The sequence below is a fragment of the Pyrus communis genome, chromosome 1 (genome assembly GCF_041283825.1).
Source record: "Pyrus communis isolate YQ-2024b chromosome 1, ASM4128382v1, whole genome shotgun sequence".
Lineage (NCBI taxonomy): Eukaryota > Viridiplantae > Streptophyta > Magnoliopsida > Rosales > Rosaceae > Pyrus > Pyrus communis.
The window spans coordinates 346959-480421 of record NC_142565.1 but is presented as its reverse complement, the minus strand read 5'-3'; the positions used below and the strand labels follow the sequence as shown (position 1 = coordinate 480421).

Here is a 133463-nt window from a genome sequence, read left to right as displayed (position 1 = left end):
GCAACAATAGAAGGCGGATCTAGTATTTGTTTAAAGAAAATAGATAATATGCTTGGATTATCCACTTTTGTAGGTGAACCCTTTGAAAAGTCAAGTCCACTTGAGAAATTGGGTCGCATTTTAAACAGGAAAAAAAGGGGCACGAAGTGAATTTCAACCGCAATTTACCCGAAATTTCACTCGTATTTCATTTGGGAATTTGGCGCTTTATCAGTTTGGGTTGGTTGGGTTGGAGTTTTTGGATTTTTGTCCTCTCCTCTCTCTCTACAGTAACTACAACGTCAACTACTCCACCCCACTCTCTCTCTCTCTCTCTCTCTCTCCCTCCCCTCTCCCTTTCTCTCTCTACTTTTTCTATAAATACCAACCCCCGCACACGCGATTTCTTTGTTAGCTTGCTAGGCATTTTGGATAACGAGAGAGAAAGTCCGAGTCTTTGAGAGAGAGAGAGAGAGAGAGAGAGAGAGAGAGGTGAGGAGTAGGAGGTGGTGCTGCTGGGTTGCTGGGTTAGCGTTGAAGAACAGCGCAAGTGAGTCATTTTCTTCTTTGTTTTCTATTTTTTCTGGAATTTATTAGTTTTGTTTGAGATAATTGCTTGTGTATAATTATGTTTTATGATTGATTAATCGGGTAAAGCAAAAAGTAAATACATTTTTCTGTAAATTTTAGGGGCAGTAAATTAAATTGTTTAACTTTATATCCCACATTGATACATGCATCAGATCTGATGAAGAAAGTGAATTGTTGGCTTCATATGGAACATGATTAGTGTTTCTGTCATCTTGTACATAATACCATGTTTTTTTTTTCCTTAATTAACATAGTACCATGTTTTTTTCCTTAATTAAAACAAATGTTTTGAGTAGCTTGATTCTTAAACATTAAGAAATGCAAACAAGGTTTACGTGGGACCATGTTTGCTGTTGGAATCTGTTGAATTGACGTTCCGAAACTCATCAATTCGCAGTTGCAATGGAGGTGGATGGCAATTCTGTGGTGGCAGGACCAACGAATGTTGTTTATCTGTCGACAATTTTGGGCCGTGATGGGTCAAATCCTGTGCACAAATGTGACTGGAAATGTCAGAACGAGCACGTCTGCGCGAATATGTACCTCTGCAAGCTAACTGGAGCCACTCACATCTGTGACAAAAACTGTGATCAGAGGATTGTGTATGATAACCATAGCTCCCTTTGCCGGGCAAGCCGAAAGATTTTCCCCCTTACACAAGTAGAGGAACAGGCTGTGAGAGGGGTCCGGAGGAAGCTTGAGTCGGAGAACTCTTCTGCAGACAGTTGCTCTTCTAAGCGCAGACGGGATGCCCAGCTCCATCCTTCTCCCTTCGAGCGATCCTTCACTACTGCCAGTCTGATCTGCAGCAAAGTTGGAGATGGCATGGATATGAGCTAGACTTATAAGATAAATGAAAGACCCTTATTGCTTATCTTAATCTTGTTCCTTTTAAACTTTTCCCTATATTCATTTCGTGGAACGGATATGGACGATGAACTTGATGAGTACTTTAAGTGGCGGACCTAATGTGTCCTACCCGTCTGTAGGGACAATCTATATTTGTAGTCCTGTTTACTGCAATTTAACTCCTCCATAAGCTCTTGACTTTAAAAGAATGTTATTTAGGGGTGATCAGGGTATGTTTAACTGCTTAAGAATCTTGGATTCAATTCTTATTCTTGTTAGCCTTACTGGTCAGGAACTTTGGCTCTATTTGCCGCAGGGTGCTTTCAGGTCGTTTGTACGATTTTTGTCATGATTTAGCTTTGACTTCTTTTATCTTACTCCAATTAACCTTATCGCCAATTTCTTATTTGTTGTCATTTATGATGTTTATGTCGTCAAAAGGCAATTATTTGTATTAATTTGGATCTGTAATATTGTTGGTTCTTGTTCGCTACGATTGCAGGCAGTATGGATTGTTGTTGGGTTACTTTTCCCTAGTTTAGTACAGGTTATGAAGGAATAATCCGGATTTCACTTGTTTTATATGTTTGCATCATCTACATTGTTTTTTGCTCTGGGTATTTGATCGAATGTATCTGAAATTGGCCAATTTTGCAGGATTTGAAGCGTCTGCTATCGAGGAGATATTAGATATACTTGTTAATAATGAATAATGTTGTTTTTATTTAGAAATTTTCTGATATGGCTTCTTATGAATTTTGTTTTGTTTTCTCTGTAGGTAATTGTATAATTTCTTGGAGGACAAAGCTACACCTGGTGATGCTGGAGAGTTGACCTGGCCGTTCTAAATGCTTGTCTTTGGAATGACGTTGTAACTTACACGGGCAAAGCTACTTCGTGCAGAAATATGATAAAACTTCCAGAATATGGTAGTTTATCAATCCCTTTGATTTGCCTTACTGGCGAAGTACTACACAGCACTGTCCACTCAGCCATCAAAGCACCTGGTAGCCACATTCAACTACTTTTGAGTCACATTACATCCATCTTATCTTGTGCTGGTGGTTCTACATAAATTGTGTTAGAGTTGTCCGGTCCATGCCCATTTGGGTCGTCAATGTTTCCATGTAAGGCAAATCCCTCTGCACCAGCATGTCTGAAAGTTACTGTGCTAATAAGGTAGAAAGTGTATTGAAAGTTGTAACTAGGGAGAACTGTTGCCTCCAGCCTTTTGTTAGCCTTTCGCTGAACCATTTCTAGGCTACTTGTTATCTTTTAGGTTACTGTTAACTTCGAAGTCCTTTTATTCTAGACAAACAGAGGAAAGTCCTCTCGATGCTTGTAAATTTTCTAGTGATGTCAAGATGTTTTTATTAATTTGGCATCGTCAGTTTGTAAAACCATTGCGAGCTTGTAATCGACACAATTTATGAGCAAGGAATTACATGTTCATGTTCATTTTCATGGTCAGTGTTTCCGGCTTCTTGTTCTTTACTTTGGCTCGAGCTTATAGATCAGACACTGCCTGTGTACATGTAGAGAGATCGAATTCAATCCAAGTGTTGAAACAGATGTTGCTTGTTCTCGAAGACACCTTTGAAAGAATATCGTTTATTTTCCTCGGATGAAGATTATATGATTAGGAGTTTGATTAATCCAAGTTTCTTTTTGGTAGAAAGAAAAGGAATCGCTTCTTGAAGAGGCCATCCAAGATAAAAGAAATCCTAAACCCGAAAAGGTCATCTTGCGTCTGAGATTGCACGTCTCCTTCCCTCACAGATTCTTCCAATACTTCCATAAATCCCGTTCCACCGGAAAAGCCAAACACTAGACCAAAACCTATAAGCCTAGACAATGCCATTTACAGCGAGACCTCAAACTTTTCTTCGCTTCTTTTACATCCTCGTTCCTTTTTTCATCTCTTTATCGTACTCTACCACATTCACTATAACAAACAACTGCCCGGAAACCATCTGGCCCGGTACATTAGCGGCTTCTGGCACCCCTCAGCTCCCAACAACGGGGTTTCGGTTGGACCCCGGCCAGAGTGTGAAACTTCCTTCTACTCCAGGATGGTCAGGGCGTATATGGGCTAGGACAGGTTGCACATTCGATGAGCTGGGAGCTGGCACGTGTCAAACCGGCGACTGCGGAGGCAGGCTGGAATGTGGTGGCAGTGGTGCCACTCCACCAGCCTCGCTATTTGAGATAACTCTTGGCAACGGAAATGGTTTAGATTTCTACGATGTCAGCATTGTAGACGGCTACAATCTGCCCCTCATTGCCGCCCCACGCGGCATGTTTGGTGCATGTAATGCCACCGGCTGCGTTTCAGATATCAACGCAGGTAAATTAAGGTCTTGATCAAGTTTTAGTTTCATAGTTTTTTGGGCACCAAATGGTTAAAATTTTTAAGGCGGAAATGTAACATGCATGCAGGTTGCCCGAAAGAGCTTCAGGTGGTGGGAGGAGGAAGCGAAGGGAGCGTGATTGGATGCAAGAGCGCCTGCGAGGCATTTGGTTTGGACCAGTACTGCTGCAGCGGACAGTTTGCTAACCCGACGACATGCCAGCCTTCCAATTATTCCACCATTTTCAAAAGAGCTTGTCCAAGAGCTTACAGTTATGCTTTTGATGATGGCACAAGCACTTTTACATGCAAGGCTTTTGATTACGCCATTTTCTTCTGCCCCAACGGCGGGTACATTTTTTCTCCCCATCATCATCTTTCGCTTAAATTCAACAACTGCTTATTTTCTTTTCAGCTCTCGGCTTTCACACGAAAAAAACATCCGTGATGCAGGACTAGAAATTCAGATGATGCGTTAGCTCCTCCAAGATATGAAGTGCTTGGAAGTAGGAAGGTTGTGCAGATGGTTTATTCTTCTTCGAACAGGCTCTTACCAGTTCCGCTGCTAATCCTTCTTCTCATTGTCTACATATTATCTTGATCGTTTGAAAGCAACTGTGGAGCCGGGAGTGTTGAAGTAACATTGTAGACGAGAACCTCCCTTGTCTATGATCGAGTACATGGGATCGGTGGGCTTCAACAAACAGAGACTTTGACAACTTACTTTGAGCGTATTAGATCATTCATTCAGGAACACCAAATTGCATTGAAATGTAGTATATCAGTCGTTGCAATACAATATTTGTATCTAATAATGAACAATGGATCCTACATGTAAAAATTTCAAAGGAATATAGGCCACCAATCGGCCTTGTTATACAGCAATGGTCACTAAATACTCCATGAACCAACTTAAAACAATGACAGTAATACGATACATTGGCGTATTATCAATCCCTTCGAAATGGCATATCATCGGCCTAAATCAGACACAGTGGGCCGCCACTTCATAAAACTCAAACCTCGTTATTCTTGTGACTACGTCTGTTGAGCTGCTACATAATCTGATCCGCTAGGTATTCTACATCACCAATCCACTCCTGTCAACTATGAGAACTAATATTCCGATTTTGCGGCAGAATAAATGATAAACAAAATTGTGTCCCTCATTTCTTGCCCTTGGCCTTCTTGGAAACTTGAGGTTTCTTTCTTGGTTTCTTTGCTGGTTGTGGCTTCCCTCCGGCAGGTTTAGCTCTCTTCCTTACTACAGTCTGTCGACAGAAAACTTCATATCATCAAAAAATTCACTGCATTTACCCAAACGAATTAGAAAAATTATGGTTCTTAAACATACCGATGCTTTCTTAGCCTTCGCCATGGTTGCCCCCTTAGTTTGTTCTTCAGCATCCTCGTTTTGATCAGCTTGTTGAGGAGTGGCTTTAGGAAGTTTGTCACCCTCATCTTCTGAATCAAACGAGAATCCATCTAGGGTTCCTACTCATTCAAAATAATGAGATGTTGAGGAAATTACTGTTTCAGAACTTTCAAAGAGAAAATGGAAATAAAGAAACAGCCACCACAACGAAAACCAACCTTCAACCATTGTTTCAGCTTCATCAACATTTGATTGTGGTTTCAGCTGAATGAAGTCATTCATGATAGCTTCAATCTGCTCAAGGAATATACAATTCAGAGTTAAACGATTCCTTTTTCATTGAGTTATCCAGTTTATGCTAACCTAACTAAACGGTTAACTAACCTTTGCCTCCGACTGACCAAAGCTAACCTGAACAAAAAAAAAAAAAAATGTGTCATATCACATCACTGTTATAGTGCATCTGATTTCGTTAATCGGAAAGATAATTGATTTCTGCAAGGGACTACGTAGAGACAATAACTTACAACACAAAATGTCCTGGAAGGAACTATTGTTGTTTTGTATATGGTTCCTGTAACGTTAAACCGTTAAACCAAAGATAAACTAATCAGATGTGGGCAGCTAATGAAGAAACATGCGGGCACAATAAGTAACACTGACAAGACTGAACAACCACCAATTTGTTTATCTATATAAACAAGACACACCTTTCAAATCAAGGTACATTTCAGGATCTGCAGATTTGGAATCTGAAATAATTACCCGTCCTACAGCACCCATATCACCACTCAAATCTATGGATTCTCCTTCACACTCAACAAGTGCCTACAAAAAAAAAAAAAAAAAAGAAAAAAAAAGCATTTCTTTTACAAGGGAAAGTAATTGGGGAGGTAAAACACCAAGCTATAGAACAATATCTCGTCAACATTAGTTTCTACTTTCAATAAGAGCGCTATCTTGCTGACTATAGGTACAACCTATAACCAAGTGAGAAGAACAATGTCCTAATGTACCTTTGAGCGTTGGACTTTTTCAGAGAGCACCAAGGGCAACCTTGAGGTGGAGACCTGCAAATTACATATAACCGAAGCAACTCACTGGCTATAAAAAGATTCTATAGGAAATCATTGTTGCCTATATACTCTTACATGAGGCTCAATGTGCTTGCCAGATGCGTCTTCCTCTGCAACTTCTGCATCTGCAACTTCCACATCATCACTGTTTCCTGAACCAAAATTTCCCTCTTAAAAGTCTATAAACCTCATGATCAGGGCGCTAAAACTTTCAACCAAACCCTCCGCATTACCTTCTCTTTCCTTGGATATCTCAAGTTTCTTCTTTTTCAGGGGTTTCTGATCTTCTACTTTTTTCCTTTGTTTTGGAGAGTTTCGTTTTAACTTCTTATCGGATGGAGACTCTGCAGCACTTTCCCCAAGAACTTTACCCGAATTCTCATCTTCATCAGAAAGTTTAGAAGATTTGTGTGGAGACAATTCTGCGGAATCAGTTTTATCCTCCCCCGAAGGAACGCCATTCAGTGCAGCCTCGGAATCTGAGGATAATTCCACCGATGAAAGAGTTTCCGGTACCTGAAAACAAAGAAACCTTGCACTTAACACCCCAAAAAATAAAAATAAAAAAAAATAAAAAAAAAAAAATTACGAAAAATACAGAAGTAGAGAGAGATAAAAATCCAATCAAATCCCTAATCCGGTAAATCTGCTAAGCAACTTTAACCAGTAACATGAACAAGATCTACCCATCAGGGCATGAAAGCTTCAACTTTTAACCCTAAAGAGGATGAATGAAAATGAGTCTTCACCTGGAAAGACCGCAGCCAATCTGGCGACTCCTCCCTCGACGTGCTCATTCCGGCTCCTCGAAAGCACTAAACTTTGATTCCTCCTCCTCCTCCTCCTCCTCCTCCTCCTCTTCCTCCTTTCCACCTTCTTGCATGAAATTTGTTAAAGCATTTCATCAAACGATTACCATACAGGAAAAAAGACAATGTAATACAAAATTAACATATAAGATGAGCTGATTCGGTAGATATTGCAGGGAGAGAATCCGTATGCATAAATGTGAAGCTAAAGAATCAGCAGCAGCCATGCTCACAAGGTGTTTGTGAAAATGCCAACACCACAAACCAGAAACTGGGCATAAAACTGATATCGAACTACATTTGTGGAGCAAATAATACAAGTATCTGGAAGTGAAAGAAAGAAGGTACCACGATGAGACGCCGGCGGCGCAAGAGTGGATCAGACGGCTGCTGCCACCGGAGCGTGATTCGATTTGCGCCAAAAGTATGTAATTCAACCACCGCCGCCCCGCGAAAGAGAGGGTGAAAAAAAAAAACGCGGGACTTGCAAAAGTAAATCAATGTTGGTCGTTGCGTTGAAATTGGGCTGTACGTTATAAGGCCTAGGTTTAATTTTGTGTGTTTTTGGGCCTTGAGCCTTTTTTTTTTTCCTTTCAGATATGCCTCTTCTGACCTTCAAATTTGCTTTTGTTAATTTTCATCACGTATAATGCATATTATTATTACCTTTCGAGGATCCAACTGACTTATTTAGAATCTTTTCATCTGAAATTGGATATAATTTTCATTGAGGTCATCGATAGTCGCTTTAAAAGAAAAATGCACATTATCAAATTGGGATGTGTAATCCACACACTCCATTTTAATTGTCACACATCATTTGATAATTTCTGTCCGTTGATCTTCTTCAATTCATCCGATCTGACAACTGAAAATTAAAAAGATGTGTGAGAAGTAAAATATGATGTGTGGATATCATATCCCTATATAATATCGTCGTCTCAGTGAGACAACATCACATAAGCCTTCTCCGAATGTAAAGAACCATCAGATGCAAAATTGAAAGATGGATGGCAAAGCTTATGTGTGGGTGTATAGATACATAAGCTCTGAAAGCATATTCAAAACAGAAGCAACTTCTTCATTAGTTCTATATTTACAGTTCTATATGTGTGGGTGTATTGCTATATGTTATATATACTTTGTGATAATGGTAGTGATATATTAAATTTGATCGGCCTTGTCCAAGGGCAAGAAACAACCATAAACAGAAGAAACAATATAAACAAAAACCTGAAGCCTAAGAATAAAACCCCATCACAAGAAAATTATGGACTAGAACTATGCTGTAGATTTGACATATAAGATATAAAATCCGACTAACATTATGATAACAAACACTACAGATGCCGCCGCACGCGTAGTATTCCAGCAACTCTCGTAACTAGCTTCAGCCGCGAGGAGTAGAGCCTTTAAGTTTCTGTAAGTAATGGGCTTGTGGCGAGACTGAGCAGAACGGATCACTGCATTCTTATAGTGACTGCCGACATTTTCCATGATCACATGAACGATTTCGGTCTCAGGAACAGGAGAACCAGCTAACGCTAGTTCGTGGGCAATGGCATTCACGCGAGAAAGAAATTCAGCAATCGACCCGTCCACATTAGTAGTACGATGAAGATCTCTGCGGAGCTGCGATACATGTGTCTGACTGGCCGAGGCAAACCGTTCTTCCAAAATTAGCCAAGTTTTGCGAGCTGTACGGTCCTGCTGAGCGATGCAGCCAAGCACATAAGCGCTTAAGGAGCTATCGATCAAGGAAAGAGCAAGCTGGTCCTTTTGGACCCAATCTTCAAAACCGGGGTTGACAGTGTCGTCGGTTTTGATTCTATCATCGTCGTCGGAGAGAAACTGAGGTGGACATGGAGAAGAACCATCGACAAAAGACATGAGTTTGTGACTCTTAAGCACGGGAACAATTTGGGCCAGCCAAACAGGGTAATTGTTGCAGTCGAGTTTAACGTTGATAACGTGAGAGACGTTCGGAAGATCACAAACAGTGGTAGAAGAGGAGATAACCATTGGAAAATTAAGTACAAAACAGAAGAGCAAAGTTTGAATATCAGCTGAATGAAACTTGTACAAATATAAGTCCTTGTATTAATGTTTAGAAAATATTGCAATATATAGGGTTATACTAATCCCTATTTAGGTCGGAATCTTAAACTAATTATTAAAAATTACATTCCTATATTACATGCTAGATTTAGATATGAAGAAGATTCTGAATTAATTAAGGAAAGTCTAATAGGGAGTCGTGTATCTCGTATAAATACTGCTAATGTGTTTTGGAGAGGAACAAATTCTCTGACGACAAATTTGTTAAAACGGAAAGAATTCATTCATACTAGCATTTGCCTATACACTTTGTGTGTATGAACACATTTTTTTTAGAAAAATGAGAAGGAGAGAGGGAGAGAGAACGTGGGGAGGGAGTAGATTTTTGTTTTTTGGTTTTTTAAATTTTAAATATTGAAGATATTTTAACATCACCTATATGTAAAATTTCAATAAAAAAAAAAAAATTTGAACCCGTGAAATTACATTGTAAAAAACCAAAATAAATGTAAAATTTGAAGTAATTTTTATTTTAACAAATAATATTGAGTTAATTACAAAAAACTACCTCAAGTATGGGTCAAATGACATTTTCATACCTCATCTTTTAAAATTGACAATGTCATACCTCATCTTACGAATTTGTGTCAATGTTATACCTTCCGTTAACTTAACCGTTTATTTCTCAGTTAAATGCTGACGTGGCTTGATCCGGGACCCATTTTTATTAAAAAATTAATAAAAAAAATTAATAAAAACAAAAAAAATCATTTAATATTATTTAAATATTAAAATAATAAAAACCCTTTTTTTTTTTTCTTCTCTCTTCTTCCCTCTTCTTCTTCTTCCCTCTTCTTCCCTCTTCTTCTTCTTCTTCTGCAGGGGGACGAACTGGGTTGTTTTTTTTTTTTTTTTTTTTTTTTTTTTTTTTTTCTCTCTTCTTCTTCTTCCCTCTTCTTCCCTCTTGCTCTTCTTCTTCTTCTTCTTCTCCTGCAGGGGACGAACTGGGTGGTTTTTTTTTTTTTTTTTTTTTCTTCTCTCTTCTTCTTCTTCCCTCTTCTTCCCTCTTCTTCTTCTTCTTCTTCTTCTTCTTCTGCAGGGGGACGAACTGGGTTGTTTGTTTGTTTTTTTTTTTTTTTTTTTTTTCTCTCTCTTCTTCTTCTTCCCTCTTCTTCTTCTGCAGAGGGACGAACTGGGTGGTTTTTTTTTTTTTTTTTTTTTTTTTTTTTTCTTTTCCTTCCCTCTTCTTCTTCTTCCTTCTTCTTCCCTCTTCTTCTTCTTCTTCTTCTTCTTCTTCTTCTGCAGGGGGACGAACTGGGTTGTTTGTTTGTTTTTTTTTTTTTTTTTTTTTTCTTCTTCTCTCTTCTTCTTCTTCCCTCTTCTTCCCTCTTCTTCTTCTTCTTCTTCTGCAAGGGACGAACTGGGTTTCCCATTGCTTTTTTTTTTTTTTTTTTTTTTTGTGTTGCCTTCTTCTTCCTCCTCCTTTCGTTGCAGGGGGTTGAGTTTGTGGTGGGGAGAGGGGGGATGAACTGGGTTTGGTTTGGTTTGGGTTTTTTTTTTTTTTTTTTTTTTTTCTCTTCTTCTTCTTTCTCCTTCTTCTTTTATGGGTTGCTGGGTTGCAGGAAGATGATGGGGAAGAGAGAGGGGGGAGATGCACGAAAGGAGAGGGAAGATGATGGATAATTTTTTTTATTTTTTTATTATTATTTTAATATTTAAATAATATTAAATGATTTTTTTTTGTTTTTAATAATTTTTTAATAAAAATGGATCCGGATCAAGCCACGTCAGCATTTAACTGAGAAATAAACGGCCAAACTAACGGAAGGTATAACATTGACACAAATTCGTAAGATGAGGTATGACATTGTCAATTTTAAAAGATGAGGTATGAAAGTGTCATTTGACCCATACTTGAGGTAGTTTTTTGTAATTAACCCAATAATATTATCCAAAAATCTAATAACCTACCGCAACTAAGGAGAGTTTACACAGGTGTTTTGAGCGGTGGAAGTTATCAATTGGGGGGTTTACTTTGGCCAGGTCTGTAAGCCACAGCGCTTAGGGCAGGGTTTTAGGGAAAGATAAAAGAGTGAGCAAAACAAAGAAACCTCGTTATCCATCCATAGAGAGAGAGTGTATGCTCCAATACCATTTACAGAACCAGAACAAGAAGAAAAAGCAGAAATCGATTGTGGGGAGTCAAATCTTGCATGGAACAAGGTAAACAGGGAGTTATGGTAGCGAAAATGGTGCCTCCTCAGAACCCAATAGAGCAATTGCAGGCTCGCTTCAAGGAGCTGGAGGCTGGCTTCAGGGGCTGGCTGGCCAAGCAGTCTCTGCCCGTCGAGGCCGCCGTCGTCACCCTCACCAGCGGCGCTCAGGGCGCCGCCATCGGTGCCTTCATGGGTACTCTCACCAACGACGTGTCTTCCTCTCTTCCCACTCCTCCTCCTCAGGCCGGCCTCAACCCCCAAGCCATGGCCTCTTTCAAGCAAGCTCAGGTCTCTCTCTCTCTCTCTCTAATTTCACTCTATTTTCGCTTAAACTACGAATTGCTCTTTGTTTGGATTGGATTTCTATTGGGAACTGCGCGGAGAATTTGGAGAAAGATTGAAACTTTTGCGCACCCCGTTTGGCATTTTGATTTGATGATTAATCCCAATATTTTGTTTCTTGTTTGTAGTAATTTTCAGTAATTAGACACAGAGAAAGTTAATTTCTTGGGGAAAAGTTATTGCTTTGTTCTGTGAGTTTGCTTACTGTGATTGCTGTCGGTGCCGGAAAATTCTATATCTTTTTCTTCCTTTCGGATACTACCTATCTAAAATTTGATTCATTTCACTTTAATTGCGTTAGTACTTTAATTATTCGGCTTTTCACATATAACCCTTTAAAATATTACACTTCAAACCCAACCTTGCTTACGTTGCAGTGGGAGAACACCGAAGGAGTTTCACAACTAAGAATTAACTGAAGTATTTGTTCTATGAAACTTATAGTTGTCAGGGTGTTTTTCTAATTTACTGTTAATTGGTAGTTCTGTTAAACATTTGTAGACGTTGAAACTTGTTCTTGTAGGCGTGTATGTTAGTATGAACTCCAAACATTCTTCAAGGTTCTCGATGATAACAGATAAATTTTGAAACATGGCTACTGTTTGAATTAGTTTGAACATTCGCTCTTACTTGGTGGAGCAGTTCCGCTGATATACACAAATTGTTTGCTTTGATTATAGGCCCTTGCTGGTGGTCCGTTGGTCCAAGCTCGCAACTTTGCTGTTATGACTGGTGTCAATGCCGGCATATCCTGTGTCATGAAAAGAGTGAGAGGCAAGGAGGATGTCCAGTCTAGGTAAGCGTATTCATTTGTCCACACTGTTTGGTGTTTATAAATTTGCAGTCACACTCAATTGAGATTATGATTGCTTTAATGAAGAATTATAGGCAGTGGTTAACAACATTGAAGTCGTTGTGGATACCTGGTCTCATATGGCCATATTTATTCTGTTTTGTGACTTAGCCAAAATTATATGAATTGTGAAATAATATTAGGGTAACCTTTCTTTTAAAATTTATCTTAATTCCTGTCTACGTGGATGCTGCCCTGCTGTTTTTTAGGCTCTATTTAGGTCATGTGGAGTAAGGAACAGACTTTAATGGATTGGTTCCTTTGGTTCATTTGGTAAAATTGAAACTTACTGTGAGGGTGAGATGCGAATTCTGGGTTCTTTGCCCCTGTATAAGCCAAGGGTGTGCCACCACTGCCTAGATTTTCAGCAAGTCCCAAGGAGATCTCCTGTCGATTTATTTCTTCCACCCCACCACTCCTTTTTCTTATGAAAAAGTGTTTCTTTATCTAGAAATAGATCATCTATCAAATTGTTCTTCATTTATATAACTACTTCAATGTGCCACTATTATAGATTTCATGTATTTCTGATCCAAGTGGCTTTCGTTTCTTTGTTTTGTGAAAACCGTATTTTTGTTTCTATGTACTGCAGCATGGTGGCTGCTTTTGGTTCAGGAGCCCTGTTTTCACTTGTGAGCGGCATGGCTGGCCCCAATCAAGCAGCAAATGCAGTTACTTCTGGACTGTTCTTTGCACTTGTTCAAGGTGGACTTTTCAAGGTGAGACTCCCACAAGATATGATTTATCAGTTTGGTAATAGCTGGAAAGTGAAGTGTTTTCATTTTCTAGTCCTTAGCTACGTGATTGCATTGCGGTTTTGGGAGACATTAGTAAAACAAACATGTCATTTGAAACGCAATGAAGCAGCTGAAAATCTGGAACTCACTTTTTTTTTTAATTTTTCGAAAATACCAAATATAAATGAAGGTCTATGCGGTTGCATGCTATTCCAATTTCATAGTTCTAATACTCTGCGACCTGTACGAGTTAGTACTGCTTGCATGCATGTTTGTTTGTATCGGGGTCTCGTTCTTATATGCACTGAACACACTTTTCACATGGTTATGCAGTTGGGGCAAAAATTTTCTCAACCACCAACTGAAGATATCTACTACGCTAAAACAAGAAGCATGTTGAACAACCTTGGCCTCCAGAGTTACGAGAAGAATTTCAAGAAAGGCCTATTATCCGACAACACTTTGCCTCTGCTCAACGATAGGCAAGTAGCAGGACCTTCAAATTCTTTATCATTCCTTACTATCATAAAAGTTACTTTGTATGTCCGTATTTATAAACCACTTCAATGTCCGTATTTATAAACCACTTCAATTAACGCCGTTTCGTTTGTCCTGCCATTTCATTTCAGTGCTCTTAGAGACGTGAAAATCCCTCCCGGACCCAGGCTTCTCATTCTTGATCACATTCAGAGGTACGATTCATGCTCCGTAAATACTTATATCGCACCCGCAAACTTGTGATTTGGTTTGGATTATGACTAAATTTTTTGTTTCAGGGACCCGGAGATAAAAGAGAGGCGAGGATAGAGTAGTTGAAGTGCGTATTTGTCGATTTAGTCTGCATCGCCATCCTAAAGGAGAGCCCTTCTATCTCCAGATCTAAACCTTGGACTGAGAAGTGAGATATGTTTTGAGTTGAGATAATGTGATTTTGTTGTCGACTGTCCTTAAATATTCAACTGCTACAATTTGCTTAGATTAAATTAAATGATTGCATAATTTTTCTATTTACAGACCATATACAAACACCAAGATATAATGGTTAAAACATCGAGAGTATTCGAGAGTATCCCATACTCCGGCGTATCTTAAAAAATCCCGAGTTCCAAAAGGCAAGTTGATCAATCCAAAATTTTACAATGCGTCTTCCACCGGTTTAGTGGATGATTGGATTTGCGTATTTTGAATTAAACATTTCAATGGAGTCGTTCATAAAATTGTACTCTTTGATCTCGTTGGATGCATGAAGTGAGCGTATCTTATTGGTTACAGGAACATGTGTAGTAAAGTACAACATTACACATGGGCGCTGGAGATGACAGATGTGGTTTCACATGGACACCATTGTCTTCCTTGTGATCTTTTCTTGCGGGGGTAATTGATTGCACTGTACGTGTAGATTCGCATTGCCGCTGTCCCGTCCTTTTCTGAATCGGATAGAGGTGGAAACTGAACGCACATGAAGTAAGAAGCGGAATGCGGAGAAATGCGTAGCAATTATGTTACACAAACACGTATGACTTATGAACAGAGTCTGAATTGCAAGATGTCATACGATCACGTATGACAGACGAACATAGTGTTCATGTATTGTATCAAAACGTTATTCGTCCAACGGTTCATATGACATGAGAGAAACTTACTTGCAATCGGAACGTTATTGTCATTGTAATGGTATTTTAACCCAACCATTGTTTGCTATAACCGTATTCTATTCCAATAGAGTATTGTTTTATATTGTACTTATTTCATATGACAATATTTAATTAAATTGAGATATCGTTACAATAACGTCTCAATTACATAAAAATTGAAATATGAAGAGTAATTTATATGAAACAGGTTCACCGCTACATAACTTCTCGATTCAATAATACATGTCATGTGAAGAAAAATTTGCACGTAACAATATATTATTGAACCGTAACATTATTTGATGGTGAATCTATCTTATGCAAGTAAATAAGAAAAAGAGAGGATTAGGCAAGAGCACGTAAATTGGAATGGTGTGTGGACCCATATGGTATCATCGATGGCTTTCCTCCAGCTTCGTTTCCACCGTTCAGTTTTAGCACTTTCGGTCATGGTGGACCCTTTTCACTTACCATTTTGCTCTCCTTTGCTCTAATTAATTCAATTACTGATCATAATCAGTTAATTACCCTACAAAAGTAATTATTCTCTTCTGTTTACAATCTTCAAAGTGACATATTCTTTTAATGTGTTCCAAAAACAGACTGGTATGTCATATTATTATTAAAGTGGAGGAAACGTTTTTTTTTATTTCCTTAAAATTCCATCTACTTGTATAATAATGTATGATGTATGTACCCATATTTTGAACACACTGAAAAATCTCAGCCACAAACTATGATGGCCTCCTCAGTGAAAAATTCACTAAATTCAGTGTAAGTTAATGAAGATATCTAAGATATCCCATTTCAGCTTAAACAAAATAGACATCAATTTTTCATTCAACATGCATTAAACCTGACGAGTTATCCAATCCAATATGATATAATCGACACCAAATGAGCATTTTAAGACTATCAACCGGACGGAGAAATTGCTAACACCAAGAACAAGAATTGCAAAACAATATTGATCTCTTCTTCCCTATATATTTGTTTTCCTTGAAGGGGAAGAAAATGAATCAAATGAATCAAATCGTCAAACAACGTAATAATACACAACACGTACACGCCCAAATTACAACGAAAAACTCATCTATTTTTTCATGATAAGACTTAGCTACAGGAGTACATTATTGGTTTGAGATATTAACACCTCGACGGGTTAGATTTCTTTATACTACTCTAATTACAGAAAATGATCATCTCCAGATCTCTTCCTCCTAATTTACCAAATTCGAAAATTTAAATAATTGAAATTTGATCCAACAACTACAAATAGAGCCTCCTTTAAAAGTTATAATAACTTTATAATAACTTTAGCCGTTGATCAAATTTCAACGGCCGGATACCCAAACATGGTGGTTGAGGAAAGGATCCGCCTCTAATTACAACCAACAACACGACCAAGAACAGTTACAGAAGAGGAAGCGGTTAGTAACTCAAGTTTTAACCAGGCTGTCAGTGGAAGCGAGTCCCGGTGGCAGGGCAACGGCAGAGGCCTGGAGGAGGCGCTGGGCCTGCGAGAGCTTGTCCACGAGGGCCAGAATCCGGGCATGATCCATACGCGCCTGATCGACTGCCTCGGCTTCGAGCTCACCAAGCTGCGAGCAGAGGCGCTCCTCCGCCTCCTCGGCGACTCGGAGCCTTTCGCGGGCCCTCTGGAGCTCCGCCTTCATCCGCTCCTCCCTCTCCTGGCTCTTCCTCAACTCCCTCTCCAATTCCTCGTTCCTCTGCCTCAGCAGCTTCTCTTGTTCCGCCGCCGGCAGTTGCTTCGTTACCGCCATTTTTGTTAGACTAGAAGAAGCTCACAGCTCTCAGATAACGGAAAATACAAAGTGTTTTGTGAGTTGCGGTGCGCAGAGTACGTTTATATAGGCCAACAAAAGGTGTCCAGGTTCAATGTAAATGCTTTGGTTTCGAATTTGTGACTCTGCTTACGCATTTGCATCTGTCATCCTAACTCTTTGTAGTGTCAAAATTCTATTTTATTTGAGGAACGTTCGTTTGCCATTACTAACTTTTATTAGATCGAACTGGACTTAAAAGTTAGTGTAATTCCATGTCTATTACGTGCATGGACAAACTTTAATGGAATGATACTTGGAGGGACCCACTTGGACTAAAGACGTCGTTAAACGGTAATCTGACGGCAGTATAACGTTAACTAGCTGTTATTAGTTGTCGTCATGCTAACACCTAGTAGCCGTTAGCATTCAAATGGGCCGAGCTGGAAGGTTGGCAAAATGTCAAGCTTGACATTTTGACGCTGGGGGGGCGGGGGTGCTAGAGGGTTGGCTGGCTTGCTAGAAATGGCTAGCTTGCTGGCCTGATTTGAGGGTTTGGGCCTGGTGGGGTCCACAAGCCCTTTGGCCTAGTCCTCTGTTAGAGATGGTTTTCGTGTCCTTCTTAACTACTTTTAACGTTATAGCCCTTTGACTGTGTAGGTTGGAGATGACCTTAGAGGTGAGTCGTCGAGCACGTTCAAGTCTTGGCCCAAAAATCGATGACCACCATATGAACTCATAATGTATTTTAATGTTTTTAACTGTCAAATCTTGATTATTAATTTTTACTTAAAATTTTTATGATTAAAAACTTTGAATTATAAGATACCCGAAGCACAATATAATTCGTATGTGGTTATCTCCGATTAACTAATGATCTCCTCACTTAGATATTTAGTAACGTTTTTTGTTACCAAATTATATGTAAATACAAACAAATAACGAAGAAGATTGATTTGGTTAACGTCAATATAGCTGACCAAATTTTTCATTGTTATCTCACATTATTAATATTGACGTTTGTAAGTGTTTTTAAAATAATTGGAAATGTTTTAGATGAGAGTGTTATTGGAACAAATTTTTAATAAAAATGCAAGTAAATCATTAAAAAACACTTTTAGAACACAAAAACATTTTCATTAAAAACGCTTTCAATTATTTTAATAACACTTTTAAATAAATAGTATTAGTTTTATCCCTCTATGTGAAAAATGGATTTTAATTTTTTTTAAAGGAGCACCGTGCCTTTTCGTGGTCGCATAAAACACTTGATTGCCAAACTATTGGGCGGGCCGTCCTTATCTTCATAAAGTTGGGTTACGTAATGAGCATGCGGTGACACGATGAAAATTCCGAGTGAATGAATAAATGTTAATAATTTTTCTATAAATACTAGATATGTAGTGTTTCAATTTTTTGTGTAAAGAAATAGAGTTATTTAATTTGTTCTATCTATTTGTCGAGTATTGTTGATCTAACTTATCGAGTATTGTCAAACATTTTTTTTTTTTTTTTTTTTTTGAAGGAAATGATATCAGTTGTATTTCAATAATAAAGCATTACAATGAATCAAAGGAAAATTAGGGAAAGGAACAATCCTCAACCAGTATCCACGATAATACTAGGAGGAGATCCTAACCACTCACGAAATTGATCCACAGATAAACCAATACGAGCTAGCCTATGAGCAACCCCCTTAGCTTGCCGCCATTGCCGGCGAGTGTGGGTAAAAGAAACTTCAATGACTATAGAAACAATGGCCTTGATGTCATCTATCACTTGTCCGATGGAAGACAAATTGACAAAAGAATCACATACAACCTCCACAATTTAAAACGAGTCACTCTCACATAATAAGTTTGTAAATCCCCTTTCAAATGCCCAAATCAAGTCAACCTGGACCGCCACAACCTCCGCTTGGAGGGGTGAGAAAATATCAGAAAACTTCCCACATTTAGCAGCCAAAAAACCTCCTGATTCATTACGAACAATCAAACATTTAGTAGGCATGAAATGACATGTACCAAAGATACAGGTGGTCGTAGGATCACTTGGTTCCAATGTCCATTTGCCCTTATAAGCATTGTGCTTCATGAGTTTATTAAGTTGAATAAAGGTATATGCCATCTTCTGTCCATAATTTAGACAAAAAAGAAAGTTTCAGATCAAATTACTTTGAAAATGTGAAAAAATGTAATCTAAAACATTAGATGTCCAATATTTACCGACGATTTATTCCATGTTTACTTTTATTTATGTGGATGTAATATGAATATAAATGGTAAACAAATGAGTGCGTCTTTCTAAATGCTGATTATTTTTCGTTATATTATCTTAACGGATAGTGCTATTTACAGTATCACACGCTTATTTTTACCTCTTTGTACTGTTGTTAATTTTTTTATTGATATTGTTCAATTCATTTGATATAATGATAAAAAAAATTCAGAATTGTGTGTGAGAAATAAAAAAAGTTGTGTGAATAGTACTATTCCATCTCAACTCGGGTCCGTGGAAGGTTTGTGGCCATTCCTACCATTGTTGTCCTTTTAATTGTGACATAAGTGCTATTTCGAATTGGACCAACATCCAGTGCCAACTTTTGCTTGTCAAATCATTTTTTAAATTAATTACTTTAAAAATTACGAAAATAACATTGACCTCGAGTGCTTAGTTGCTAAGTATATTATTTTGGCCAACCCATCTAATCACACTAGCGGCTTAAAGAAAGACCAAATTTATGAGCAATTAAACTAGAACCACACTCATAGAGCTAACATAAAATTGGTGAGCATGCGTGACTGAGAGATTATTATAAGACCCACTTTATTAAAGAAAATTTTCAATATCACAGAAACACAGTCAGTTTTCAAGACATAAAATTTTATAATAAAAGTGGTTGGATACTTAAAAAAAAAACAAATTTAATCACTTGTATTATGACATTTTGTGTATTAAACTGTATTTCTAACCGTTAGTAGAATTAGTTGGTGTCAGTGAAAGATAAAATTAAAGTGAATATTTGTCACCCTGACGATTAATCATTCTAATTTTCCCTTTTCTATGTATGATTTTATGGATTATGACATGCCCTCCACCCAACAAACACAACTTGCCGTCATGTGTTATTGTCAACTCTTGCTTTTTAAAGCTCGATGGCACCCGTGTAATAATTAAAACTAGAAGCTCGTTTGAAAGTGCTTGTAAAATGATTGAAAGTGTTTTTAGTGAAAATATTTTTGGAACTAATTCTTAATAAAAATGTAAGTAAATCTTAAAAAAACACTTAAAATGCTTTTTGAAAGAAGCACACTAATGTTTCTTACAGAAAGCACTTCAAGTATTTTTGGAACCTCAAAATATTTTCTCTAAATTCAATTTCAGTTATTTCAAAAGCACTTCTAGACGAGTCTTAAAACTAAAAGACCACAAATTATTTTAAGTTGTTCAAAGCATTTTCCTTTTCATATATTTCAAATACAAAGAGTAAATATAAAATAATTATCGCTCTAAAAATGTTAATTTTAAAATGGTTAATGGACGTTGGGCCGAAAAGACGATACGAGATTAGACTCCCGTGCAGTTTATGAATTTGATGGATTGGGCTTACGAGTTACGACTCTCCAAAGGCCCAATATGGTCAATATTGCCCACTACTTGTCCATTGGCATCTTCGACGGGGTGCCATGAATTATATGATTTTTTTGTCCTCATCTTGAGCGTAAGAATTAAAGGCTTTTTACCTCAATGATCATTAACATTAACATAATTCTTAACTTTGATTCTTGAGATTTGAAGTCGATAAACGTATTTTTTGAGTTTGTTCATCGTCAATTATTTTTGTTTTTTTAATGAAAAGTCTTTGTTAAATAAGAATAAAATGAAAAAAATACCCTCAATTTTTGTCAAATCATTTTGGTTAATTGGTTAATAAATTGAGAATATTTTTATCATTTAATCCTGATTTAACAGAGATTTTTCATGAATGATTGACGATGGATAAACTCAGGTACCATTTTTATCGATTTTAAATTTTAAAAATCAAAGTAAGAGATTATACTAATTTCAATGACCATTTTAACTTAAAAAAAATCTTAATTTTAATGTAATAAATCGACCATCATCTTTCAAGTTAGATTTGGATCCTCTCCTGAGTTAATATAGAAGATCCTTCTGACCAATCATCGTGTACCGTTGGATTTTTATCCAACAGCTACAATCATTATAACTTTAAAGAAACCCCTATTTGTAACCGTTGGATAAAAATTCAACGGTCCACGATGATTGATCCGAGGGTCCTCTCCAGCTCCTTCCAAGTTTATCCCCCACCCCACCTTGTCCCCCGCCGCCTCCAGTAGCCAGACCACTTGCAATGACATAACCCAAAGCAAATGATTGAGCCATTTTTTTATTCATCAAAATTTGAAATGTTCACTTAAAATTCAAAACAATCAATCAAATTGAGCAACAAGAAGAAGAAGAAGGGGAATACGTGGGCTCTCTCTCTCTCTCTCTCTCTCTCTTGCATTGCAGAAGAAAACTCCAAATTTACCGTCGCTCTTCCCTTTCAGTAAGTTTCCTGTTTCCGCATCATTTATTTTTCTGATTTCGTTTTCAATATCATCTGGGAAGATTAGATCTCCCGTTTTTAACGTAATCTGATTATTTATAGTTTGATTAAGAGTGTTAATTTATTACGAATTTCGTGATCTTCTTGTTGAATCATCCGAGGACCCATTTACCCGATATGCTTGATCCGTTACTTTCAGATGCTTAATGGGTCATTGAATGCTTTGCATATTGAATTTTGGATGTGGGTTTTATATGGGTCATCTGATTTTTCTCCATTTTTGTTTCTTGCATTATCATCTTGGTCAATTGTTGATTTAATTTTGTTCTGGCACTTCTGAAGTACTAACCTTTGGTTGAAAAAGGTTTTTTGAAGTGGGTGTTTAATTTTCACTGCTTTCGTCTGTTCGTTTAATCCGATAATTGCATTGGTGCACATCAAATAGTTCTATAGTTTAATGCAGGATCGAGACTTTATCCGAATTCATGTTGTTGTTTTTGAGTGATTTGGGCAAGGAGTGGTTTTTGTGGGTACCGGTTGCTTCTGAGTGAAATGCTGTATAAGAGGGAGTGGGGCTCTGGTTAAAGATTTAATTTTGAGGAATTATGGACTTTCAGAATTATTCTCAGCTAGAATCAGGGAAAATGGAACAGATAGTTTCCCAATTTCTGTTGAAGAGCTTGCATATTGTTTTGGACTCTAGGATTCCTTCTCTTCACCCGCATGATCGCAGCGGTGACCTGTCATCTGCTACTCGAGTGAGAAAGAGTGACAAGTGGTTTAACTTAATACTAGGGGACCGCCCTGCAGCTCTTGAGAATTTGAATTTTTGGCACAGAAGTGTAATGGATCCGATGATAATTGACATAATACTTGTTCATGGAGGACCTAGTTCTTCTTCTATTGACAATCTGTATGTGAATTCTGTGGAGGGCACATCTGTTGAGACGATCATAGAGAGGTGGGTTGTCCAGTACGAAACTCCACGGGTTGTGGCTCCTCAAACTGGTGACACTTCGGCCTCTTACAAGAAAACATACAAAAAGTCCATCATACTTTTACGTACCCTTTATTCGTATATGAGGCTACTTCCAGCTTATAGGATCTTTAGACAGCTAAGTACATCTAGTCAGACTTACAATTTTGATATCATCTACAAGGTGTCTTCACTTAGAGATCCATTCTCAAGGGCGGAGGAGGAACTAATGGAGGAGCACAGTTTTGCTCCCGTAGAGGCTCATCCTGGCCGCCTTTCTTTATCTGTGACTTACCGTTCAACACTAGCTGATTTCAATCTCGAGCCTTCAGTACCAATGCCACCAAAGATAATTACTGATTATGTTGGTAGTCCTGCCACTGACCCCCTGAGGTCTTTCCCCTCATCAGAGAAGGGTTTTAGTGCAACTTCCTTTACGTTGGGAGGAGCACGACCGCCATCTGGTGCGCCACACCAACACCCACACAGCTGGACAAGTGGCTTCCACAGGTCACCTTCCTCTGTGCACAATAAACCCTTAGTTGGATCTCCACCAGCATATCGTGCATCTCCTATGTCATATGATGTTGGATCTCCTCCTATTGATACATTTGCTAACAGAGGTCAAAACTTTAGACATCTAAGTCATCGAAGAAATATGAGTTCTGATGAGTATCAGCTTTCACCTCCATTTTCAGCATCCCCATCGCCATCTCCCCCAACATACTTGTCCAGTGGTCATTTCAGTCCTATGCAAACTCGAATTCGTTCAGGGAGTGCCCCTGTAAGCATCCCCCTTCCAGTGGGGGGCAGAAGCCCTAGATGCTTATCCCCCAATTTTTCTGATCCAAGTAGAAATTCTCTTCCTCCTTTATCATCCAGAAGCACAAGAAATGATCATTCCTGTCAAGAGTCTCCATCAGGAATCAGGGCAATCAGAAAATTGGAGGTTTCAAGGGCCGGAGAGACTCACCCTGGAAATTTGAATCATTACATTGGTCAGAAGGTAGTCCCTGTTTCCCGATTAAGCAACCTCTGGTCTTGAAGTTAATTGTTTCTCATGGTTTCTAGTAACACCAGTTTTTGTTTGTTTCATAGGTGACGAAAGACAGCAAAGATGATTCAGGGCGTTTCTCAGGATTGTTGTCGTCTAGTGGCTCACCACGTGTTGGATTTTCTAGAAGCTCTAGCAGATTGTCTTTCCAGGACGATTTGGATGATTTTGATATCTCATGTCCTTTCGACGTGGATGATGTTGATACATCAGATTCTCAAACCAGGTACTTAATAATTTTTACGGTGTATACGTTTTTATTCTGGTCGAATCTTTATGCCATATCTATATATGTGGTCGTGGCCCTTTTTTGATCGAATCTTCCAGCAATTGTATTATATTAATTCCACCACCATTGTTGTGACTACTTTACTACATGCATTTTTTATGCTTCTCACCTTAATGTTTATTTGCTTTCGGCTTCTTAAATTGCTGGGTTTTATGATGGATAAAAGAAACATAAAAAAGAACATAGTTTGGTCTATTTCTACCTGGATCCCTGTGATTAAGTTAAAACTAGTGTGTTTGTGTACACGATCATCTATCATTTGCCTGGTTCAGCTCTTGTAACGGAATTCACTTTGTCTGCAAGCACTGCACCACTGCACCCAAAATCTGATATATTCGGTTCTATTTCTTTCAGCTCCATTAGAGATTGTAACTGTAGTTTCCTTAACTGGAATTTTTTATGGTAATGTGCTATGGTATGTTGAAAAACGTAAGAAATGGAAACATACGATTACTATAGTTGACGGGTTAATTACTTTGAATGACTTGAATTGACGTGTCTTTTCTAGCCTTATCGTATACACTTGATCTGAATGTACATTTGGGATATTGCTTGCTGCAAAGATGCATAGCTTGCCCCGTATCATCTTGTATTTCTCTTTTCATATTTTGGGTGAACAGTGACAGCAAAGGGCCTTCAGAGTTCATATCTCAGTCACTGCCAATGGGTAGAAAATCACAAGATGCTGCTGTCGGCGTTCTGGTTCAGATGCTGAAGACGGCTCCGCCTCTGCGCCAAGATTCAAGTTGTTACTCATCCCAGTCCGGGAAGAATGAGCATGAGGGAGGAGTTGCTACGGCTTCTGGTTTCCTTATGCCTCGGAAGACATCTGATGCACTGGAGGAGCTCAGAAGTTACCGAGAAATGAAAGACCTTCTTCTCTCTAAAAGCGGTGCTTGCCAAAGATGAATCATAAAGAGTCTATTGCCCGAGTTGAGCGCCATTGCCGCGCTATGGTTTCAACGTCTTAAAAGAAAAAAACATACATTTTCGTGTGAATAGAATGAATGGAGGACTAACAGCCTGTATATATCATGACCCAAAACTTAATTACTTTCGTTAAATCTGTTTACTGGGATTTTAATGGCCGTTAATGTTTAGAGGGTGTTTATACCTTACATTGATCTCTCTCTCTCTCTCTGTCTCTCTCTCACACACACAGAGAGCATCCGAGCAAAAACTTAGAATTTGACACATTTGGATAATCTGTTTTTTTTTTTTTTTTTTGGAAGAACTGGATACCATAGAACCAGGGCCGAAGCCAAGCGAACAAAGAAGCCCACAGAAGGCAAGCTACAAAGAAAACAAGAAGCAGCAAGCAGAGGAGGGTACAAAAGCAAACGACGCTACACCAAGTGCAAGGGATAATCTTCTTGACGATGGAAAAAAATAACAGAATCAAAATTAGAATCAATAACATATTAGATATTGAAAAAGAAAATAACCGAATTAGGCCTGACAATTTTATGTACGATTTGTTAACTTGACACGAAAATAACAGATTTCAGATCTACCTGATAACGAGTCGGGTCAGCATAGGATCATCCGTTAAGAAACAAATAAGATATCGTTTGTAAGATCTAGACATTAAGATGACAATTTCTTGCATTACTTAGTAACTCGACACAAAACGACACAATTAGTTAATGAATTGGATCGTTATCGGGTTACCTGTTAAAATAAATAATTTGACATGATACGATCCTTTAAGATAATGAATATAACACAAAAACAATACGAACACGATAAGCACAACATGTTTGCTAGGTCTAAATTGAACTCTAATTTGCTGAGCTATTTAAATTGACAAGAATACGACAAATGACCCTGAGGTCAGTACGAGAATAAGGTAAAATAAGTACAAAATAGTAAGGGCATAATTGACTCTTTCGGCTGCGACATCTTGCGCCGCCGAATGTTCACTCTCACGTGAGGTGTGCAAACACACGTGCGTGGTTGAAAAAGAAAGAGTAACCGCGCTGTTCGAGCAAGAGCAAAACAAAGCGCGCGCACCGGCGGAGGCCCTCGGCGTTCTTCAGCAGCTACGCCGCCGTGAAAATAGTGTATCGGGTTGATAATGTCGTATCGGAGCCATGGATATTCGTGTTGCCCGTTCTGTGATTTGACAGTTCCGTCCTCAGCACTTGAAAGGTACTACAATATGCTGCAAATAAATAAATCCCTTTTTTTTGGTGGATTTTTGATGTGTTTGATATTGTGATTGTATGAATTCAAATTGCAGGCATGCCAACGGTCACTTCGAGGAGGTTGAGGATGATGAGGTCGACAAGCAACTGGCGAGGGATTTGGAATTTGCCCAACAGCTTGCTCTTGCTCCTTCTTCACCTCCATCAGCCCTGGTAGTTACTCTTTTACTTTCTCCCCGTTACTCTTTTCGGAATTGCTTTCGAATCGCTGAAAGTGTTTTCTGGCCATCAAAAGCGCTTATGATGTAAAAGAAAAACCATAGACTCATAGAAGCACTTATAGCAGAAACACTTTTGAGCACAAGTGATTCCTACAGAAGCAGTCCCAAACAAGCCCTTATTCCTTGCTCCTTGAAAGCATACAGGATAGAAGAACAGATTTTTATTCGTTTTGCTTAGAAAAGATAATACTTTTTTTGTTTGTGCTATTCTTGTTAGTCTTCGTTCAAGCTGTAATCCGAAGTCAGTCTGCCAACTTGTTAGTTTCGTATTGATATGCGTTGCAGAAAGATCAAGCAATCGGTGAATTGCCATTTTGGAGAAAGTTTCTTGCTTGATTGCTTTACAGACTGGGACTACTTTCCACAAGATTGAAGGTGGCTTAATGGCATTGCTTAGAGGCTGTTTGGAGTTAGAACATGGAAATGCAACCACCATTGTGTCCGGTTATATTGATCATTTTCAGAGCATTCAATCCGAGGACAAGGGGTGGGGTTGCGGGTGGCATAACATCCAAATGCTTAGCTCCCACTTGCTTGTGCAAAGGCAAGAAGCTCGGGAGGTTTTGTTTCGTGGTTCAGGTTTTGTTCCTGATATCCCATCACTTCAAAGGTGGCTTGAGATTGCTTGGGGAAAGGGTTTTGACACACTTGATTCTGATCATTTTGCTGAGAACGTTTATGGCTCGAGAAAATGGATTGGTGCTACTGAATGTGCTGCCCTTTTCCGTTCTTTTGGACTTTGAGCAAGGGTGATGGATTTTGGTCCCAAGGAACTTGAATCATTTTATCCTTCTCTTCCTGGTTCAAGTCTTGGGAAACAGGTAAAGAGAATACATAATGGCGGAAAGAGGAAAGCAATCCAGGTTCGTGGCCTGACGGATAGGTATTTGTTGGTATTTAATCATGATACTACTCAAGCAAGTTCCAGTGGACTTGAAAAGTCGGGATGTTCTAGTATCCAACTTGGTGACTCTATGGGTAAAACTAGTGATGAGAATTCAGGAAATAAGTTTACAAGGAAAAGCAAGGGTCATCAGGTTCTCATTGATTGGATTTGGAACTACTTTTCTGATAATAATTCTACCAAATCTGGCAATCATCAGGTCATTGTCAGTGACAAAACGTAAGTTTCTGTTTTGATGAGTAGCTATAGTACCAAGAGTGCAATATGCATAAAACCACTACGTTTTATAATTTGGTCTAATTTGTAGAGAGGTTTTTTGAGCAGACCCTTGTACTTCCAACACGATGGACATTCGAGAATGATTGTTGGGATTCCAGTCAAGGGTCAATGTAATGGCGTGCAGCAACACAATCTCTTAATATTAGAGCCTGGCCATGTAAGTTGCCGCTTGTTTTTAGGATTCCGTGGTGTATCTTATGCTTTATAAAATCATCCTTTATTTTGCAGTTCATTATCGAATACATTTGGATTTTCACTCTTGTGAGTTGTGACACATAATTGCAGAGAATGGCAGATCTGGAAAGATTACTAAGAGAAAAGGTAGGATGGCAGAAGTTTGTAAAACGAGGGGTTCAGACACTGAAAAAGCCACAATACCAGGTAATGACTATTTAAATCTTACATTTGCCTTTGGTTTTGATTACTCTGTAGGACTGGATCTGATGTAACGGTTTTGTTTCAGTTGTGCTATATCGATCCTGGAATTGCAAGCGGGGAGGAAAAGGGGTTGCTTAAGACAATGGAAAGCGTCTTTCTTGAATTCTAGAAGAACCTTTTGTACATTTGAGACCTGGGCAGAAGCTTTTCAAGTTGTTTTTGGCTAGAGGAACAAATAGTTCGCGTGTATACAATGAGACAGGAAAGGGACAGATGAGATACATTGGGTTTCAATGCACCCTGAAAGAGAAAATTGAAGGTTTACCCCCACCATTCAGAAGAAAATTTTGATTTCTGAAGATATTGCGGTTGCAGTTTTTTTGTTGACCTCTGCTGTGCAAGTGAAACATACCTTTGAGGGTGAGGAATAAAGCTTAATGGAGCTCAAGAGCAGAGACTTATACTCTTTGTTAATGTTTTCAGATGGAAGGACTACCTGTGCCCTCCACTTGGTTTGCAAGTGTATTCTCTTGTATACATACATTGTACCCCTTGAGAACAAATTTACTCATTTATCAATATATATGATGTACTGCTACATTTGTGCTTCTCTATTCAACATTTATTGTCATAAAAAAAAGCTTATACTTGAAGCTCCTTCAGATATATATTAGCCCTAAATATTTCCTAAGAACCCTCGATGTATGTATGTGTTACTCTTCTCCCAAGTTCTGCAGCTGATATAATCTTGAGTAAACTCCTTCTGATGCTGTTATCAGGGCTGAGTGCGAACCTGTCTCCACAATCTTGCCTTTATCCATGACGACAATGGTATCGGAGTGTATTATTGTGGAAAGCCTATGTGCAATTGTAATTTGTGTGGTTTTTGACAGACTTCTCAAGTTTATTGCTTCCAATGCGCTCACCACGGACTGCTCAGATTCAGCATCAAGGGCACTGGTTGCTTCATCGAGGAGCAGAATTGCAGGCCTCTTTAGCAGTGTTCTAGCTATGGCTATTCTTTGCTTTTGTCCTCCTGAAAGTTGGCAGCCCTTCTCCCCAACAACAGTTTCACATCCGTCAGGCAAGTTACATATAAATTCATCTATGTTTGCTTCCCTAGATACCTCCACAATTTCAGCTTCAGAAGCCTCCTCGGTCCCATAGCAGATATTGGCTTTAATTGAGGAGCTAAAAAGAAGAGGCTCTTGTTGCACTAGTCCTATTTGTCTCCTCAGCCACCTCAAATTGTATTCCCTTATCTCCTTTCCGTCGATGAGTATTCTTCCTTCCATTGGATCATAAAATCGTAGCAGGAGGGCCAATACGGAAGATTTTCCAGCTCCACTTGGGCCAACGAAAGCAACCTTTCTTCCAGCTTCAATTTGTAAACTGAAATCGTTCAGGACAGTTACTTCCGGTCTTAAAGGGTAATTGAACTTGACATTCTGAAATTCGATATCCCCTTTAATTCTGTCAGGATTTGAACTTTCTGGTGTATCTGGTTCGATTTCAGTTTTGCGGTCAAGGGTTTGGAATGCAGGGGTTAGCACACCGATGGCAGAGATGACAGTGGGAATCAATGTCCATAACTCTGTAATTGAAGGTACTGTGAGAGAGAAAATCTGGTACGCTCTTATGCCATTCTCAAAGCTTGCTTGATTTTTACCAACCAAAACTGTCGTATACCACAACGCAACAGCATGTGCAATGTTCCATAAGCAAAGGGAAATACCCTGAATTATGCCGTACTTGATACTTTCTCTCCTGCACCTCTTCTTGGGGTTTTCTAGAGATATTCTGGCTTTTCTGAGTATATGATCTTCGTGACAGAAGGATGCCACAGTTCTTATGTTGGTTGCAGACTCAGAAGCAAGAGTAACAAGTTCAGCATGTGTAGCAGCTGCATCACCCGAAAACCCTTTGGCAGACTTGGCTTGAACCAAACCACCAATGAAGTGGCATGGCATCACAGCCCAAGCTACCAATCCCATTCTCCAGTTAACAAACATGCTGACAACTGTTGCAATCAGTATGGAGGAGATGCACTGAACGATAACAGACATACGATCAGCAATTATGGTCTTCACCATCGAGGTGTCATTGATGATCCGTGAAGTAAGCAAACCAATGCCATTCTCAGGTTTCTCATACCATCCGATTTCATTGCGTAGTACACCTGCATGATTTCAAAGGAGCGGGTTAAATGTTTCAGTTTTCTGATACATAATTAAAGCAGAAAGATTCCACTTACTGATACTGAAAACATGAGGTGATTGTGTTGGTAGTGTATTATACCTGAATAGAGAGCGAGTCTTAGGTTTGTCATGGCCTTCTCTCCAATTATTCCAAACAAGTAATGTTGCACGGTGTGAGAGAACAACGAAAGAAATCCTATTAGAGAGAAGGCGATTGAATATTTTTCAACATGCCTCTTAGCGTCTGGCTGAACGTATCTCACTCCAATACTTATAATGCAATACCCAAAGACAGGCTTTGATATGCCTGAGAGGTCTGCTGCGAAGGAACCGAGAGCAATCCTTCCGAGGTCTCCCTTTTGCAAGCCATACCAGATCCTGAAGAATATAGCTCTTTTGCATTTTTCCTGTTCTTCATGCTTGGGAGACTCCTTAAGATTGCTGTCAGGCTCCCTAGGTTCCTTGTCTTGTTCCATTTCTTCAAGTGAAATCTGTTGTTGCGTGTTTGTAGGTTCTTTGGAGGTACTAGTTTCTCTGTTATTCAGTTAACGTTGTAGTATGGTTAGATATGTCTTTTTTTGTCTTATGCAGATTACATGAGTAACAATTAATCAAGGGGGATTTTAAGGTGTGAATTAATAACCTCGAGTCGCGAACTGGGTTGATGTTCTGCATAGAAAACAAGTTATTGTAGAATTTGCTGCTGTCAAGCAAGCTGTGGTGCGTCCCTGTTTCTGAAACTCGTCCATTTTCTACCACAGCAATCATATCTGCATTGATAATAGTTGAGAGCCTGTGTGCGATCAAGATGACTGTCCTTCCCTGCATAGCCTTGTCAAGGGCATCTTGAACCACCTTTTCTGACTCCGAATCAAGAGCACTCGTGGCCTCGTCAAGCAGAAGAATTGGAGGATTTTTTAGAATTGCTCTTGCTATGGCGATTCTCTGTTTTTGCCCTCCTGATAACTGGACTCCCCTTTGTCCCACCTGTACCCCATTTCAGTCAAAATGTACGAGTTACCTTAACATCGTCCATAATCCAAATTTTCAGTTAATTCGGATATATGGTTAGAGTAGCTAACCTCTGTTGAGTATTGGTCTGGAAGTTGGGATATGAAAGTATGTGCATTAGCCATGACTGCTGCTTTCTGGATCTCTTCATCTTCTGCATCCATCTTACCAACTTTCATGTTGTCACTGATGGATCCTCCAAACAGTGCCGGTTCTTGAGAAACTGCTCCTACGTTTTTCCTCAGGAACTTCAAGTCAAGATCCTTGATGTTATGGTTGTCGATCAGAATCTCCCCTGAGGGTTGCACTCGGCGATCAGTAATTCACTGTTAGTAAATCAAGCAACCATTTTCAAACATTTAATTTGAGGAGAGGTAACAGACCTTTTAAGGGATCATAGAATCTTGCAACTAGGGAGATGATAGTACTCTTTCCACACCCACTGCTGCCAACAAAGGCTACTGTCTTTCCTGCTGGAATTGACAATGAAAACCCTTGAAGGATGGCTCTGTCCGGCCTGGACGGGTAGGAAAAGTGCACTTCATGGATGTCAATATTGCCATGAATCTCCTCAAGTATCTTCCCTTCTGAATTGTAGCTTATAACCGGCTTTCTATTGATCACTTGGAAAACTGCAGTTCCTGCAGCTGTTGCCTGATTGAAGATTTGCATGTCCGGTGCAGCATAAGTCAGTGATCTGAAATTCAAACCAAGTTGGGTTAGTTCTTTCAAAGAACTTTCCGCCAGTCATGGATTTTTTTTTTACTCTGCTTACTTACATAGCTCCAAATAGAATGCTCATCACAGCTGCTAGAATGTCTCCCCCGCTTGCTCTCTTGGCTGTGACTACAACAGCACCAACCCAAACGATGAGAGCCCAAGAACCGAAAGACACAGATTGAAGCATTCCTGTTCCAACTCCCTTTATCAGAGCCTCTCCTTTGCTTAGGAAATACTGTTTTGCCATGCAATCCGAAAAAGACTTGATCGCAGAACATTCTCCAACAAATGCATATACGGTTTTGATTTGAGATATTGTCTGTGATGCAGGAATATGATCAGTAACTTAGTTCATTTGGATCGTTTTTTTCCTTGAATTAGATTTGTTCTTTGGCTCGAGTTACCTGTTCTACCATAGACGTAGCTTCTGACTGGTAAAGCATTCTAGTGGCGGAGATGGAGTTCATTTTCTTTGTGTAAGTGCCTCCGATTACAAGAATCAAAGGAACAACCACCAAGGTCAGCAGTGCTACTTCCCAACAGCATATGGCAGCAATCAAAATTCCAGAAAAGAAAGTTGCAAAGCATGACAGAAAATGCCCCATCTGTGAGTGACCCGAAATTCATAGTTAACTAATTACCATATATTTTGTCATGAATTTAATTTGTCTAACACGCGCGCTCACGTACACACACACACACATTTATGAGCAAGGGTAGTGGCATTTTTGTATACCTTCTCTCCAATTGCATCTTGTATGATACTCATGTGGTTACTGATCCCGCTGATGATTTTTCCACTGGTTAAATCTGTATCAAAAGCCCCAATCTCCTGGCTAAGGACTGCTCGTAGATAGGCCAGTCTTAACCGCGCCACTTGCCTTTCACTCGAGTACATCCAGCACCCGATTTCTGCAAACTCCAAGCAGCAGGTAAAGTAACTAATTAAACAGATTATCGGCTTTTATTATGTTTCTGCTACGTAGATCATCATGGTAAACTCTAGGAAAGTGATCCCGATCAAACCATTTTGTTATATATGGTTTCATCGCCCCGATCTCCCTTAGAGTAGTCACCCATATATGCATGGAATATAAATTGCAGATAAAGAATACGAAGTTTACCAACTATTCCAGCTGGAAATGTGGCGAAGGCCATGTACCACACGTACGGAATAACCTGAAGAACAAACAACGTGAACAAACTCATGAGAAGCATGGTTTTTCTACTTTTCTGCGTTCGAAAATTTGCTGTTTTAGCATGGAAGCTGTTTCAAGCACATGATGAATGAATTGATTAGTTTTTAATTACATGTTTATACCTTCTTCAGGGCTTTAACCGTGCCTTCAGTGTCGTTGATATTGCTTCCAAACGCATTGAGAGCTTTTCCGAGCAAAAGATATCCAACTGGAAAAGCCATACCATGGACAACAGAACCCAACGTCCCCAATACCATCATAGTCCAATCCAACGCGTCCGCATAGCTCAGCAGCTTACTGAATCCCAGAGTCTCGGCTATGACAAGCTCCGCCTTCTCGTCCTCCACGGTTGCTCCTTTCTGTTTCCCCATCTGCATCAGCTTTTCACGTTTTCGGGCACTTAGTTAAATTTTCACCATTTGCATGCATGCGTGTTTCATTATATATGTTGACAGTCGTTGCGATAAAATTGAAAGGGTCTGTTTCAGCTTGGCTGCATCCCGATGACTAGCTTAAATTATACAAAATTTATGAAAACAATACGTGTATACAGATGCTCAGCAGGTATATCTCGGAATATTCCACGTCGAAAACCAAGAAAGAAAACGTCCTGGTTTCTCTTCTTCTTGGCTGCATCTTATAGTATTCGATTCCTATGACGTGCATAAAAAATGCAGAGGGAAACAAAGATGCTTGCATGGCAAGAAGTTAATGATTTGTATATAAGTTAAACCCTGCTAACTCCTGAATCATTATTTAACGATTTTCGAACGTTCATCTGAAAACGAAATTGTTATCAATGAATTAACAGTTACGAATATTCTTAATCAGAGGCATCGAAAACAACCGGAACCGGAGGCTGACGATCGAACGGATCAAAGTCGGATTTGTTTAATTTGCTTGCCTTGTATCAGCTAGAATCTGGATAAGTAGGTTAAGTTAAGATGGTGACATTGTTTAATATTCATATGTATTTGATTGAGAATTAACTAGTAATTAAGTTAATCCGAAAGCATATCCAACGGATATTTGTATTTGTCCGGCAAAGTTTGTTTTTGCAAGATTTTACTGTACTAGGTTTGGTGTTATAGACGTTTCCGAATTATATGGCAGACGAGAATAACCAGTTCCTGGTTCTCAACGTCGATTTTTTAAAACATGTAGGTTGTAGCATGATATTTGTGTCTGATGCAGTTAGGTTAAATGCTATATTTTATTTTTGTCCGGAAAGTGATTTTCGCACTTCTTTTTTCTTCTACAATTCATCATCTCGTCCTAGTACCAATATTCTATAACTGAAACCTTGTTGGTTTTCAATTTTTTATATAAGTTCCCAAACTTTGTACACATCACTATTTCACTATTAATGTATTTCCACGTCAGCTGTTTTATATTTTTTTCAAATTCAAATAAATAATTTGTATTTTGCGCTCCCCCCTCCCTCTCAATGTTCTTCATGTACTATGTAATGAATACAATATTTATTTTTTTACTTGTAGCTTATGTACCCATAAGTCGTCGATCATTCAGAATCTACCCGTATTATTACACATATTAATATGGGTACATTAATTGATTATATGTACCCATATTATATATGTACGGAATCTATAGATATACATTCTTTTGAAATGCAACTATACACTGTTTCTAACGTTTTTGTCTCTTGGGAGGCTTTTACATGCCACAAAATGTGGGACTTCAAATCCCCTTAAATTGTGGAATTAATTTTAAGTTTCATAATATGTTAGATTTTTCAAAACAATTTTTGCTAGATTTAATTGCTTAAATGATATAAAAAACAATTCTGAAATAAATAAATAAAAGAACACGTGGCATGGAGAGTTGAGGACGAGAATAAAAAAAATTAGAAATGATAAATAAATTGATGAGTATTCATTTCTCGTGTGCGAGTAAACAAGGAATTTCTCAGAAATTAGAATGATTGACGATAGGGTTTTTTTTTCTTTTTTTCTTTTTTTCTTTTTTTTCCCTCAATTAACAAAACAAAAATCAAAATCATGGAACAATCAAAGTTTTTTGTACCTCGTATTAAATATAAGATTGTGCTATCCAGACACCAATTTTTAATTCTCACATCCTCTCAATTTTCAACCATCAGATCAAATGAATTAAAGATCAATGGACAAAATTTAATAAGAGTGAGAAGTAAAAAGAAGTGTGAATAATACTATCCTATATAAAAAGAAATGTGGCATAACTGTCAAGGACTAACTCAATGCTTCTGAAACAATAATATACAACGCCAAATCCGGTAAGAAGATAAAATCTCAAATCACCAATTCGTCTGAAATTTTTGTTATTTTTTCTTTTTTATTCAGTCGCTACAAGATCAACAATTCCATGAGCTTGGGCTTCTGTTGCTGACATAAAAACATCTCTTTCCATATCTTCGGATACAACCCATAAGGGTTTGCCTGTCCTTTGTACATAAACCCTTGTGACGGTTTCGCGCAGCTTCAAAAGTTCTTCCGCTTCCAAGATAAATTCTCCCGTCTGTGCCTCTAGCGGTTCCTTCTGATCCTAGAAAACGTCCGAATGCATTTTCTATAAAAACACCATTGAATGATCAAACAATTTTTCTTTTAATACTCAAGGGGATTTGGAGGACCAGCGAGGCGATCGCAAATCTCACAAATTAATTAAAGAGTAAACGTATGCGGTGGCTCCTAAACTAGCAGTGAAAAAAATAAGCCAAAAGCAAAGACAGTGCTACATCCCATGAAAAAAACCTCGGCCAAAAATTTCAGGATCTAGGAATTGGTCTGTACTGAACTGGTACTAAATTAAATCGTCGACGACGACGACGCAGCAGCCTATTTCCCCGATTAAAAGCTTGTTCTACAATATACAAATGCCAAATTGCTAGAACACATGCTCCCCCAAAACTCTGCCACAACATCGAAGGTTGCAATGAGACGCCAGTACTGAAGCTGCAACTGAACTTGCACATCACCACCTCCCAGCCATTTACAAGAACAGAGGCGTGACAAGAAATCCGCTTCCTATTCGCATTAACTCTTCCTTTTAAAGGGGTTCGATTGTCCCACTTTTAAGTCTCTCCATCCGAGCCTGAAGCCCGGATAATGCCCTCTCATCCATAGGGAGAACCCCACCCTGGAGGGGATTCTCTGATGCACGAGGAATCTGACCAGAGAGGCTCTGGTGTACGTTGTCATTCACATACATTAATGGCCTAGTTTCTTGATCCGTGTTCCCAGCAGCCGCTGCCGATTGCATGCTCTTCATCCTCTCTCTAATTGCATCTAAGGTTCCGTTGGTCACTGCATTTTCCAAGACGAGTTCTAGCGTAAGGTCATTAAGGTCAACAAAAAAACAATAATTGACAATGCAGAAGGAAACAACGTAAAAAACAAAATACAATTACCTCCACCAATATATCTCTCATTCCTTTGGTCTACCAATGAGTTTTCGGTGAGACCTCTAGAAGTAATGGCATTATTAAGCCTGTTTTCTTCATCATATGATGGAGGTAGATTAAAGCTAGTTGGTTCGGATTTCACATTTAATGATTTTGAATCAACCAAAGAGTTTGTGTGAACAGGGGACAGGGGTGCAAATTCAGGAGAAGAAGCATTTAGAGTAGCAGGGGGAGGAGTCGGCATTGGCAAACTTGAAGGCGTCCTTCCAGCTGCGGCATTCTTTTCCATCTGTGACAAAGAAAATGATAATTTATTTCTATGGCAAGGAAACCTAATTTACTTTTTTCAGGAATCATGGAGTGTGTGCCAGAGGGAACATTTTGCCGGTGATAACGATGATACTGACCTGCGCCAAACCATCTCTAATATATGTCCGAAAAGCCTCACTAGCATTTTGGAGTTGAGAGAATATATCAACCTGAAATAAGTAATACAAACTTAAGAAACAGAAGATTCATGCACAGAAATCAATTGCATGCCATGCAGAGGGCAAAAACCTAAATCACGTCAATAACTCCTAAAGACTATTGACACACATTACTTACTCTTGGGTACAGTTGGGTTATGCGGTATAGTTCATACAGACCAATGGTGCAGGTTTGCTTGTCGCCAATCTTCTTGAATATGGCAGCAAGTTCTTGCTGAAAGTGAAACAGAATCAAAGAATGAGCATAAAAAAAATTTAACCATCTTAGAGAGACTCGTAAACAGAGACTGAAATTGTCAGGAACCACAAAAGAATTTACCGTTAGGTTTGATAAAGATAAGCTAGGTTACAATATTACCTTTAACTGTGCATCAGCAGAATGCGTGGCAGATGAAGGATTGTTGGCTGCTGAATCACCCCAGTGAGTTTGGCCCCCAGACCCAGTTGATGTCAGCATCCTTGCCGCAGCTAAAGTCTGCCAGGTTGTACCAAAATAAAAGGAAATTAAGGATAAATTGATGTCCCTGTATAATTAGAAATAGGACTGCAGAATTCAGTTATTACCTCAAGATTAAGATCAATGTAGGCAAGAATGATTGGCTGCGGTTTTACGTCTATAGGAACCATGGAAAGGTGACCTTTAATTGCAGCTCCACGAAGCTTCACAAGCTCATGTAGAACAGTCTTCACCATACGCAATGGTTTGTCATCAGCACCAGCTCTGTAATGAATTTATTTTTCACGAGTCAGGAGAGAAAATAACATTGCATGAAAATGACCAGGACAGGATGGGGTTTTGGGGGGTGGATATCAGGATCTCTTTAAAGAATACCTTCTCCTAATCTCTTCCATTCCTAAGTCTTGTAGGTATAAATGGATGCTTTGAAGGATACGGTCCAGATCGACATCATATATTGTGCTTTGAAGAACCTGCGGCAGAGAAATGATGATTTAAGAGAAACCTAAAGATTATCGAACACAAAGAAAGACTCGATGTATGCATGTGGGACATATTTTTCACAGACACCGCAGCTCATGAAAAAAGAAGCTGAATAGAAGGTCACAAATTTGGCAATACCTTTGTAAGTTTTATTAAACATTTGACAACCAAATCAGAGAACTTCTGGTTTCTGGAAGCAAATGATTCATTGGAAGCAGGTGATGGCCATCTTGAGGGATCTAAAGGGCGTAAGAGGTTGATGAGAACAACAAAGGACGAAGTCCGATCTGCATTATCCTGCAAGAATACAAATGACAGTTATAACTGATGTAATACCAATTAACATGGGGAAACCAATGGAAAAACAGGTAGATATTAACCAGAATCTTTAGCATCAAAACATTCAAGGCTTTCAGGAGTTGGCTGCCATCATCCATATGGGGAACCCTTTCATCCAAAAGCCACAGTAGGAGCTCAGTGATTAGACTGTCAAGAGTACTTTCCTTGACAGCATAAGCAAGTCTTTTATTTTGAAATGTCTGCAAAGAAGTCCAAAAAATCAGAATGTTAGGAAAGAAGTTCGTAAAAGGTAATAATCTTTTACATAGTACATTTGGATCACATGAGCATGAATGAAAGCTAAGGCAAGAATTTGATGGTATGTTTACCTGCATAAGAGTGTTCAGGACATATTTACATGACCTAGATGAAGCTCCTGTCAAACTGAAGTCAAAAGTCTTTGCTACCTATTTGAAGAATAAAAGGACGGAGAAACTTCAATAAACACCAGAGTTCGACAAGTCCAAATGGAGAAGCATCTAAAATGAACTGTTACTGTACTTGCCTTATTTGCCAAGCAAGAAACAAGTCTATCTGCATCCCGCACTAGTTCATCCATAGCACTGCCTTCTGGATCATTAGTCGCCTGTGCCAACTCATGACACACGACTTTCATTCCTTCAACTGACTGCAGTACCAGAAAACAGAAACAAAAGGAAAAAGTGAAAGGTGGTAACAAGGAAATATGCACAAGAAAGGAACAACTAAATTAAGATATGACAACCTTGACCACAGTCTACGTCCCTTTGATTATAAGTAATAGATTGTTACCACATCCAAACTAAATGAGATAAGTTGCATACCTGCTCAGGAGAACCAAAAGAAATGATATCCAAAGCTTCATTCCAGTCTGTGGGGCCATTGGCACTAGTGAGTACATTGGGTGGCACCAGCTGCCTCTCCATGTGAGGCTCAGGATGGCCATAGTTTCTCCTAGAAGAAAAATATCAACATATCCCACAAAAATTAGAGAAGTAATTACACTGGAAAACTACATGTACTTGTACGAGATATAATACATAAAAAACTGAAAATTTTGGGTATACCTAGAAAGTGTTGGACTGGAAACAGATCGTGCAACCTCCCCGCTTTGCTCTGCTACATCCGGCCTAATGACAAATATAGAAAGATCTAAGTTTAAATAACGTTTATCAAGCAATAGACTGGGGTCAGGTCACGGGACAAATTTTTTCACAATTGAAGGAAGAAATTTTCTGATTCTCAACCTGAAATTTTCTTTTGACTGAGATCTTTTGGTACCTAAAGTTTATTTGGGTACGATTTCAGAGAATACAAGCAGCCATTAATGCTTCAGGAAAGTTGGAAAACATTATTTATAGTGATTTTTCATTAAAACAATATGATATCCAAAATCAGCTTCAGACCTGAGATCTTTAGAAAAGCTGATATGAATACTGATTTGTCGTACAAAGAAGCTTTAGGTTCTTTATTTGGGTACTTTACCAAAAATTACAATGCTTTTTTGCTTTTTTGCTTTTCGGTAATCTTTGCCATCGGATTTGAAAGAGCAAACAGAAAATTTAGAACATATGACATTAACCATCAGGTTGAGGTTCTCATCTCACTCTGCCAATCTTCGTTTCCTTTGGATTTTGGATGTGTGAGAGAGAGAGAGAGAGAGAGAGAGAGAGAGGAGGTGCTTAAAATTCCAAGAGACATTAAACTTTCTTGAAACAATAAAATAGATGCACAGTTAAGATGATGCAATCTCAACCATCCAAAGTCTTCAAGTCCATTGATATAAAAAGTGAGCAAAAATGTGTACCTTGGACCAGACCCTGAACTAGTCAAAGTTTCCTATTCAAAATGAAGGATTCCTAGTCTGCTGTGTTCCATATTTCTAACTGAACAGATTAAGTGATTTATACGTTCTCTTAAAGGAACTATGTAACTTCTCTATCTTCTATTGATGTGCAAAAGTCAAAGCAAAAGCATATACCCAATTTCCCTGACAGAACGCCTCAGAGAAGCCCTAGCTTCGCCTGGCTTTCCTTCCTTCCTTTTCTCCATTTCTCGAACCTATAAAAAATTTCTAATTAAAGGAAGAAGAAATAAATCACAGTACCTAGACTTAATTGAGAACATAAAGTTCGGCAAAAAAAAAATTGAGAGTATAAAAATATACTGACCTTCCACTTAAATCGATCATCTAGCATGCTTTTCTGAGCATCTGTTAACTTTCCAACATATCTCCATATGTCCTCACCTAAGGAAAGGATTAAAAAATTGCTTGATGAGAGAACATATCACGTCAGGAAAAACCTTGGGCACATATTACCCATTAGTTTAGAATTACGACCGACAGCTTTAGCTCATTATGTGGCATCATGACATACCAAGAATCTTATAACCAGTAGCTAGAGTATTTAAAGCAGCTTTTCTAATTTCACCATCTCTTTCTGCTGTCAAGCTCGCAACAATTTGCAAGGACTTTAGTTGTCCACTAATCTGTCAGAAAGATGTGAATGTAAGTATCCTCTTAACACAATTAAGAAAAATGTAGTGTATACATGATTGGATATAAAACAGACAAGTATGCAAAGGCTTACCTCAGCTACATGGTGATCAATCAAATATCCAACAAGATCAGCACACTCAATTCGAGTACGGTTGTTCTTAGAACGCAATCCCTCCAAAATATAAGGGAAACTTTTTGCAGCGGTATATGCCTGCACAATTTGTTTGGTCAACTCCCGCATTTTTTCTCGCACTTTCTCAATGTTATGCCCGAGCTGCAGCACAAGATTCAGCATTTCCGTCAGTGAAATTCCATTCAAGCCTTCTATTAAATACAAAAATATTCAAATCTTCCAAAGTCTGGTAATTAAAATAGAAACCTTCTCTATCAAGCATGGAAAAAATATGGCTGCTTCTGATTCAGTCAACATGTATGCCTCATCCCTAAATGTATCAAAAAGTTCTGGAAGAAATTCCAACACCTGTAAATCAGAACATATGTGGTTAGGATAACACACCTAGAAAACCATAGCACTTAAAAAGCAAGGAAAGAAGACTGAAGGAAAATAAATAGACCATACCTTTAACAGGCATGTTGTGTTCGATTTACAAAATTGTAAAACAAACCACCTCAGCAGTATATCCAATACTTCAATAATTTCCTTTTTAATGGTTGGAAGTGCCTGGAATGCATACATAGAACATTGGTCAAACTAAGCAGGCGTATTCGATACCAATTGGGATATTAGGAATAGCAGACAAATACCTTCTGTAGTATCTCAAGGCCATCAACTTGCTTCTTAAAATCAGTAGAAAGAAGCCGCCTATGCACATCCTCTCTAAAGTACTTCGTCATATCATTCTGCAGAAAATGCACGAGTAAAATTCTTTCATAAATGCAATGACAATGGAAAACACAAGAAGTTCAGTGAAATCTGCACAAGTACAAACCTCAAGATCTTGAATCTGTTCTATCCGTGGCTCTTCAAACTTAAACTTCTTAGCTACCAATCGCTCTCTATCCTCCTGCAGTTCAAATACCCATTCATCAGTAGACTCAAGATTAGTATACAAGTTCAAATTCCATGCTATCGCCATATGTACCTTAATTGAATCTTTAACATTTATCAAGGCCTGTGACTGCACAGCTATATCTTGGACGGACATCATTGAATTTAATCCCTTTGTGGGAATGGTCCTCTTTGCAATTCAAAGGACAATCAATTAATATGATCATAAGAATAATAAGAAATAAAAGAATAAATGCTATAAATTTCATCAGAGGGACGTACTGAAGTAGCTTTGGCTCCATGCTTCAAAACTCCATTGGAAGCAGGCTTTCCAGCCTTTGAAATGCTTTTGGAAGTTGGGGCCATCGATATTGCTTTGCCCGACTCAAAAGATTCTAAGAGGAAACCATTCAAATTAGTTCAATGCATTACAAGCAAAAACACCAGAGCCAAGAATTTGACAAGCACACCTTGAAAAGATACATGAGGCCTCAATCGTTCAACAAGAGCTAAAGTTGGCCCATGAATATCTCTCAAAATCTTCTCAACCTAAACAGTAATATAAACAAATAAATGAGAAGATATCAATCAATTGAAATGTGAAAAGGAAAAAAACATTAACCATAGTTGTCCAGCACGCTTACTGTTTCATGCCCACTAACTCTCAAAATTTCAGAAACACATGTCTCTGATGCTTTACGAACATCTGAGGATTTATCCTATAAAAGATTCCAGACATTCAAGTGATTTCAGCAGCGAGTAATATGTGAAAGCACTTAAGCTTATATAAATGTATTATCATATGTACATGTATGTATATGTATATCTACACATTTGTGTGTCCGTGTCACAGAGAGTGTCTGTTTAACTTAAATTTTTTACATCATTGTAAGATGTTTTCAATGTGTGCTTTGATGGATGGACAGGGTTAAAATAAATAAGACAAGAATTTCTTATAATAAATAACTCATTCTCAATTACAATTTACCGTCAAAGCAGAGGAAGCTGGTTTCAAAAGATGAGCAGCATCAGAGAATTCACTTAACCCAGAAAGCTGTCTTGTCAACCACTCGAAAAGATCTTTCCGCCCTTCTGCACCAAGTTTGGCGTCTGATATAGCAGCTGTAATATAAGGAACCTACAACAACATACTGTTACACTACCTGACATGAGACTCAAATTTCAAAACACAAATAGTGATAAAAGAGTCACCATTTTATCAAGATGAACAGCAGAGAGCCATGAGTCTAAAGCAGTTAAAGTGCATTCTCTCATATGCTTCTTATTGTCTCCTAGACATTTCAAAACATCCAACAGAATGCCCTGCAAGTAACCAATTAACGCAAAAGGTCAACTGTATTAAAAACAACAAAATAGATGTGTCATGGAAGTAGTTGTCAATTTGGATATAAACAAACCTTGCTGAACTTTTCAACTGGTGCGCCCATTGCAGAAGCAACATGACCAACAACCGTTAAGGTTGCAGCGACCAAGTTCTTATTGCTATCATATAAGCGCCCCCTTAAGGCACCAAACAACTCCGCTGGCAGTCAAACAATAAACAAGTTCTCAAGAAACTGAATGGCAGCTATTCTGTACGTAACAATACATAAAATATATATATGGTTTGTACCAGTTCCAGTTGGCTGGATGCGCTTATTAGCCTCTTCTAAAATCTTATCGACGGCTTCTATTGACTCCAAGCGAACCTGGAAGATGGAAAGAAAAAAAAAAAAAAACACACTCAATATAGCTTCTAACAAATGACAACTTTCTTAAAACAACCATTACACACAGCATAAAGAAATAACATAATTCAAAAACAAGACCTTCCAATCAGGACTCTCCAAGCTCTTCAGCAGAGTGGGTGTGACCTTTCCGCTAATATCTTCACGTGGAAGGCCATCTAACCCGCCAACAGAGACAGATGAAGTAGATTCCGTTGCCCTAACACTTCTCTTCAGAACCACAGAAGCACCCTGGAAAATAATACGGGACATGAGTTGCCAATAAACAAGAAAGACTGATGTATGCAACTTTGGCTATCATAAGAAATACCTCAAATGGATTCTTTTCATACTCCGCATCCAGTGCACTGAGTAGTGCAGGTTTAACATCAGTAAGAAACCCTTTAATATCTGAAACATAGAGATAATCTTAGAAGTGCCGAAATGAAGATGAGGTAGATGGAGAATTCGAACTAAAAAGAAAAGTCACCTGGACCAACAAATTTATGTATAGCACCCAAAAGCTTAATAGTAGAGTTCCTAGTGGCAGCAACACTGGACTGAAGTCCAGTTTCTTTACAAAAATCAATCAAATCCTGTATAACATAATATTCCCTTTATGTAAATAAATTACCATTGATGACTGGAACTGATGGAAGAAAACAAAATCGGCTAAATCGGAACGGAATCTAAAAACCTTAAGTTTCACATGTGAGACACCAAAGTCTTCAACTACCGAAACCATCCACAGTACTCCCTCGCTGAGAACCTTAGGGTTCTTGTGCTCTTTCATAATTTTATAAAGCTACAATAAGCAGAAATACCAATCAATCATTGGAGAACAAGCAAAATATAGTGCATGCTCATGGGTATATGATTAAGCATCCTTGCTTCAGGAAAAACAGAAGGCATCCAGAAAAATGATGGCTATTAGAAGAATCAAATCCGAGCTTACTCTTTCGAAAACTAATCCTGGACCTATGGCTTCAGAAAAAGTAGTGAGGCACTTCATGGCATGAGTCCGAGTCTTGATATCTGCAACCCGTTCACTAATACCTGTTAAAGTGCACAACACCATTAGAACGTAGATTTGACAACCGTATTGCTCATCCACAAAACAACCAAGGAGACACAGAAAGCAAACAAGCGCCAATCCTGATGTCTAATCTAAGTTAAAGAAAACTCACCCAGAAGACAAAGTACTACACATTTCTTAGGAAGCTTCTTTGCAGTGGACGCCATATAGGTAATAACTTCAATAACCTGTTGCTGAACCTGCATTACTCAAAATACGTGTCTTAATAAATTTTACACCGAAACACTAATAAAAAATAAAAGCAAGCAAGAGACTATTAAATTTGCCTAACAAAATGTTCAACCATAAACTACCTGAACATTTTTTTCACTCCAACCAGGGACAGCACAAAGTAAACGAACTAACATCTCAATTGACAGGTCAATGTCCTGTAAACCTTCGACTTGCTGTCTAAATGAGGATATGGCTGCAACAAAATCAAATCATGATTATAATAAATTCAACCCGAAAATTGCATGGAAAACATGGGAACATCAACCGTGTCAATTGACCACCAAAGACAAAAGGCAAACACATTAATCAACAACAGGACATTATCAAAAGTATTTTACCATTGAAGAAAATACTAAATATACACACAATACAATGAAAAAAAGTTCATAGAATTTCTGAATTTAAAGTATCATATCAATTTATGCTACTCAATAAGAAATGTGTCCTAGCATCAATGAAGAAAAATCTAAACAAAAAATAATTGAGCCATTGGTACCGGTCATGGTAGCTTTCCTACTAGCAATATAACTCATCAGCATAAAATAACTTCAAAAGGCTAAAAAGGGAAAAACGCGTAGCTTTGGTACCTAGATCATGATGTCAATTCCTACCACCAGAAGAAAATGCAAGGTCAAAAAATTACTTAATCTAATTCAAGGAATACATACTATACATTTTGACATGCATGTATCCAGAATGCATTCATGAGCAGATCTTAAAAATCAATGCTGGTTTAAAATAAATATTTTAGTGTAAATATAACCATATCTACACATGAATTTTTTTAGAAACAAGAGGCATAAGCTTTTAATGTCATAATCAATAACATTAATGAATAAGCTCATCACCAACCTTCAAGCCGCTCTTTCCATGCACTACTTTTTAATTGAGAGACAGTTTCTTCTTGTATAAGAGAGCCTAATCTGCTTTCAATCTCTTCAAGACTCATTTCTCCTGGCTGTAACATTTCACAGACCAAAGGTGCAGTAAAGAAAACATCTTTATTAATGTTCTAGGAAAAGAATCAAAGAGCATGTTAGTCAAAAGTAAGTACCTCAACATCTTCAGGGGTTTCAACTAACTTAGAAGCTTTTGGCTGCACAGTTGCATCTCCTTTCTTGCTGCCACCCGATTTAACAGATCCCCCTTTTTGTTTTGCAGGCTAATGAAAATATCAATGTGTCAACCATGAAACATAATGATGATAATTTATCCCACATAATTTCAAAAAGGTGAACACAGATTAACAAGTTAGAGTGAAAATGAACTCACAGCTGCCTGAACAGGCCTCCTCCCACTAAGCATGCTTGCAGCTGACCTTCGAACAAATGAACTGTCCGTAGTCTGCATACAGTTTAGTCAACATAAAAACCTTCAGGATCAAAGTTACTCTGGTATCCAGAATGGTAATGGTAATCTAACAATGCAAAAGATGTAACAGGATATATTTATTTAAATAAGAGCAAAAAGACAATAGACAATAGAAGGCATTCTAACAACCAAACTGTAGTGTGTAATGTGAACCCTAAATTGACAGACTAGAAACCTACCTCCAAAGAGGGTGCAGTCACACCAGAGCTTTGGGCTGTAGTTGGCATATCATGAGGTGTAGAGCAGAGTGAGAAATTGGAAATTTAAAGAGAAGTAGTCATTAGAATTGCCAAAAAGGAAAACGAACCTGAGCTTGCAGTAGTGGATGCACCACCTTCAGAACCCATAATCATTTCAGAGAGCTTCTTTCTTCTGACATCATCAAGTTTCTCAAGTGACCTTTCCAAGGGCCTCATACCAACCATCTAAAGAAAATGGACATGGGAGATATGAAATTATTGTCAATATTTGCTATTCAAACATAAAACACAAAACATAAACCGGTTTAATGCATTGAGCAAACTACCTTAGCTATTGCTGTCAAAGCTGAAAAGGATGCATCCCTCACTTCTGGGGTTCCATCGTTGAGGGACTACAAGGTCCAGATTGTTTTGTTTCAGCCATTGTATACAATTACAAAATTGAAAGGAAAAAAAATAGCAACGAATAGTTTAAACCCTGCTAAATGAAATTGTTCTAAAAGGTTTGCACCTGTACTCATTTTTATATTTAGTAATGTATCCCAGAGGATTGGTTTTGTGGACTGTTCTGGATTGGCTATTAAAACTGACCAAACAAATCATAAGACATGAAATTTCAACCTCCATGCAATAAATATAGAGTTTTTTCTTACTTTTTTTTTTTTTTTTTTTTTTTTGCACATATATGGAAGCATTGAGCACATAATATTCATATTTCAAAACATTACGAAAATGTTTAAACAAAAAAAAAAGAAAAAAAACACCAGCAGACAACAAAGGCAAGTTCACACTGACCTCCATAAATATAGGAACGTAGTCCTTGTGTAACTTTAAAACAACAGCCTTGTTGCTTGTTTCAATACAAAATGTCACCCAGTTCAAAGTCAATGAACGCACAAGGGGTACTTTATTTTTTACTGCTGTCTTAATATCTGCAATGAAAAGCATTCATCTAATATTAGCCTCAAAAACTGCCTAACGAGAGAATAACATCTTGCCCTCACATAAACAATAAATTAAGACAACAATCAATACCAAGAAGTGATAGATGACATCAGTGCATACAAATAAAATACACAAAGTGAAAATGATGCATAAATTACAGACTAAAACATAAAACCCGCCTTCAGCTATGTCAATGAGATTTAAGCAGCCAGCAGTATGCATTGCTTGAAGAGTTTGAGAGAGTGCCTCGGTCATAGTTGGCTTTTTTTCTTTCAATTTTTCCTATACCAAACAAAAAAGAAAGGTAAGTATTGAATCATAAATATCTTCTAATCATCACAGATGATGTAGTATAAAATAAACTTCATAAGCTAAATCCTCAGGCTGTGTTTGGAGGAGAGATTTGCAAGTAGCAAGGGATTTGCAGTGCTTGTAGATATAATGCTAGGGATTTGCAAAGGACTACTTGAAAGAAGTCATTTATAAATCCGTTGTTTAAGTCTTTGTAATGTGTTTATCCAAAACCCCTTGGTACTTCTGAATCTTCATCCAAACATAGCTAAACCCTCATGCAGTGCAGTTTAAATCCCTCTATCTAATGTTTAGTAGTTCATCTCAGACAAATTTATCCAAAACCCCTTCATACTTGTAAATCATTTGTCCAAACATAGCCTCAGTGAAATAAATTAATCAAGATGAAATATTGTTTGCCCAAAACCATCATAATACATGACCATGAGAAGTAAAGGGAAAAGGTTAAAAAGCATGCCAACAAGCAGAATAAAAGCTTTCCACTTCGAAACATCAAAGCAGGCATGGCAATATCAAGAGTGCAAAATATAAAAAAAACCACTTGAAATATAAAGCTTAAACTTAAAAACTGAAAAATAATCAAATAAAACAAATATAAACAATAGGCATGGCAGTAGAAGTAACTGAGCTCTGAGATACCTCATAAGAGACATAGTCAGATTTTCTTTAAACACATTTCAACATTAAACTAACAATGAACCTTCAAGACGGTATAGGAATAAACTTACAAGTAAACCTGGCAACAGAAATCGTGAACTTCCAGAAAAATGAGTCCTTAAACCCTTAGCAAGATTACCAATAGCTTGAATAGCTTCAACTGCAACAGCTATGTTCACATCTGTTACAAGCTGCAAGAGAAATATAGTTCATTGAGAGAAATGAATTGGGCAGAGATATATCACTTATGTACTAAATCATCTGTACTGTTCTTGTAAAAATAAAACATCCGTACCCATAGGCAATATAAAATACACAAAAATACCTTCTTTAATGTCCGACAGATTTCTGTAAAATCGCCGGGGGCAATTCTTTTAGTTGAAGCAAGCTTGGTTAGCTCTGCAACAGCCTCCTTTCGCTCTGACCACTTTGTAGCTTTCTAGAACACAGTGACAATATTGACAGCAATAAGCAGCTAGAAGAAAGCATGCATAACTATGCAAACAAATAATTCACATTCCTTATGAAGAAAAAATAAAAAATAAATAAAAAGCTGCATTTTAAAATAGAGAGATAAAACTGACCACTCCGTCCCAAAATCCTGACTTCTCCAGAGGAGTCAATATATCAACCGGATCAACAAGCTCATATTCATCTATTTCCTGAGGAGCTGACAATAAAGATACACTAGATAAGATTGATAAAATATATAAGCACAACAGATAAAATAGTGGCACTGGAATGTCTAAAGCCTAACATATCTCACTGCAAAAAGATCTACATAATCTACCAAAATATCATTTGCGAAATGGTAAAGCATCTAGAAGTCACAAGAGTCAATCACATACCATCTGCTGCAGATTCCTCCAAAGGACCAGGACCAACTACTTCAGAAACAGCTTCCTTTTCTGGCTCCTTGTCTTGCTCCGATCTAATAAATAGAATTAAGACAATCATAAGTTATAGCTACATAGATGTGTCCTGCCTACAGTTAAAAACACATTTAACAGCAGACTTTTCACCTGATTTTGCGAGATGGCCTGGCTGTCCCTGTAACATTTACAAGCTCAGCCTCCAACTCTTTTTTCTTCAAGGAAGAAGGGGGCAATAGAGTTATTCGTTTTGCCAAGAAAAAAATTAACAAAAAGGTACACGCAACATACAAAAATTTATCATACCATTGTATCCCTCATCTTCTCAAACAATATTGATTTAACAGGGTCCTTTCCTATCCAACGGCAAAGCTCAAGAGTAAGCCCTTTGGAACATGCACGAACATTCTGATCTTGATGGTCAAATAGTTCAGGAAGCATCTTCAAAATCCTTTTTGGAGGAACAACTTTTGCGCCAAATTCACTATTACAGCGAGTAATAATATACACCAGTTAGAAGAACACGTAAAAGACTAGACAAATAGTCTTCAGAAAAGAAATCTTGTGAAAAAAAACCTTAAGGCCTGAAACATGACATCAATTGCAGGCACAACAGCTTTGGAAACTTTGTTTTTTATTGCCTTCTCCATAGCATCCTACAATAAACCACAACCATTGTAAAGGTCCAAAAACTTTCTTCCTCAACCACAGCAAAGAAAAATATGATTAATCTAAGATTTCACTATCATGCCAAACGCAGTACACAGAAATCAACAAAACAATTATAGCCTACGGCACTAATCCTGACTTTGTTTACTTAGCATGGTTCCAACCCAACAAGACACACTCCCTCTCTCCCTTCATTTCTCTCACCTACAGTCCGTGCATGCCTACATACAGACCAGGAGTAAGCAAAACTTCCAACCACAAAACTGGAATAGCAATGCCTTCATTCTGTTACATGCAGAAAACCCTCTGCTTCTAAATTTTAATAATTCACATTTAGCTCATATGTCTACATTCAACAAGTCCTTCATGCCACGACCAAAACTAAGAAACAGCTAACAGGACTAATCAAATTAACGGAAACAGCCACCAACACTTCACACAACTTACTGCTGCTGCTACTAATACTACATCATATGAGAGTTCAGTTGAAAACTATTGCAACCATAAAAATAAAAAAAACCTCGAGTCCACATTGGAGCGTATTACCATGCAAACAACCAAACCAAAAAGCATAACTTACCAAGAAAGCGTCCACGGCCTCCAATTCAACCCAAAGCATAAATGCAGCTTGAGCCTTTTCCACTGTCTTCGGCCTACCAGTGAGGCATTTCGCCACAATGGCATCACAAACTTCCTTGGCATATCTGCAAGCACGCAAACTTTAAAATTAGCAATTCGAACAAAGACTTCGAACAAAACAAGTTCAAAAAACAATTAAGAAAAAAAATAAACCTTCCAGCATCAGCATCCGCAGCTCGTAAAAATGCAATCAATGCATCGAGGGCCTTCTCTTGCACCGGCGAATTGGAATCCGCCAATGTCTTCCGAAAGAGCGGACCTAACCAAAACAACACCCGCAGAAACAGAATTACAACGACTCCAAAATGCAAATGCAGAGCAAGATTGTTCACAACCAGTAATTAAAACAAAATTAAAAACACACAAAACCCACTACCCCCGAGTGTAATGTCTTACCAAATTCACGGAGGCGAGAGTCTTTGGGATCGGCGACGGAGTCGCAGAGAGCGGCCAAGTCAATGTTGGCCTCGTTCCTCACCTTCCAGTTCTTGTGGAAGAGCCGATCATCCCACGGCAGTTTCTTCGCCTCCTTCAACAACTTCTCCTCCTCCGACATTTCTCAAATCATAAAACCGAAAATTCTCCGTGCCCAAACAATCTGATCCGCCCAAATGCAAATGCAGAGGGCGCAGGGACAGATCGGGATCCAGAATTTTTGAAAAAGCAATTCGAAGAGCAAAACCTAAAAAGCTATTGTAACCATGGAGTGTGTTGGGCAATAGAGAGAAAGAGGGAGCGCCCAATCGAGGAGAGAGAGAAAATGACGCACTGTTGCTGTTTGGCTTTATTTAGACGGAAAGTCCACCAAGTCCACCATCCAAACCGTCGAGAGTCCTTCGTAATCGTTTGATTAAATTTTAACGCTCTAGATAAATAAACTTGCTGAATTTGATGGACCGTTGAGAATCCTTTCCTATTTAGACGGCAGAAGCGTTACGAGGCTGCCGTTCCAATTTTACTCCATTTTTCCTTTTCAAATTTTTTCTCCGTTTTACGATCGATGGCGTTTGGGCCGTCCGATTAAAGTTGCCCGTTGAAGTGTCGCCATTTTGACCTTGTATTTCAAATTAAAGGCCGGCATTGCGGGAGTTTCAGGCTACGTAGTTGTGAGCGCGACGCAGTGGATCGCTGCTGGTTCGGTGTGATGTTGTTTTCGCTTTTTCGAGCCTCTTAACGACACGAGACCGTTCACAAGTCCCCCACATCAAGCAAACAGTGGGGAAATCGAACCCTATCTCTATTTGGGTTGGGCATGTGGTTTTTGGATTTAAGGCCCATTAAGCTTCAACGGGAAAAGGCCCATGGGCCTATGAATAAAATAGACATGGATACTACTCTTTGTTGTGTAGTGGGCTGTAACGTGAGTTTTTAATCCAACGTGTGACATGGATGCATTAATGGCCGACCACACTGGTTTTTGTTAACCTCCCAATTTTTAGCGTTAACATGTATTTTCGAAGCTTGTAATTAGTTAAACCCCATGTCAGTAAGCCAAACGTACTTTTTACTAGTTCACCGAATCACCATAAGTTTACGAAACGAATGTGACATTTTTTCCGTACTAATAGATACGTAGATAACTTGTAAAACGAAAGTCAAAAGTTGAAAACCAATTTATTGATGACCCCTAGTACTGTAGTACATATATCTTTGTACACAAATAATAAATAAATGAATGAACTTATGAAAAATGAGATCAAAAGTCCAAAATAACATTCTTTTGGAAGAAAAACTTACCAGATTTAGAGTGAGTTGAGAAACTAATGATTTTAGAAAAATCATATGAAAAATTGCTTAAAATTTTATTTCATATGACAAATTTAAAAATATGTATAAGTTCATATACATTTCAAAAATTGTCCTTCATAAATACCATATACCAAATTATTCTAAGTGAGAGGATGAAGAAAATTAAAGTTCAACCGTAAAATTATTTAACAATATAAGAAGTACTCAAATTACTTACAAGAACCCTCATTTTTTTTTTTTTATGTATGATTGATAATCTTAACACACTCCTCACTTACTGTAACTTTTCAAGCCTAACATGTATGGTTCAATACTATGAATAAAATTAGAGTTTTCTTATAAGCAGTTGGCTATATGAAAAATATCCCAACTGTTGTAAAATCGACGATGTGTGTACAGTGGAATAAATAAAACAAGACACAAAATTTACGAGGTTCCTCTACAGTCAGTGTGACTGGAGTACGTCCTCGGGCAGCAGTGATGCTTTCATTATAATTTGGAATAATAGGAGTACAAAGATAACTCTATGTATTCTCTCATTTCCTCTTCCTCTCTTTCTCTTCCCTCATCTCTTTTTCTTTGTGCTCTGTCTACATTGATAGTAGTCGGAGTACTCTATTTATAGAGCAACTCAGTATTATTACATTTTGAATAATTACACCACACCTTTGACAAATGATCTCCACATATCAATATTCTGCCAAGGTTTTCAATAATATGGCAATGTTTTCAATGCTATGACAAGGTCTTCAATACTATGGGCATTCATTACCCACTATACTTTTCAACACTCCCCTTTGGATGCCCACATATCAACATGAGTTACCTCGTTAAGATCTTGATTTTTTTTTTTTTTTGGATGCTCCCCCTTGATGCGTATCTCCCCCTGATTTCAAATTATTTAGGCTGATCATTGATCCTGCTGCTTTAGTCTTTTAGCGATGATAGTTGCCGAATGAGGTGTTTTACTTGTTGTTAACTTTCCACAGACTTGTTCTTGAACTGGGTTGGAGGGCCTTCTGCTAGACTTCCTCCAAAGGTCTGAATTTACCTATTTTATCTGGAGCTGAATTTGATTCAAGGGTGATGAACACTTGATCTTGAATCGGACTTGTGATTTCTTCAAAGGCAGTCTAGACTTGATCTTGAATGAAATTGGACAATGAGGATCTTCATGTGACAAGTGATCTTAGGCTTTGTCGGGGATGAACTGACATGTGTTTGTGGTGGTTGTCTCCACATGTTTCAATGTATCATTTTCACTTGCCTTACTTGCTCCTTTTGCAGAAGTGGTATTTTCCTTATGCAGGTTTGACATCTTCTCTTGTAGTATTTGTCATCTGATACAGGAGTGGAATGCAAACTTTGCATTTGAATGGACCATCACTTCTTGGTGGCAGCGAAAGTTTGAGTCGAGGTTCCGACATATTGTTTTCTCTGTCCTTGTCTTGGCAGGTAAGAACAAGGACAAAGGAAATGACAAAGAGATTGCATGATATGAGATACTCTTACTCTCGTCCCTGATGATATGAGATACTCTTACTCTGGTGTGACTTGTTTGTAGAGGTATTCTCAAAGAGGAAGAAAACTGAGTATTTCGAGATACTTTGTGAAAGATGCATTCTCGGAGATAAGGAAGAGTTAGATACTTTTTAGTTCTGCCTTGCCATAGAGGACAGAGGTTGACATATATATGGATTTCCCAATAGCAGGTAGTAGTGCTGTGTCTTTACTTTTGTCAGCAAAACTGTGGTGTAATTAGAACAGTAAGATTCACGCGTTTTCAACTTTATCAGGGATCTTTGACAAAGTTGCACGTGATATCCAAGAGCTGAGATTGTGTCTGAGAAATGTTGACAGACGTCATGCAGGGAAATCCAGCTTTTGAAATTCGAAAATCGGTGTCTCTTCGATTTTTGAATAAGTGATCCTGTTGCCCCTCATTTTATAGAGATATCAATTTTGTTCAGAAACACTCAGAAAATTGTTGCCTGCAGAAATTTCCTTTTCTTGCACTTCTGAGATTTTATTTGACTTCCTTCATCATTTCTGAAAATGGCTTGCGCATCTAACATTTGCTTAGATTTGAGTCTCAAGATTGATACAGACGAGCAGCATCAGGATAACATATGGCACCCGTCCTTCTCATCTTCTAATGGTCCTCTTACGGTTGAGGACTCTGTGATGAAGAATAACATAACCGCTACAGTGGTAGCCAGAAATCTTCTCACTCCAAAGGACAACAAAATCCTTTCAAACCGGTCTGATGAGGCAGCAGTTCAAGACTCATTGGCTCTCAGTGTTCAATGTGCGAGCTCTGTAGCCAATATGGGCTATCGCCTACTTGCTCAAACTCACCAAGTTGAATCATTAATGGCTGAGGTGGCAAGTCTTAAATAAGAGATTAAAGGGTTCAAGCATGAGAATAGAGTGTTACACATGCTTGCAAATAATTACTCTACGAGCATGAAAATAAAGCTCGACCAGCTACTGGAATCCGAAGGTCGGACTCAAAATGACAATCGGAGGTTCGAGTCTTTATTCCAAAGACATCCATTGTCTTAGCTGTCTGGAATTCCGCCAAGTATTGAGACTCCAAATAATCAACTTTTGGTGTCTTCCCCTTCTGGGGTACTTCCGAGTACTGAGGCTTCACATGAGCAACCTTTGTGAAGGTTCCCTCCTATTTGTTTGTTTTAACTCATGTGTATATAATTTCTCAGAGATATTAATATATAAGTTTTATTTCATTCAGTGTATTGTGTTAAATACAATAAAACATATATTTCACTAAGATGTGGTACTTCTGGACCAAATATCAATTTATCTTTACCCTCGCGAAGATAAATGATCATTCTTAGTGTCTAAATCATTTGAGTATTCAACTCATGATCTTCAATCCATATGATTCTTTAATATCATAAACATCATGTATAAGATTCGTGTTGGCATATTGTTTGATTCTGCAGTTCGAGACAATATTTCTCTCAACACTTTATAATCTTTCTTGACTCTTCAGGAGTCCCAATTTAATATCATCAACTCTTGCAAGAGATTTTAGTATGGTGCAACAATACCATAACGAAAATACTCACTAAGGTAATTTATATCATCCATCAGTATTGAGTACATATTTTATGCTTTACCCTTCCGAGGCTTACTTCAAGCAATTTGAATCCTTCAGGGATTCTCTACATTTTATGACACATTTTTCTTTAGAATTTATACAGAGCAATTAGCTTCCATGTATATTTGAGAGATTTACTTATAGAGATATGATGTGGGCGACTCATAACCCTTCGTATATAATTCTCCATTTATACGAACTCGTTTCCAACATTATGTCATATCATGTGAGTGTATTTCACGGTATTACAAATGTCCATATGTAACCTTCTAGGTTCAACATCTTTTGGCTATTTGTATGATATCTAAGTATATAGGTCTATTTTTCCACGTTCTTACAAAATAGTAATGGAATTGCCTTTCTCCATTTTGGCCCATAATTTTGTTGATGGAAAAAGAACGGGACTTAATATCACCACAACTCATTGATAAATTTAGTAGCTACTTGTAAAAACCAAAATTACAATTGGCTATCATCAATCTATGATCCCATATTCTCATGTGCATGCGCATGCATAAAAGCTTTTCATTTCTTTTGGGATATCCATTGCCTCTTCAAGGGCATTACACTATCTCTTCCAGGATAGTCATAATTTAGAGAATGCGGATCATAACCTCCTCTTGAGCGTTATAGAGCTTGAATTTTAATCTCCACTTCCGGGAGTTGAGTCATTGGAACCTATACATCTATTATGCTTCATGCATGAGACATCAATATTCCCATGTTCGCGGATTGACCTTTTCAGGACAAGTATCCTTGCGGCAACTGTCATGTGTCTGGCATGCGACAGTTATGTAATAGTTCAGCAGTGCCATATTCTTCTTCTTTCGAATGACTGAACCTTTTGAGTCTGATGATCTGCTACGCTTTAGGCGTGTAACAGATAAATCATTTGCTGCCATATTATTTTGTCCAACAGGGACATTAATTCTTGTAGGCACATTTGCAGCAAGTATATGTGATTTCATCACTTTCGTTGCATCATTAAATGCATCATTCAATTATTCTCATTTCGTTTGTATATTGATTGCTTCATGAATCAAAATAAGACAAATTCTCTTCGTTCTTCTAGAACGGTTTTTTCTCATCATTCTTCTGGAATGATATTTGTTCATCGTTTTTCTGAAACGAAGTTATTTTCTCCCCTTAACGGCGGGAAAATTGTCTTATCAAAATGACAGTCTGCAAACCACACGGTAAATATATCCTCAATCAAGGGTTTCAAATGTTGAATGATAGATGATGTTCAACATCAATGCCTAATCCACAATGATGCTTCATTTCAGTATGTTGTGGCAGTGCAATAGGCACATAGATAACACAACAAAAAACTCGTAAATGTATAATGTTTGGCTGGTTCCCAAACATGAGTTGTACTGAGAAGTATTGATGGTTGTCAACAGGTCTCAACCAAATCAATAATGTATCATGTAAAATGACATGTCCCATGTAGAAAATTTGGCAATTTCATTTTCATCACTAGAACGCGGGTAATCAATTTCATCCGCTTAATAAATATTTCTGCTAAACCATTTTTTAGTATGGACATAAGGAACTTATGGTCCTTATTTAATAGTCTGTAGACTGAGACTCGTATGATTTTTATTGCAAATAAGTTGAGGCACTGCGGCACTTCAAACTTAAGGTACTTATCAAGGAACTTCATGTCCTGATCTTGAGGATCAAGGGACTTCATGCCCGATCTTTTTGTTTGATGGAACTTCAGGTTCAATCATTTTTATTTGATGAGGATCAAGGAACTACAGGTTTTGATCTGATAAAAGAACTTCGGGTCCAGTATGTACTCATCGTAACAAAAAGAAGTACAATAAATAAATTAAAGCAATAGGCGATAATTTCAGCCATAATGAATAAATTGCATTTAATTAAATAAAGCTTGTGACAAGGGCTTTAATTCAGCACCATTCACATAAATCAAAACTTAAAGCAGTAGGCGGTAAAACCGTCCATGATAAATAAATTGCTTTAAAGTAAATAGAACTTGTGAAAGGATTTTAAACCAATACCAATTCACATAAATAACAAGAAGTATCATACCTCCTTTTATTATTTTTCTTTATTTTTCCAGCACTTATTCAAACCTTATTATTGTTACTTTTCTTATTTCTGCAACATGGTGTCATGCACCAACAGAAACCATTTATATTAAGTTGGCCAAATGGTGTCATGCACCATTCAAATCCTTTTATATATATTTTTCCTTAGGTTGCAGTCAACATCCTTTTTTTTCTCTTCTTCACATGTGCCTTGCCATTCCATCAATCCCCATTTTCTATTATTTTTCTTCCTTCTCTGTCTCTGCCAGTCTCGAAACACAAGACCAGCTGGGTAGTTATGGAGGTTGCCCAAATTCAATTCAATCCAAAAAGGCTACTAGAGACTGGCGTTCTTGCATGACCCAGGGAACATGGCATCGTTAAGCAAGAACCTCCTTACAGAGACATAAATGACAGTGGGGTTGACGAAGGCACAAGAGAGGGAGGCTTGTGTGGATTCATTATTGTCATCACTATCTCAAACAACCAAGTATTCATGGGAGTTCTCAAGATCCGTCGAAAACAACGTGATCTGAGTTTCCAAGTCTGATGAGATTCTTCTGGATCTCTGGAAACCAATTGTCAGGTACAAGTTTTCTCATCTCGTGACGACTTCAGGTCGTAAATTTCAATTCTCATTGGAATTCGGTGGGGCGCTTCTGGCGCAGTGGGAGAGACAAAAAATGGACATACCTTTTAGATGACGGAGGTGAGAGGTGGATAGTGCTTCACCGGATTTATGGCGTTGTTCTTTCCATTGACATGAGAACTTCTCGTGCTGATAACGTGTTGTAAAATCGACGATGTGTGTACAGTGGAATAAATAAAACAAGACACAAAATTTACGAGGTTCCTCTACAGTCAGTGTGACTGGAGTACGTCCTCGGGCAGCAGTGATGCTTTCATTATAATTTGGAATAATAGAAGTACAAAGATAACTCTATGTATTCTCTCATTTCCTCTTCCTCTCTTTCTCTTCCCTCATCTCTTTTTCTTTGTGCTCTGTCTACATTGATAGTAGTCGGAGTGCTCTATTTATAGAGCAACTCAGTATTATTACATTTTGAATAATTACACCACATCTTTGACAAATGATCTCTACATATCAATATTCTGCCAAGATTTTCAATAATGTGACAATGTTTTCAATGCTACGACAAGATCTTCAATACTGTGGGCATTCATTACCCAGTGTACTTTTCAACACCAACTTAATTATAAAGCTCGTACAAAGGTTTTCCCTTTTTATTAATACAGTGAAGAAAGCGGGCACTTGAACTTCACCGCAAGACAACCTACATTGATATTACGAAGAAAGTGGGATGGTGGTCTCTCCTTTACTCAATGCGATTGATACTCTTAACAGAGGGGATTGCGGATCTTGGGATACAAGCCGAGTGCTTTAATTGTCCAAATATATCAGAACCCCTCCCTTTGCTCGCACACTCTCCTCCACCCTGCGCAAAATACCCACCTCCGAACCCACCACACTGATTCACTGAGCTCCGTCGTCTCCGGCCGCCGAAAACCGCCGGTAAGCTTTTCTTTCGTCTTTTGTTTTTCTTCCCATGCGATTCAACTCGTTTCAATTTTCCCGTGTTCATTTTTTTTTCTCGTTTTCATTTTCTTCCTTTATTTGTTTGTGATACAATATTCGAGAAGCGTTTGAGGAACGATATATTATAGATTGTTCATAGTTTTGTTAAGTGATAGCGTTTAGTTTGGCAATGTCGCTAGGGTTAGTGTTTATCATGGATTCAGTTGTTTCTGTTATTGATTACTGATTATGCAGCTAGGGTTTCTTTTCTTTTGGGTTGCACGATGTATTTGTCTAATTTCTTTTGTGTTGTATATAATGTGTACTGGGTTTTGTAATTTTTATTGTATAATCTTTGAAATTTCATTTTGGTTTCTTGTTAGATTTGGATATAAGTAGGCAGTGACACTTTTCGAGTTCGCTGCGGACAGCACCCATTCATATAGCATCGCCAAGATGGCGAACTTAGCAATGACCGGTATACTGGAGAAGGTATGTTACTTTTAAGATTGTGTTTACATGATATGCACTAATTTGTTTGTGGGAGCATGTTTGTTGGTGAAAGGAAGATGAATTCTCACCCGTTATTTCAGCTATGATGTACGTGTTTATATATGTTTTGACTTGTTTGAGTTTGTTTTACAGATGACCGGCAAGGATAAGGATTTCAGATATATGGCTACTTCTGATTTGCTGAACGAATTAAACAAGGATAATTTTAAAGCTGATTCTGATCTTGAGATAAAGTTGACAAGTATTATTATACAACAACTTGATGATGTTGCTGGTGATGTATCAGGATTGGCCGTGAAATGGTATTACCTATTACACAAACAGTTGTTTTTGCTCTTATCTGTTGGTTACACCATGCTTCCTTTAATTCGGTTCACCATTCATTGTTGTCATTGTTGTGCAAGTAATTGTTATATAAATGGTGTTGGTGAATTGTAATAAAGAATCATACAAAATTATAATGCTTTCTTAGTTCTTTGCTAGTAAAGTAACCTTGTTTAAATTTTAGATATATTGGCACAGTTTGTAGGTTGATTAATAGAGTGTTCTGGAAGTCCGAAGAAGCTTCAGGCACGGATGCTTTCAAGTATCATGTCCTCAATTGTCTGACTCACATCTCCAAATTGAAGTGTCCTAGTAATCATAAAAAACTTGTCATGATCTTTCATTGATGTCTTATCTTGTTTTGGTGTATAATGTCTGTATAAGTGGAATATCTGGAATAAAATTTTATGATACGGAAATGCTGCAGTAGAATGTTTATGCAACATTTAATTTGATTCTTTGTTTGTTATTTTTATGTGATGCTGCAGTCTCGTTCCCTTAGTTAAGAAGGTCAGCGAGCCACGAGTTGTGGAGATGACAAATAAGCTTTGTGAGAAATTACTAAAGGACAAGGAGCATCGTGATATTGCAAGCATAGCTTTGAAGACTATTATTGCTGAAATTTCTACTCAGTCTCTTGCGCAGTCTATTATTCTATCTATTTTGCCACAGTTGGTTAAAGGAATTACTGATCCAGTGAGTTAATAGATCTCATACTTTTTACTTTATCGTAGATATTTTTCCCTTTTGGGTACTTACTCTTTCTATTATTTAATAAGTGCTGTACTACTAACTTGGAGATGAATTAACTAACGAGATTGATGATTTGCACATGCATTCTACAAATTCACATCCATGGTGACCTTAGAAAAATTTGAAATTTGTAAGTAGCCACACTTTGGAAAGTGTGAAGGCTGTCTAAACAATGAAACGGTTTTATAACTTTGCAGTTTTACTATCACAAAGAATTGATGTGTGCTTATCTTGGTATTTTATTTTCTTTTTAGCAACTGTGTTAGTAGAAGGTGAATTGGTTCTGCAGGCTATGTCTATGAAGAACTGGAATTACAGAGTGAAAATTGGGGTAATACCTGAAAGGGAAAGGAAATGAGTGATTAATATCCTCTAGTTAATTGATCTGTGATCTCGTTTGAATAAAGGCTCATAAACTAGGGATTAATTCAATAAAAAAGGGATTATTCAGGTTATGCTATCCTTCATTTCATCTGTTGTCATCAGTTTTTCCATTTGGGATGTGCTATCCACACACCCCAAATTACTCCTCACACACCCCTTGTTAATTTATGTCCGTTGATCTTCTTCAATTCATCCGATCCGACGGCCGAAATTAGGAGGGTGTGTGGATATCACACCCCTTTCTATTTTTGCTTTACTATTCCCAGATGCCAAATTTGGTTTTTATTTCTGATTTGTTGTGCTGTAATCCCAGGGAATGAACCATGAGATAAAATGTGAATGTCTTGATAACTTATGTGACGTTCTTCATAAATTTGGCAATTTAATGGCAACCGACCATGAGCTGCTATTAAGTGCCCTCTTGTCTCAGTTGAGCTACAATCAGGCCAGCGTGAGGAAGAAAACTGTGTCATGCATCGGTAAGATTCACTGGTTCTTTTGTACTCCCTTATGCTTATAATACTAGTTCAAGAGGGTCGTTTACTTGATTACATCAACTTTATTTTGCTTTGCCTGAAACAAGTACAAGTTCTTTCGAAGATCTGAAGGCCCTTTGGAAAATCTATTGACTGTTGCGACCAGTCACAACTAGTCTGTTTATACTATTTTGGGGTCTTATTATTTATTTCTGAAATCTAAAAGTTGTCCAAGCTTAACTAATCATCCTTTCCAAGTAAACATGTACAAAATACCATGTATTGAGAAACCTGTTTGATTTGGTGCTACCATGCTACAATAGTTCATTCTTGTGGAAGTTGGTATTAACAAGTTAGATGCGGCTTTGTCTTTTTATGTTCCATAAATAAAATAGTTGATTAAACCGTACAAATTGTTTTGCCTTCAGCATCTCTTGCTTCGAGCTTGTCAGATGATCTGTTAGCAAAGGTAACCGCTGAAGTTGTCCAGAAATTGAGAAATAAGGGCACAAAATCAGAAATGACTCGTACAAATATTCAGATGATTGGTGCTTTAAGGTGAGCTTTGTGGTTTTAATGAAATGCCTTTGGTTCCATTTCCCTGTTTATAGTTGAGGTAATAGAGGCTGATATTATTCACTTTCAAGTGGGGAGCAATGTATGGCCTAAAATTGGGGTACACTACTGTTCCCATGGACATACAAGTATCTGCTTTTAGTCTTAGAGTTAACTTACTTTTGGTAACTAGTTTATATCACTATGTGCAGTCGTGCTGTTGGATATCGTTTTGGACCCCATCTTGCTGACACTGTCCCAGTGTTAATTAATTACTGCACAAGTGCATCAGAGAATGACGAGGAGCTTCGTGAATACAGCTTGCAGGTACTGTATATTGGTTCTTTATTGTTTTGGTTTTTTTCATTTTATTTCCAGGATTATATAAAAGGTGTGTGCATAAGAAACTGATTTTATTTATACTATTTATAAATTTGGTTTATACTCATATATGCTTTTGATTGCAGGCATTGGAGAGTTTTCTGCTTAGGTGCCCCAGGGACATTTGCCCCTATTGTGATGAAATTCTTCATCTTAACTTGGAATATCTAAGTTATGACCCGAACTTCACTGATAACATGGAGGAAGATACTGATGATGAAACTCATGAGGAGGAGGAAGATGAGTACGTGTGTTTGAGGTTATATTTGATTCATAGTCACAGGGCAAGAGCTATACAATAAAATTTCTACTTATTCTGGCTTCTTTATTATGTTGTAGTGGGAGTGCGACAGAATATACAGATGATGAAGATGTCAGCTGGAAAGTTCGAAGAGCTGCAGCTAAATGCTTATCGGCGTTAATTGTATCACGTCCTGAGATGCTTTCAAAGCTGTATGGGGAGGTATCTTTGAAATAGCTCAATTATGTTAATTTTTCTTTCACACAAAAGTAGTTGCTTGCATGATTTTGGTTTTCTCCATGATATTATTAATATGTGGGTTTCTGCTTTTCTGCAGGCTTGTCCAAAATTAATTGACAGATTTAAAGAGAGGGAGGAAAATGTCAAGGTAAGCCAGAATGAACATCTGTTAGTGTTCCCTTGAGATTCATGGGGTTGGTTATCTGATATTATTTCTCTGCAGATGGACGTTTTCAATACATTCATTGAACTGTTGCAGCAAACTGGAAATGTTACTAAAGGACAAAATGATATAAATGAACAGAGGTAACTTAGTTGTATACTTGTGTGTTATCCTATTGTCAAATCACATGCAGTTTGTTTTCATTCTTACCTCTTCTCTACCGTTTTCTTGGACGAATATGGTTTTAGAAATTTTAGTTTCTTGACTGGGGAATTGATTATTAAAAAGGTTGTGCATGGTTATCATCACTGCTTTATTTTACTCTATGATTGCCTTCCACAACTAGGGAGATCTGTCAGCAACACCTTGGGCTCTCTAATTCATTTTTCCCATTGCTTGAGTTGCATGGTTTTTCTGGTTATCAAGAATATATGATGTAATAATGGCTGAATTATGGTCATATTTTGCAGTCCAAGATGGCTACTGAAGCAAGAAGTGCCAAAGATCATCAGATCTATAAATAGGCAGCTACGTGAGAAATCTATCAAGACAAAGGTAGGAATTTCTGATGCCCCTTTCGGATGGGTTCATTATGGGCATATTATGAAGTGAACTATATAACATTTATCTATTTGCAGGTTGGCGCGTTTTCCGTTTTGAAAGAACTTGTGGTGGTCTTGCCAGATTGCCTGGCGGATCACATTGGCTCACTCATTCCTGGAATTGAAAAAGCATTAAATGTAAGTATCATATTCTCTGAAACTGGAAGTTTACTCCCTAATAGTTTAATATAAGTTTCTCTAATGCTGATATTTGTTCTCGTTAATTTTGTTTCTAGGATAAGTCCTCTACCTCCAATTTGAAGATTGAAGCTCTTATATTTACAAGATTGGTGTTGGCGTCACACAATCCTTCTGTTTTCCATCCTTACATCAAGGTAAGTACAGTAATTCTTACATTTATGCTATGCTATGAATATGCTGATATGATACATTACGATAGTGAGAAATAGACCACAAGGTGCACTTTGTGTGGGTATGGTGACAGTATCATTTATAAACTGATATTATTGCAGGCCCTTTCTAGTCCTGTTTTATCTGCTGTGGGGGAGCGTTATTACAAAGTCACAGCTGAGGCATTAAGAGTGTGTGGGGAACTTGTCCGTGTTGTTCGTCCAAATATTGAGGTGAATTAGTTGGCACCCTTAGGAGGCTTGATGCATTGTCAAACCACTCTGCTTATATTATTTGGATTTTTTCATGTAGGGAATTGGTTTTGACTTCAAACCTTATGTTCATCCAATATATAATGCTATAATGTCACGCTTGACAAACCAAGATCAAGATCAAGTCAGTATAATTTCTCTTAGATTGTACTTTACGAATAATTCATCTTAAATGTTTTTGTCTATATTTTTGCTCATGCCTACTCTTCTTCAGGAGGTCAAGGAATGTGCTATATCTTGCATGGGTCTAGTTGTGTCAACATTTGGTGATAACCTTGATGCTGAATTACCTGTATGCCTTCCTGTTCTTGTTGATCGAATGGGAAACGAGATTACTCGACTTACAGCAGTGAAGGTAATTTATTTGCTTTCTTTTGTGATTATGTGCATGTTCATTTTCAGGCTTTCTTCTCTCGAGACATACATACAGGGTACTATATTTCAATGTTTGTGTTTAGTTATTAAGGTCTTGTGCATTTCTTCCAGGCATTTGCTGTCATTGCCGCTTCTCCACTGAAAATAGATCTATCTTGCGTGTTGGAGCAAGTGATTGCAGAGTTGACTGCATTCTTAAGAAAGGTGCGGTAATTTGTTTAATTTGATGTTGAATTGATAATCTTTTTACAAATAATTTTTATGACATTTGCTTTAGAACCCCCCAAAGGTGTATGGAATTTTTTCTAACATTTTGTGCTATTGTGGAAATCAGGCTAATCGGCCTTTAAGACAGGCAACATTAGGGACCTTGAATTCCCTAATTGTTGCTTACGGCGACAAAATTGGTGCAGCAGCTTATGAAGTAATTATTGTAGAACTTGCTACACTAATAAGGTTCTGTTGCTACTTCACCATTTTGTTTCTTTTTGTTCTTTTTATAATATTGTGTGATCATTAGCTGGGTGATTTAGTTTCTGAACCCTAGTTTCGTTACCCCTTTACAGTGATTCGGACTTGCATATGACGGCCCTTGCCCTGGAACTCTGCTGCACCTTGATGGCAGACAGGTCAAGCCCAGTTGTTGGTTTGGCTGTTAGAAGCAAAGTTCTTCCGCAAGCATTAACGTTAATTAGAAGCTCATTGCTGCAGGGGCAAGCCCTTTTGGTAAAAAAATTTCTATCTGGTGTTATGATATGGAAACTTTGCATATGTTTGAAAACATTCTTCATTGAATGATGCAGGCATTGCAAAACTTTTTTGCTTCCTTGGTGCATTCTGCAAATACAAGTTTTGATGCCTTACTAGACTCTCTTCTTTTGAGTGCTAAGCCCTCTCCTCAGTCGGGTGGGGTTGCAAAGCAAGCTTTGTATTCAATAGCTCAATGTGTGGCCGTCCTTTGCCTTGCTGCTGGTGCCCAGCAATGTTCATCTACCGTGAAAATGCTTACTGAAATTCTCAAAAATGACAGCACTACAAATTCAGTAAGTCCTATTCGGGAAAAAAGAGGAAATATATTCAGTTAAGGTTATATTCACAGATGACAGTGATTTGGTGGTTGTAAGCAAAATGTCATTGTAAAGTTGAGGTAAACCAATAGATTTTAGACAATTTAGTAGTATTCGGTCATCAAGATGGCAGTGGTTTGGGGTAGAATGATGGGATTTAGTTGATTTATTATTATTTATTACTATAATTATTTTTGAGCCCAGTATAATTGCTTTCTTTTTCTTATGATATAGGCTAAGCAGCACCTTGCTTTGCTGTGTCTCGGGGAGATTGGGAGGCGGAAAGATCTAGGCTCCCATGACCATATAGAGAATATTGTCATTGAGTCCTTTCAATCTCCTTTCGAAGAGATCAAATCTGCCGCCTCCTATGCTCTTGGCAATATTGCTGTTGGTAACCTACTCAAGTATTTGCCTTTTATTTTGGACCAGATTGACAATCAGCAGAAAAAACAGTATCTCTTGCTTCATTCTCTGAAGGAGGTGCATTCTTCTGAACTTTAAAGCCTGATTTTGTTACCTGTATCGTCTGTTTTGTCGTATTTAAGTTTGTATTCATCCATTTGGCAGGTCATAGTAAGGCAATCTGTAGATAAAGCAGAGTTTCCGGATTCCAGTGTTGAGAAGATACTTAATTTACTTTTTAATCACTGTGAAAGTGAGGAAGAGGGTGTTCGCAACGTAGTAGCTGAGTGTCTCGGTAAAATTGCACTTATCGAACCCGCAAAACTTGTTCCTGCACTTAAGGTATTTTGATCAAATGACCCTTTGCCCTCTGCATAATCTTTATGATTAAAATATTTGATGAGTTGCCGTTTCATATCTATGGTTTCTAATCCTGAGTTTCTATAGGAACGAACATCCAGTCCAGCTGCTTTCACAAGAGCTACTGTTGTCATTGCAGTTAAATATTCGATAGTTGAGAGGCCGGAGAGGATAGATGAGATCTTATACCCTGAAATCTCATCATTCCTGATGCTTATTAAGGATCATGACCGGGTAAGTCTTAGATTTCTGATGCTTGATATGCTAAATAAAGTGCTTGGGTTTTAAACCATCTTTTAGTTTTTTCGTTTCCCTTGATTGTTGCTGTTTTCAGTATTGTGTTAGCTGTTATGTTCTTGGTTGGTTTGGACTTTTAGACTTTTGTGATGACTGATTTGGTATGGCCTAATGCAGCATGTGAGGCGTGCGGCTGTGTTGGTTTTAAGTACATTTGCCCACAATAAGCCAAATCTGATCAAGGGGCTCCTGCCAGAGTTGTTGCCGCTTCTTTATGATCAAACTGTCATCAAGGTTGGTTGAGTGTTCTGAACTTTGTCCCTGTGTTATGTGGTTGATAGACTGGCTTTGCAGAATATAGGACGTCCATGGTATTACTACATTTCTAGCATTATTATCTGTCTTGCGTAGAAGTCCAAGTTCCTTTTCTTCTGCTGTCATTTGGTTTGTATCAGTCGATCTTGGATGCTCCATCTTATATGTAACAGCACCATCTATCATTCATTCATTTGTTTTACCTTGTGTTAGCCATGGGTTGGTCTCTTATTTCGGTTGAAAATCCTGGATGCAGAAAGAGTTGATCAGGACAGTTGATCTCGGCCCTTTTAAGCACATTGTAGATGATGGGCTTGAGTTAAGGAAGGCTGCATTTGAATGCGTGGACACATTGCTGGATAGCTGTCTTGATCAAGTGAACCCTTCGTCTTTTATTGTTCCACATCTTAGATCTGGTCTGGATGGTGAGTTTCGTTTTTGTTCATGCATTTTTAAAGATGGATAGTTAGCATGTGATGCTTATTAAATTTATTACCTTTTAAACTGAATTGGATTTGCTTTTCCAGATCATTATGATGTCAAGATGCCTTGCCATCTTATCCTCTCAAAGCTTGCGGACAAGTGTCCATCCGCCGTACTGGCAGGTGAGTTAATTCACCAATTTTTCTTCCCTGAGATTCAGAAGTTCTGCAGTTTGTTGCAATCTAAATATTTCTATCCTTCAGTGCTGGACTCGTTGGTGGATCCTCTCCAAAAAACTATCAACTTTAAGCCAAAGCAAGATGCTGTCAAGCAAGAAGTAGACCGCAATGAAGACATGATTCGCAGCGCTCTGAGAGCTATTGCGTCCTTGCACCGTATAAGGTTTTGCCCTTGCTTTATATTCTAGTCCATATGTACATTCTGCGCGAAATTCATGTTTGTTCTCCTTTCCTTACTGTTCGCGTATGCGTTCGTTTTGAACTTATGACGTTGAATGAACCTTGTAATGCTTTTGTTATATGTTGTTATCCTGCAGTGGCGGAGATTGCAGCCTTAAATTCAAGAACCTTATGAATGAAATTTTAAAATCTCCAGCGCTCGGTGACAAGTACGTTTCTATCCGAAATGAATGACGTGCCTGTGTTGGTGTTGCCTGCAACGAATAAAAAGAATAGAGATTGAATTGCTATCATATCATTATTGGACATCTGCGGGCTTAAGCTTTTCTGCGGCAGAATACAAGAAATAGAGGGAGGCTGTATGAACATGTTGTCGTATTGTAGGAATACCGGTTATGGTTCTTGTATAGGTTTAGAGCAATTGCGTGGTTTTGGCCTTCTGCAACCGTATTTTTGTAACGCGATATCAGTATCAGTACCATCTTTTTGTATTCCCTTGGTTAGCATCAAGATTGCCGAATTGTCTTTCCAGTAGGAAACAAGTTTACTACAGAAAACACGCGTCTTGGTCGGATTTGCCGAAGAAGCAACAATGGAGATATCAAGCTCTTGTTTAAAGATGAAAACCAAACTTTGGTCTGGACATCAAGCATTTCTAATCTCTTACAGATGCACACTTAATGTTTAGCAAACCTGTAAAAGCTATAGTTTTCTACATATTCGAACTCATCGTGTGATGCCAGCGTGACGCCAGCATTTCTTGCGCTACGTCATTTGCATTGCTCTTAAGATTGATCCATCAAACGAGACATTCTCCACAAAATTCAGATGATACAAGTTAGAGTCTCTGATACAAAGGGAGATTTCTCGTAAAAACGCGACAATTTATCCGTCGTCTAGATTAGAGCTAACAGAAGCACCAAAATAGCTGATCAGTGATCACCAAAACGGCATGATTGCACAATTCTCACAAGAAACATATGCAACTACTGAGAGTACGCAATCTTCCTAGTAGAGAAAAATCCAGGAGGCACAATTTACAGACACGAAAGCAAAGAACAAGACTTTATATCGAAATAAATGGAAGGTGAAAGCTTGTACGCCTTCTCATTACTCTATGTATGTAATCTAAAAGTCTTACCATACATGATCTTCCCCCACATCTTGGGTTTCTCTTCATTTCTCCTCAAATTCAACATCAATAATCTCCGGCTCTGACTTTGACGAAGAAGAAGGGCCTCTTCTACCGTCTCTTGAAAAGAAGTCTGATTTTGGCTGCCACACGGTGTTTCCACAGCTTCCACAGCGGATTACTTGGTTCTTGTAGCCAACAAATTGCCTCTTACAAGCCGGACAAGCGCCCTGTCCAAATTTCGGACAACACACACACTTAGCCATTCGAATAGCCAACCAAATGATTGCGTTACAAAGTTAAAATTTCCATTCGACGCACTCAATTTAGTTGCAGACTAGCAGATCGCTAACATTAACACAAACATATGCAACTAGTAATACCTTAATAACAAGGCTGTTGGCAACTGCTCCGATGAGAAGAGGAGCAGCAAACGGCAGAACCCATGTAGCGAAAATCAATATCCGAAACAGCCATCCGGATAATGCAAACCATAGGAAGAAAATTGTCTTCAAAATCATTCAAAAAAATGAGACAAAACGCGAATTAGTCGAACACGAAATGATTACAAGACAAGACAAAATCTTTGCATAATTTCGGAAAGTGAGTTAATACGCTTACCGCAAAGCTTCTTCCCAATGGGGCCTCCATGAATTCAGAAAGCTGCTTCCTGTACTGCACGGTTGCCAAACACCGAACCAAACCCGAAAATTCAGCAAACATAACAACATGTCGCGTACATGTATACTGAAAGCAAAAGAGTAAGAGCGAGAGAAGAACAAACCCTAGGCCAATTTCTGCTGAAATCCACGCTGAAGGCGCGCCAGCGCGTTCCAATCTCGAGTTCTCTGTCGATTTCTCTGGCGCGATCGACGGCGGAGCGAGCGATTGTGTCAAAGCGGCGGGAGAGGGCGTACTGACGGTCGAGGCGCTCGGCGGTCTTCTTCGCCTCAAAAAGGAACCGCTCGAATCCGTCGTTGGCGCTCCGCCACGCGTCCTTCGCGAAGCTTCCTATGTCGCTGCGCTGGAACGCCTTGATGTTCGGCACCTGGCAGTGGCGGGGGACTCTGCCGCCGTTGGGCCTTCTCCCCCTCCACGGAAGCGGTACCGCTCCTTGCGGGCACCGAAGCGTTGTCGCCATTAAAGATGTGAGAGAGAGAGAGATAGAGAGAGAGAGAGAGAGTTTCAGCTGTACTGATAAGCGGTTTAGCTGAGCGAGCACTTCACCTCCACACATAACGACATGTCGTTTATTTGTAACAAGCTAACAAAACACACGACGTCTCGTTTAGTTTCTAACTACATGTTCCGGCACACTGCTCTTCCCTTGGCGTAGCTAATCGTGAGAGATTGAAACTTTGGCGGGAGATTTTGATCATTTCAGTCAGAAATGTCTACAGCACCTGTTCCATGTTAGTTTTATGAACTTTACGTTCAGGGTTTCTTAAAGCGGATTTGGATCCTCTCCTGAGCTCAGCAGGCTGAGCCTTTTGAGCAAATCACACGGACCGTTGGATTTTGATCCAACGGCTATAAATAGGGATCCTTCTAAAATTATAATAATTGTAGCCGTTTGATCAAAATCCAACCGTCCGTGTGATTTGCTCAGGAGGATCAACAGGTTGAGCTCACGAGAGAATCCAAATCCTCTTAAAGCTAGGTTTCGTAGCTGTGGTTTCGATGCATGCATGTATTTATTCCTTTATATTTCCAGACCCTGAGAAAGCTGTCTCTGCTATCTTTTACAGGTTTACCTGCCAAGTAAGTGCTTATATTGGATGGACTTGGGTGACTTGTACGATTCACTTTCTGGTAAGGGGTTTTCGGCAAGGCAGAAGAGATCGGCGGCGTCAAATAACGTTGATGCGTCGTCCTAATGTCGATATTTTGCACATTTCCACAGAATTCCAGCTCTTGAAAGCGAATCTTCTGATTAGGTTCCATGGTAATCTGAAGAGTGTATCTTTTGATACTATTCTCATAGGATGCCCTTGCTCAATATCTCATGGTACTCTCTCAAGGATTTGTTTCCATATTGCAGATGTTATATTGAGCTTGAGACTTACGAGTGAAGGCAGCAGGTACCAACAGGTTCACAAGTCCGATAAGTTTGCCGCCAACGAGTTCTGGGATTGCTGAGGTGATGACCTGCAAAATGAAGAAAGTAAGTAAGCCAACATAAATTAGAAACCTTGTGCAATATTGCATTTGATCGCTTGGCTTCTTTCCCACCTTTAAGCAGAAGACTGTTCCGACTGTGAATTGCTAACGAAGCTATCTGTTGAATCATTTGGAAGAGATAAGTGTTGGTAAATTGATCGAGAAACTACCATGTGAACGAAATCAAGAAAAAGTCAATAACCAAAACAAGACTCTAAAACTGCAAATTTCGGCATGCTTAGATCAATGCTCAAGGAGTCACGAGTATAAACCGAGTGGATATTTTGTCTTACTGAACAGTAATTGTCCAAATGTATCTTCAACTCGTAAAATGAATTGTCCCGGCAATTGATATTGAAAATTATTTTTTCTAAGACTTAATAGAACGAGTGAGCAGAAAGATGACAAACAGAGTCGAGTTGGTACTGGGAGTCGGGGAGTCCGGGAGAGAGATAAAGCGAGAGGGTATCGGATCTTATGGTTATTGTAGTAGGATTCTTTTAGTAGCTAAGAAATTAGCAAACTAACTTTTACCGAGTTGAAACGAGTTATCGGTAGACCCGCTTCGATCCATTATCTTAATTAGTTAATGTGTCAAATTTAAAACCTACTTAACGAGTGACCCAATTAGATTCAAAACCTGTTATATTTATATCATTTCAAGTCAAGTTAACGATTCATGTAGAAAATTATCAAGTCTAGTTTAAATCATTGAATTACAAATTGAAAATATTCACATATAATTTGGATCAAGTTCAAGTAAGTATAAATTAGATCATTTGTTAGAGTGATTCACCCTTCGAAGCGGGATGAATAGGCTGACAGAGCCCAAACTAATATGCGCCGGCCCACAACTAGACAAAAGAAAATAGAAAAAATAAGTGAGTGTTCAAAATGCTAATGGGTTAATGAATGTCCACAGTGATATTGAAAACTTTGGTAGATTTTTTCAATACTCACACATATTGGATTTGCAACATTGGTAGATGAATAAAAACATTGGCAATGTTGATATGAGGACTTGGAAACGAAAGAGATCATTTTTCAAAAGGTGTGGTGTAAATTTTCAAAATGTAATAATACGGAGTTGTTCTATAAATAAAGCACTCCGACTGCTATCAACAGATATATAAAAGAAAAAGAAAGAAAAGATCAATAACATCATTATTTATTTCTACCTCCTTTATTTATCATCATCTCATACTATAATTACAGTGTAATATTTTACACCTGCTTCACTCGTGCATCTTTCTAACTATTTATAACACTGAAAAATTTAGCGAAAATGGAACACCCTCCAGCGGTGGAAGTAAGGGTATTTTCGTCCAACGAATCCCCGTCTTGGCGCTTCATCAACTTCATCTCCCGCCACAGTGATTGAAGGCTCGAAACCCTCGTGGCAAAAAGCCCTAAAAGCCCTCCAGTAGACAAAGACAGAGAGCTTGACAGGCGACGGCCATGGCGGACGCCCACTTCGAGGTAGGCGACGAGGTGGAGGTCACATCCCCAATCCACAACATGCGCGGCACCACATTCCCGGCGAAAATTGTCGCCAAGTCGAGAACCAAATCGAAATTCAAAGTCGAATACAACAGAGCGAAGGCTCGGATCGATCGCAAGATCGGCGGCGGCCACAAGGGTGGCAATGCAGCCTTGAGGGAAGAGGTCGACGCTGCGCTCCTCCGTCCGTCGCCGCCGCGAGAGAGCGACTACCGGTTCAAATTAGGCGACGTGGTTGACGCCTTCTTTTGCGGCGGGTGGTGGGAGGGCGTCGTAGTCACTGACGTCTTGGTGGACAACACGTTCGGGGTTTACTTCCGGTTCGCCAAGGAGAAGTTTGAGTTCGAGCCGGAGGAACTACGCCTTCACCGGGAGTGGGTCAATGGGTCCTGGATCCCACCTCTTCAACAAGGAGTAAGTAACATTTTCTTGGTGTTTGATTGTTGCCGGTTAGGGTTTTGAGAATCTTTGTTTTTATGTTCTTTTTCCAATGATCTAGGATGATTTTAGTGACATGTTCCTAATCCTAGTACAATTTGTAGTGACATCTTCCTAGTACATACTTTTTCCCAATGTGCTGCAGGATGTCTTAGATGCCGAAGAACCAAAGATTCGGATGAAAGAGGAATTGATCGAAGGAACAGCGGTTGAGGTTTGCACTGACGAAGATGGATTTCAAGGTGCTTGGTTTGCTGCAAATATTGTCGAAGTAATGGAAAAGGACAAGTTTCTCATTCGATATAAGGCAATAAAAACAGATGATAACAGAGAGTTGTTGACGGAAGAGGTCGACGCAATGCACGTAAGGCCTCGTCCTCCAAAAGTTGTTGTGGCTGGAAGTTTCAGTCTGACGGAAGAGGTTGATGCTTTCTATAATGATGGCTGGTGGGAAGGTGTGATACGCAAGGTCCTTCACGGCCGAAGGTACAAAGTTTACTTCAAAGGTACAGACGACGAACTGCTGCTTCAGCACTCTGATTTGAGGCCACGCCAGGATTGGATAGATAGAACATGGGTAATGGCTTCTCAGGTATAACTTCTAATTACTCGCTTTCATTGATGCAATGTTAAAGCATGTTTCTTCGTCTGAAGATCTTCCCTTTAGGACCTTACCATCTGTGATCTTCCCTTTAGGACCTTACCATGTGTTAGTCAAAATATTTAGATTGTTTCGATATGAACTGCAAATTTGTTTACATCTGGACAAGTTTTTGACATGCTTGTAGCCACAGTGCGCAAACACCCACAATCTAGACATGCTGAATATCGATAAATTCTGAGTTGCATTGTTAAACCTATTCCTTGGTTGAAACTAAATCAAAGCTAGATTATTTCATTACAGTTAATCCTGTGACTGCCGGTGTATCAGGAACTAGGGTGTTATGGCAACCTTGAACTAAATCGTGCTATATCTTCTTCCTTTCCACGTTTCACCGAGGTTTTTGGCAGTCGTAACTATTGTAGAAGGGGTGAACTAATTTTACATCATATTTCTATGAATTAGGCTTGCTAACGACGAATTTTTTCAGGCATTGAAGCATTGATCGGTGGTCATCGCCAAAAGCATTACATCAGGAGGTGGTGTACATTTTTGTGAAGTTCTTGGCACGTCTGGTCGTAGACTCCGCAGTCGTTGGACGTGATTTTAATGACATGGTTCCCTCGTGTTGAAAGCTTAAGCCCATGTTAAGAGAGAAGTGGTTAGGAAACGATCCAATCTCAACCTTGGAAACCATTTTTTCTTTTGTACTAGCGTTTTGTTCTTTTACAGTAAATTATCCGAGTCATTTTTCGTTTCTAGTTTGTACAGAATGAGATTGTTGAGTTTTTGCGCGCGGTTTTGCTTGCGCGTTAAGGGAATGTAAACCCTTTGCAAGCGATTCTACCATTTTGTGAGTCCACATCATTCGAAATCAAATGCATCATAAAACACAATATGATGCGGCAAATCACAAAACCCAAAATGATACAAAAATACAGAGCCATGGCAGCATCTCGCTAACTTGGATTAAGCTTACAAACTCTGAAATTGATGTGTTCATGAAACAAGTCCGGCAGTAAACGGATGAAAACCTAAACAAAAATCCTTCCAAAATCGAGCTCTCTACTTCTTCTCTTCCTTCTCGGCCTCTGCTGCCTTCTTGAGCCTGGCACCAACATGGCGTTGGTTCATCCTCTCCACACGTAGTTTGTCATAAGCCTTGAATGATTTCAGCTCATCAGTAATCTTCACAAGCTCAACCGTAGGCTTCTCACGTGCAATTGGAAGGTAGGGAGCTTGGAGCTGGGTGGCGTTGGCAAGCTCCTCTGCAGAAGAATCACCAGCCTGTAGCCGAAAAAAAAAACGTACTTATGCAGATAAGATACCATGCCCACAGAAAATCAAGTTTCTTAAACTACTCTACATCAACCACTTAACATCACCTTGATATGCTTAGCGCGCCTTGGGAAGACCACTAATTTGGCCTTGTATGTCTTCAGACGCTGAACATTAGCTTGAAGACCCTCCAGAGAACGATTCTTCCTACGATGATCAACAGAAATTCCAATGGTAGGTGCAAGTTTCTTTGGAATTCCAGCAGACTGGTAAGCAAACAAGGTAAACAACTTGTTAAAATCATCACATAAAAGCGCATGGGTGGAAGCCAGAAGCAAGATAAAGCTGATCAACAATTCCAAATTTAAGACCATGTTTATATTTTTATGGAATCTGGCGAGCTGCTCAAAACTGAAAAACAATTGTATTTTATTTATCATTATAACGCTTCCTCCGGTAATCAACTTCAATAAACTCATAAAATACAAGCTGGATGAGTTCCAACTCTAATTCCGAAGCAAAAATATAAATGAAGGAAATGAAGCACTATGTCAAAGATTTACGTAGAACACGCATACCATAATCAGAATCTATGAGTAAATAACACTAATTCCAAAAAGTTTAAGCATTGACGAAAAACAACCCAACTTGCCTTCAATTCTTCAAGAGTAAAGCCTCTACCAGCTCTCACTTTCATGTTATACTTCAGAGTCTGTCCGTGTACAATGGGACGGAGGGGACCAGTGGTTGGACGAGGGAAGATTTTCACAGCCTTCTTCTGGCGAGCTGATGATATTTCAAAACAGTCGAGTCAGTCGAACTACAAATTATCGTTTGTGAAATAATAGTGCACGTAAAGCTAAGAAACAAGAAAAGAGGTGATAAAAACGACTACTTTAACTCACCAGTTCTCCTCCGGGTCTTCCTAGCAGGTTGGTTAAACCAGGTCTTGACATAGTTCTGCCAATGCTTCCTGAAGTGAGAGCTCGGGATAACGTTGTTGTGCTTCACCATGGCTTACCTATGAGGTAATCGAATCGCATAATTCAGAATTCCAAATGCACAAATAACACAACAAATACCGAATTCCAAATGCACAAATAACAATCATCTCCCTGGATCAATCCCAAATAATAAAAAACCTCAAAAATAAGAATCATACAGTTCATCTTTCTCAAAAAAAAAAAAAAAAATCATAAAGTTCAGAAAACGCAATACATTGCTAGCAGAAAAAGAATCCAGCACACGATAATTATTCCAATCCGATAAAAAACTCAGCGACCAAAATGATACAAAACCAGATTAAGAAAAATCCACAGCATATCAGAAGCAATAAAACCCTAGAAATCTAAGCATAAGCACATTTAAACGCCTAAATCTTCGGTTTTGGAGACCAAAAAACATGAGACGAAGAAAACAATGAAATGAGAAACATTAATCGAAGATTTCTACAGAAAAACAGAGAGGGAAACCTAAAATCGGAGTTCGCGATGAAATGCTCTCTTACTCCCTCTACCCGCGCGGCCTCAACGACAGGTGCGAGCTAGGGTTTATGATAGATAGCAGAAAACCCGAGTGTGTCTTTCGTATTGGGTCGGAAGTTTTGGGCCTCGTCTTCTCCCACCTTCTGTTTCGTTCTTAGTTCAACCGGGCCCCTGTAGGCCGAGCACATCATACGGCTTGTTCATTCTTGGCTTATTTTTAATTACGCCTCCTAAAATTCTACTTTGATCTCATTTTGTCTCTAGTAACTTAAAAGTCACCATCTTAGTCCTTGAAACTCAAAAAAATTTTCAATTTGATTTGTAGACTCTCTTTTCTTCTTAAAACTTATATGTCGCATCTTGAAACATATGTGAGACCCAATACCCAATAAAACTATACCACATGTGCAACATGATTATAATTTTCCATTATATGTTAACATTCAACAATCAGAAAATCTTAATTTTAAAAGAAGAGAAACATGAAAAAGAAATTGATTAGCCTGGATATTCCAACCAAATGTGTCAATGACTAATATCCGACATGATGCCAAACAACGCGTAGTTGAATATTCCAACGCGTAGTTGAATATTGCAACGCGTAGTTCAATTTAACTGCAGATAATTGGAGTGTTGAATGCTAACCTAGAGAGAGAGAGAGAGAGAGAGAGAGAGAGAGAGAGAGAGATGGGTCTATTGTCAAACAGGATTTCCAGGGAGGAGCTCCAGCCGGGAGATCACATTTATGCTTATAGAAAAGCGCATGCATACTCCCACCACGGTGATTATTTAATTACAAAAAAAATAAAAATTTTGCATTCTTTTTCTCTTTTTACACGCTTTCATTTATTTATGTGCCTTGAATTTGCTTGATTTATTCAATCCAAATAACAAAAATTTATAGATATATGCATAAATCCCACTTTAAGCATATGTGTATATATATTTATGGCATGGTTGCATGCATGCAGGCATATACGTGGGGGAAGGTAGGGTTATTCATTTCGTTAAAACAAAGGGAAAAGGGAAAACAAGTAGTAAGAGAAAGCCTCCATGCAGCGACTGCAAGAACGACCCAAACACGGCACGCGGAGTGCTAAAAACCTGCGTCGATTGCTTCCTGAAAGGTCACGGCCTTTTTCGATTCGAATACAACGTGTCTCACGATCGCTTCAATATCAAAAACAAGGGGACTTGCAGCACTGAGAGTTGTTATCCGGGAGGCGAAACGGTTCGTCGTGCCTCAGAGATTTTCGACAAGGATCCGAATCATGGGACGGGTTTCGGTGAATATGATTTGCTTAAAAACAACTGCGAGGACTTTGCCAGCTATTGCAAAAGAGGCACGAACGTGAGCGAGCAGGTTGTGAGGGTTTCGTCTGTGGGGAATAGTTTTGCAGATTCATCAAATAGTAGTTGTACTAGTAGTGCTGCTTCTCCAACCGGAATTGATGATGCTGCCACTTCCAAGACTGCTTTTCTTATTTCCAAGGCTACTTCTTTCTTTTCTTCTGTGTCTTGATTCTGTTAGACCGTGTCATGTAATTTCCTTTTTAGATATACTCAGTCAACAACTCTTATCCAATAGAAATGACTAGAAATTGAGCCCGCGCGATGCCCCAGGTTTTAAAATTGTGTTAAATGTGTGAAATATATAAAAATATATTCTCATCCATTTCACTATATATTTACATGCTAATGTTCAACAAAGAAAAAAACCAGTCTACAAAACTACGCATAACAGCCTTAGTTGATCTGTCTTTCTAAGATATCAACAACCAATTACGAAATAAAGCATATATCTCGTTATTCAAACAAAACTAAATTATTGGTCATACCCTCACAGCTAGAACCCTAATCTCATAAGTGTGACATATAATGCAGGCAAAGCCCAGCCATGTCCCAGTTCTGAAACTCCTCAATAAAAGCACTGCATGGTTCACCATTGGACATTAGTCAAAAACCAAGGTTAAATCTGGTGCAACAACAAAGATATACAGTAAAATTAACTGGGTTAGTTTGTGGATATGCAACCCGAAATTAACCTAATAAAAATAGCACTTGAATCAAATGCTTAAACAAAAGCAGATGTTAAACATGAGAAAAAAATTACATGGAAAAGAAAACAATGTTAAATATCCTAGGTGCTCCATTTATAATTATTCTCTATTTCTATATATTTAAACTACCAATTATCTACACAAATATTTCATTTCCTTGCAACTACCACAACTATATACAAAACATATTTGATAGAGCACATAGCTTTGACTACATTTTATTGATTAGCCTGGAGCACCCAAACCAAACTCAAATAAGAAATTAACAGGTTTAAGGCAATTTGGAGCGACTTTTGAGTTTTATAAAGACAATTTTTGAGTTTCAAGGGCAAAATGGGATCAAAATCGAGTTTCAGATGGCAAAATGGGACTAAAGTCGAGTTCTAGGAGGCAAAGTGGAGCGAATTTTGAAAGAAGCAAAGTGAAATTACAATAAAGTTCTAGAAGGCGTAACTAAAAATAAGCATTTTTTTTTATTGAAGCATACGGCTAGTTATTTTTTTATAAGCTTCCTTCTAGTTATTGTTGTGTTCATATCGTTTTCATATTATACTCGTTATCTTAATAAGCCATATTGTATTAAATTTGTTACCTTAACTAGTTCTTAATAGGTGACCTGATAACCACCCGATTTGTTAACCATCGTATCCATTTATGTCAGGTTAATGGGTTATGTAAGAAGTTGTCATGCCTAATGTCTAGGTCTGACAAATAACATTTTATTGAGTTCTTAACGGGTGACCCAATCACAACCTGACTCATTAACGAGTTGACTCAAAGTCTGTTATTTTCGTGTTATGCTATGTTGAGTGTTAATGGGTTGTGCAATGTTATGTCGAGTGTTAATGGGTTCTTAATGGGTGACTCAATCACGACCTGACTCGTTAACGGGTTGACTCAAAGTCTGTTATTTTCGTTTTATGATATGTCAAGTGTTAATGGGTCGTGCAATGTTATGTCGAGTGTTAATGGGTTGTGCAAAAAAATTGCCTAGTCTAAAATTTAGGCTTTATAGTTATTGAAGAAAGTTGGGGTTTGAAGTTCCACCATTAAATCAATTGGCAATATGGGAATGAGCTCAACTTACTTATAAACCCCAACAAGGTCTCTCTTCTCATTAACATAAAATTCATTTTTAACAGTTAGGATCAGTTACAGCCCACAAAAGAAAGTAATATGTTGGTCAAAAGTTGATTTTTTTTTTTTTTTTTTTTTTTTGGTCTTGAGTGTATTAAAACTACATAAAAACAGGCAGGTAGTTGAATATTCGACATGATGAAAAACAACGCGTGGTTGAATATTCCAACCAAGTGTGAAAATCTAGAGAAGATCAAGTCGTGGGTGAGCTGCTTGTAACTAGGGCTAAGTCGATGTTGAAGGTGGCAAGCTGTGAGAAACATGAACCATTTCGTTTTCTTCTAAAAAAGTCTTTAGTGGACTGGGGGTGGATACGATGCGCATATATATATGTTAACTTGAGTGAGGGGATCTTCAATTTAACTGCAGATAATTGGAGTGCTGAATGCTAACCTAGAGAGAGAGAGAGAGAGAGAGAGAGAGAGAGAGAGAGAGAGAGAGAGAGAGAGAGAGAGAGAGAGATGAATCTATTGTCAAACAGGATTTCCAGGGAGGTGCTCCAGCCGGGAGATCACATTTATGCTTATAGAAAAGCGCATACATACTCCCACCATGGTGATTATTTAATTACAAAATAAAAATAAAAATTTTGCATTCCTTTTTCTCTTTTTACATGCTCATTTATTTGTGTGCCTTGAATTTGCTTGATTTATTCAATCCAAATAACAAAAATTTACAGATATATGCATAAATCCCACTTTAAGCATATGTGTATATATATATTTATGGCATGGTTGCATGCATGCAGGCATATACGTGGGGGAAGGTAGGGTTATTCATTTTGTTAAAACAAAGGGAAAAGGGAAAACAAGTAGTAAGAGAAAGCCTCCATGCAGCGACTGCAAGAACGACCCAAACACGGCACGCGGAGTGCTAAAAACCTGCGTCGATTGCTTCCTGAAAGGTCACGGCCTTTTTCGATTCGAATACAACGTGTCTCACGATCGCTTCAATATCAAAAACAAGGGGACTTGCAGCACTGAGAGTTGTTATCCGGGAGGCGAAACGGTTCGTCGTGCCTCAGAGATTTTCGACAAGGATCCGACTCATGGGACGGGTTTCGGTGAATATGATTTGCTTAAAAACAACTGCGAGGACTTTGCCAGCTATTGCAAAAGAGGCACGAACGTGAGCGAGCAGGTTGTGAGGGTTTTGTCTGTGGGGAATAGTTTTGCAGATTCATCAAATAGTAGTTGTACTAGTAGTGCTGCTTCTCCAACCGGAATTGATGATGCTGCCACTTCCAAGACTGCTTTTCTTATTTCCAAGGCTACTTCTTTCTTTTCTTCTGTGTCTTGATTCTGTTAGACCGTGTCATGTAATTTCCTCTTTAGATACAAACTCTTCAGTTTGTATACTCAGTCAACAACTCTTATCCAATAGGAATGACTAGAAATTGAGCCCGCAATTGTGTTAAATGTGTGAAATATATAAAAATATATTCTCATCCATATCACTATATATTTACATGCTAATGTTCAATAAAGAAAAAACCAGTCTACAAAACTACGCATAACAGTCTTAGTTGATTTGTCTTCCCAAGATATCAACAACCAATTACGAAATAAAGCATATATCTCATTATTCAAACAAAACTAAATTATTGGTCTTACCCTCACAGCTAGAACCCTAATCTCATAAGTGTGACATATAACGCGGGCCCATGCCATGTCCCAGTTCTGAAACTCCTCAATAAAAGCACCGCATGGTTCACCATTAGACATTAGTCAAAAACCAAGGTTAAATCTGGTGCAACAACAGAGATAAATAGTAAAACGCTTTAACCAATTCATTCAACTGGAAATGGAGAGGGCAAATAGAGCATAAAAATTAACAAGCTAAGCATCTAAGTAGAAGAATGTTTGTTCAAGTTGATGCGATGAGAGTTCTACTTATATATCAGCACTAAGCAAAATTAACTGGGTTAGTTTATGGATATGCAACCCGAAATTAACACTAATAAAAATAGCACTTGAATCAAATGCTTAAACAAAAGCAGATGTTAAACATGAAAAAAAAATTACATGGAAAAGAAAACAATGTTAAATATCCTAGGTGCTTCATTTATAATTATTCTCTATTTCTATATATTTAAACTACCAATTATCTACACAAGTATTTCATTTCCTTGAAACTACCACAACTATATACAAAACATACTTGATAGAGCACTGTTTGGGCCCAAAATAATATTGTTGGGCCGAGTGTAGGTTTGTGCTCGGCCCAAAGCCGTGTCAAAATACTATGGGCTGCTTGATGATTCCGGGCCATTTAGCAGGGATGGTCGAGTCTTATCGCAAGAAGGAATAGTCCAGATAAGCAAAGAGGGTCGAGGAAGTCCTGGTGCAACTAGGATTCTCGACCAACAATGAATAAAGCCCCGAAGGGGGGTGAGTTCAAAGTCCTAATGGGAGTAGGGTTGTTCGAAGCAAAGTTGGAACGGACCAAGGACTCCCAATCCAGATAGGAGTTTAATTCGATCTCAAGGAGTTGGTGCTATAAATACAAGAAATCATGCAACAATTAAGGACCTTCAATTCAACACACAATTGCTCTGCGCAAAACCTCTCAAACAGCTTGAGATTTCTATTTTCTTTTTCTCGCCGACACACCTTCATTTTGGATAAACATCACTGTGGAGGCAACCGGCGAACACCTTCAGTTTAGATAAACAACACTGTTGCCGTAGAATCAGCCGACCGAGGAGCACCTTCAGTTTGGATAAACAGCACTGCGTCGAGGCCGACTGGTTACCTATCCAAGTCTCGGCCGAGAAGGGTTTTCGAATCCTTGTTGGAGGAGGTCATCTTATTAGCCTTTTCGGCGAAGTAAGGTGTTACGAGCTACGACATTCGGCGTACTGGACGCCGAGTGATTTTATGATCGGATACTCACAAGTGAGTTTCAGAGTTCGGCATTCTGACGGCCGAACCACCTTTACCATCAGGACATACATCACCTTTGAATATTTGTGTCCGTATAGTCTGGTGTCAATTCGACATGCTTATACTCTTACGAATATAATCACGATGACCGAATCAGGCACCGACGATTTGTGAACTTCGTAGAACTAGCAGCCTTGTCTTCAGGCTCTAGAACCCGAAGACCGAGAGTGTTCCTTCCTCGGCCGCAATTGCAAGATAAAGAAGTCAGCAACGCGCTCAATGCAACATCAACAAATTTTACTCCTCGGCCGAGCTCGGCCGACGAGTTGGCACGCCCCGCATCAACCGAAGGACGTAGTTAACTCATTAATTACTCGACCTGCGCACCACGTAGATTTTGTAATTTTTAGGATCAACAAGCATATAACTGCTTTGACTACATCATTATTAAAAAAACCATTGGGTGGGACATGCAGAGTGTTGCAATGGAAGCAAGAAGACCGAATATAGGAGTGTGGATTAAGTGTGCCATATGCTATGTCAATATCAACATTTCATTTTTACTTAAAATAGCCCCTAAGATTAAATAATAAATACAGAACTCACCAAACCACTTAGCCCAACAAAAAAATACTGAGAATAAACCTGTGTCAATATGTAGCCAAAGGAGACATAAACTATAAATAAACAATGGCTAAAAACAAAATCTCAGAGACCAAACATGCACGAACATGCAGCAAAAAGAAATGAAACATGTTGGAAATACCGACCTTAAATTGTGATTCTAACGAAAACAGCGGGGTTGATTGAACCTACCGATCATGCGCAACCCTCTCCTAAAACCAAACCAAACGCAAGGTAAGCTAAATAACAAATGACTTCATTCAAAAAATTTACAAAATTACCTCCAAATCACTAAATTAGCAGCCAGAGAACTCACCAGGAAAACCAACCTTTTTTAAGAATATGATTAGCATTCTCACCTGTCATTTCAATGTGAATTTCACACTTGGTTTCGACTCTTGTGTTGTCAACCACTTCTGTTCCAATTCTTGTATTCCAGTAACCTGTCCCAACATCTTGCAATTTAATAAATGAGCATTGTAAGATTATAGAGATGCATAGAACAGATAATGATAATGACATAGAGCTAAGCTACTTCTCCGCTTCCATAAGTCCACGTCTCCACCCAAGCCTAAACATCCCGACATTGCCCCGGTATGTGTGTCGTCCTGACCTGGAAGATTTACACAGGAAGCAGGGAAATTGATGCATAAATTGCAGACAAAATAAAAGGAACAAATTGAAAACACTAAAAGAAACTCTTTCTACATGAACTGCTTATTTGACACACCCCGACCCGGAATGTCCACTTGGACTCCAAATTGAGTTGTGCTGGCCGACACCTGGAGGGTGACGAAACCATAAAGTGTAGTGTAGTGGAAAAAAGGATGTGAATAAATTTAAACCTAAAAGTGCCTAGTCAAAAGAATGTGTGGGAGAGCGGGATTGAACTCATTTCACACTTGATGTTAGAGCATAAGACAATATAGTAAATTTTATGTAAGAATGTTGCATATATTACCCTTGACATAAATAGTCGTTACTTTCAAGTTTTCTCATGAGCGAGAATTTAAAAATAAAAAACAACAACCATGAGTGGCCATCACCACCACCACATGTCATCGCCATACGATTGTCATGCTCGCTGCCGTCTTCTCTGCCACAACATAACATGATCACTGCCACATACCCATGTCGCTACTATCATCATCATTGTCGCTGCCACTACTACTAACACATTTCCTAATTACAATGCCTTATTTATATATTAATGACAATATACACATTATATTTCATATTTAAATTTCATTGTCCTTTTCGTCACAAGAAAATTTACAAATTTTGAAAAAAAATTTGTCATTTCAAATTCTCTAGCAAGCTTAAATTTTCTCATTTAAACGTTAATTTTTTTTTTTTTGAAACCCACATTAAAGGAGTGAGGGAGTTGGGTGTGATGTCCAAAATAAATCTTTTTTTATTCCAAATCACAATAGATGTCTTTTATTTTTGGACAAACAAAATTAGATGTTGTTGGAACATGCCCTTTTGACAAGAGGGTCTCCATTTAAAAAAATAATAATAATAATGACATCTTCTTTATCATTGGATTGGCTTTAATGAAATTGTGTAGTTGAAATTAAATCACATGTCACATAATTTCATTAAAGTCAAATCCAACGATCAAGAAAGTGTCTTTATTTTTTTAGAAAAATAAGGATCCCTCTTGTTAAAGAATTCCGTTGTTGGAATATGTTTAGGACTCGATCCAAGACACCTGGTTGGGTCAGCGTCCTGTCTAACCGGTCCTATAAAAGCAAACAAAAACACTGAAATCTTTGGCGCCAATGAGAGCATGGCGATGCTGGTGCAGTCCATTTGGTGTCGCAACTCACCTTCACTTTCATCCGCAGGCAGCTTCGCAATCACTCCACTCTCTCTCTTCTGTCTGAGATGCCTCAAACACTCCGAGACGTACAATTTCCACGCCTCTTTCACTCACTCGAATCGTACCAAGAACGCGAAAGATTTCAAATTTACAGCACCCAATGACGAAAACACTTAAATTCCGAACTACCTAATTGCTCAAACGACCGGAGAGGAACTTTCCGGCAAATCATACAACAATTTGATAAGTGGGTTCTGCAGAGCGGGGCATATCGACCAGGCAATGACTGTTCTTGCAGAAATGGAAGCTCTCGGCGTCCGACCCAATTCGATGTCTTACGCTCATTTGATTGAGGGCCTCGGGAGCAATGGCAGGACTTTGGAGGCCGATGTGTTGTTTCAGGAGATGATATGTTCTGGGTTGAGGCCAAGAATCAGGGTTTACGATGTTATGCTCAGAGGGTGTTTGAAGAAAGGCCTGTTAGAACTTGCAACTAGAGTTTTGGCAGTAATGGGCGATTTGGTTGCGGAGAAAAATAAAGAGACGTATGAGATTCTTCTTGATTACTATGTCAGTTCCGGGAGGTTGGAAGATACTTGGTCAACGATTAATGAGATGAAGCGCAATCGGTTTCGGTTGAGCTCGTTTGTGTATAGCTAAGTTATTGGACTTTACAGGGACAATGGGATGTGGAAGAAGGCAATGGACATTGTTGGAGAGATAAGGGAGATGGGGATGGCATTGGATAAACAGATTTTCAACAGCATTATTGATACGTTTGGGAAATATGGTGAATTGGACGAAGCTTTGGAAGTATTTGATAAGATGAAACAAGAAGGTGTGAAGCCTGATATAATGACGTTTAATTCATTGATACGGTGGCATTGTAAGGCAGGGAATATAAGCAAGGCACTTGAGTTTTTTACAGAGGCGCAGGAACAGGGGTTGTATCCTGATCCAAAGATCTTTGTCACCGTTATCAGCCAATTGGGGGAGCAGGGGAAGTGGGATGTGATCCAGAAGACTTTTGAGAACATGAAACGCCGAGGGCATAAGAAAAGTGGGATAATTTATGCTGTTTTGGTTGATATTTATGGGCAGTATGGAAAATTTCAGGATGCTGAAGAGTGTATATTTGCCATAAAAGCTGAAGGTCTTATTCCTTCAGCTAGCATGTTTTGTGTCTTAGCAAACGCCTACGCTCAGCAGGTATTCCAATTCTCTTACATTGTTTTCATTGAATTTCATTATATCTCGAAATATATCCATATGTTGTGCAAATTACAATGTCTTTATCCTTTTTAATGCAGGGATTATGTCATCAGACAGTTAAGGTACTCCAGCTTATGGAAGCTGAGGGAATCGAACCAAACGTCATAATGCTGAATGTGCTGATCAATGCATTCGGTGTTGCTGGTAGATATTTAGAGGCGTTATCCATTTATCACCATATAAAAGAAAGTGTAAGTCTTGTTTTTGCCTGAATTTTTTCTAGTTGGGATGTCAAATATCTTGAATTTTTTCAACCAATTCAGTTTTCGTCATACCTTTCAGCTAATTTTCTAATGGTGCTGCTTTTGTTTTCTTTGAAGGGTTTTAGCCCTGTTGTGGTTACTTATACTACACTTATGAAGGCGTTTATTCGGGCAAGGAAGTTTGATAAGGTGCTATATATTCTTCAATAACTTTTAAATTCTCTAGTCTCCACTCCAACTCTCATCTCAAGAGAGAGTAGGAAGCTTGTTTTCTTTTCTGAATCTCTCAAATTGCAAGCGGTTTCTTGATCAGGTCCTGGAGATATACAAGGAAATGGAACGTGCCGGATGCACTCCGGATAGAAAGGCTAGACAGATGTTACAAGTTGCTTTAATGGTCCTTCAACAGAGGTATTGTGAATAATAGTGAATGGATTGGTTTGTGATGCAATGTGCTATGCCAGTATTGTATGGACACGGCCTATGATCCTTTCAGCAGTCCAACTATGGTGAGCCTTTTTATCTTCTCTTTCGTTTCTTTTCTTGTTCACTTTACGTTTCAGACTCCTAGACTCCTACTCGTATGGGTTTATACCAGATTGACCTTGATTTTGGTTTATCAAATACTTCCTCAGGCCTTACGGGATGATGGTAGTGTAAACACTTGAAGCCAGATGGGGTGTTGATTTTTGCCACATTATACTGCACAACTGACAATCGCAACGGGCAATAAGAGCACGTATGTTGTATAGATAATGAAACATGCTTCAGGTTTAGCCGTTGGAATCGTGGACAACACCGGGGATGTGCAACACGAAAGCACTCAGCTTCAGACTTGAGAGGACGAGTCGCTTTCATGAGCTACCAACTTGGTTCCTGTGCAGCATTGGTGTGGAAGAATTGGGCTTTCGAAGTGCTGCAACTCAAACAGTATTCCGTTCCGTACATAGAATGAATTGGAAAAGTTGGCGTTTCAAAGTGCCAGTTTTCAGTCCTCTCGCTATCTCAGTAATGAGATGTATAACTTTGCCGACATTATATTGTCACCCTGAGACTTACAGCTCTTGTAATATAATTTTAATATTTATTATTTGTGAGCAATATGGAAGCTTTGGAGATTGGAGATACATTGAAATGAACATTTTACGTTTCTTCTTACGTGGGTGGCTTTTATTTTATTTTATTTTATTTTTTTGGGGACAAGAATCGATATAGTAGTATTTTATTAATCAATAAAACTAAATACAAAAGAGTTAATTGGGTATATTGCATCAGTGATCAATAATTTGGTCGGGGAGTGAATTTGCACTGATACACAAATTGAGTAAAACCCATTTATGGCAACACAAGTACAACAACCCAATCGGCAAAGTACAAATTCCGTAAAAAACTATAATAGACGCAACAGATCTATACTGGCGTACACATCAGTGTAAATGAGATTGTAAATGTGAAACACTCATCTTGGCCGAAAAGGAAATGAGATTCTAAATTTTTATTTTACGGTTTTGTCCTTAATATTAGATCATTTGTCCTTAATATTAAATGAGATTTATATCATATCACATGGTATGACACAACCGTCACATCGTGGTATGCCAAAAATATCGTTGTTGATCCCAATATGACAATCGTCACGAATTGTCAACAAAATGCATATGATGACACGACATGTATTTTGTCAACAATTCGCGACGCTTATCATGGTGTGCCACGATGCGAGAATTAGTGTGTCAAGATAAGTCATGGCTATGCTAATACTCGCATTGTGGCATGCTGGTGGTGAAGCATGACGTGGATAGGTTACTTCATGTCGTGTTTATTCTATCACCCTAGAAACTCTGCCTACCTTGCCATTCAAGAAATTAAAAAGCTCAACGCGAAAGATGACGGAGATGACGGGGATGTCGATGATGAATCAATTCAACGAGGAGTATCCGAAGACAATGGAGGAGCAGGGGGCTCATTACCGCCCATTAAACTACCTTTGTAACTACCCAATGGAACCTATCACGCGGTTTCTTCAGTACCTTTCCTCTCTCTGCTTTCAGAAAAAAACTAAACCCTCCTAGCCGCCGTTCCTTGCTCTGGTTTGTGATCAGCGGCAACCCGACTCACCTCTTTCTATCCGTTCTTCCTTCTTTCTCTTCCTTCTCCACCCTCTGCTTCTTCCTCTTTCCCCATCTCTCCACCATCCTTCCCACCTTTTTCTAGCCCTCCTTCCCTCTTTCCCATCTATCTTCACTCTTTGCATCTTCCCTTTCCCCTTCTTTCCTTCATCTTTCCCCCATCTTTCCACTCGATTAGATTTTTATTTTCTGAAATTTTTTTCTCTTTTGGTTTTTGTTTGAACTTTGTCTCAATTCCCATGAGTTGGTCTCAGATCTGGACCTTCATGGCCCTCTCCGGCTTTGATGCTACTGTACATCATGCGTCCTTTGCTAGAGTTTGAATAGAAAATGTGGGGTATTGTTGGAAACCTGTGTTACCTGTGTTATGTGGGACTGCCAGTCCCACATTGCCCATACACCATCTACAACAACTCTTTATAAGTGAGTTCACTCACTTATAGTTTGAATTGAATTGGGCCAAAGCCATGGACCTTGGGCCTTAGACTTGGAGAGTTTGGGTGTATATATTAAATGTCAAAGATGGGCCTTGAGCCTTGGGGCTCTTGGGCTCGGATGGACGAAAAACACAAGTTACGTTTTTGATTTTTTGGATTAAGTTTTCCCGAAACAGTTTCATTCAGTTTTTAAATTGAATGAACAGTTGCATTCGGTTTTCTTTTTAACAAAAACTGATAAGCATGAACGGTTGGGGAAGTTTATATGATGCCATTATATATATGGTTTGCATTACAGAAACAGATTTCAATTCACATAACCATTCCTCTATTTTTCCGCTGAGAACAACACAACCAATTCGCCAAGAATCCAAGTTCTAGTGCAAGAACTTGGATTAGATAGTTGTATCCTGCAAGATAGACGTCCAAGGACTGCTGCACTGGTGTAGGGACGAATTTCTGTCTTAGGAGATTGCTTTTGCAAGCCTCTATCTGCAAGAAACAAGTCAGTGATTTGTGTGTTTATATATAATCTCATTAAGTGTTTATGTTCTAATATATTGTGTTTGTAGTTGATCTTTTACATTTGAAATAAAACTGTGCAAATTGTTATATAATATACACTTGACGTTTGATTGGTTCTAACATCCTTTACCATTGGCCTCTGCCACTCGGCCTGGGTGCTTCTCCTTGGGTGTTGGGTGGTTGTTGAAGTACTCTTTGCACTATTTGGTGGAATTATGGTACTCATTATGCGAGTGTCTCACTCACCCACATTTTCCGTTGATCCAGTTGTTCCGTTGGTTCTTTCTCTTGTTCGTGGTGGTGGCCTTGCAATGGAGGCACATCTGGTGGCTGTTGTTGGTTTCCTTTTCAATCTTAGTTATTATCCGGCTGGCCACTTTTAGGCTTATCTACTGTATTTTTTTTTTTTGCAGTTGGGCTTGTATGTAGGTAGAAGACTACCTTTTTCTTGTACTTACCTTTTTTTTAATTAATGGAAGTTTTTTAGTTTGATCCCAAAAAAAAAAAAAAAAAAAAAATTTAACCACCCAATGTGACTATTTTTACTAGTACTTCATTTTTGCCTTGCAAATATCAAGTTATCCAATTCAATTAAGTTATCAAATTCAACTCAATCCTAAGCTAGCGTTCTTGATTTACTGATTTAGTTGTTCACAACTGTTGTCATGTAAAGCAATTTTGTGATGAAGGAAATTGAGTTTTGCCAAATTCCACGTGGCACTAACTGATTGGCATCTTTAACAATTGATTCACAAGGCATATCCCTCTATTCACGGAAAAGATACCGTAGAAAATTAGAAATACACAGCCGTAACCATTAAGTTGCATATAATATCTAACAGAGTCAACTCCAGCTCTGCTACCAACCGGTTTTAGCACACAGAATACTACTACTTTTAGCACTTCAGCACATATATAGGCAGCCTCCGCTGCAGCACGCCTATATATTATTTATCTATAATATATATAATTCATATGTTGCCTCAGAGTTAGGGAAGGTGAGGCTTCTCCAAGTCCTCGATGCTGGTAGGGCGAAACCACGCCTTCTGCTCTAGCACCGAGGATCCCTCCCCACCATCGCCCGGGGAGGAGCCGTCCTCCCTGCCCGCAGAAGATGTGTGTTCAGCTTCAGGCCCGAAAACCCCCGTGTCTGGGTGGGGAGCCCAGTACTTGTCCGGTTGGGGCGGGATCACATCATCTGGAACAAAGCTGGCTTGAGTTTGTTCCTCTGGGTTCTTGTCATAGGTCGAGGTGTGAGCAGCCCTCCTGAATATCAATACATACAAGGGACACGATCAATTATATATACATACAAGAGGGTATTTAAATTTAGTTAGGCCAAACTTAATTGAGATGGTAGATGAGTACGTCTGGATGCTAATATTTCTACGAAAAAAGAAAAGTAAAAGTAAAAGCACTTATTTGTCTTAAGACATTATTTCTTCCCTACCACAAATAGTGCAGCTTAAGCTAGCCATGTTTAAAAGATGGGGACAGACAACACATTCACATCAAGCATGGGAACGAACTTTACCGCCAATGCCCTATCTAGCTAGTTATTTTCAACTTTTGTACTCTTTACCTGGTTTTATCTTAATTAGATTCCCTAATGGCCAAAGCATAAAGGGATTTGTTTAAGGGTAGGTATCGATGCCAACCACGTGACTTTACACCAGATGGTGTCACCCAACATGTTACCTACTAGTAGATAATGACCAGCAACTGACCCAACAATTTTTCTATTCCAAAACTAATACTGTATGGTATGGCATTTCTCACAAAGAACTTCGCCGGCCTATTGTCCTGAAGCAGGCAAGTGTGTCTATGGTCATTCATCCGAATTAAGTAATATGACTAATTATAAACCAAATATCTGACCAAAGAAAATAAAAAATCTTCAGTCAAAGTAAGCGGATTACTAGTATTAATGTTAACAGGCGACAAGTATGGTACCGTGGACGGTGGAGTCTCACGGTTCCGTTATTGTTATACCAAAAACACTCGGTCCAAAACATGTATGTATCTATGAACATGAGTAGAAAACAAAAGATAATCAAACCCAGAAACAAAAACAAAAACAGATTACCGTCATACAATTGGATGCATCTCAAGAACAATGAAATAAAAACGAACTGAAAACCATGCTATTAGACGGACCATTCCAAGATTATAAATCTGAAACTGCAAATGCAAGGCACCTAAAAATTTATCTAGTTCTTATCTGAAGTTGATATTTCACTAAAAGAATCTTGCCACGAAAATGACACTAGATTTTAGGCACATCCACATCCACATCTATCGCTATTGAAAGGTTTACTGCCATATATATGTCTGAAAAAACAAAACCACCCTAAGATATAAATCCGCAAAAGATCTAAGGATTCCGAAATATGATCATCACCATGGTTTACTCCAAAAACAAAACCATAAACGTAATTATGTTGCCTAATTACCAAAAGTAACATCCTTTCTTTCTATTTTTTCTTCCTCAATTCTCTTATTTATTTATTATATCATGATATGGTGGACAATTGTCCAATGAGGATCCTAGTCAGTGGCAGCATGTCCTTATCCGAACCCCGCACCCAGCGAGTACTACGGCTAACAGGCCCTTGGTTGTTGGTACGAAAATGCCCATATTTATTATTTAATTTTGTTTCTAAATTTTATCTTTCCTTCCCTTAAAAAAGATAGTCATAAAAAGTAAAACATCGATTAAAACGAAGCTGACTGAAATGGAGCGAAAATCCTAAGGTGCTCCGGAGTATTCTATTCTTCGGAATTTTTAACAGTTAGATCTTGGTCATTGTATCTTTCACGAATCTAACGGAGTATACTACAAAATCCCGAAATGGAATTACAAAATTTGATAAGCTCTGCATCAAAATGTCAACCATATTATGCATCAGGTGTGGCAGCGAAAAGAAAGCAAAGAATTTAAACAGAGAAAGCGATCCATTCAGAGCAAAAGCTCACACCACGATCACACAAAAGGAAGGACAGATTCCAAAAGTCACTATTATCTAATAATTTATTCCTGTTCAGTAAGTTTCAACTATTTTTTTCCATAAATTAAAGCAAAATTTCCAACCGAGAAACCACCACCGAAGCAACTCAGATGATCAGATCGCAGCTCCTCTAACATGAAATTATTAACTACTTAAATTGATCATCACATAATTAATAGATCAGAAATTAAACGCAAATACACGCGAAAAAGCTCGAATCAAATGCAAAATCGATACCTGAGAGTGAGAGCAGAGAGCTGAGCTGAATCGCGCGCTCGGATCTCGTTGATAAGTCGCTTCCCCAAGCTCGCGATACCTCGACTGCTCGAATTGGCGGCCATACAGTAAAAGACTAGTGTAGAGAGATAGAGAGAGAAGAGAGAAAGAGTGTGTGTGTGTGTGTGGAGAGAGAAAGCTGAGAGAGAGAGAGAGAGAGAGAGCGAACGTGCGATGGTTGGCCTTTTGGTGTAAAATGATTTGGTTGATGAGTCAGTTTTATACAGTGGAAGGTGGTGTCTGATGTTTTACATCCACCTGCCCCAGCTGGCTTTCTTCTTTGCAGTTTGTACCGCCACCTACACGGCCCCGTACTCTTCGCTGGTACCAAGCGACGCCGTTTCTAGTTTTGGGGGTTGGGTTTGTTTTACGCGTCCGTGACACGGACTTCTTGGAATGTTCTCGTTTTAATGCCTTAGCGACATTATTGGCGGCGTTTGTTATGCGGTGGCCTTTGGTGATTAGCTCGTGTTTTGATAAGATATTCTTGAGTTAAACTGTTTAGAAAGGGGTGGGCATCGCCTGGGCTGGGCCCAAAATTTGAGGGATCGGACCGAATTTGTTTGAAAATAAAATGGAGCGGGCCGGGTCGGATCATAGAAAATGAAAATTTAAGAAAATGAAAACTTTGCAGAATTTCAACCACAATTGCATTCACTATTTCGATTTCTTGCATGCATTCATAAATTAAAGCCACAAAAAATGAAGGAATTCCCTATAAGTATATAGAAAAAAAGGGCTAGAGGATTTCAGCTATTCTGGATCGAGGTCTAATGATGATAGTGGCGGTGAACAGGGTTGGGATGGTGGGAGCGAGTTTTGAGGAGAGATCGAGGTCTAAAAATGATTGTGACAAAAAGAGGGAGTCAAGAGGAGAAATGGAGGTTTGATGATTATGGTGGCTGATGGAGCTGGGATGATGGGAGCGAGTCAGGAGGAGAGATCGAGGTCTGAAAAAGAGGAGAGATCAAGGTCTTTGAGAGAGAGGAGAGACCAAGAGAATGAAATTCGAGGGTTGACTGCTCGAGCTCGTGGTCTGATAGATGAGAGAGAGAGAGAGAGAGAGAGAGAGAGAGAGAGAGAGAGAGTGAGAGATATGTGGACCCGCCCCCACCCCTCCATGTTTTTGGATTTATAAACTTTTGATCCAACCCGACCCACGAGTCTTGGTATCATTTGGTCACCTCTAATTTAGACACACAAAACCTGCACTTTTATTAACACATCCTCTTCATGATAAGCTTCATCTCTATTAGATATCAAGGCCGTTTATGCGTCTAAATAATTTTATCAATATTGATTTTGCAAATTTAATAATCACTTATCGTTACCTTGGGCTTTGGAATTGGATGGGCTGAGTACGTGGTAGGCCAGGCTTGGTTAGCATTCAACCCTTATAACGTGGTGCCGGCCCAACTTTAACCCCTTTGTTGGGCCAACCTTGAAGAGTGCTCCTGCTGCTCAAAACTAATGAACTAATAAAAATTAATTCCAGAGAAAATTGGTGCTTGTAATTTGTGGCTGGCCATTGAATCAAATCGTGGCCAATCAAAGTTTATCTGGCACCACAATTCTGTGCACAACAATTTCATCCAGAAAAAAGACAGACCGTAGATTGTGTGCCTGACTCACTCTAGCTTCTTTGTCTAGCCGCACTTTAGTGGTGCCAAATTAAACATGTCACAGGCGGTGCTTGCAGCTGCTTCCTCCTCCTCCTCTTGCTCCGCCGCATTCAAAAGGCACCACTCGACAAGAACTCCACAGCTCACAACTCCAAAGCAATTGGCACCAAATCAGTGCCAGGTAGGTACCTACTCTAATCCAATGGCCAAAGAACAAGAAGAACTTCCCTGCAACGGAGATGCCAACTAATATGAAAACGCATTGCAGTGCGTGTTATAATTTGAGATAGTGTTATAGCGGCATTCCAATTTAAGTAAGTTTCATGAGCTACGCCATTACACAAGCCTTATGATTCTGTATTTTTTCTTGCTATGTCAAGAAAACTAGCTTCCAAGGATTGTCACTCGGAGAAGCGAAAAAGGGATTGTTTGATTCTTTGCTGGTAGCTGCTGAGAATAACAGGAGTGGTTTAGGCAACTACAACGTAGGGAAAGGAAGAGGGCTTAGGGTTACAGCAAGAACTACAGGGGCTTCCAAGTCGATTGAGGCTGAGGTGGACAAGCCATTAGGCCTCACTTTGGGTCAAAAGCCCGGAGTTAACCCCAATATCTTCCATCACAGTGAGTTAACCCCAATATCTTCCATTTTCTAACTTCAAATGCACCATTTAGGACTGGTTGAGATTGCTTTTTGAAAAGCTTGTTATAAGTGTTCTATGACTATCAAAAGTGCTTCCGATTACTTTTGGTATAAAAACTTAAAAGCAATTTTGAGTCATATAAGCACTTTCTAGAGAAACACCTGCTAATGAAAGTGCTTTTGAACATAAGTTCTTCCCATAGAAAAGTCCCAAACGATCCCATGTTATTGTATGAAGTTGGGAGATTAAAATTAGTCACACTCCAAAAGAGTTATTTGCACTTCGCCTTACAGGTAAAAATAAAGAAGGAACGAGTATTTTGGAATGCTAATACCTATTCCTGTACGAATATGATCACTTACAATTGGCAGCTTATATTATATATATGTACCTATTGATACTGTGTTCAGGCTGTGGATGGAGGTGGGAATGCAGCAAGGGCAGGGCTCAAGGCAGGGGACCAAGTCCTCAACACTAGCAGCTTCTTTGGTGATGAATTATGGCCAGCAGATAAACTAGGGTTTACAAAAACTGCCATCAATGCCAAGCCAGACTCGTTGTTAACAGGTTGCTTATCTATTTCTTAATTTCCTCTTAGCAGATAAATTGATTTTGATTTAATTAATAACACTGTTTTAGATTGTAAAAATGAAGTTAGCTGTGATCATTTTTAATGCAGAGGTGGTGCTACTGTAGACGTTAAACGCCTGCCAAAGTGACCGGCTCCACCTCGATTTGGACGGAAACTAACTGAGACTCGAAAGATAAGAATTCCGTATAACTTAAATTCAACTTTGAAGACACCAACTGATGTGACAGTGTTTTATTTGTTCCGTAATTTTTTACTTTCTGCACCCTATAAATAATACTAATTGAATGGTTGGACCATGAACAATTTTCAGGCTAGAGCTACTCACATATACCTTGACTATGGATTCATATGCACGTTACATAAGCCTTTTGATGAACAGGTATTTAATTAGCTTCATTTCCCCCAATTAGGAATTAGGTTAGACAAGCTGTGTGCTACGTGATTTTGACGTGCATGGTAAGCAATGCCTAATACTATTTCATTTGCAGCCGGATGCGTACGCATGCCCTCAATGTCTAGCACCAAAGAAGCGGTTTGCACGATCCGATGTCAACACCGGGAAAGCCATTGGTGGCAGTTTGCCTCCGATTGCCGTTATCATTGGCCTGGTGGCTGGTCTCGCCGGCGTTGGAGCTTTGCTTGTATATGGTCTTCAATGAACACACATTTAAAACAACATGGAGTTTTTGAGATTTAAAAGATCAATTCAAGAAGGGTAGCATTTTTCTTTCTTGGAGAGTAATATTGGTATGTGATTAAATGAAATTGTGGATCTATATGCGATATGATTTTATTTGGAGATTCAATAACAATTTCTTATGAATATAATATATGAAATTAACAGGTCATGAGCAACAAGTAAACCTACGAGTTGGGTAGGTTCCAATTTATACTACTTAATATATCTCAAGAAAAAAATATATATATACTGCTTAATGTTCGGTTTGGCTTGATATTATAAAACTAGCAATTTACAAGAACAATACGTTTTGCCGTTTTGGTTGGGCTGCTTCTTTTTGTTTGGCTTGGAGGAAAGGGTGAAAGAGATGACGAGACAAAAAAAAAAAAAAAACCGTTTGAAAACAAATACAAAATTATATTAGCTACCGGTTCGGTTTTAAGGGGAAAAATCGAAAATTGAAAATCGAACGTGTCATGACTGAAACAATGGTAATGCTATTCACATATTTATTTTTACTTCTCACACACCTTTCTTAATATTCATCCGTGGATCACATGAATTGAAGAAGATTAACGGCAAAAAATTAGCAGGAGTGTGTGAGAGATAAAAATGAATGTGTAAAAAACAATCCTATATTTATTCTCGATCTGGTTTACCAATGTATTTTTTCGCTTTGGGCCTTTTCTTGGGCCGACATTTCACATTGGGCCTCTTTTTCTGTATATAAACGACCTTGTAAATTGCAATAGAGTAAAATTACATTTTTAGCCTTTTGTTTGCCTCTTTTTTGGCGCTTTTTACTTGTCCGGTTCGGTGCTGACCCCCCTGAGCTTCCCTATATAGGACATCATAATTCACGCACCACAAACTTTACGTCCACTCTTCTTCTTAACACTTAAGGCAAGTCACCAAAATATTACGCCCAATAGCCAGAAAAAGAAGAGTGGAAAGCTACTTTTGGCTGAACCCAGAAGCCAGAGATGGAGAGAAAAGTGCTTCTGGTTTGCTGCGCTGTGGGACTCCTGGGGCTGCTATCTGCGGCTACAGGTTTCGGCGCCGAGGGCACGAGAATCAAGGTAAAAGCTAAAAAGCTCATCTGGGTTTTGCTTAGATCTTATTTTCTTCACATGGGCTCGTCTAAATTTGCTTGCTTTCTGCTTAGTTATACTCTGCCCCTCTGTTTGGTTGCTGGGAAAAGTTGGGAAGTTAAGTAAAGTAGGAGAGGGATTTCATATTATTACTAACTATTCTGTTTTGTTCATCCTTGAAGGATGCAAATTCCAAAGCTTGAAGCTTTAATTTCTTATTTGCTTTGACGAAACGGAGTTTTGTTGTTTCCACAGTTCCACTGTGCGTTTTCGAAGTTCCACTCCGAAATCGAGGCACCTTTTATATTGTCATTTGGTACCTCAGACGGGCCAGACCCAGCCCTTCTATTTGGATTAGCTTAATCAATAAAATGGCTTTTAGCTTAGCTGACTTCTACATTTCTCCCTTTCGGGAAGACTTTCGATGTAGCTCAACGTCCAAATTTCAATTCTTTATTTGATTTCAATGCTTTAACTTTCGGGCGTCCAAAATGACCATGCGGAAACTCACTAGTGTAGTTTGTCAATGAAGGTTTGCCGTAAATTAAAACGTGGTTTGGAAGTGTGTTAAATGTTTACCAATGCGGCTAAAAATCTCGAATCTGGACTCGGAACTGTCATTTTTATGTTCTATGCTTTCATTTTTTTGTCTTTTTGTTGCACATAATGATAATAGCTCATTTTGAACTGTAATGTCAAAAGAGAGACTGAAAGATTTACGCCTTCCTATCCATTTGGAAGTTATTGTCGATGGACCTCAATCTGTTTAGAATATGCTCACAAGTCGTCAGCTTTCAGTATGGAGTGATTGTTTAGAATATTTAAGCAAGTGCCTCTTCATGCTAAGTTTTGTTTTTTTGTTTTCATCTCCCGCTTTTTCCAGTTTTGTTGGCATTGTTTATGCTGAATGTTGTGTTACTTTTATTTCTACCCCGCAGGGTTCTCAGGTTCAGTTTGTCTCGAATACTCAATGCGAATACCCTCGGAGTCCGGCTCTTGGACTTGGTGTAACTGCTGCAGTGGCTCTTATGTTAGCTCACATAATTATAAATGTTTCAACCGGGTGCATTTGTTGCAAAAGGAGCCCGCATCCTTCCAACTCTAACTGGACGGTAGCTCTGTTCTGCTTTGTTTTTTCCTGGTAATTCTCAACAACAACTTGTTGTATCATTCACGAGGAAAATGACTAAGGCGGGTAATCCAAAAGCATGATTGGTTTGAACTATTTGGCTCTCTGATAGGCGTAAATGCTAAGCACGATTCGTTATTTCATCGTTTTGTTATCTTGCCGGTTTCTTACCTTTCTTGTTGCTGCTGTTTTCTTTTTTTGGTTTAAAAGCACATGCACATTATTTTTCCCACAAGAAAAAGGAAACATGTCTGTTTGTACGATTTGAGTTGGCTTTAGCAATTTGTCTATCCGTTTCAACTGGATTAACAATGCATGTGTTTTACTCCAATCTCCACACTGGTACAGGTTCACATTTGTTATAGCGTTTCTTCTGCTGCTCACCGGTGCTGCACTCAATGACCGACATGGTGTAGAAAGCATGTACTTTGGCAACTACTACTGTTACGTTGTGAAACCGGGAGTGTTTGCCGGAGGTGCCCTTTTGTCATTTGCATGTGTGGTGCTCGGAATTGTCTACTATGTAATCTTAAATTCAGCAAAGAACGGTGATACATCATGGGGCGGTTCTGCGCCAACTCAAGGGACAATAGCTATGGGGCAACAACTCCAGATCCCACCGCAGAGTACTACGACCCAAGAACCAGTATTTGTCCATGAAGATACGTATATGAGACGGCAATTCACATGATACGGGGGATGCATCACTAGAGTTTATGGGATGAGCCTATGATCAGTCTCTGAAGATGTAATGGTTGGAATTCCAGGAAATCGGTTGTTTTCTGTATAATCCCTGTGTTCGTTTTGTCAGTAGATTTCTTATGGTTGTATTTAATTTTGCGCATACCGTACTGTCCAAGAAACCCAATGCGCATGGATTGAATGCCGATTGACTGCCAGATGGATGGATTATTTAAAATTTACGAATTTTACATGGGCTTTTTATTGGCCGACATTTCACATTGGTCCTCTTTTAACGTATCTAAACAACCTTGTAAATTGTAATCGATGAAAATTATAGTTATAATCTTTTGTTTTCTTCTGTCTTGCCGCCTTTTTACTTGGCCGGTTGACTTGCCGCCTTTTTTCGGCCGACATCATAATTCACGCACAACCTCTCTTCAGGCAAATCACCAAAATCTACGCCCAATAGCCAGAAACAGAAGAGTGACTGGGAAGCTGCTTTTGGCTGAACGCAGAAGCCAGATATGGAGAGAAAAGTGCTTGACAGGCCAGAGATGGAGCGAAAAATGCTTCCGGTTTGCTGGGCTGTGGGACTCCTGGGGATGCTATCTGCAGCTGCAGGTTTCGGCGCCAAGCGCACCAGAATCGTGGTAAAAGCTAACTATTCGGTTTTGTTCATCCTTGAAGGGTACAAATTCCAAAGCTTGAAGCTTTAATATCTTGTTTGATTTCAATGCTTTAACTAGTGTAGTTTGTCAATGAAGATTTGCCTTTTTTTTTTTCTTCAGTAAACTAAAACGCTGTTTGTAAGTGTGTTAAATGTTTATAAATGCGATTAAAATCTCGAATCTGAACTCAGAACGATCATTTTTAGGTTCTATCCTTTCATTTAAGTGTGTTAAATGTTTATAATGATATCAAAAGAGTTGTGTAAGAATCTGCGATGGAGGTTAACGGAGAGACTGAAAGATTTACGCTTTCCTCTCCATTTGAAGGTTACTAGAATATGCTCACAAGTTATTAGCTTTCAGTATGGAGTGATTGTTGAGAACTTTTAAGCAAGTGCCTCTTCATGCTAAGTTTAGTTTATTTTTTCTTCGCCGGATTTTTTCCAGCTTTCTTGGCATTCAGTTTGAATTGTGGAACCGATGCTGAAATGTTCTGTTACTTTTATTTTCTACCCGCAGCGTTCTCAGGTTCATTTTGACTCGACTACTGCAAGTGAATACCCCGACACTCCGGCTTTTGGACTTGGTGTAACTGCTGCAGTGGCTCTTATGTTAGCTCAAATAATTATAAATGTTTCAACCGGGTGCAATTGTTGCCAAAGGAGGCCCCAGCCTTCAAACTCTAACTCGACGGTAGCACAGTTACTCATTGTTTTTTCCTGGTAATTCTCAACGACAACTTGTTGCATCATTCATGAGGAAAATAACTAAGGCAGCTAATCCAAGAGCATGGCTGGCTTAGATGGTTTGGCCATCTGACGGGCGGAAATGTTGAACAAGATTGTTGAGTTCATCGTTTTGTTATCTTGCCAGTTTCTTACTATTCTTGTTGCTGCCGTTGTTTCTCTGGTTAGAACATTGCATATTTTTTATCATTTTGCAAGAAAAAGGAAACTTGTCTGTCTGTACAGTTCGAGCTGGGTTCTGCAACTTGTCTATCTGTTTCAACTGGATTAACAATGCCTGTGTTTTACTCTGATCTCCACTGGGCAGGATCGCATTCGTTATAGCGTTTTTTCTGCTGCTGGCTGGTGCCGCACTCACTCACCGGCATGATGTAGAAATCACATACTCTGGCAGCTACGACTGTTACGTTGTGAAACCCGGAGTGTTTGCTGGAGGTGCCCTTTTGTCATTTGCTAGTGTGGTACTCGGAATTGTCTACTATGTCAACTTAAACTCAGCAAAGAACAGTGATATGTCAGGGGGCGGTTCTATCCCTAATCGAGGGGCAGTAGCTATGGGGCAACCTCGGATCCCGCCAACCCAATGTGGATGAATACTAGCTGGATGGATTATTTAAGATTTTCGAATTTTACATGGATGGACTATGTCTTGATTCATAAGCTCTCATTTTTCCATTGATTTTGGCAGAAATGGAGCAAATGAGATATTTTGATTCATGTACTCTCTTTCTTTACGAAATAATAAATAAACGTCAACAAGAGTTGGTTGAGTTGGTAACAATTGTTCTCTTCGCTAGAACAAGACTTAGGTTCGAGTCTCGCTACCGATAATCCCTAGTGTTGGCCATCTGTAAAAATAAAGAAAAGGGATTTTTCAATGAATGAGACATAATTGAATAATTGTTGATATATATAATAATTGTGATATGGGATTTTTCATTAAAATTAAAATTCAAATTACTAGATTAGGGGTTCCAACTCAAACGGTGTAGTGTATCTGAGCAAACGCAGGGGCATTTCCGTCACACAAGTTTTCAACGGCTCTCTGGGATACATAGCCGTTGCAAGTTTTCCATAGCCCGAGATACTCTTCTGAAAACAGATCCTCATTTTCCTAAACCCTAAAGCCATCCCCTTCATCTCATCGCTATATGAACCCACTGATTCAAACCAGCATCAATCAGTTACTCTCTCTCTCCCTCTCTCTCTCTCTCTCTCTCTCTCTCTCTCTCTCTGAAATTGCAATTCTTTGCAACGCTAAGAGATCAATCACATCACGCGCCGTCCAATTTTTCGATTTGGGATTTATTGAACCTAACCCTTTTTTGCAGGATTGATTTTGCAAACTAACTAATCTTTTTGCAGGATTTTTAAAATTTTCTCTTTCAATTTTTCGCATATATACATATATTTTTTTGTGTGGGTATTTTTACATAATGGATGCAGGATCAATGAGTTCTCCATCTAACTTGAAGTCGCAGTCTAGGTGCCCTCTTCAAGAGCAGTTTCTTCAGAGAAAGAATTCTCGGGAAAATGTGAGTTGTTAATTTTATACCGATAGATCTTTATTAGAGTTTAGTCGATTTGATTTCGGAAATTAGGTTTTGTGTTCTTTATTAGGGTTCAATCAATTTGATTTTGGAAATTAGGGATCTATTGTACTTTGATTTGGATTGTTTTTATTGGTTGGAATTTCATTTCTGAATCTCGTTACCTTATTAATTAGGAAACTTTAACGAAAAGTTTATAATACTGTTCATTTTAACAAAAAAAATCATATTTTTACACTAAAAAGTCAATCTTGGATTCCCGGTAATATTCACTTTACTCTTTATTTTGTCTTTATTGTTAAAACTCAAAATTTTCAAGTATTTTGCATTAGTTTTCCTTATTATGTTATGTTTGTATGTTAGGGGTTTGGGGATTTACCCATTTTTGGGATCTGATGTTAAATTTATTTTGAAATTTGATTAAAAACAAGTTTTATTCTTCGATTGAATTATTCTGGTGTCATCCTTAAAATAAAATTTTTGTTATATGGTTTGGGTTTGGAGTTCATCTAGTTTTGGGATCTGATGTCGAATCGATTTCTGGAATTAGGGGTTCTATAATTGACCGAAGTTCTGATGTGCCTCGTTTGCAATTACCAGTTGGACAGGTTCATACCAAACAGGTCAGCAATGGATTTTGATTTCGCAAACATGATGTTAACTGAAGGTAGGAAAGGTAAGGAAAACCCAGCCGTCTCTTCCCCATCCAGAGAGGCCTATCGGAAGCAGTTGGCAGAGGCAATGAACATGAACCGGAGTCGAATTCTTGCATTCAAGAACAAGCCACCTGCCCCTGTTGAGATGTTCCCACGCGAGTTCTCTTCTCTGCAACAGGATAAACCAGCAAAGGCCCGAAGGCACATTCCTCAAGTGCGTATATTTTTTTTATTCTGATCTCATGAATATATTTGCTTAAACTTGATTGGTTATTCTGAAAAATTGTTGTGGTGTTTAACTGACTACTAATGATTTGATGCAATGTGCAGACTTCAGAGAAGACATTGGATGCTCCAGACCTTGTGGATGATTACTACCTCAATTTGTTGGATTGGGGAAGCTGCAATGTCCTCGCAATAGCTCTTGCAAGCACAGTTTATTTGTGGGATGCTACCAATGGTTCTACTTCGGAACTGGTCACATTTGAGGATGGAGTTGGATTTGTTACCAGCGTCAGTTGGGCTCCTGATGGGCGCCACATTGCCATTGGACTGGACAATTCTGAAGTACAGTTATGGGATTCGGTTGCTAAAAAGCAGGTTGGTTTGTTTGGTTGTCATTTATCCTTGGACCGGTCATCATATTCCTCTTCCAGTTTTATATTACATTGTGGCCAATTTTGCTAACATTTCTTGTTATGTTGTTTCTTTCTGTAGCTGAGAACTTTGAGAGGTTGCCACAGATCACGAGTAGGCTCTTTGGCGTGGAACAACCACATTCTTACAACTGGAGGGATGGACGGTTGCATTGTTAACAATGATGTAAGAATTAGATCACACATTGTTGAGACATACAGAGGACATGAGCAAGAGGTTTGTGGACTGAAGTGGTCAGCCTCAGGCCAGCAATTGGCTAGTGGAGGAAACGACAACCTTCTCCATATATGGGACAGATCGGTGGCATCTTCAAATTCACCAACTCAGTGGCTTCACAGGCTTGAAGATCACACAGCTGCAGTGAAAGCCCTTGCTTGGTGTCCTTTCCAGGGCAATTTATTGGCTTCTGGTGGAGGCGGGGGTGACCGGTGCATAAAGTTTTGGAACACTCACACAGGTGCATGCTTGAACTCAGTCGACACTGGCTCTCAGGTCTGTGCTTTGCTGTGGAACAAGAATGAAAGGGAACTGCTTAGCTCACATGGGTTTACTCAGAATCAGCTCACTCTTTGGAAATACCCTTCGATGGCTAAAATTGCCGAGCTCACAGGCCATACTTCTAGAGTTCTTTATATGGCTCAGGTAATGAATCTGACAACCTTATAATTGAATTGAGTATATATAAGCTTTTTCTTTTTTTTTTTTTTTTTTCTTTTTTTTTTTTGTTTGGACAGAACACTAAATCCTCATCCTTTTATATTGTGAATTAACTGCAGAGCCCCGATGGTTGCACGGTCGCATCAGCAGCTGGTGATGAAACACTCAGATTCTGGAACGTTTTTGGGGTCCCCGAGGTTGCTAAACCAGCTCCCAAAGCTAACCCTGAGCCCTTTGCTCATCTGAACCGTATTCGCTGATCAAGAACGTGATAAGGGGTTTAGAGTTCCGTTCAATCGCCTTTGCACATTTACATCAGATGGAGCTGTAGTTTTCTTTCTCTGAGAAGTATCGCTGATCAAGATTCAAGAACATGAGAAGTTACACCCTTACTTTGGAGCAGCGCAAGTTAAACATGAAAAAGTGCATCAGATTTGCTGTGTTCTAACTTCTCTTCATCAAAAGTTGCAGACTGCATCACAGGGCAATCTCAGTCCACATTCTTTGTACAATACCCCTGTATAAGAAAGGCTGATAGAAAATAGGAAATCCTTGTAATTATTTAGTAATGGATTTTCAGTCTGGCTTCCCGTGGATGTAGGCACATTGCTGAACCACGTAACTTTTGTGTGTTTCTGCTCTCTCTCTCTCTCTCTCTTTACCTTCAAGTTGGATACTTATGCTACATTCCGATGATTAATACAGGTTTTTTTCACAGCACTTCTTCTGTCATTCAAAAGAGGCGGGAATATGAATGCATCTTAATATTGAATGCATCTTAATATCAAACTTGCATAAAAATGGTGGAAAATTACAGTTTCATCTGGTAGAACGTTATGAACCGGAAGAAATCTACAGTTTCGTGCGAGGCCGCTACTGAACAGGCCTAATGATCACAATTCTGAACTCTTAAATCGAAAATCGATCTTTGAATGGTCTTTACAATTTCTTGAGGAGTTAGAGTGGCATCAACTTTAAGTATTCCTTCCGAATCATCAATCTGAAGCAACCCTAACTGAGACTGCAAAAGTGCAGGTGACATGAAATGCTTCCCTTCTGTAATTCGTTTTTCTAATCTAGCAACCAACACCTCTGCCTGAGCATCCAACAAGACGAACTTCACCAAACTGACACAATTTCCCGGTTTATAATTAGGGTCGGCAGATCTTAAAATTTCTCTGAATCGCTTCTGCAGAGCTGAACACCCAAGAATCACAGTTCCTCCACCTAGCAACTTGTCTCTTACACCATTTCAAAGTGTTTCAAGCCAAGGAATCCGGTCTTCTTCAGTGAGAGGGATCCCATTACGCTTCTTTTCTGATTACAAGAAGATAAAAGATTGATTAGAAACTAGAAAACTTGGTAACATCGAAAGTAAACTACACACACACCAGCATCTACCTTTGTTTGATTGAGGGTGGAAATCATCTGCATATATAAAGCTAGAATTTGTCTCTCTCGCCAGCATCTCGCCTATTGTGCTGTTGAACCACATAACGGAATGCATAAGAAGCAGAAACTACAACATTCGAGGATCGAACATAAGAAACTGCAACTTTCTTAAGTGATGCCATTTATATCTAAATCCAATCACACCAAGGTATTTGAGAAAGTCATTGGCATCCAGTGCGGTGGTGCTTCTGAAGATTGTTAGTTTTTTTCCATGTACAAGCAATATTGGGGAGGGAGCGGTAATCGAACTCAGGACCTCGCTCGGGCGCATGTAAATGCTAGTTTGATATGATGAACTCATCAGTGCTACAGTGTTACATATATATTTACAGAGAAATGAAAAATAACAAAAGCTGAGGTCGAAGGCTTACGATTTGCCAGCACCACTGACTACCATGATCACAACAGCCATCCCTGTACAATTCACAACCAATCAATTTCACGAGACGCGTACTGGAAGTAAAATTCAATTTCCAAACAAACCCAGATATGAAATTCTCCCAACTTTTCTTTTAAATTCAGCCAAAAGCAAAGCAATACCTCCGCCGAGAGCTGAAGCCATGTTCGTCACGCTCACCGATCAAATGGATCCGCAAAGAATGCTGCTTTTCTTCTCCCCCCTCTTCAAGCTTCATGAATCATATGCTGGTAAAGGTCGGGTGAATTTACACGTGAAAAATGGTGCTGATGAGATATTTGGAGCGATGATATCATGCCAGCTATGGTAACGAGCATAAAGGTTGACAATTTTGACATCACGAATCATAACCACGCATTTGGTTTTGGTTTGGTTGAATTGGATTTTACACTCGTCCTCTATGGTTTATTTTCACATTTGTCCCTTTTATATTTCTAATTTACGGGAGGTTTTTTTTGCTAAAATAATTTCTGAAATTAACATAACTCGTCACGTAAGTCTTCTAAAACTTAAAATCGATAAAGTAGTCCCTAAATTGTCTACTGTCAACTATTTTGTCAAATCAATCCCTCTACCTAAACCGGTAGTTATTCATTTTAAAAGAATTTTTTTATTTTTTAAAAGAATGACCAAAATGATTGATGATAACAATCTCATGAACCACTTCTATCGATTTTAAATCTCAAGAAACAAAGTGAAGAGTTATAATTATCTCACGAACCATGATTCAAATTAAACTTGTGGTGCAAGGGAGCGGATATACTCCCACTATCATGGTTGCCAGTTGATATTATGCAAATTCCAAATTCCAAACTGAGTTAAACGGGATAATCAAGCCATGTTTGTACAAGTTAAGGATATCATGTCGAAATTTGAAGTTAACAAGAGGTTTCTAATCGAGGATTAGAAGACTGATCCGCCTTCAACACCAAGATATGGCAATTTTACAATTTATCCTGATTCATCATCCAAGATGGGCACTTTACGACTTAAAAGTACAATAATGTATTCACAAATAAACTAGAAAAACAGCGTATCATCCACTAGAATCGCACGTCTAAACGCAGCCGGAAAGGCCTTGTCTTTGAGAGTCATCGCCTATTAAGAACGAACACATTACCATATGGAGTTTTGTTTCTTCAGCATACAGCCAGCCAGGCCTATTCTCCTACTTCATAAAATGGCAATCCCCTGGAACCGAAACAAGAACCACACGCACGCACAACACACATACAAACAAAATTAGCGTGCATTTTCAACTCTTGCTCAATAGGCAACAAGGACAGAGACGGCAATAGTACTGAAACAGTCTAATAAAAGACATACAGGATATAAAGAATAAAAGAGCGTAGATTTCAGGAAGTTTAGAAAATAGTCATAATTTAGGTCCCATATAGAAATTTAGCCAACTCTTTTGACTTGTGATAATCTTAGTCTAAACCCTAGCCTACCACATCTCTCTTCCCCTTTCCTTCTCATCTTCCCAATTCTCATCATCTGAAGTATCTCTTTTCCTTCTCATCTTTATCGATCAATCAATGATCAAATTAGAAATATCTAAAGTTTTATACAAACACTACTGCAAGTTAATTGGGTGTCATACGTTCCCGTTGTTGTAGACTTTTAAGTATCAAAGCTATGCTGATTGTTAATTCGTTTTCTCTTTCAATAAAACCAAAATAAGGATTGGAAGAGTTACAGAGGAGTATGTTGGGAAGTATGGTACCAGTTATGGCGGAGTTTCCATAAGTAGATCAAGAAAATGGAAGTTAATCGGCACTGGGAATTATGAGACAAGTATGCTATGAAAGAGAAGGCTCCGAACCGAATAGAGTATACAGGGGTGGGGAAGGGGAAATGACAGAAAGAAATCAAGTTTCTAATCATTAAGAGTATGTGAGTACTTTCAAGCCAACTTTTGGTTAGAATTATGATAAACTAAAACAGTAGGCTAAAATTATAGACAAAGCCAAATTTTGGCTATTTTTCCAAATTTCCCATGGATTTCTTCAGATGGGACTATGAAAACAATGTGAAGATGACAGAAATTGGATTGCCTGAGTCGATACTCTATAGATCAGAACTTTTTCTAAATTTTTATGGCACACGCCGGTGATTTGTACCCAAGTCAGGATGTATGTATCTACATGCAAACGTGAACATTCTAGCCATGGTGACTTAAGAAAGAGTCATTTGGATTTTGGCTTACCATCTACCGTGTCTTGAGAAATAGTCATTGTCCAACGATATAGCAAGAGCAACAGTTACAGCTCTCTCTAACAGAGTCAGTGGTCGAACGACTTCCAACTCTTCAATTCTAGAAGGACCAGTAATAGAGCTGGGATCAGAACTCCCAAACCGAATCACATATTGCCCCGCATCAGTGAAAATCTGTATGATATGGAAGTTAGTTGGTATATCTACAACATAATCTGCAAACAATGCCACATAAAATCTAATATCTTAACTGAAAAATACAAAAATATATAAGATCTTTGGTAAAAGAATATATAGAGCATTAATCTTTGGTGAATATTGTTGAGTCAGAGAACTATCTCAAACTCAATATGCATTTTTTTCATAGCATGGGGGTATCTGGGTCTTCAATCCAACTAAATAATTCCCAAGGGCATGTGTACACCCTCCAATCTGGATGTCTAGCACAAACAAACGGAGGTGGCCCACAGGAGTGTACATATCCATTCGGGATCAAATATGATACCTTATGTTTAAAGTTTAAGAAACTAACTGAAAAAAAAAAGTGACAAAAAAGTCCAAATACGCGCATAAAGACTGAACTAAAATTAAAAGATTCATGATTTCATAAGATCAAGTTTACCATTAATTGCTAATCACAAGATATCTAGGTCCCTAAATGCATATTCCGAAACATAAAATATTTTCTTCATACAATATTAATGTTGTAGAAGATAAGAAAACAAACCTCAAAGCCAAAACCCCTCCACTCACGATCTATCTCACCCAAAACTCCCCCGTCAATGTCCTTCAAAGTGAAAGTCCAATGCCAGAAGCCAGGATTTTCAACAACTGCAAACTGCTTATCCCTACAACAACCATGTAGCATAAGGCAACAATGTGCAGTATAGGGCACTAACTTTGATTTGATTATATGAGGTAACTCATTCTGAATTCAAATAAACAATAATTAAAATAAAATAGCATTTGGAAATTACCCTAGGTACAAATCATACACCCTCCTCCAAAGATGCCATCGCCTGTGAACCACACCGATTTCCTAGAAATAACAGATAACCAACACCATCAACAATCTGAATGCGAATGTACATTCTCAACAATCTCTATAACAGCTTGGTGACAAACAGATAAATTATGTCAACTTGTCCTACCTTACCGTTGATCTCTACATAAATTGAGCTGGTTATCCACCAAAAAGGCCTGCGAACCTAAATAAGAAAAAAATGAGGGCTCAAACTGAAATGTCAGTATAATTCAGAATGCTTTTTATTTTTCCACAAAAAATAAAAAAATAAATGCTCTATATCCTCACCCTAAAGAGCTCATTACCCATGGCATCAGTTACAAGAGCAACAAAAGGGCGCCTGAGACGAAGCAACTGCAAAATGAAAAGCAAACATCAGCACAGGAAAACCTCCCTAAGATAACATAAAGCACAAGAAGCAATCAGTGGTCAAATGGAGGTAATTTTATATTTGAATCAGCATATCAACTTTAATATTCAAAATGAAGTAACTTAGTAACAATGTCATGCTCAAGCTGCATAACTGTACATGACAGAATATCAGCAAAAATTTAAAGATTGGGTTAGAAAGTACCTGTCTAGCAATAACATGACTCTGCTCACGAATCAAACCAACAGGCTACAAAAAAAACATTGAGTAACAGGATATGGTCCATTAGTTTAAAACATAAACTTCTTGTATGGGAAACGTCAAGAGAGTGACATGAACTAGAATGATTACTCACTGACTCCGGGTAGCACACATCCACTATTCCATACCGATTTTCCTGGAATTATGTCAAATAGAATTAGTAACTAGAGTACCACTAGCAAGAAGACGAACTGAAAGAGATGCCCAATAAATGTCAGATTGCATGAAAATAACGTATTCAAAGAGAGAGAGAGAGAGAGAGAGAGAGAGAGTTACTGGGATGGAGAATTCTACTAACTTTTACACGTGACTTGGTTCTCAAAATATATTTGGAATAGAAACATCAGACCTATTAAATTTATAAAATATTTTTCTGAACATTCAAGGAGAACAATTTGACGGGGAGGGGGACAAACAGAAAGAAAACCAAGGGCTTTTAAAAGAAGTCAAGTTGACAGTTTTAGAACCAGCAAATATGTCAAGCACTGAAGCACATAATCTTATGCTTCCGGCCACGACAAAATGTACATACAAATTAGTGCATGGGAGAACAATATTAGGGTAAAGAATCACCTGCTCAAATCCAAAAGCAAGATTTGCCCACTCTATATCCCTAGTAATCAGCAGATTTGATCTAGCAAGAAGAGGCATCACCTGGGCCTAAAAAGTAAAACGAATGACAAGACATTTTATGTTACTCAAACTAGGCACAACGAGCAATGGCTTGGATACTAGATGCTTGGAAAGATGAGCATAAGTAAATAACTGTGGCAAATAATTATAGCATAGTTATATAAGAGAATGTCTCTATCAGCAGTAAAAATCACATTTGAGTTGCTACTCTTTAAGAGCATACTATAGTTAAGTTTAAACAACGATACTTACTAAACATTACCAGAGGGCATGGCAAATGAGGTGATTGCATCTCTGTGAAAAAGCTTAAAAGCTGTAATTCTAAGGGCAGAAAAGAAAACAGGGAGTAAAAAATTTACCTCTTCTGGAGATTCTGGCTTCAGATATCCTGAGATGGATTGGCTTGGAGGCGGTTGTGTCATATTGCGTTCATCCTTATCATAAGAGACTGCTTGACTGAATGGTGCAATTGGATACCATCCATAGGATGAATAATGGTACGGTGATTTTTTACTATACTTAACAGCTTTCCCTCTTCTCTTTCTTTTAGACTGTTCCATTTTCCTATCTGCAACCCAGAGCTGTACAAGGAAGTCCCTAGTCAAATCGGGATCACCACCACTACCAGCCTTGTGTCCAAACTGACGAGACAAAGATACCGGTCTCTGTTCAGACCACATAGAACTTCCTTTAAACTTCGAAATTACATTTCTTGCTCCAATCAACCGCTGCTCAAAATCTTTAGCCACAGTAGAAACACAGGATCCATCCTGAGGGCATGATGTAGCAGGTAGACTTCCTCTTTGAGACTGAAAACCAAAGTGGACACGAATGCTTTTGGTGTCTTCAGTAGCATTTTGATGGGGTTTTCTAATATGACGGAATGAGGATCCACATTTGGAATCTGCCGCACAAGTTTTGTAAACCTTGGTGGAAAACCTTGTCCAATTCATCTATAATATATTACAATTTCTTGAACTGATCAAACCCGAAAGCATAAATCTGTGTATGCAGATTACAGAATCATAATTATTATAAAAACAAACATAATGAACGGAAACTAAAGAATCTTTCCATGAAATTAAGCCAAAGCAAAGAAACTAAGCTAAAAATACGATGAATTCCAATGCTTCATAATTATAATAAATAAAAAACAAACATAATGAACAGAAATTAAAGAATATTTCCATGAAATTAAGCTAAAAATCACAATTAATTCCAATGCTTAAGTAAGCTTTCTGAAGCTCTAATTTTTATTTTCCATCGATTGTTTTCAATGAAATTACCAAAAGAAAAAAAAAATGAAACTGTTGATCCCCTAGCGTCTTGTGCAAGAAACCAAAATTCAATTTAGAAAAAACCGAATTAATCGAAGAACGCAGGTCACATTTGATCGCAATAGAATTTGATTATCGTCAAAATGTTATCAAGAAACACAAAATTCTTGTTTCTTTACAGTATGGAGGAAGACGAACTCACCAGTGCAGCTTTCGCTCGCTCGCTCGCTCTCTCCGATGAGGTTCCAAAGCTTTCCCCGCTCTCTTTCTCTCTCTCTCTCTCTCTCTCTATCTCTCTCTCTCAATCTCTCTCTACCTGTGAACGAAACGAGACAATGACCCAAAAAGTTTCTCAAAGGGGTTGAATTCACTGTGGTATTGGACCGGGCCATGTCAACTGTCAATTATATACCACAAAAGCTGGGCTGGCCCAGTATGGTAATTTGAGTTCCTAACATCTAAATCAACCCAACTTTAAATGGGTTGGGCTAGTCCCAGCAATGTAGGGCCATGTGAACTTTTTAAGGAGGAAATTGAAAATTGCACTGCATTTTGACACGTGCATAATTAGCACGGGAAATTGTGATTGAACAGAAATAAACTCCTGTGTTAAGTAATAATTGAACTGTTCTGGTGGTTCTCTTTTTTTGGGTTTTTGTTCTGGTGGTTCTCTTTAATTCAATGTATTCTAAGTTTAAATTTTTTTCGTCCCAATAGTGTTAGTTTAGAGTAGGACTTTCGTTGGTATTAAAAAATTTCATCTTTTTAGGTACGTGCACAATTTTTACGAATTTTTTTAGAGAATTGACGTAAACATTTTGTCAATTTTAATAAATTTTTAATTCGATAACTAAAACTACAAATTACTGCAATTTATAATTTAGGTAATTTTCGTAGAGTTGACGTTTATGGACTAACAGACAAGTGGTTCAGTTGAAAAGTGCAGACAATAGCTCTCTAAAAAAAATAACGGAAGGTCCTAGGTTTGATACTTTGTAAGCTGTGAATCTGCTTGATCGTAGCCACGAGTAGGGTGCAATTCCCAACCAGCCTCATCCGATCCCAGAAGTGGTGAAAAACTGTAGTTTGCCACCAGTTGTCCTATTTTTCTAATGCATAGGACTAGTAATCCAATTTACTTGTAAATATATACATGGAAAATCAGAGTACGAAAATAAAAAGAGCGTAGAAGGAATGAAATATCAGCAACTACAAATTCACAGAGCATACTCCCCACCTTTTATAGCTACATGTTACTTAATTAGTTAATGAAAGACGGCCAAGATACAAATTAATAGCCTTGTATGGAATCACATGTACATTTCCCTATGAATTCTATCTATACCTACTTCCTCCCTACATAAACCTAGTTCCTTCAAATCCTCAGAATTCCATATCCAGCAAATATGCAATGCAGTTGACAACCCCTCTGTTTGTTCCATGGCTGCTTCCTCGGGTCGGTAACCCGCTTCATCTGATTATTCCAAAAGACGGCAGAAAAACACGGTCTTCTAGTGTCCTTGTGGGTAGTCTCGTCCAGAAAGGAGAATAGCTGTAAAATATTGTGCTAGCAGTTCGATCTTATTGTACTTATATAACAATGTACAAGTAAATCTATCATGAATTTCTCCCCTTTTCGCTATTCAATAAAACCGTACTAACTGCTTTTGATGGCGGCCTATTGATCTTCTCAAGTAACCTACTGAATACTAATTTCACAGGTATGCAAGCTACAGTCTTAGCAGCACCAGAAGACTCCGGCTTGATCAGCCCATCCCTTTGATAACTACTGCTGTCATGGTGTATAGGCTTGTTACTAAAATTCTGTTCAACGGGTATTGAAGATATAGTCCTCGTTTTCTGGCTTGACGATAGGATCACTTTCTTGGCCGCTTTTTTTGAGAACTTTCTATCAGTGGGAAGCCGAGAGTTGTTAGGAAGACTCCTTTTGCCCTGGCTTGCCTTGTTACTGAAGCTCCCTATATTTAATTTCTTAAATGGTGGTCTGCTTTCTTCATCTGAAAAGCGAAGGTAGTCAGCAGTTTCATCACCATCCAATGCAGATGATAAATGAGGGCGTGGGACTCGAACATTTGCTGTTCTCCTTGCTGTCCTCCATGCATGTGGAAGAGTTACAACCCCATTATTGTCAATTGCTTCACCAAATTCATCAACTGTTGAAAGAAGCGAGTTGGATGACCCATCTTCTAAGGCTTCAATTTGGATTGGGTGCCCTATTATTGCCTTCCCATTTAACTTGCTCATCAGAGAAACAATTGGAACAGGCTCCTTTTGGTAACTTGCCTGGACCTTCAAGTCAACATCTATCAAGTATTTTGGCCTCCTGCGATAACGATGATGGCCATCATATACCGGGTGAAAACGTTCTCTTTTGATGTCCCAGTACTCGTTCCTAGCAGACCTATCCTCCCAGGTCCAGTCCTCCCAATCAATCATATTCTGACCAACACTGTTTCGACTTCTTGCTGCAGCTCTTGATGCCATGGAGTATTCATCTTCCAGTCCAACAAACTCAGTCTGAAAATCATTACTATCGACATTAACTCTATGAGGATAATCACTAAGAGCAATGTATCACAATGTTTTAAAATGCAAAGGCGATGCCAAGGCGTTTCATGGATAGCCCTGGCTAGGGGAAAGCCTTGAGGCGTGAGATGAAAGCCTTGAGGCATGAGGCGATAGTCTCACGGGACCTAAAATTATTCATATATAGTCTAGTCGGAGGGTATGTCATATAGTCTAGTTGAACTTAAAGGGTGTGTCATATAGTCTAGTTGAACTTGAACTTGAACTTGGGCAGTTTCTGAAGAAAAGAAAAAATGCCCAGTTGAATGCCTCAGGCGTGCCTCGACGGCGTCTAGGCAAGTTTAAGCCTATTCCAGCTGGGCAGAGGCGTTTCATCACCGGCCCGCCTCCAAAGCTGCCTAGGCGCACCTCAAGGATCATTTTTTAAAACATTGATGTATCAATGGAAACTTGAGATTGAAGAATAATTTAGGTAAAAGTTCATACCTTTTCTTCAGAATATGGTCCATAATTATAGCCTTTGCCGTAAGTTGCATCCACTGACTTTTTCGTAAGATTGCGGATATTCCTTTTCCCTTTCAACTGCCATTTGGAAACAGCTTCACTAGCAAATAAAGAGTCATGACTATAGAGGTGAGACATATCACCAGAATGCGAGAATTCATCAGGCTCCTCATCAACCATGATTTTGTGTTCTTGTGCTTCATATCTTCCCACTTCTGGTACTATAGATTGATTTACAGACAAAATTTAGAGGGTGTTCACAAAGAAGTGGCGAAGCCATCATGAACAATTGAGGCCAAAGCCAGTGAAACCAACTCAATAGCATAAAGTGCATACTCCACAAGCTATAACAACACATACTTACAAATATAAACAATAAAATAAGGTAGAATTAGGAACGATAGACTTCATTTATGTTAAAAAAATAGACTGTAGTTCGAATGCAAACATTTAAAAGCATAATTGCCAAATCACAATCTGCGCACTAAGATGAGAAACATGCTACAGATCGAATCTTCCATAAAAGATCAAAATATTCATACCAAACGTTACATGCAAAAAGAACTCAAAATATTGCATGTAGCATATGTATTATAAATAAGAATCATAGAGCTGAACTTTCCAACAAATATGAAGAGTGAGGCTATTTTAAATCAGACAATCTAGCAACTCATAAACCATGGAATTTCAAAATATAAAGGTAGTAAAAAGCTGAACCTGAAAGTAAAGGCATGTCTTCATCCATATCTGGTTCGGTCTCAGATGAATCCAACTCAGACTCGGAAGTATCAGTTTCAGAAGAATCAGAGTCATCCTCTGTAAAGCCAGAAGTGTTCTCTGAAATCATGGATTCAGCATGAGGACGAGCACCAACTGGGGAAGCTGAGATCGCTACATGGTTTGAAGGAGACGCTTCATACTCCAAGGATTCACCAGACTCAGCTGGCAAATATACAATTTTACTCCTCTTTGCCTTGCAAATAACTCCAGTCGACTCCACTCCTGAAATAGAAGTAGAAAGAGTAGTACTGTCAGGATGCAAGCACTGTGGGACTGCTAATTTTGCACTATTCTGCAAAACTTGAACAAGAGGACGACGTTTGTCAGGTCTCTTGACCAAAATTTCATCACTCAATCCATCATGTGACCTTCTCCGTTTCTCTAAAGAATGTTTACCATTCACATGACTTGTTCTTCCCATGCTAAGACCACCACGACTAAGAGCTGGATTGGTACCATTAAATGTGGGTTTCCAAGAACCATTTGAAGCAAGAGAAGAAATTTTTCGCTTTGAAGGGGCAATTTTGAGACCAAAGTCTTGCAAGCCTCTCATCCGAGGCATGACTTCAGAATGATCATCATCACCACTTGGTTGAATCCCCTCTTTGACTCTTTCAAAAGGCATAGGACTGCCTATAATGTCGTTTCTATGAGACATATGTGACTTGGAATTTCCAAGTTTTACATTGTCAATTCCCAAACTCTCGGAAGATATAACTAACTCCTTTTTCACAACACCAGATAACTTACTGTTCAAGCGTTCAGAATTTATACCTAACTTTCCTTGTTTCTTCAATAGCTGCTTCTCAAGTTCAAGTGCATGAAGAATAGCATCTTCTCGACGTGCATATTTCTCTCTTTTCTTTATAGGCATACCCTGCGCTGATTCAGCCTTCTCAATACAATCATCAAACTCACCGCATCGAAATGCCTTCACACGCTTCGATTTTTCCAAATTGTACCAGTCACTGAAAAGAAATACCACTGAATATCATTACTATAACAGTAGGTAAAACCATAAAACCAAAGAAGTGAGAGTACAAGAACCAGCAAGTATGAACAGACTCCAGTTTGAATTAGACTATTCTGCGAGAATAACATAGTTAATGAAATCCATCTTAACTAATTTGTAATGAAATTTTCAGCTAGGCGGATAAGGCCAAAAGAATCAGCAGTATGTAATAATTCTCTGGAGGCCAGAACCATTCGAAGGATTCTGCTAAATAGTTCTACATGACAACCAATTGTATGTACATTGAACACAGTTCATTAAATTGGCATGGAAATAATGACAGGGGACTCCATGGTACTAGTACAACGTCTCCGAGAATTCCACTGCTCTCATGATTTTACTGTGCTCCAACCACTCACCAGCTAACAAATAAATCTCAACATAAAAGATATACCTTACAACAACAACATCATGAAAATATGAAAGATACAGAATTTTTGGGGCTTGGTTCTTTATCCTTTGAGAAATAACCAAAGTATTTCATGACAAGGTGTACCTAAAGGTATGCATAGAATAGGGTTTCAGTCCTGGCATTTAACATTGCATTTGATCCCGAAGAGTAGTCTAACAAAATATTTTCCATACATAATCTCATCTTCAGTGTCTTTTAGCCCTAAAAACTTGGTTGGCCACAAAGTTGCAGTATTTCTCTGATATGGGTTTCTACTGCTGCTCCAATATTTGTGATTTGTTCAAGTACAACAGATAAAAGCGCAAGTTTTTCGGCTCATTCAACAATAAAACATGATAATATACTCACTAAACTTTATTATTTTTCTAATTTCTGGATAAACATACCACAACCCAAAGTGCTAAGACTAACAAGTATTTACTGAAAAGGGGAAAAAATGAGAGACATACACACTGGCGTCCTCTCTGCCAAGGAGCTTGACGGGGGTCCCAGAGCGAGGCGACGTGAGATGCGAAGTGGAGAGCTCTTCCGGGCCCACTATCTTCCCCGGCCACCACGACCCGTTCCTCCGCCTCACCCAGACGATCGATCCTACACTGAACTCGCCCGCACCTGAATCCGTACTATCCATAACACACATAAACGCATGCACCACACACCCACCCACACACACTCTCTCTCCTCTCTCTATATTTCTCTCGGTCGGCGAACAATGGAGAAAGTCGGAGCTGAGCTCAGCCTCCAGCAAAGAGCAGTGCGGGAAGGAAGATCCGAAGAATTACGAAAATGGAGGGTCCAATTTGAGGGATTCGGGTTAGGGTTAGGGCTAGGGCTAGGGTTTCCATTCAGAATTGGGGATTTTTCATTTCTGTGCCTTATTTTATTTGTTTTTTCCGGCCTTCTGTTTCTATTCTCTCTGTAAGAAATAAAAAATTAAAAATAAAATAAAATTGGAAAAAATATATATATATATATATATTATAATATTGGATGGTTTGGTTGAAGAAGGTGGGCTGGCTTAAGCAAGCAAACAGTGGGTCTGTGTCGTTGTGGTCTCTGTGTGGGAGGATAAATAATCAGGCGTATTTGTCGGTTTATCTCTTAAATTTGTATATAACTATTAATTTTTTCATTGAATTTTAATTTTAATTAATTACTTCCTAAATTTTTATAATTAGTTAATTTTTTTATGAACTTAACTTTTAGCCGATTACTCTTGTGAACTTTCATACATAACCAATTTTTCCTTATTATATTTTAAAAATTTTCATTCAATTTTTCATCCATTCAATTTTTCATTCTTTTTGCCCTCATACAGTTATCATATGTTGTTCCTGTAATCAAGATAGATAGAAAATTAGATGAAAATTTTAAAATCTAACGGCAAAGGGAGTTGGCTATTTATTAAAGTTCAATGAAATAATTGATTAAAATTAAAATTCAAAAAAAAAATTAACTAATTATAAAGATTTGAGAAGGTAATCAGTTAAAATTAAAATTTCGCAATACCATACCAGTTCAGCGCTTGTCGACAAATATGCCAAATAATTACCACGCGGAAATCGGACGAGTTTTTGTCTCGTGCTGCCAAAGCTATTTTATCTCGAACACGTGGACGGTTAGATGTATGGGCTTCTATTTTTACAACTTCCAAGCCCAAAAACATTCTAGGCCCAACTGACCCAAACAAAAAGTTCTCCTTGATCATGTCACCCAAGGAACCTCATTATTATTCCTCACGGTTATATGTGTTTCTGGATGAGGTGATTTGATTGGATGTCGATGTTTAATAAATAAGGAAAAAATAACGTAGTGAAGATTTTGGAATGGAAAAAAATTTGACCTAGGTCACACCGTTGCACAATGTTATAAGTTTGTGTGTGCATGTGATTCAATATCCTAATAGATAGGATGTTATGTTTTTACTCATACGTCTCAAGTTAGAAACTTCCTCTACTCATTTTCTAAATTATTATAATAATTTCGAACTCTTCATCTTTCCTCCATATTATGAATCGATTATTAATCATAATATGGATTCATATTTAATAAATAACAATGCAATATAACACACGATTCATTTACCGTGTTAATTATTTTTAACATACAACGATATATTTACCAAATACGAATTTGTCATAATTTTTTCAAGGATACGATTCACGCACCTAATAAAAAATATAATAAACAAATTTCAAATTTCAAATCCGCGCTCTAACGGTCACAAATTCTAGGGTTGTCCAAACTTCTCTCTCATTGTATAAATATCCCCAATTGCTCGCTTGTTTTCTCCAACGCTTCTACATCCTTCACTCTCAATCTTATAGCCGTCTCTCTTTCGAAGACCAAAACAACTTGTTTTGATCATCTAGGGTTTCCGTACCGCCATGGATTTCTCCACCCTTTCCAGAAGAGAGCTCCAGACTCTGTGCAAGAGGAACAAACTCCCAGCCAACCTCACCAATGTCGCCATGGCTGATTCTCTCAAGAATCTCGAACTCGTAATGCTCTTAGCCCCCATTTTCTTTTTCCCGATTTGGTGTAAAATATGTTTAAGTTTGTATCCGTTTGGATCCGGAGAAAATTGATAGAAAAGTGAAATCTCTGAGATCGGTACATTTCCAGATTCAAATCTGCTGGAGATTGCTGTTCTATTTAATTTGGATTGTAGATAGCATTTTCCACATTATTTTGTGTTTGGTTGGTGAGAAAAAATGACCGGAAAGGGGAAAGGGGAAATGGGAAGCGACATTGAGTATTTTTTTCTCGTAATCATTTATGTTGAGTTGAGTTCAATCCTCACAGATCGTTCCTAAATCTGATTCAATTCTATATAATCGTCTTGAGCTGAATCGTAATTTTATAAGAAAATTAAATTGGGGAATCAATCTACGAAATCCTGTTCTGTTAGGTAGCTGAGAATCACAGGCTTGTTTATGATGTAAATCAATATACAGCTGATTTGATCCTATTTCCAATCAGAAAACAACATCTAAGTATTTGATTTTATATTCATGTATTTTCTTTGCAGCCAAACAGAATGATTGAAATTATTTCTCTCATTTAATCTGACTGTTTTACTAATTAATATGTCAGGTGGAAGGAATTGAAGACTTGCTGAATCAATCTCCGCAGAAAACAATGAATGGTTCATTAAGTATCCCTCGTACTGCTGGAAGAACCTCTGTTCGAAGAAAGCCAATCATTGAAGAGCCAGAAAGCTCACAGACATTGACCCGCAGTCACCGTGGGACAAGGCGAGCAGTTGCTGAAGAGGTGATGGACCAGGAAAAGACTGAGGTGGTGCCTAGGACTCCTGCTGCACCAAGCACCCGGAGAAGGGCTCCTGCCACTTCAGCTTGCAAGAAGATGGAAACCCAGAAGGAGACAGCTTCGGTGCAGAAGAGCGTGTATAACACTAGGCGATCCGTGAGGCTGCTGGAAAAGACCATGGCTCGCTTGAGCTTGGGGTATGAAAACACTATGCCTCTTAAGATGAATGAACTTTCCACAGAAATGAACAATGATTCCGAGAAGACTGATGATGGCTCAGTTGATGAGGGTAAGTCCATTCCTCATTTGCACGTCAAGTTTTCATTACTTGTAAATTGTCTTTTTTGTCAACTAAATGTATTGTTTCTCAGAAGTATGTTTGGATGTAAAATCATGTTATCTGACATAGTTTGTTGGTATGGAACAGGGTCTAGTATGCAGACAGTATCGGAGACAAGCTCAGAGAGAGTTGATGTTTCTGAAGTTTCACTGGAGAATGAAGGGCAGTTGAAAGGTGATGTGGAGGAAAATAGCAAGGCTGATGTGTTTGAAGTAGATGATATCGAGCAAAAATCCGAACCAGAATCTGAGGTATGTGAATCAAAGTCAGCCTCAGATGACATTGTGGTTTCAGAAGTTATGGATGCAGCAGATGACAAGAGTAAGTTTAATGACATTTTGTTGTGGCCAAGACATTTGTGAATTTGATTTTATGGTTCTCAATTCAAAATTCAGGGTTCCATGTCGTTTTACGTATTTGAATCTGCTTGTGATTGCTGCAGAACCTAATGATGAAGGAACCGAAAACTGTTTGGCCGCTAAAGTTTCTGATGATGTTTCTGCTGTGGACATAGACCATTTTATTGCTGCTGAGAACCCGGAAGATGATATCACTGCGGTGGAGGATCAAAATCTTGAGAATGACGATTCTGACTCGAAATCTGCTGCTGGGGAGACTGAAGAAGTTAAGGATGTGGCTAATGTAGAAGAAGCTGCTAAGCCTAAGGCATTGACTCTGAGCTTGTCCGGTGAACAGCAGCCTATGCTTGGTGGCAAGGAATCAATGTATGAGGTGCCAGAGGCTGATTATAACGAGAAATTCGATTTTGAATCAGACTCTATCAAGGACGGAAGTTCTGGATCAGACTTCACTGAAGGAGAATTTAGTGAAGATGAAGCCACGGATGAAAACTCAGTTGAGTGTGAGGAATTTGAATCTTCGGAAGGAGAAGAATTTGGTGATGAAAGTTTGGTTGATGCTAATAATGTGACTGAAGTAGCAGAAGTTGTCACCAGGGCAAAGATGCAAGAGATCAATAACTCTGAAGTTGATGTTTGTGCAAAAAGCGATCCAGCTTTGGACAAAGCTCCAATATTGGCACCCTTTGAAGCTGAGCAGCTTTCACTTCAGTTTCCCCGTCCAACTTTCTCAAAACCCGGGAAGTCTCCAAGCAAGAAGCGATCGGAAGTCATGAGCTACATCTTTGACGACAATGAGGAGAACATTGATGATGGCACTGACAATGGAGGAGTTGAGATCAAGAGAGACGCGGATGCCACTGACAAGGATAGCGTGGCGAGCGAATTGGAGGCTATGAGTCTAAGGCAGCTAAGGAAAATGCTCAAAAGTCAATTAAATATCAAGACAGAAGATAAGATTAAGCCAAGAACTGCATTGCAGGAAGTACCAGAGAACCAAATGGTAGGCGGTGGGAACTGAAACAGAAATGCAGACTGAGTGAGGCGAGAGAATAGTCATTTTACATGATGATTTTTTTGCGGGGTTTGCTTTAATTGAGATTACTTGTGAGTAATTGTGGGCAATTGTAGCGGGAGATTCTCATATCAAATTGGAATTTTGGAATTTTTCTAGTCGTTCAACCTCCTCTTTTTCCCTTCCAAACTTGCATTGTTACTCGATTCGAACAGTTTATTTTTTTTGTCACATTTTAGCGATCATATGATATTGTTATTTAGTAAATTAATGAACCACATTTTTATTTAAAGATTGAAATTATAACAATGTGAATAAAATACAATTTCAAATAAATGGGTTTCATTATCAAGAAAAGTTTCAAGATAATAAAAAGAAAGAAGAATGTAGAATGAGAAAGTATAATTCAGAATGTGGCCCAACAAAACAAACAATTTTAGGGTAAATCTCTAAGTGGTAAGTAATGCTTTATTTAATGTCATTTCAAGTACAATGTATTAAAGTCAAAGTCAAATTTTCTAATATTTTCATAGGAGTAGAATTCTCTACTCTTCTACCCTTCAAGTTTCTTCTCCTCACCTCCCCTCCTCTCTTTAGTTTATCTCTATAAAAAAGTTTAACACAAGATTTTTGACATAATTTAATTAAGACCGTCCATAAAAAGTCGACTCAAAATGTTATAGAATCTCTCTTTATCAAAAAAATCTGATAGAAGATCGTTGACATAATTTAATCAAGACCGTTCACAATAAATCGACCAAAGATGTTACATAATCCTACTCCATTTTAATAAGGCTCACCCGTCGCTCGCACACTGTCCATTAAAACTTGAAAATGAAAATAGAAGATGAGCGGGAAAAATCCACAAAAACCTGACCTCTCTCTCAGTCCAGTCTATACCAATTTTCAAATCTCTGTTTTTCTCTCTAACTTGAGTCCCAGGTACGCTTTCGATACTGTTTCCAAAAACTATCTGTAATTTCCTTATATAGTCAGACTTCAGATTAAATTTCAGGGTTTTGTATGCATTTGTTCGTCTGTTCATTTTTCCTAATATGCTTACCTTTTTCATTTAGTTGCTCGGTAAATTATTCGACGATTCATTTATTTCACTTCATTTCGCTTTGGTGCCGAACACAATTGTTTCCCTCTTGTTTTTGGGTTGGATTTTAAATGCCGATGGCAGTCCGAGAATCCATTAGGATGATTAGGGTATTTGTTTTATTTTGATTTCAGGATCTACGAGTAGAAGTTATTATTATTTCATTTCAGCTGAAAAAGGGTCCAGTTTAATTGGGTATTATTTGAATTTCAAAACACAATTTGGTTATATTTGTAAATATTTATGTCAATTTAGGTTTGGTTGAGTTTGTATTTGGGAATTGCATCAATTTTTGACTAAACCAGCTCCAAGGGGCCTCCGGAGTTAACTGGTAATCAAACATTAGTTTTCAAATTTTAATCTCATGAATTAGTCTAATGGTAGCCGCACCGGATTGATTTTAGTACTTCTTGCGTATTTGTTTATCTTACAGGACTGAAAGGGCAGAGATATAGAGCAGTGGGTTCAAAAGATGGGTGTCGAGAACTACCACGTGATTGAGCTTGTAGGCGAAGGTTCCTTTGGGAAGGTATACAAGGGAAGGCGAAAGCACACGGGTCAGGTAATTGTTTTCAATCTTTCTTCTTCTTTGTGTTTAATGTTTAATGTTTATGCCAGTGACTTGTTTTTGTCGCTGTTTCAGACTGTTGCGATGAAATTCATTATGAAGCATGGCAAAAGTGACAAAGATATCCACAATTTAAGACAAGAAATTGAGGTATTGGACTCATTTTTTATCTCAAATCAAACGTAGTTTACATTTAAAACTTCCTTGATTTGGTTTAGCATTTATGATTGACATTTTCCTGTTCAGTTTTTAGTTAGTTGATATCCAATGTTCCTAAATGTGCAGATCCTAAGAAAGTTGAAGCACGAAAACATCATTGAAATGCTTGATTCATTTGAAAGCCCACAAGAGTTCTGTGTTGTCACAGAATTTGCACAAGTACTGATCCCTTTCTTCAATAGGACTGCATTAATTTATTTAGACTAGCTTGTTATTTTGGAAACTCTTCCAGATGTACAAGGATATCTAGCTTTTGTGGAATGTGTTCAGACGCATTAACTATCAAGGAATTTCTTGGTATGCAGGGTGAACTATTTGAAATTCTTGAGGATGATAAGTGCCTTCCTGAAGAACAAGTTCAAGCTATTGCAAAGCAGCTGGTACTTTATTTATTACGAATTTTAGGGTCCATCCCAATTATTTATCATATTTGACTGTTTAGTTTTTCCGGTTGTTGTTTATACTTTTTCTTTTATTATCCATAAAATATATTGTTAAATTTCTCCTGTATTGAATTTCACAGGTGAGAGCATTACATTATCTGCATTCCAACCGTATCATCCATCGTGACATGAAACCACAAAACATTCTCATTGGTGCTGGTTCTATTGTTAAGGTTGATTCTCCTGATTACCTCTGTATGTTTAATATAAACATAGGAACAACTGATCAAATTAATTCATATTCTTACTTTTCCCCCTCTTTCTGTTTTATACATCTGGTGTTTCTTATAAGTGTATGTCCAGTGCAGATAACTTTTCTTGTTTGTCACAGCTCTGTGATTTTGGTTTTGCACGTGCAATGTCCACAAACACTGTTGTTTTGCGATCCATTAAAGGTTAGCTTACAATTCTTGATTAACTTATAGGAAACTCCCCAAAGATCCTGAAGAACTATGTTATTGTGTTTGCTTATTCGGTGAAGTTTTCATTAATGTGCCTTAGGTACTCCTCTGTATATGGCGCCTGAACTAGTACGGGAACAACCCTACAACCACACTGCAGATCTGTGGTCTCTAGGAGTAATATTGTACGCTGCATCCCTCTTTTATCTTTCTATCAAGATAATTTCCTTGAGTTTCGATTAAACTGTTCTGCTTCTGATTTGTTAGATTTTGACCCATGCGTTACTTTTACTTCTCTAACTTAGTTCAAGAGTGCTCTAATTTAATATATTCCTTCATGTCAGATGCTTTCTTTCCTTATTTCTGTTTTAGTGTTGCTGTCATGTGACATTTTGTGCAGGTCATAGTATATTCTTTCACTTCTGTAACTCATCCCAGTTTACCATATATCACAATCAAAATAAATATAGTTGGAATAGCAAGTTCCAGTCTGTTTGGGTTGGTCCATTTTTTCTGTCTCATCTTTATTTCTCTTCTTTTTCCATATTTGTTGAAAAATATTATTTTTGTGTACACAACAGATATGAATTATTTGTAGGCCAGCCTCCATTTTATACAAACTCTGTATATGCACTCATCAGGCACATTGTTAAGGTACATGTCAACAAATTTTATGTGAGTTTTGTTAGGTATGTCAATAAAAGGTATGATCTATGCTACATTGAATGTTTCAGGATCCAGTTAAATATCCTGACAACATAAGTCCAAGTTTTAAAAACTTTCTTAAGGGATTGCTTAATAAGGTTTGCTATACAATTTGAACTAATGGCTTTTACAGTTGAATTGTTTCAAAAGTTATTTCTGCTAGCCTCCAGGGTTAACAGGTGTATTATTTTTGGGAAACAGGTGCCTCAAAATCGATTGACTTGGCCAGCTCTTCTGGAACACCCATTTGTCAAAGAGACGCCTCCCGAACTGGAGTCCAGGGTACTGATATCTCATCTTATCTGCATTTTCTATATTTACTTTTGAAAAGTTAGCAGAAGTATAGAACACTTCTGCTAATAAGACCTTTATGTTATTTTACAATGTTTCACTATACATGAGGTCCATACATCTTTGTCCTGTACTTACGGTAACATCTTAAATGTCAATTGTAGAATTACATAACTGTAGCAATTATTATATCTTTCCAGGAAATGCGTTCTGCAACTACTGCAGAAAGGGGATGTGTTGTGGCATGGAGGGGTGAAGAAAACAAAGTTCAAACATCAGATGGTCTGGCTGTTTCATCTCCTGGTAGTTACATTTTGCTTTACTTCAAAGATTCAAATGGTTTTCTTTGAATTGTTATTAAAATACTTCCACTGTCATTGGTAAAGTCCACTCTCCAGCTTCTTCAGAGAACAACAGTGGGATATGTTTTCAGAATGATGCTCAAGCAAATACTCCTGAATCCACAACAGTCAATTCTTCCCCAAATGAGTTCCCAGGATTCACAAATCCTAGTGAAGTCAAACAGTCAGGTATTTAAAGTTCATTTTGAGCAAAAATAGTCTGTCTCTATTTTGTTTAATAAATTAAAATTTAATATATTATGATTGAGGCCCTGGCTTTATGTTTTATAACGGAAGCATAATAATTGCAATTATTACTTCCTAGTAACATTTTGCTTCAGGTTGCCAAATTTTGGACAGATTGGAAAATAACTCTCGTACAGTCAAGGGTGCACAAATAATAAGTCAGGATAATGAAGCATTAGCACATGTTTTGTTACCACTAAAAAGATGCTCCAATGGACCCCCAGATTCTTGCAGGTAAAGCTGAATTGCATTCCTATATTTATTGGACAATGATATATCCAGAACCTACATTTTTTTTTATCTGTAAGAGTTGATTGTTTTAAAATATTTACAGGGATGAAGATATTCTTAATTCAAACCAGTCTTTTAGAATTCTTTCAAACTTAGTTGCAGCTGGTGCCTTCCATTCCAGCGAGCTGCTTGATGAAATAATACATGAACTTCTTGCTTACTCTGCCATCATTGTGAGCATGAAATCTTCTGAAGTAAATGAGTTAAAAGCGAAGGTATAAGTGCATCATTTATAAGTTTCTTACCTCTGATTACTGCATCTTGAATTTTGCCACATCCCCATGGCCTTTGCTTGAATTTGGTTTTCACGTGGAGATGATTGACTGTTAGTAAAATTAATGCGTTGTTTGCTGGTAACTTTTTGAAAAGAAAAAAAAAAAGTTCTAGCATATTATGTTCTCCATCCCCCACCATTTCATCTTACACTTCTGCAATGTGTTTTCTGTCCCTTCTATGTTTTTTAAACTTAGCATCTTAAGAAGTTTTAAGTTGAACAGATCATTAAGTGCGGAGATAGGTCTTTCCCCTTTCTGTTTGATGATCAAGGTGTCTGATAAAAACATTGTTTTTTAACTTTTGCAGAGTTTCTCAATAATTAAAATTTTGGTTGACAATGCTGGAAGCAGCATTGGTGGCTCATATTTCAGGCACTGGGTTGTCTTATCAGATATTTTTTCACAGGTATGATTCTTTTTATGGTGCATATTGCTTTGTTGCTACAATTTAAGTTCCTGCTTCTAGTTCTCAACTTCTGGTCTCGTTGAATGTGTAGGTTGTTGGTTGTAGTGAAGATGCATCTGGAAGAGTTTTGTATGAGTCCATTGCTTGCATTGCTGTCATGCTAAGAAGAGTCACACAGGGCCTTAAAGCTTTTTCCTCAACTTCAGTTCCTGAGGCAGCTTCTGATCCTAATGAAGCACTGAAACAGATTCTGAATCACACTAAAACATCTGGTTTAGTGGACCAACTTTGTCTCTGCTTAGTAACTGCAGGGTCAAGTCTTATTTCAGGCTCTTCAAATATGCTGCGTGTGGCTTGTGAGGCATGTACGGCAATTTGGTTTCTGATAGATGCATCAGAAAATCTTTCTATGAAAAGAAATGCCTATTTATTCCCCCTAAACACTTTGCGCCGGCCTTCACCCCAACTTGACATTAGGGATCAAGATCAAGATTCTTTGATTGGGACAGAAGCAGCAAAACTTGTTGCTGTAATTACGAGAGCATTCCTTAGATCAAAAGCAGTACAAGTTGCTATTCATTATTGCCTTCATCAACGACTTGAAGCTTCGCTATATGCTGGCGTTCAGGTGTTTATCTCATCCTATTTACGTGCACACCAAAAGACAACACCTAAAATTTCTCAAGAAATCCACCTGTAAACAGGGTTTTTGTTTACACCGTAAAGTAGGAAGGAAACTTTCTTGAGAAATTTTGTTTTTAATTACATTTGTGTTTGGATCTAGCTTTCATGATCACAAATTTTTCCATGTTTCAGTTATTGTTGAGGTGCTGCTTGCATAATGGAATTGTTCCGGGTGTTCTCTGTGGCCTGCCTAGTTCCCTACCTGTAACTACGGTTGTTAGTGGTGGAGGTGATGGAACCATTATTTCAGAGATATTCTCTTTGTTGTCTTTGTGCATTTCATCTCAAAATAAAGATCCCCAAGCAATTGAGACAGCCACCTTCAAGAACAAATTAACCAATCCCACTACCTTGGTTCTGCATTCATGCCTCATCCTTGCAACAGTTGCACAATGTTTGAAGGCAACTGGAAGAAATTCTGCACTATTTATGCTAACAACATCTCCAAAGAAGCAGCTTTCTCGACTTTCTGTTCTTGCTCATCATTTTTCTTCTGATGAGAGCAAAAGTGCCTCCATTCAAGCTCATGCTGCATCGGCCATGCTAGCACTGGCTTCCATTTTGTCCCTTGAATCTGGCAGTTCTGTTGAGTCTTCTATCCTCGAGGTAGCAGTGCCTTTGATTCCTAGAAATGCCACACTATGTGAATACCTGAAGCTTTCATCAGGCAATGGAATTGAATTGCATTCGAATGGCCCTAGTGGTACTCTCTCATACTGGCATGGTCTAAGGGATGGATGTGTTGGCTTGCTGGAGTCTAAACTGAGGTGGGGAGGACCCTTAGCTGTTAAACAGCTTTGTGCAAGCAATATCCCTCTGCTTCTAGTGGATTTGTTAGCCAACAACCAACCAGAAGTTGGTAGCACCAATGATCAAGTTGGGCTTACCCCTATAGGAGTCATATGGACAATATCGTCAATATGTCACTGCCTTTCAGGTGGAGCCTTAACTTTTCGTCAGATTCTGCTTAGATGTAATCATATCAAGCTCATCTCTGACTTGATAGCTGATATGCATCTCAAGCTTGTAAAGTCTTGGGTTGGGCCTGGTGGAGGGAAAGATGGTGTAAGAGATATAACAAATGCAGTAATTGATGTCTTGGCATTTCCTTTTGTGGCCGTACAGAATGCTCCAGAATTGCCATCAGCCACTGCTTCAGTTAATAGCGGGGCCCTTCTCAACCTGGGTTCACCAGGGCTGAGAGTTGGCATGGAAGACAAAGACATGGTGAAAGTAATTGAAGAAGACCTTGGGAAGTATATTAAAAACCTTTTTGAGGTTCGATTTTCGTTCCTTTATTTTTCCTCTTTGTGAAGACGGGTGGAGTTTGTTTAGAATCATCTTCCAGGATGGTGTACATTAGATACTTGACATTTTTGTTTGGAGGATACACAGCATATAGATCATTATTATATTAGATAGCGGAATGAATTGATAAGCTGAATCTTGATCTGTGTTTCTAATTCAATTTCTTCTGAAGTTTACAGGTAGGAGTGCCAGGCATCGTTGTTTGGTGTTTAGGACACTTGGATTTAAAGGACATGGGAAGACCGGTGGCCTTTCTTGCAAAAATGGTTGGTTACCAACCATTGGCATTTCAAATTGTGGGTAAAGGCTTGCTGGATCCTAAAAGGATGAGAAGATTGCTGGACCGTTCTAGTCCAAGGGAGGTGATGCTGGATGTTCTGATGATTGTTTCTGATTTGGCTCGCATGGACAAGGTCAGATTTGGTTTTTGATTGGATATAGTTCTTGCTGGATGTAATATTGTGGTTCAGTATATGTTCATCTTTTTAATGTTGGTGTCTGAGCTGTGGAAGGAACATCGTATTGTTTAGGGGAATTGTTGTCATCTAAGTAATAGGAAGGTAAAAAAGAAACATTTTATTTCTGATTTCTTCCTCCTTTTGGTCTTTAGGGATTCTACAAATACATTAATGGAGCATCTGTATTGGAGTTCTTCAAGGAATTTCTCACCCATGAAGATCCTAATGTGCGCTCCAAGGCTTGCAGTGCTCTAGGAAATATGTGCCGGCACAGCTCCTACTTTTATAGTTCCCTGGTAAGTAGTGAAGGATATATTGTTTTAAGGTTTTGCGAATACACTGTCTTGATGATCAAAGCGGTCCTAATTATCATCTTTAAGCATACACATAGACATATGGAGGAGATTGGATTGCTTATTTGTATCTTAAAATGGAATATGATGATCTCAGGCCAGGAATCAAATCATTGATCTCCTTATTGATCGATGTACTGATCCAGATAAACGGACACGAAAATTTGCTTGCTTTGCTGTAAGTTCTCTTCCCGTGAATTAAAACTCTTATGTTACTTTGAGCTGTCTGTTGCAGTAGATCAATTAAGTTTTGTTCTTCACTATCCTATTAAGAATATGTGTCTACCTTAACTGTTGAACTTAATTTCTCTCTGCAGATTGGCAATGCTGCCTACCATGACAAGATGTTATATGAAGAGCTACGAAGATCCATACCCTCTCTTGCGAATTTGTTGGTTTCGTCTGAAGAAGACAAGACTAAAGCAAATGCAGCAGGTGCACTAAGCAATCTTGTCCGCCACTCCGATCAGCTTTGGGAAGACATTGTATCCAAAGGAGCCATGCAGGTTTGCGGTCTTAATTGATGTCTCTGTCTTAGATATTCACACTAACCATGCTTTTCGAAATCAAACCTCTTTTCAAGCTTTGTTTCTATATACATTGCCAGGATAGAATCATGAACTCCCTCACTTTTGTGTTGTAGTCTTTACTGAAGTTGGTGGCTGATTGTTCGGTGGTAGCACTGAACCCGCCGAGTAGAAAAGATTCAGTAAACGAGTCACCTCTTAAAATAGCTCTGATTGCATTGGCAAATATGTGTTCGCATCAGCCTTGCAGACAATTCCTCGGTTCATCACCGTTGTTCACTGTGATCGGACGGCTTCGGCAGTCTCCGGAATCAACAATTGCCAATCATGCCTCCCTGATATTCGCCAAAGTTGCTGATTCCTGATACAAAATGAGGCTCATTACCACTAATCAGCCGTCGCCTTCACCGGAGAATTTCGAAAATGGGGCATGCAAATGCAAGAAGGTTTGCAGATTTTGAGGTAAGATGCTGTAACATTAATCCTTTGTACGTATGTATGCTTGTATATGGATCTTTGTTTAATTCATCAATTAGCAAATTCATTATTCTGTTCTGTGGGAGGGTGTTTCCTAAATTATGTTTCTGGTTAGTTTTTCTTGCACGCCTCATACATGCATTATGTAGTTCTTCCACCAAGATTGAATTCTTAACCGTTAATTAAATTAGTTTAGAATATCGTCAAATTAAAAAAGTATCTCGTATGTCCTTAAGGCTTTGAATTTGTCGAGCATAGTAGCATATATTTTGGGTTTAGGTCCTCACCACGGTTAGGTAGCAACTGATGATTTAATCTTGATAAGGTATTATAATTTGAGTTTATTACAGGGGAAAGGAAGGGTGGTAATTGGGTCAATTAATGAACCAATGGCCACATGTTGGAAATTTCTCCCTGACCTATTTACCCAAAAAAAAAAACAAAAAAAAAAAAAAATCTGACCTTAGTATAATTAAATCTTATTTTAGTATTCATAGAAACGGAATCTAAATATTTGAGAATAAAAACTTACATACTACTGGTTCAGTATTAACGTATTATTCGTTCAATAATGCGTTATGTAGTAATTTTTTCAAATGTAATATTATTTTATCAAATTGATATATGACAGTGAAAAATAATGCGTCTTATATAAGTTACTCAAAATAAGAGCGACTCTTGTGGGTTTCCTTACAGTTAGGCGGTGTGGTTGATAAGATAACGTCTCAAATGTCGCGTCGCGAATTGAGTGGTCGAGAGAGTATCGGTGAAAAGGAGATGGCCATCGTACAACTTTCGAGTTTGCACTCTTTTTCTTCTTTCTTTTTTATTTTGAATACGTTGGACTTCAAATTTGTCGGAAAGTGGGGGCCATGTGTGTAAATGTTGTTGGTGTATTTTTTTAAGAGAAATACTTGGACAAGTCTCTTTGATTTTGATAGTTTTAGGATAGAAGACGATCAATTAAACTAAAATGTAAATAATGTGATTATTTTTAGTATTATGGTTTAATGATATTTTTTTTATTTGTAAATGAGAAATCTTATATTCGATTTTCGCTTAAGGTAAATTTGAACTATGTTATTATTAGCTCATTATGAGGCTTAGACCACTTTTCTCAGTCTACTCTCCTACTCCTTTATAAATAATTTGTTAAAAGAAATACAAGTGACGTGAACACTTGTATTTCAATCTCATTTGTTAGTTATTAAAAATTGATGGTTTTTCATTAAAAAAAAAAGGTGGTCGTTTGCCATTAAATTTGATATATAAAATTACAATTAAACATTAAAAATACATATTTAATAAAGAAATATTTGCTACTTAATATTATGGTTAATGATATTTCTCTTCACTTGTAAGTCTGTCTTAGGTTCAATCATCGCCAAATGTGAATTTGAACTACATTATTGCTAATTATTTGTGAGGCTAAACCAACGCTCTTCTTTTAGATATCGTTAATATCGTTTGTTAATATATATATATATATATATATATATATATATATATATATATATATATTTGATTTCATGTTTAAGGATAATGATTATTTCTTGGTCGCTTGCCCAAGAAAACATTTCAGCTCGTTATAAGCCGCTGAGCAGAATGTCACATTTGAGTCAAATCCACTTCAGTATAAGAGATTTTTCGATGTGCTTGAAATACAGGGTGAAATAATCTATATTAATCGATATTTCACATCATTTAAAAATAACCTCCCTAATTTTACATGAGGAGTTTAAAAATATTAATCGATATTTCACATCATTTACCACTATAGTTCTCATTCAATATTGCAAGACGTTAGGCGCACCAAATTTCTTTGGTTATCAATTTTTTTTTTAACAAAGATAAAATATGAAAAATAATTTTCACATATTTTTTTGTCATTCTATATAGTGTTTGTTAGTTTTCTTTTAATTCATTCAATTCAAATGTTAAAATTAAGAAAGTTTGTGTATGAATGTAAAATGATGCGTTGCCTGAAATCACATCTCTAAACTATCATTGGACGAGCAAAACATATGCTTAGCATAGTTTGATATCTCATGCATACAAAATTATGTTTATATCGAACTTGAGACCTCTCGTAATTAAATAGAGTTTGGAAGTTGCTAGTGTAGCTTGTTTTTTTCTTAAGGGGAATTTTGGGGGTAGGATTCTCTCTTCTTCATATTCTCTTTTTCTCCTCTTCTTTCTCATTTGAAGGTCATGATTAAGTCACGTCAATATTTTGTGCTAACTTCTTTATAGAGATTCTTTATAGAGAGAAAAACCAAGAGGAAAATGAAAGAGGAGAGAAGGACAGTGAGGGAAAAAGATTTGAAGAGGAGACTAGGATTCTTGACGTTTTACATACAACAATCTATGACGTTTTGATCTATAGAAGATACTAGGATTCTCTCCTCTTTTTTTCTTTGAAGTTTTAACGAAAAACACCCGATATTGTTCACTTTAACGAAAAACCACATTTTTACGCTAAAAAATCAAACATGTTACTATTCACTTTACTCTTTATTTTGTCTTTATCGTTAAAACTCAAAATTTTTAAACCTTTTTTTATTAGTTTTCCTTTTTTTTTCTCTTGTTCTCACCCACCCTCTTGATTTCATCTTGTTTTTGCATCCTTGTAGAGAGAAAAAAAGTAAAAAAAAACTGTGAGAGGAGAAGAGAGAGGGAGAGGAAAAAAGGAGTGAGAGTCTCCTCCCTAGGAATGAAGAGATTTTTCAGTGTGACCGGTATACGGGGTGATACATTACGTGTCATTATACAAATAGTAAGATA

The 133463-nt window shown here is 38.3% G+C and overlaps 22 protein-coding genes and 4 pseudogenes across 37 annotated transcripts; 16 read left to right on the top strand and 10 right to left on the bottom strand.

Moving 5' to 3' along the window:
- Positions 1-382: 382 nt before the first annotated feature.
- LOC137720011 (uncharacterized) lies at positions 383-2883 on the top strand. Its single transcript, XM_068459000.2, has 2 exons — positions 383-529; positions 968-2883. Exon 2 carries the CDS (start codon positions 973-975, stop codon positions 1408-1410), a length of 438 nt encoding a protein of 145 aa, XP_068315101.1. The 5' UTR covers positions 383-529; positions 968-972; the 3' UTR covers positions 1411-2883.
- A 244-nt stretch (positions 2884-3127) lies between these two features.
- On the top strand, positions 3128-4519 carry LOC137720010 (pathogenesis-related thaumatin-like protein 3.5). Its single transcript, XM_068458999.2, has 3 exons — positions 3128-3766; positions 3859-4120; positions 4223-4519. The coding sequence occupies exons 1-3, from the start codon at positions 3274-3276 to the stop codon at positions 4368-4370; spliced, it is 903 nt and encodes a 300-aa protein (XP_068315100.2). The 5' UTR covers positions 3128-3273; the 3' UTR covers positions 4371-4519.
- Positions 4516-7551, bottom strand: LOC137720009 (DNA-binding protein BIN4). 2 transcript variants are annotated; one of them, XM_088690427.1, is made up of 11 exons: positions 7378-7551; positions 6970-7076; positions 6454-6736; positions 6296-6372; positions 6161-6214; positions 5855-5972; positions 5672-5718; positions 5529-5555; positions 5363-5438; positions 5124-5263; positions 4516-5040 (listed from the first exon to the last, which is right to left on the bottom strand). In XM_088690427.1, the coding sequence occupies exons 2-11, from the start codon at positions 7015-7017 to the stop codon at positions 4936-4938; spliced, it is 975 nt and encodes a 324-aa protein (XP_088546553.1). In that variant the 5' UTR covers positions 7018-7076; positions 7378-7551; the 3' UTR covers positions 4516-4935. The 2 variants fall into 2 exon arrangements, with proteins under 2 accessions (XP_088546553.1, XP_068315099.2); XM_068458998.2 differs by having other exon boundaries at positions 6970-7093; positions 7378-7518.
- A 3500-nt stretch (positions 7552-11051) lies between these two features.
- LOC137720382 (chloroplastic import inner membrane translocase subunit HP30-2) lies at positions 11052-14242 on the top strand. The gene is made up of 6 exons (XM_068459448.2): positions 11052-11591; positions 12326-12441; positions 13091-13217; positions 13569-13717; positions 13865-13927; positions 14012-14242. The coding sequence occupies exons 1-6, from the start codon at positions 11301-11303 to the stop codon at positions 14040-14042; spliced, it is 777 nt and encodes a 258-aa protein (XP_068315549.2). The 5' UTR covers positions 11052-11300; the 3' UTR covers positions 14043-14242.
- A 1581-nt stretch (positions 14243-15823) lies between these two features.
- On the bottom strand, positions 15824-16723 carry LOC137720908 (protein RESPONSE TO LOW SULFUR 3). The gene has a single exon (XM_068460029.2). It carries the CDS (start codon positions 16651-16653, stop codon positions 16309-16311), a length of 345 nt encoding a protein of 114 aa, XP_068316130.2. The 5' UTR covers positions 16654-16723; the 3' UTR covers positions 15824-16308.
- A 4238-nt stretch (positions 16724-20961) lies between these two features.
- LOC137720264 (autophagy-related protein 13a) lies at positions 20962-24660 on the top strand. 3 transcript variants are annotated; one of them, XM_068459311.2, is made up of 4 exons: positions 20962-21223; positions 21687-23205; positions 23298-23479; positions 24163-24660. In XM_068459311.2, exons 2-4 carry the CDS (start codon positions 21829-21831, stop codon positions 24449-24451), a joined length of 1848 nt encoding a protein of 615 aa, XP_068315412.2. In that variant the 5' UTR covers positions 20962-21223; positions 21687-21828; the 3' UTR covers positions 24452-24660. The 3 variants fall into 3 exon arrangements, with proteins under 3 accessions (XP_068315412.2, XP_068315413.2, XP_088546541.1); XM_068459312.2 differs by having other exon boundaries at positions 21010-21223; positions 21677-23205; XM_088690415.1 differs by lacking the exon at positions 24163-24660 and adding an exon at positions 24051-24084 and having other exon boundaries at positions 21064-21223.
- Positions 24661-25479: 819 nt separating this feature from the next.
- LOC148698915 (uncharacterized) lies at positions 25480-27836 on the top strand (annotated as a pseudogene). Its single transcript, XR_015960401.1, has 6 exons — positions 25480-25693; positions 25785-25965; positions 26291-27093; positions 27199-27310; positions 27439-27534; positions 27617-27836. The product of XR_015960401.1 is annotated as an uncharacterized LOC148698915 (transcript).
- A 268-nt stretch (positions 27837-28104) lies between these two features.
- LOC137721024 (ABC transporter B family member 19-like) lies at positions 28105-33161 on the bottom strand. Its single transcript, XM_088686831.1, has 10 exons — positions 32782-33161; positions 32585-32639; positions 32197-32372; positions 31865-32065; positions 31520-31779; positions 31124-31437; positions 30812-31035; positions 30373-30716; positions 29830-30263; positions 28105-29710 (listed from the first exon to the last, which is right to left on the bottom strand). Exons 1-10 carry the CDS (start codon positions 33034-33036, stop codon positions 28245-28247), a joined length of 3729 nt encoding a protein of 1242 aa, XP_088542957.1. The 5' UTR covers positions 33037-33161; the 3' UTR covers positions 28105-28244.
- A 1520-nt stretch (positions 33162-34681) lies between these two features.
- LOC137720263 (protein MOR1) lies at positions 34682-50908 on the bottom strand. Its single transcript, XM_088690410.1, has 55 exons — positions 50415-50908; positions 50172-50277; positions 49960-50083; positions 49287-49366; positions 49017-49194; positions 48861-48925; positions 48687-48769; positions 48423-48508; positions 48164-48277; positions 47910-48029; positions 47049-47151; positions 46720-46856; positions 46251-46316; positions 46032-46149; positions 45904-45938; positions 45626-45697; positions 45408-45515; positions 45206-45311; positions 44434-44546; positions 44232-44319; positions 44000-44100; positions 43742-43849; positions 43535-43640; positions 43376-43455; positions 43147-43296; positions 42951-43026; positions 42736-42860; positions 42530-42640; positions 42306-42455; positions 41962-42036; positions 41788-41866; positions 41600-41712; positions 41412-41507; positions 41259-41333; positions 41074-41169; positions 40889-40990; positions 40688-40789; positions 40400-40582; positions 40187-40298; positions 39980-40056; positions 39790-39869; positions 38876-38938; positions 38633-38762; positions 38335-38457; positions 38159-38236; positions 37871-38029; positions 37629-37787; positions 37383-37480; positions 37115-37271; positions 36909-37025; positions 36669-36764; positions 36470-36541; positions 36069-36351; positions 35356-35964; positions 34682-34949 (listed from the first exon to the last, which is right to left on the bottom strand). Exons 1-54 carry the CDS (start codon positions 50572-50574, stop codon positions 35708-35710), a joined length of 6051 nt encoding a protein of 2016 aa, XP_088546536.1. The 5' UTR covers positions 50575-50908; the 3' UTR covers positions 34682-34949; positions 35356-35707.
- A 7262-nt stretch (positions 50909-58170) lies between these two features.
- LOC137719676 (cullin-associated NEDD8-dissociated protein 1) lies at positions 58171-67901 on the top strand. The gene is made up of 29 exons (XM_068458718.2): positions 58171-58485; positions 58872-58980; positions 59134-59303; positions 59814-60021; positions 60776-60941; positions 61367-61496; positions 61706-61820; positions 61961-62118; positions 62214-62337; positions 62453-62503; positions 62579-62661; positions 62989-63073; positions 63157-63258; positions 63357-63455; positions 63594-63704; positions 63784-63867; positions 63958-64098; positions 64230-64322; positions 64453-64574; positions 64685-64844; positions 64922-65161; positions 65420-65668; positions 65756-65932; positions 66038-66184; positions 66365-66481; positions 66759-66927; positions 67030-67107; positions 67189-67327; positions 67482-67901. Exons 2-29 carry the CDS (start codon positions 58945-58947, stop codon positions 67576-67578), a joined length of 3651 nt encoding a protein of 1216 aa, XP_068314819.2. The 5' UTR covers positions 58171-58485; positions 58872-58944; the 3' UTR covers positions 67579-67901.
- Positions 67902-68252: 351 nt separating this feature from the next.
- LOC137719677 (uncharacterized) lies at positions 68253-69696 on the bottom strand. The gene is made up of 4 exons (XM_068458719.2): positions 69261-69696; positions 69098-69151; positions 68860-68985; positions 68253-68706 (listed from the first exon to the last, which is right to left on the bottom strand). The coding sequence occupies exons 1-4, from the start codon at positions 69615-69617 to the stop codon at positions 68521-68523; spliced, it is 723 nt and encodes a 240-aa protein (XP_068314820.2). The 5' UTR covers positions 69618-69696; the 3' UTR covers positions 68253-68520.
- A 2232-nt stretch (positions 69697-71928) lies between these two features.
- Positions 71929-73936, top strand: LOC137720353 (protein AGENET DOMAIN (AGD)-CONTAINING P1). The gene is made up of 3 exons (XM_068459413.2): positions 71929-72550; positions 72720-73166; positions 73666-73936. Exons 1-3 carry the CDS (start codon positions 72095-72097, stop codon positions 73678-73680), a joined length of 918 nt encoding a protein of 305 aa, XP_068315514.2. The 5' UTR covers positions 71929-72094; the 3' UTR covers positions 73681-73936.
- Positions 73937-74042: 106 nt separating this feature from the next.
- On the bottom strand, positions 74043-76081 carry LOC137720355 (large ribosomal subunit protein eL13z). Its single transcript, XM_068459415.2, has 5 exons — positions 75926-76081; positions 75359-75474; positions 75106-75239; positions 74561-74719; positions 74043-74462 (listed from the first exon to the last, which is right to left on the bottom strand). Exons 2-5 carry the CDS (start codon positions 75465-75467, stop codon positions 74241-74243), a joined length of 624 nt encoding a protein of 207 aa, XP_068315516.1. The 5' UTR covers positions 75468-75474; positions 75926-76081; the 3' UTR covers positions 74043-74240.
- A 509-nt stretch (positions 76082-76590) lies between these two features.
- On the top strand, positions 76591-77545 carry LOC137721023 (protein LEAD-SENSITIVE 1-like). The gene is made up of 2 exons (XM_088700408.1): positions 76591-76718; positions 76909-77545. Exons 1-2 carry the CDS (start codon positions 76625-76627, stop codon positions 77457-77459), a joined length of 645 nt encoding a protein of 214 aa, XP_088556534.1. The 5' UTR covers positions 76591-76624; the 3' UTR covers positions 77460-77545.
- Positions 77546-79505: 1960 nt separating this feature from the next.
- Positions 79506-80537, top strand: LOC148698914 (protein LEAD-SENSITIVE 1-like). Its single transcript, XM_088690397.1, has 2 exons — positions 79506-79689; positions 79883-80537. Exons 1-2 carry the CDS (start codon positions 79596-79598, stop codon positions 80431-80433), a joined length of 645 nt encoding a protein of 214 aa, XP_088546523.1. The 5' UTR covers positions 79506-79595; the 3' UTR covers positions 80434-80537.
- A 3824-nt stretch (positions 80538-84361) lies between these two features.
- Positions 84362-87101, top strand: LOC137721439 (uncharacterized; annotated as a pseudogene). Its single transcript, XR_015960392.1, has 5 exons — positions 84362-85677; positions 85779-85931; positions 86061-86132; positions 86257-86452; positions 86579-87101. The product of XR_015960392.1 is annotated as an uncharacterized LOC137721439 (transcript).
- A 2681-nt stretch (positions 87102-89782) lies between these two features.
- Positions 89783-92524, bottom strand: LOC137721372 (late embryogenesis abundant protein At5g17165). The gene is made up of 2 exons (XM_068460466.2): positions 92280-92524; positions 89783-90300 (listed from the first exon to the last, which is right to left on the bottom strand). Exons 1-2 carry the CDS (start codon positions 92381-92383, stop codon positions 90024-90026), a joined length of 381 nt encoding a protein of 126 aa, XP_068316567.1. The 5' UTR covers positions 92384-92524; the 3' UTR covers positions 89783-90023.
- A 1309-nt stretch (positions 92525-93833) lies between these two features.
- Positions 93834-96014, top strand: LOC137721571 (uncharacterized; annotated as a pseudogene). Its single transcript, XR_015960390.1, has 6 exons — positions 93834-94121; positions 94321-94536; positions 94992-95137; positions 95240-95356; positions 95489-95552; positions 95662-96014. The product of XR_015960390.1 is annotated as an uncharacterized LOC137721571 (transcript).
- A 707-nt stretch (positions 96015-96721) lies between these two features.
- On the top strand, positions 96722-99034 carry LOC137720968 (protein VASCULATURE COMPLEXITY AND CONNECTIVITY). The gene is made up of 3 exons (XM_068460094.2): positions 96722-96931; positions 97882-98084; positions 98421-99034. The coding sequence occupies exons 1-3, from the start codon at positions 96836-96838 to the stop codon at positions 98761-98763; spliced, it is 642 nt and encodes a 213-aa protein (XP_068316195.1). The 5' UTR covers positions 96722-96835; the 3' UTR covers positions 98764-99034.
- A 135-nt stretch (positions 99035-99169) lies between these two features.
- LOC137719506 (protein DESIGUAL 2-like) lies at positions 99170-100951 on the top strand. Its single transcript, XM_088690385.1, has 3 exons — positions 99170-99406; positions 99944-100146; positions 100478-100951. The coding sequence occupies exons 1-3, from the start codon at positions 99281-99283 to the stop codon at positions 100761-100763; spliced, it is 615 nt and encodes a 204-aa protein (XP_088546511.1). The 5' UTR covers positions 99170-99280; the 3' UTR covers positions 100764-100951.
- A 214-nt stretch (positions 100952-101165) lies between these two features.
- Positions 101166-104410, top strand: LOC137720923 (cell division cycle 20.1, cofactor of APC complex). Its single transcript, XM_068460043.2, has 5 exons — positions 101166-101705; positions 102321-102590; positions 102707-102976; positions 103094-103675; positions 103810-104410. The coding sequence occupies exons 1-5, from the start codon at positions 101607-101609 to the stop codon at positions 103948-103950; spliced, it is 1362 nt and encodes a 453-aa protein (XP_068316144.1). The 5' UTR covers positions 101166-101606; the 3' UTR covers positions 103951-104410.
- Positions 104411-104462: 52 nt separating this feature from the next.
- Positions 104463-105843, bottom strand: LOC137720924 (gluconokinase-like; annotated as a pseudogene). Its single transcript, XR_015960388.1, has 4 exons — positions 105683-105843; positions 105514-105556; positions 105092-105171; positions 104463-105007 (listed from the first exon to the last, which is right to left on the bottom strand). The product of XR_015960388.1 is annotated as a gluconokinase-like (transcript).
- Positions 105844-106359: 516 nt separating this feature from the next.
- On the bottom strand, positions 106360-111721 carry LOC137720324 (altered inheritance rate of mitochondria protein 25). 2 transcript variants are annotated; one of them, XM_088690376.1, is made up of 11 exons: positions 111545-111721; positions 110425-111067; positions 110006-110092; positions 109527-109568; positions 109376-109420; positions 109090-109155; positions 108929-108985; positions 108755-108816; positions 108505-108625; positions 107770-107951; positions 106360-106751 (listed from the first exon to the last, which is right to left on the bottom strand). In XM_088690376.1, the coding sequence occupies exons 2-11, from the start codon at positions 111016-111018 to the stop codon at positions 106721-106723; spliced, it is 1287 nt and encodes a 428-aa protein (XP_088546502.1). In that variant the 5' UTR covers positions 111019-111067; positions 111545-111721; the 3' UTR covers positions 106360-106720. The 2 variants fall into 2 exon arrangements, with proteins under 2 accessions (XP_088546502.1, XP_068315478.2); XM_068459377.2 differs by having other exon boundaries at positions 110425-111018; positions 111545-111666.
- An 837-nt stretch (positions 111722-112558) lies between these two features.
- LOC137720322 (uncharacterized protein At1g51745) lies at positions 112559-117557 on the bottom strand. 4 transcript variants are annotated; one of them, XM_088690370.1, is made up of 5 exons: positions 117047-117557; positions 115948-116141; positions 115111-115395; positions 114376-114608; positions 112559-113880 (listed from the first exon to the last, which is right to left on the bottom strand). In XM_088690370.1, the coding sequence occupies exons 1-5, from the start codon at positions 117235-117237 to the stop codon at positions 112960-112962; spliced, it is 1824 nt and encodes a 607-aa protein (XP_088546496.1). In that variant the 5' UTR covers positions 117238-117557; the 3' UTR covers positions 112559-112959. The 4 variants fall into 4 exon arrangements, with proteins under 4 accessions (XP_088546496.1, XP_088546494.1, XP_068315477.1 ...); XM_088690368.1 differs by having other exon boundaries at positions 114376-114614; positions 117047-117543; XM_068459376.2 differs by having other exon boundaries at positions 115111-116141; positions 117047-117510.
- A 1319-nt stretch (positions 117558-118876) lies between these two features.
- On the top strand, positions 118877-121751 carry LOC137721399 (uncharacterized). Its single transcript, XM_088690364.1, has 4 exons — positions 118877-119098; positions 119694-120159; positions 120298-120531; positions 120653-121751. Exons 1-4 carry the CDS (start codon positions 118985-118987, stop codon positions 121588-121590), a joined length of 1752 nt encoding a protein of 583 aa, XP_088546490.1. The 5' UTR covers positions 118877-118984; the 3' UTR covers positions 121591-121751.
- A 641-nt stretch (positions 121752-122392) lies between these two features.
- Positions 122393-131712, top strand: LOC137721334 (serine/threonine-protein kinase TIO). 5 transcript variants are annotated; one of them, XM_088690355.1, is made up of 25 exons: positions 122401-122526; positions 122942-123017; positions 123120-123248; positions 123330-123404; positions 123540-123632; positions 123779-123853; positions 123997-124089; positions 124248-124311; positions 124418-124502; positions 124899-124971; positions 125052-125120; positions 125224-125304; positions 125514-125616; positions 125712-125843; positions 125996-126134; positions 126235-126406; positions 126774-126872; positions 126964-127500; positions 127689-128834; positions 129044-129277; positions 129475-129618; positions 129773-129853; positions 129993-130181; positions 130319-130664; positions 131376-131712. In XM_088690355.1, the coding sequence occupies exons 3-24, from the start codon at positions 123159-123161 to the stop codon at positions 130565-130567; spliced, it is 4023 nt and encodes a 1340-aa protein (XP_088546481.1). In that variant the 5' UTR covers positions 122401-122526; positions 122942-123017; positions 123120-123158; the 3' UTR covers positions 130568-130664; positions 131376-131712. The 5 variants fall into 5 exon arrangements, with proteins under 5 accessions (XP_068316535.2, XP_088546481.1, XP_088546469.1 ...); XM_088690343.1 differs by having other exon boundaries at positions 125700-125843; XM_088690352.1 differs by lacking the exon at positions 122401-122526 and adding an exon at positions 122624-122667 and having other exon boundaries at positions 125700-125843.
- Positions 131713-133463: the final 1751 nt, after the last annotated feature.

Bases quoted from the DNA above. Each gene is read 5' to 3' on its own strand.
- LOC137720011 (XM_068459000.2), top strand. From the start codon at position 973: ATGGAGGTGGATGGCAATTCTGTGGTGGCAGGACCAACGAATGTTGTT.
- LOC137720010 (XM_068458999.2), top strand. From the start codon at position 3,274: ATGCCATTTACAGCGAGACCTCAAACTTTTCTTCGCTTCTTTTACATC. The intron at 3,767-3,858 runs GTAAATTAAGGT...ACATGCATGCAG, and splicing joins CGTTTCAGATATCAACGCAG to GTTGCCCGAAAGAGCTTCAG. The intron at 4,121-4,222 runs GTACATTTTTTC...TCCGTGATGCAG, and splicing joins TTCTTCTGCCCCAACGGCGG to GACTAGAAATTCAGATGATG.
- LOC137720009 (XM_088690427.1), bottom strand. From the start codon at position 7,017: ATGAGCACGTCGAGGGAGGAGTCGCCAGATTGGCTGCGGTCTTTCCAG. The intron at 6,373-6,453 runs GTAATGCGGAGG...ATTTTGGTTCAG, and splicing joins GATATCCAAGGAAAGAGAAG to GAAACAGTGATGATGTGGAA. The intron at 5,973-6,160 runs GTACATTAGGAC...TTTTTTTTGTAG, and splicing joins AAAAAGTCCAACGCTCAAAG to GCACTTGTTGAGTGTGAAGG.
- LOC137720382 (XM_068459448.2), top strand. From the start codon at position 11,301: ATGGAACAAGGTAAACAGGGAGTTATGGTAGCGAAAATGGTGCCTCCT. The intron at 11,592-12,325 runs GTCTCTCTCTCT...CTTTGATTATAG, and splicing joins CCTCTTTCAAGCAAGCTCAG to GCCCTTGCTGGTGGTCCGTT. The intron at 13,218-13,568 runs GTGAGACTCCCA...ATGGTTATGCAG, and splicing joins TTCAAGGTGGACTTTTCAAG to TTGGGGCAAAAATTTTCTCA.
- LOC137720908 (XM_068460029.2), bottom strand. From the start codon at position 16,653: ATGGCGGTAACGAAGCAACTGCCGGCGGCGGAACAAGAGAAGCTGCTG.
- LOC137720264 (XM_068459311.2), top strand. From the start codon at position 21,829: ATGGACTTTCAGAATTATTCTCAGCTAGAATCAGGGAAAATGGAACAG. The intron at 23,206-23,297 runs GTAGTCCCTGTT...TTTGTTTCATAG, and splicing joins ATCATTACATTGGTCAGAAG to GTGACGAAAGACAGCAAAGA. The intron at 23,480-24,162 runs GTACTTAATAAT...TTGGGTGAACAG, and splicing joins ACATCAGATTCTCAAACCAG to TGACAGCAAAGGGCCTTCAG.
- LOC137721024 (XM_088686831.1), bottom strand. From the start codon at position 33,036: ATGCAGATGGGGAAACAGAAAGGAGCAACCGTGGAGGACGAGAAGGCG. The intron at 32,640-32,781 runs GTATAAACATGT...TTTGTTCTTCAG, and splicing joins CGGTTAAAGCCCTGAAGAAG to GTTATTCCGTACGTGTGGTA. The intron at 32,373-32,584 runs GTAAACTTCGTA...TGGAGTTTGCAG, and splicing joins ATTTCCAGCTGGAATAGTTG to AAATCGGGTGCTGGATGTAC.
- LOC137720263 (XM_088690410.1), bottom strand. From the start codon at position 50,574: ATGTCGGAGGAGGAGAAGTTGTTGAAGGAGGCGAAGAAACTGCCGTGG. The intron at 47,152-47,909 runs GTAAGTTTATTC...TGTTTGGTATAG, and splicing joins TTCTGTTGCCAGGTTTACTT to GAAAAATTGAAAGAAAAAAA. The intron at 40,991-41,073 runs GTATTTGTCTGC...TATGCATTCCAG, and splicing joins GCCTTGAGATACTACAGAAG to GCACTTCCAACCATTAAAAA.
- LOC137719676 (XM_068458718.2), top strand. From the start codon at position 58,945: ATGGCGAACTTAGCAATGACCGGTATACTGGAGAAG. The intron at 63,456-63,593 runs GTAAGTACAGTA...ATATTATTGCAG, and splicing joins TTTTCCATCCTTACATCAAG to GCCCTTTCTAGTCCTGTTTT. The intron at 63,868-63,957 runs GTCAGTATAATT...ACTCTTCTTCAG, and splicing joins CAAACCAAGATCAAGATCAA to GAGGTCAAGGAATGTGCTAT.
- LOC137719677 (XM_068458719.2), bottom strand. From the start codon at position 69,617: ATGGCGACAACGCTTCGGTGCCCGCAAGGAGCGGTACCGCTTCCGTGG. The intron at 69,152-69,260 runs GTTTGTTCTTCT...GCAACCGTGCAG, and splicing joins TCAGCAGAAATTGGCCTAGG to TACAGGAAGCAGCTTTCTGA. The intron at 68,986-69,097 runs GTAAGCGTATTA...ATGATTTTGAAG, and splicing joins CATTGGGAAGAAGCTTTGCG to ACAATTTTCTTCCTATGGTT.
- LOC137720353 (XM_068459413.2), top strand. From the start codon at position 72,095: ATGGCGGACGCCCACTTCGAGGTAGGCGACGAGGTGGAGGTCACATCC. The intron at 72,551-72,719 runs GTAAGTAACATT...AATGTGCTGCAG, and splicing joins TCCCACCTCTTCAACAAGGA to GATGTCTTAGATGCCGAAGA.
- LOC137720355 (XM_068459415.2), bottom strand. From the start codon at position 75,467: ATGGTGAAGCACAACAACGTTATCCCGAGCTCTCACTTCAGGAAGCAT. The intron at 74,720-75,105 runs GCAAGTTGGGTT...TTTGCTTACCAG, and splicing joins TTACTCTTGAAGAATTGAAG to TCTGCTGGAATTCCAAAGAA. The intron at 74,463-74,560 runs GTGATGTTAAGT...TTTCGGCTACAG, and splicing joins GGCGCGCTAAGCATATCAAG to GCTGGTGATTCTTCTGCAGA.
- LOC137721023 (XM_088700408.1), top strand. From the start codon at position 76,625: ATGGGTCTATTGTCAAACAGGATTTCCAGGGAGGAGCTCCAGCCGGGA. The intron at 76,719-76,908 runs GTGATTATTTAA...GCATGCATGCAG, and splicing joins GCATGCATACTCCCACCACG to GCATATACGTGGGGGAAGGT.
- LOC148698914 (XM_088690397.1), top strand. From the start codon at position 79,596: ATGAATCTATTGTCAAACAGGATTTCCAGGGAGGTGCTCCAGCCGGGA. The intron at 79,690-79,882 runs GTGATTATTTAA...GCATGCATGCAG, and splicing joins GCATACATACTCCCACCATG to GCATATACGTGGGGGAAGGT.
- LOC137721372 (XM_068460466.2), bottom strand. From the start codon at position 92,383: ATGGCCGCCAATTCGAGCAGTCGAGGTATCGCGAGCTTGGGGAAGCGA. The intron at 90,301-92,279 runs GTATCGATTTTG...ATTGATATTCAG, and splicing joins CTCTCTGCTCTCACTCTCAG to GAGGGCTGCTCACACCTCGA.
- LOC137720968 (XM_068460094.2), top strand. From the start codon at position 96,836: ATGGAGAGAAAAGTGCTTCTGGTTTGCTGCGCTGTGGGACTCCTGGGG. The intron at 96,932-97,881 runs GTAAAAGCTAAA...TCTACCCCGCAG, and splicing joins CCGAGGGCACGAGAATCAAG to GGTTCTCAGGTTCAGTTTGT. The intron at 98,085-98,420 runs GTAATTCTCAAC...ACACTGGTACAG, and splicing joins TTCTGCTTTGTTTTTTCCTG to GTTCACATTTGTTATAGCGT.
- LOC137719506 (XM_088690385.1), top strand. From the start codon at position 99,281: ATGGAGAGAAAAGTGCTTGACAGGCCAGAGATGGAGCGAAAAATGCTT. The intron at 99,407-99,943 runs GTAAAAGCTAAC...TTCTACCCGCAG, and splicing joins CCAAGCGCACCAGAATCGTG to CGTTCTCAGGTTCATTTTGA. The intron at 100,147-100,477 runs GTAATTCTCAAC...TCCACTGGGCAG, and splicing joins TTACTCATTGTTTTTTCCTG to GATCGCATTCGTTATAGCGT.
- LOC137720923 (XM_068460043.2), top strand. From the start codon at position 101,607: ATGGATGCAGGATCAATGAGTTCTCCATCTAACTTGAAGTCGCAGTCT. The intron at 102,591-102,706 runs GTGCGTATATTT...TGCAATGTGCAG, and splicing joins CCCGAAGGCACATTCCTCAA to ACTTCAGAGAAGACATTGGA. The intron at 102,977-103,093 runs GTTGGTTTGTTT...TTCTTTCTGTAG, and splicing joins ATTCGGTTGCTAAAAAGCAG to CTGAGAACTTTGAGAGGTTG.
- LOC137720324 (XM_088690376.1), bottom strand. From the start codon at position 111,018: ATGAATTGGACAAGGTTTTCCACCAAGGTTTACAAAACTTGTGCGGCA. The intron at 109,569-110,005 runs GTGATTCTTTAC...ACATAATTCCAG, and splicing joins TTGCTTTTGGATTTGAGCAG to GAAAATCGGTATGGAATAGT. The intron at 107,952-108,504 runs GTTTGTTTTCTT...CATATCATACAG, and splicing joins GGAGGGGTTTTGGCTTTGAG to ATTTTCACTGATGCGGGGCA.
- LOC137720322 (XM_068459375.2), bottom strand. From the start codon at position 117,237: ATGTGTGTTATGGATAGTACGGATTCAGGTGCGGGCGAGTTCAGTGTA. The intron at 114,615-115,110 runs GTTCAGCTTTTT...ATCAATCTATAG, and splicing joins AGACATGCCTTTACTTTCAG to TACCAGAAGTGGGAAGATAT. The intron at 113,881-114,375 runs GTATGAACTTTT...AATGATTTTCAG, and splicing joins GACCATATTCTGAAGAAAAG to ACTGAGTTTGTTGGACTGGA.
- LOC137721399 (XM_088690364.1), top strand. From the start codon at position 118,985: ATGGATTTCTCCACCCTTTCCAGAAGAGAGCTCCAGACTCTGTGCAAG. The intron at 119,099-119,693 runs GTAATGCTCTTA...TTAATATGTCAG, and splicing joins CTCTCAAGAATCTCGAACTC to GTGGAAGGAATTGAAGACTT. The intron at 120,160-120,297 runs GTAAGTCCATTC...GGTATGGAACAG, and splicing joins TGATGGCTCAGTTGATGAGG to GGTCTAGTATGCAGACAGTA.
- LOC137721334 (XM_068460434.2), top strand. From the start codon at position 123,159: ATGGGTGTCGAGAACTACCACGTGATTGAGCTTGTAGGCGAAGGTTCC. The intron at 128,835-129,043 runs GTTCGATTTTCG...TGAAGTTTACAG, and splicing joins ATATTAAAAACCTTTTTGAG to GTAGGAGTGCCAGGCATCGT. The intron at 129,854-129,992 runs GTAAGTTCTCTT...TTCTCTCTGCAG, and splicing joins GAAAATTTGCTTGCTTTGCT to ATTGGCAATGCTGCCTACCA.